A 144,179-nucleotide genomic window follows, 5' to 3' on the forward strand; every position below is an offset into this window, starting at 1 on the left:
GAGCACACTCCGAGAGAGAGCGCAGGACAGGAAGGCCTGGTATGCTATGGTCCATGGGGTCATGAAGAGTCAGACACGACTGAACGACTGAACAAAACCCATAAATGATGGAGCAAATTTATTTTCTCTTGCTCCAGAGGATAGGACTGAAAACAACTGATTCAAAATACAAGAATGGGGATTTTGACTATATATTAGGAGGAATGTCCTGAAAGTACAAGCTGTTTGACAGTGGAACAGACTGCCTCAGAAAGTGGTAGGCTCTTCTTCACTAGAGGTTTTGAGGCAAAAGCTGGATGACTACCTATCAGGGATGCTGCAGTAGTGTATTTCCTGAATTAGCAGGGGGCTTTGAGGTCCCTGCCAACTCTACAATTCTAATGACTACAACCCCAAGGGGGCAAGGATAATATGTTGTGGTCACTACATGCACACCATTAAAATGATCTCCCCACAACAGGCTGTGAACATCCATGCTGCCGAACAGGGGTTGACAGGAATATGGACAGGAGCATGGGCAGGGAAGCCTACAAGTCACATGTTAAGAACTTGCAAACATTATGTGCTAGGAAGGGATCACTTCTCACTAAGATACTGTTTTGGCTGAACCACTATGGTGACCATGACCATACTATATTCTCTATCATGAGTTAAGAATATAAACAGCTCTCATCTGAAGAGGATCCATGCTCTACTTAGTCCAGTACTTTGTTTGAACACTGACTGTGGGCCTCCAAGTTCCCAGGCAAACGTTTTAACTATTTGTCCAATCTTAGTGCCTGTTGGGGCTTGTGGCTGCACAGGAGGGTGGGGGTTACTGGTAAAATCAGGGCTGGGGGGGTATTAAACCATCTCTCCCTGCATTGGAGGTCCCAAGAAAAAAAATAGACTCTCTCCCCAAAAGAGGGAGAAGAAGAAGCTGATAGCTGCATTTTTAAATCAACGTGCACATGAGCCTTAGCATCACATATGCATAAGACAATCTCTGTATGGCCAGATTCATATGGGAGCAGGCAGTCTCTGAGGCTTTAGAAGTCATTGCCAGCACTTTAAAGCAAGCCAGGAAACAAATAAGCAATCCATTTACATGACATAGAGAAATAAGCTCTGTTCTCTGAGTGCCAGACAATATCAGGCCGCTTTATTTTGCACCAACTGAAATTTGTACATTGCCTTTAAAGACAGCCCCACGTAGAGGGTGCATAGCAATGATCCAGTTTGGAGCTAAGGAGGGTATGAAAAACTGCTGCCAGGTCCATATAAGTATAATGTCAAGAATTATTAGTCAAGAGTTTGGAAATAAAACAGTGTACAGCAACAAGCCATGGTATTAAAAGGGTTTGAGTTGAGCCAAGATTCACCAGGGTTGTTCAGCCCCAGAATGTCAAGGCTCAGGGCCAAACTGCACATGATGCTAATTCCATAGCATGGATCCACCAGTAGAGGCTGGCAGCTCCGATGTCAGTAGGGTGGTGGATCTGCTCCAGGTTTCAGTCAGAACCAGTCAGAACTCTGAAGGAGCAATCCAACCTTGGATAGCTCCCTTAGAGTTCTGACTGGTTGTGACTGAAACACAGAGCGGATTCACGGACATTGGTGCCACCAGCCCCCACTGGCACCTACCGATAATAGTTTTCTTTACTCTTGTGTGAGCATGCATGCATGGCCCCAATTCAGATTGGGAACATGGTCCTCTGAGACAAAAGTTGCAGAACCTTCCATCCACCCCCCCCCCCGCCTCCAGCCCACTTAAAAAAGGGAGGAAAGCCTCCATTGACTCCAATGAACAAGAGTTTTTTCTAACCCCTCTCCCTTTGCGAGGTGGAAATTCAGGGGAAAACAGGAGGAAAGTTTAACCCTCCCTCCCCCAGAACACCATGGTTCCAATCCAAATTGGGGCTGCTCGTGCTTACGCAAGAGTAAAGAAAATTATCCCACATAGCTAAACACTATGCAGTTAGCATAATGTGTAGTTTGACCCTCAACCTTGGAAGAGATGAATCTAGAAATAAAAGAGAAAAATATTGTGAGGGAAACCGGAGTGCATTTTCCTAAGTATCTCCAACCTGCCCTGCAATCTGAGTATAAGCTTTACCAAAAAATTAAGGGGAAAGTGATCACGATGAATAAAGTGGTATGCAGCATAGAGAGAGTGAAAAGAATACAAATCTCAAAATGCAAAACTCAGCATCATCAGTGAAACTGTTAGGCAGCAGATTTATGAAGAACAAAAACAGCTACTTCGCATAATGAAAAATTAATCTATGGAATAGAGTGCCACATGGTTGTGTGATTGCCACTGCCGTAAGTGGCTTTTTAAAAGGATTAAAGACATTAAGGTTCCACAATCCAGCAGAGTTGATCTACACAACACTGTGGCTCACCTGTTTCCAGAAGTGCAAATGGAAAACCTTGTGTACACCTGCGTCCATGAATTACAGAAATAGCCTCTCATCCAAAGTTGCAGAACCTCTCTGTGTACCTCCTGGACAGAGGCTGGACACTATTAGCTCTGACAGCACCAACTATCTGTTTAAGGAAACAGCTGTTCACGAGAGGCAGAAATGCTGCATCGATGTATACCTTAGCTGCTGGAAAGCAAACCACTAAGTTATCACCCAGACTGTCCAATTTCCCTGGGGCTTCCAGATGGCTATTGTTGGAGATAAAATGGAGAGATACATCCAACCATTTGTCCAGCTGCTCAGGGCAATTCGTACATTCTTTGGTGGTAACAGTAATAAGCATAGGAGCAGTTGCTAATAAACTAGACATTTCTAAGCAATCACAATAGTGAAGGTATTCAATACCTTGCAGTATTAAATGTAGGATACCAGACCCTTGACTATCTCATGTGAACAAGAGACTTGCATTCAGTGGTAATGTTAATTGGATGGATAATTATCATTTGATTTTTGTTTTAAAAAAAATGAATTGAAAACAAGGAAACTTGGGAAATTGAAAATTTGCCTCTAAGGTGTTATCTAAGCTCAGCACAGGTTACCTTTCATCTATTAGCCATCTTCCGTCTATCATCCCACATAATAAGACTACTGGGTCAAAAATAATCTGCAGCATCTGAATGCCAAAAGCAGAATATTTTAGCATGTGCTTTCAGTAATTTTGGTTGTAAATGAACCTTGTTGCAGCTTCTACGCAGATAATTTTAAAGCCTATGTCAATAGACTTTTACGACATGAGAGCCTGTTCTGATTAATTAATCATACACTTTTTTCAACTTCAAATGAACTTTCTAATGAAAAGTATTCATTATTTCTTCTGCGATTTGTTATAATGCATCTGCACACTGCACGGTTTGAGCATATTAATTATGATAAATAAAAAATAAGGAAAGCAGCAGGTGTCCTTGGATGCAGCCTAAAAATAATTTTATTTTTGTAACTTTTTCCCCACAGATCTGTTTTATTCCTGCTGTTGCTGAAGCTACGCAGGTTTAGGTCTGGTCAGTGCTTGGAGGAGAGACCACCTGGGAACCACATGTAGCCACCTTGAGTTCCATGATGGAAGAAAGGGAATATATATATATATATATATATATATATATATATATATATATATATATGAATGAAACACATGCATAAAACATAGCTCAATTTGAGGGGTAGTAATTTGGAGGACATTATAATTTGGGATGGTATAAATTTTTTCACTGTATTTCTGATGACACCCATCTCTACTTTTCCTTTCTATCTAATTCCAAGGAAGCTGTTGGGGTGCTGAACCAGTGTCTGTCAGCAGTAATGGACTGGATGAGGGCAAACAAATTGAAGCTTAATCCAGACAAGACAGAGGCGCTCCTGGTCAGTCAAAAGGCAGATCAGGGAATTGGGATTCAGCCTGTGTTGGATGGGGTTACACGCCCCCTGAAGACTCAGGTTCGCAGTTTGGGGGTGCACCTGGATTCAGCCCTAAGCCTGGATGCCCAGGTTTCAGCAGTGGCCATCAGTGCATTTGCACAGTTAAAGCTCGTGCGCCAGCTGCGCCCGTTCCTTGAGATGTCTGACTTGGCCACAGTAACACAGGCCTTAGTTACATCCTGTTTGGACTACTGTAACGCACTCTACATGGGGCTGCCTCAGAATAGTGTTCGGAAACTTTAGCTGGTTCAAAGAGCTGCTGCCAGACTGCTGACTGGGGCTGGTTACAGGAAGCATACAACTCCCCTGTTAAAACAGCTTCACTGGCTCCTGGTCTGTTTCCAGACACAATTCAAAGTGCTGGTCACATCCTATAAAGCCCTATACGGCTTGGGTCCAGGGTATCTGAAAGACTGTATTCTCTCCTATGAGCCTACTCATGCCCTGAGATCTTCAGGGGAAGCCCTTCTCGCCATCCCGCCACCATCACAGGCATGCCTGGTGGGAACGCGGGAGAGGGCCTTCTCGGTGGCTGCCCCAAGGCTCTGGAACTCCCTTCCCAGGAAGGCGAGAGTGGCACCTCCCTTCATATGCTTTCGTAGGCATGGAAAAACTTTTTTGTTCCAGCAGGTCTTTGCGGATAACTAGTCTGGACCTGTGAAAATATGACAGATGGATACTATTTTTCTTGTTGTCTTTTATGTTTTGATTTTTTTACAATTTTAATACTGATGATTTAATTATATTTTTAACTTTTGTACACTTGTATTTATATTTCTATTTATAGGTTTTAATTGTATAAGTTTTAATGTTGTAAAGCCGCCTTGAGTCCCAGTATTGGGGAAAAGGTGGGATATAAATATAATAATAATAATAATAATAATAATAATAATAATAATTCTGAGAGTCTAACCTTTTAACACAGAAAGGTTGCCCAGAAACCTGTTCGCAAAGATTTATTTTAGCCGCAGCAGCACAAACAGCAGCTTGTACTACTTTGGCTAAAGCAGAATTGTCTTATAGACATATGAAGTTGCCTTGTACCAGTCTTCCCCAGCTTGACCAATGGTGGGAGTTATAGTCCAACATACGCAGAGGGCACCACGTTGGTGAAGACTGCCGTATGCTGTCAGAACATTAGTCATTAGGGGTGGATCAGTCTGTTCCATCCTATTCCCTTTTTTAGTCTTTTTTTTAAAAAATAAACAACAATTAACATTGTTTTCAATGTATTTTGTAACAAAAATTCAATTTTTTCTAACCTAAAACAGTGGAGGCTGGTGGCGCCAAAGTCAGTGGGGCAGTGAATCCACTCCAGGCTTCAGTCAGAACAAGTCAGAACTCTAAGGTGTGGAACACCCTGGATAGCGCCTTTAGAGTTCTGACTGAAACCCGAGTGGATTCATAGCCCCACTGACATCAGAGCCACCAGCCTCCACTGACCTAAAACACACAAATTTGCACAAATTGTAACCTAAAATACATATGGTTGGTTTGTTGTATGGCTGGTTTGATTGAGGGTAGAGAATGGTTAATTTTAGGGTGGTGTGGGTGGTTTGGGGAAACTGGTTGTTGTTCATTTGCTGTATCAAAAAACTAATAAAACTTTAAATAAATTTTAAAAAATATAGACCAAACAAAATCCTCAATCATTCCTATAGGTTTTTTCTAGTGCTATCTAAAGCAGCAACCAATATGAAGGTAACCTATACTATCAGATCATTGGTCGGTCTCAGGGGTGGGCAACCTTTTGGGGCCCTTAGGCACACCTGGCAATCTGAAAAACTGTCTGGGGCACCATTACAAAATGGCTGCCATGGGAGGTGTGGCTAGTCACAAAGGACAAGTAACCAACCCAAAAGTCTGAGTGCAAAGCAGAAGTGGGGTCTGAGCCCCACCATACTAAAAAAAACACCCTCCTTTGAGCCCACAGTTTTCAGCCCCAACAGAAAATATTTCACAGGAGGTTTTCTCTCTCTCTCTCTCTCTCTCTCTCTCTCTCTCCAGGCTCTCTGCAAGCCAACTCATTCTCCCCGATTTCTTTGTCTCTCTCACTCTGGATCACCACTAGGGAGGGGAAAACAATTGACATTCGAGATCGCCAGGATTCTCCGAACATCGTCTCGTGGCTCGCCTCATGCCCGAATCGCTGCTCTCTCTGTGCGAATGGGAAACTTGCACAAATTCAAGCAGCGATTGACTGGGAGATTTGCACAAATCTCCCCAAATTTGGGCAAATCTCCTCCATAGACTAAAACGGGGCTGATTCAGTCTATTGAGAAAATTTGCAAAAATGAGAAATGTGTTGAAATCGAACTGGGAAGCAGACATGAGATGAATGCAGGCACGTGTCTGACAATTTGCGAATGTTTTTGGCTGGCACGTACTCACGCTCGGAGCTTCGAATGGGGCATACTTGCATGTTTTGCAAGTAAAAACAAAATTCTCATACACCCCTAGTCATCACCTATACAGTCTCTCACACACATATGCCCTGGCTCTCTCTCATGCTTATGTGCGTGCACACGTGTCCCTCTTTTCTCTTCCTCCTACTACAAGCACATGAGAAACCACATTCACCCTTTTTCAGGATCCCTCTAAAATCGCCTTCTCTCACCCTCTCTATTTCTCCCACATATGCAGCACCTGTCCATTCAGACATACCAGCACACAACCCTCTCCCAGGTTGCTCCCAGTTGGCTCCCCCAGCCCCACTGGCCTCCTGCCCTATCCCCACCTTGCTCACCACTGCCCTTCCGAGTCCCCCCACCCAGCACTGTTTCTCTGTGGACCAAATGGGAGAAATGGGTCAGGGTGAGAAAGAGGCATGTATCTGCTACAATATTGGTGTTCTCCACAATCTCAGCTGGTCCTGGAAAAAAAAAGTCTGAAGCAAAAGTAGGCCGCACGATGTTAAAAAAAATGTAGCTATTAATCTCCCACTGGTTATAATACACATTTGCCTGGCACCTACACTGTATGCCTTTCGGCACCAGGTGAAGACCTTTTTTATTTTCCCAGGCATTTTAACATTTTAGCTTTCTAGACTTTTAGCTTTGCTGTTTTAAATCTGTATTTTAAACTCCTGCACTGCTGCTAGGTTTTATTGTGGCTGTATTGTTATATTGTGGTTTTAATGTTCTATATATTTTAAATTGTTTTATTGTGTGCTGTTTGACTTTAATTTTTGTGCACCGCCCAGAGAGCTTCGGCTATTGGGTGGTATAGAAATGAAATAAATAAATAAAATAAAAATGAAAAAATCTCAGTTTGGTGCACTGATACACTGCTGGCCAGTTTCTTTTTGCTCCCTAATTTTTGTCTCAATATTCTGAAGAAATCCATGATCATCAATAGGCTTCCTATTAAACAAGCCCCCACTTTTACTGCTGGCTTCTCTCTTCTTTTTTCCCTTTTTCTTAGATACTTAATGGCATCCTAGATAATGTCCATTGCACCAAAGCCTATTCTATATCCCATCATTTATATTCCCTTGCGAAGTCAATCGCAAAAGCTGTGTGCCCCCCCCCACCTTCATGTTTTCACTGTTTCCCCTAGAAAGGCCCATTCCCAGCTCTTCTGCGGAACATTAGGCGGTTGCTTCATTTATTGCAGTCTAAGAATGCATTATTACATTTCTCCATCTGAAATGTGATCTTAAATAACAGCTTGTACAATAATTAAATGCAACTGTGAGAACATTGTTAAAGTCAATGACCCAACGCATTAGCAGTTTAAACACATTTTAAGTTAAGTGGATTATGGGGAAAGTAATTCAGGAGATGTTAAATAAGCACAAGCAATTTATATGAGTGTCCAGAAGCAGTAGTGTCACTGTTTGCAGTACCTGCAATGGTGACTCCCATTGTTGCCGTTGTGGTGTAAGGAATCCAGTGCTGGACTGAAAACATGATGGCCTGGGCTCAGATCCCGAGTCAGCCATATAGCTCAATGGCTGACCTTAGGCAAGGCACTAACTCTTAACCTAGCCTACCTCTCAAGATTGTTGTAAGACTAAGGGCACAACCCTATGCATGTTTAGGAAGAAGTCCTACAACTCCCAGCATTCCCCAGCAGCAAGGATGGCTGGGGAATGTTGGGAGCCATATGACTCTTTTCTGTCTAAACATGCATAGGATTTCACTCTAAAACAGGATAACCCTCTGTATGTCACCCTGAAGGAAGTGTGGGTGACAAATTAAATAAATTAGTAGCTTCACAAAGAACAACACTTGTTCAAAGGATAACGGTTTTCCTGGTATACCCATAGTTGTGAAGCTTCATGACTTGCATTTGATTGTACTTATTCATCCACTATCTCAAGAGAGCTTAGCAAAGGAACAAAACGTATATATTAGGCAAAGCTGCATACAAAAAGCCACGTATTAGTAGAAATGCACACAAAAATGTGTGCAAATTTGCATGTGGATTTTTAATTAGGGCTGTGCATGGACACACACACACCCAACCCACTTCAGAGGCTGATTAGGAGCTTCTGAATCGGCCCCAATCTGCCTCAGCCTGATTCAGAGCCAATCCAGCCCGCTTCGAACGCCAGATCCAAAATGAGATTTGGACATCCAAATTGCGTCCCAATGAGTGCATGAGCTGCCCTCTAAGCCGCGCAAGCCCTCTGCTCCTTACCCGGACCCATCACGAGCACCCTCAGCTGTCAGCCTCTTCAAGGGAGAAGCCATTTTCTTTTAAAATGGTGACTCGTGTATTTCTGTATATCAAATGTTGTGCAAATGGTAGCCGTAATATTTGCGCGACATTACAGGCATAAATGGGCCATTTGATTTATGCTTTGGCTTGGGATTCGGATCTGGATCTGAAGCAGTACACAGCCCTACTTTTCATTAAAAAACAAATAAATCTCAAAGTTCAGAAAGACCCAAATGTAAGACAGGGAAAATGAGAGAAACCAAAATTGTCAGATTCATCCATCCCTAATTAGCACAGAGGGAAAGTTCTATCCTTATTTGTATTTGTCATGCATTTCAGTGGGATTCACTCAGTGTAGGGATGTACAAATCCCTTCCTTGTTCCAGGTGGAGGTGTCCACGGTGGGGGGGAGGCGATCCATCTCTCCCCCCAGAATCCTCCCTGGCCAGCTTCGCTCCATGGCGAGTCCGCAGAGCTGCCGGCCAGGGCCGGCCACTCCCTGACTTCTGGCATCCCTTGCCTTTTGTCATGATAGGCTACATAAATCTTTATATAGCCTATCACAGCAAAAGGCAGAGATGCAAATGGCATCTGCTATGCTAGACACCATTTGCGTCTGAAGAGAAGCAGCAGTGGATGGCAGACGGCAGCTAGGTGGACTGGACCTGCTGACGACCAGGTAGGGTCTGTCCTGGGGGGATTCCGCGGGGTGGGGGTAGTCCATCCTGCCATGGACTCTGGGGGGAGTCATTGGAGTCTGTGGCAGATTTCTCCGCCTTCCCTAGCTCAGTGGGACTGGCTGACTGAGACCCGGAGCAGATTCACTGTCCCACTGACATCCAAGCCACCAGCCTCCACTGCCTACATGTGAGTAACCCACAAGATATAGTGGGACCACAAGATGTAGTGATGGCCACCAGCCTGGATGGCTTTAAAGGGGGATTAGACACATTCATGGAGGATAAGGCTATCAATGGCTACTAGTCATGACAGCCGTATATTACCTATAGTGTCAGAAGCAGTATGCCTCTGCATAACAGTTGCTGGGAACGAGAGTGGGAGGGTGCTGTCGCACTCATGTCAGGCCCTTGGCCTCATGCAGCATCACTCTTTTTATGTAGACATGGAGGAGGAATACAGGAGACCACATTCTGGATCTCACCTGATCCACAGATGAACTGGATTGGTTTTTATTATGTGTTTTATTAATGTACACTGCCTTGGGAGGGCTCCTGCCCTGAAAGGTGGCCAAGAAATATATTTCATGCTAATAACTCACCTGAGCTTGGATAATTAATGTGTAGGTCAGAAAGTGGCCTGAATTTGCACTCCCCCGCCCCCGCCCCAAATGGCTGCATTTTAACTTTCTTTCAAACAGTATCTAACCATCTTTTTTTTTTCATACAATGTCCCTCAGAGGCATCGTCAGCCTCATTTCAAAGTGTGAGGCAGCAGCTATGCTTTTTAGCTGCTCCAAGTGGCTAGATCTTTTTAAAATTATAAAGCAGCCACAGATCACCTCATAGATGTGGTCTATGTAATAAGTTGTTTGTTTGTTTATTTGTTTTAGGGATGTCGGAGAAATCGTCACGGACCCCAATGAGGCCGGATTCTATTGAAACCGGCCCCCCAAAGTCCATGGAGGATTGGATCTCCTACCTCAACCTCCCCGCAAAGTCCCTTGCCAGCCAGATCCTGCCTGCCGCTGGCTCCAAAGCCCCAGTGATACGGCCGCCATTGCCGTATCGCTGGCTGGACTGATGGACTGTGGACGCAAATGGGTTCTGCTACGCCATATGTGTCCCTGCTCTTTGACATGATAGGCTACATAAATCTTTACGTAGCCTGTTGCGTGAAAAAACAGGGATGCAAATGGCGTATTTGCATCCCTGTTCCTTCACGCGATAGGCTACATAAAGATTTACGTAGCCTATCACGTCAAACAGCAGGGACGCAAATGGCATCCGCTATGCCGGACGCCATTTGCCTCCGCAGTGCGTCAGTCCAGCCAGCGATACGGCAACGGCAGCTGTATCGCTGGGGCTTCGGAGGCGGCCAGTGGCTCCACGGAATTGCTGCGGAGTGGAGCTGGCCAGCCAGGATTCCAGGGGGGGAGGGACAGATCGCCTCCCCCCCCCAGCAGACACCACAAACTGGAACGGGGTGAGTATTTCATACACACCTAGTTTGTTTGCTTTAGAAGAAGAATCTCACATGTTTTTAATTCCCACATGATGTTTCAAGTGGGAGAAAGCAGACTTAATATCAGTCACATGTGAAATCAGCATGGAGGAAATGGAGTCTGCTCCATCCCCAATTATGAGTAACATGTGACTAGCCAGTGGCAGCTGGTGACTCCAGTTCCAGAGGGGTTGTGATTCCATTCAGAGTTTTAGTTACCACCAGCCAAAATTCTAAGGGTGCTATCAAAGGCATGGAACCCATTTTGGGGATAGGGTTCAGCACCTCAGAGAGCACCTTCAGCACCTTGGATAATACCATTAGACATTTGGCTGGTGGTGACTAAAACCCTGAATATAATCGTAGCCCCTCCAGAACTGGAGTCACCAGTTGCCACTGTGACTGGGGCATGTGGGAGTGAACCTTGGTTTGAGATTGGGGGTATAGTTTTAATATTAGTTCTCTGATAAACATAGATGTATGATGCACGTGTTTCCAAACCTCTCCATACATTAAGATGTGACTTCAAAAAAAACCAGTCAAGCTTATGGGGTTTATGTCCCCTTGATTTCGGTAGGAAAATTCAGCAAAGCTGTCTCCTGTTGAAATCAAGGGGACATAAGTGTCTCATCTTGGCTGGATCATGATGTAGGTGCACACTTAAATAAATGGAATGTGTAAAGTGGCCCCGACTACTCAGGAACATACAATCTATGGCCAGCATGGATTCGTTCATAGAGGTGCTGGTATGCTTATTGACTCAGCTCTTAGTAGCAAAGTGGATACTCTAGCTGGCATGACAAAGACAGAGTTGTAGCAAGAGCAGCCACTCTAGCTGGCAGAACAAATGATGATATTTGGCATATTCATAAGCTTCTTATTCATTTCATCAATTTGCCTTTAAAATTAAGTTTGAATCTGAACACATTCCATGTTCATTTTCTCTCACTGATTGGTCATCATATCTGCTCACTTGGCAGGTGTATCATTATGTGTGGGGGAGTGTGTGTGTGTGCGCGCGCACGCGCGCGCTCTATCTGTAGCCCTTAGAAACTCAACTACCCGGAATTGTTGCCAAAATGTACTCTTGCTGGTTCAACCATCCCTACTGGTAAGTAATAAAAATCCGGAAAACTTGGCCATTTTAATATTAACAGCATTTAATGGTCCAAAGCAACCCAATCGACCAACAAACCCCCAGCATTTTGATCGGAAATCAAATTGCAATGGTATTTGTTCGTTCCTCATATGCACCATGCTGGGTTATTTCAATGGATGGCACTAAAAGACAAACAAACATTTGCTATCTTTCCACACTTTGGTAGATCGAGTTCAACACACAGCTGTTTATTATGCTCAAAAAATCAGCAGTTTTACCTTGGTCCTCTTCTTGGCATTCCCTGAAACAGTATCTTGAGCCAGCTGTAATAAATGATGGTGGCTAGGTGGGTGGAAGGGATTCTTATAATTGATTATTTAGTGCTAAAGAGGAAAAACATTATCACAGGTGGTGATGGCAGATGTGACAGCCCAGGATACTTGGCAAAATAGAGTGCATATTGGATTACTAAGATACAAAGTCTGATATAGAGCTGACCGTTGAGCATCTCTGTGTGTGTGTGTGTGTGTGTCCTTTGCACAGTAATAAGTTATAAACTTTAACAAAAACACACATTCAGTTAACTTTGTTCTCTTTCTGTTAAATCATTGGCATTGGTATGGTAACATCGGATGTGTGAAACTGGGTGACTGTAAAATCTTTCCAATGCAGCAATTAAATGCTTTAGAATTTACCAGCATTGTCAGATCCCAAAATAAGTGTAGGGCCACATAACTGGCAGCCACCATAGATCTGCTATTTGGCATAAAGCCACAGATACTGTATTTCTAGGCAGTGATTCAAAACATTATTACGATAGCTCATTAGCATATATTAATAGTTTTATAAGTTTTCTCCTTTTTTTGCCTTTCCCAATATCTTAAAATATCCCTAATTTTAAAAGCAGATCGGATTTTCAAGGCATGTGATACTACAGGGATCATCTAGTTCAAAGGAATAGAATTTAATAAAACAAACCAGCTTTAACCTGATCCACTTTTTACAACAACAGGGAGTGGTGACACCCTGCCTTTGGAAAGCCCTCCTGTAGGAGGTAAACCTGGCACCAACATTGTACTCCTTTCAGTGCTGAGTTAGAATCTTTTTATTTGCCCAGGCGTTTTAAAATTTAAACTTTTCACTGGATTAACTCATTTTTATGCCTCTCAATATTATCGTACTGATGTTTGGATTTTATGATGTATTTATGATGTTGAATATTCTTCATGTACACCACCTTGAAATCCTCTTTGGGATAATAGTGAGGTTTATGAAAGTTAAGAAAGAAAGAAAGAAAGAAAGAAAGAAAGAAAGAACAAAGTGAGCATGTGCTGACAGCCCACCATCAGCCTATTTGCTATGTACTATAGCCTGGCAAGTTACCTCCTTTCTTGCAGGCCCAGGTGCTCAGCAAAACCAGGATGTCCACTGAGTTCCTGCTGGGCTGTCATATGAAACTGCATTATTGATTTATAGGGTGAAAGAGGGGCTGCCACCCCCACCCCAGCACAAACACAGCTCTATTGTTGGATTTGGTTTCCTGCAATGATTATAATATCAATTACAGCTAGTTTGGTCATCCAGAAGTCTTTCTTAGTGGCCAAACATGAACAGTTCTAGATGTGTTTTGTTTTTTTTTGTTTTTTTACCTTAACACCATGAGAAGGAGGGTCCCTCCATTTCCAAAGGCTGCTGCACCATGGAGACAATTGGAGGTGTTGAAGGTGCTATCCTGGGTGCTGAACCCTACCCCCAAAATGGGTTGAGTGCCTTGGATGGCACCGTTAGAGTTTTGGCTGGTGGTAATTAAAACCCTGAATGGAATCACAATCCCTCTGGAACTGGAGTCACCGGCTGCCACTACCTAGTCACATGTTACTCATAATTAGGAATGGATCAGATTCCATCTCCTCCATGCTGATTTCACATGTGACTGCTATTAAGTCTTTCTCCCACTTGAAACATCATGTGGGAATTAAAAACAACATTATTGTTGATTACCTACATCCATTTCAGTCGGGGTTCAGACCAGGTTTTGGCACAAAAACAGCCTTGGTCATCCTGTATCATGACCTAAGTTGGGAGAGAGAGACAGGGGGAGTGTGACCTTGTTGATTCTCCTTGATCTCTTGGTGGCTTTCAATTAGGGATGTCAGAGAATTCCGTGACGGATCTCGGTGAGGCCAAATGCCAGTGCATTTGGCCCCCCGAAATCTGTCGTGGAACGAAGCCCCCGCCCCCCCATTCACAAAAGTCGCACGGGACGAAGTCCCCGCCGCCCCCACCCCACGAAAGGCGCATGAAACGGACCACTTACCTGCTCCCATCTGAGCTGCTTTGAGAATGGCGGCTGTCCTGCGGCCACCATTCGCTTCCTCCTCTTCATAGCCTTGATAGGCCATTTGCGTCCCTACGGAGGCTGTGATAGGCTACATAAATATTTATGTAGCTTATCACAGCTCAATACAGGGACGCAAATGGCGGCGGCTACGATAGCCGCCATTTGCTTCCCTGCAGGGCTGCCCAGCAGCCGGATGTCCAGCTGCGGGCAGCCAGAGCCGGCCAGCAGCTCCACAGCTTGGCCGCAGAGCGGAGCCAGCTGGGCAGGATTCCAGGGGGAGGGACGGAGCACCTCCCCCCCACCACGGATTGCCCGGCGCGGAGCTAGGTAGGTATTTCGTACATCCCTACTTTCAATACCATCATCCATGGTATCCTTCTGGGATGATTGTCTGAGACAGGAGTCGGAGGCACTGCATTGCAGTGGTTTCGCTCCTACTTGGATGGTCAGCTCCAGAAGGTGGTGCTTGAGGAATATTGCTCGGTCCCATGGACTCTCCAGTCTGGGGTTCCACAGGGGTCACTTCTGTCCCCCATGCTATTTAACATCTACATGAAACCGTTGAGTGTGGTCATCCAGAGTTTTGGGGCGCATTGTCATCAGTATGCTGATGATATACAGCTCTATTTCTCCTTTCATATTCTTCAGGATCTGTGGATGTGCTAAATCAGTGCCTGGTTGCAACAGTGGACTGGATGAGGGCTAATAAACTGAAACTCAGTCCAGACAAGACTGAGATGCTATTGGTGGGTAGTTCCTCTGACCAGATGGAGGGTGCTTAACCTGTTCTGGATGGGGTTGTACTCCCCCTGAAGGAGCTGGTTCATAGCTTGGGGGTTCTCCTTGAGCCATCTTTGTCACTTGAGGCTCAGGTGGCCTCAGTGGCACAGAGTGCCTTCTACCAGCTTCGGTTGGTGGCCCAGCTACGCCCCTATCTGGACAGGGATAACCTGGCTTGTCTATGCTCTGGTAATCTCCAAGTTAGATTATGATATTAGTTAAATATTGCACATGCAATGCATTCTACATGGGGCTGCCTTTGAAGATGGTTCAGAAGCTGCAGCTCATGCAAAATGCGGCAGCCAAATTGATAATGGGGACCAGAAGGTCCGAACATATAAGACTGACTCTGGCCTGCTTGCACTGGCTGCCTGTATGTTTCCAAGCCCTATTCAAGGTGCTGGTTTTAACCTATAAAGTCTTACACAGCTTGGAACCACAATATCTGATGGAGCGCCTCTCCCAACATGAACCTACCCATATACTAGACTCAACATCTAAGGCCCTCCTCTAGCTACCTACACCAAGGGACGCTTGGAAGACGGCAACAAAGGAGAGGACCTTCTCGATGGTGGCCCCCAAATTATGGAATGATCTCCCTGACAAGGCCTGGCTGGTGCCAACATTGTTATCTTTTTGGTGCCTGGTTTAAGACCTTTCTCTTCTCCCAGCGTTTGACAGCATATGATAAGTTTTAATTGATCCTGGACAATCTTATGGTTATGGTTGTTTGCTTTTGAGATTGTTTGTTTGAAGTTGTTTTAGATATATGTTTCTTTTGTGTATATTGTCTGTTCATGTATTTTTTATGTAAATGGTTTTTAATCTCTGTATATTGTATTTTTAATGTTTTTAATCTTTGTAAACTGCCCAGAGAGCTTCGGCTATTGGTATATAGAAATGTTAATAACAACAACAACAACAGTAACACTAATAACAATAAAAATAACAACATGTGGAAATATCTGTCTTATTTTGGTTCTCCATACCAAAGCAGTGACATCTGAAATGTATTTGTTGAATGTGTTCCCCCAAAGGCACATAGCATTGCCCTTCTAGCACCTCAGTGAAGTATTCTGCAGGTATGGGACATTGCACACATCTTGGTGAATATACACTGTAAGAAGCTTTAAGTTGTAGTGTAACCACTTCCACATGGAATACAATCATAGGGAAGAGCTTTTTGGTGGCACTCACATAGGGGTGGTATCATTTAAATTGGATGTAAAGAATGTACTCTAGGGAAGTGCTTGTTACAACGTACAATATCTACATGAAACCTCTGGGAGAGATCATCAGGAGGTTTGGGGCTGAGTGTAATCAGTATGCTGATGACACCCAAATCTATTTCTCCTTAACATCTTTATCCAAGGAAGGTATGACTCCTCTGAATGACTGCCTGAAGTCGGTAATGGGCTGGATGAGGGAGAAGAACAAGCTGAAGTTGAATCCAGGCAAGACAGAAGTGCTCATTGTGAAGGGTCCTAATTCAGGTATTGAGGTATGTCAACTAGTTCTGGATGGGGTTGCACTCCCCCTGAAGGAGCAAGTTCATAGCTTGGGGGTGTTTCTTGACCCAACCCTGCTCCTGGAATCCCAGGTGATAGCAACGGTGAGAAATGGCTATTATCAACTTTGGCTGATAAGCCAGCTACGCCCATTCCTGGAACATGTGGACCTGGTAACAGTGGTTGCACGCAGTGGTAACCTCTAGGCTTGATTTCTGCAATGCACTGTACTTGGGGCTGCCTGTATATTTAGTTCAGAAATGTCAACTGGTACAAAATATGGCAGCCAGGCTGGTCTCTGTAACATCCCGTGGAGACCATATTACACCGGTTTTAAAATATTTACACTGGCTGCCAATTTGTTTCCAAGCAAAATATAAAGTGCTGGTTTTTACCTTTAAAGCCTTACATGGTCTAGGTCCAAGGGACCTTAGGGAGCACCTTCCCCCCATGTCCCAATCTGCCACTTATGATCCTCTGAATAGAGATTTTGGAGAAATCCGCCACGGACTCCAGTGTGGCTGGATTCTTTGGAATCCGGCCCCCCCAGAGTCCATGGCAGAACAGCCTCCCCCCTGCCACCCCTCGAAATCCCCTCCCTGGGATGGACCTACCTGGCGGCAGATGCGGCAGCGGCGGTGGAGGCTCCGGCTCATCTTCCGGCCGCTGCCGGGCTGCTGCAGCCATAAATGGTGGCCATCGTAGTGGCTGCCATTTGCGTGCCTGCATTAGGCCGTGATAGGCTATGTAAATACTTACATAGCCTATCATGGCAAAGAGCAGGGGCACAAATGGCAGCCGCTATGCCATTTGCGTCCTTGTATTAGGCCGTGATAGGCTACATAAGTATTTTTGCCATGATAGGCTACGTAAGTACTTTTGCCGTGATAGGCTATGTAAATACTTATGTAGCCTATCATGGCCTAATGCAAGGATGCAAATGGCAGCCGCTACGACGGCCGCCATTTGTGGCCACAGCAGCCCAGCAGCAGCCGGAAGTCCGGCTGCGGCCAGCCCCAGCCGGCGGATCCACGGCCTTGCCGCAGAGCGGAGCCGGCTGGGGAGGATTCCAGGGGGAGGGACGGATCACCTTCCCCCCCCCTACAGATCCCTGGAACGGTACATCCCTACCTCTGAAGGCTATCTGCTGCCGTTGCCTAATGTGAGATTGGCAGCCACACGCAAGAGGACCTTTTCCTTTGCCTCAGTTGTGGAATGACCTGCTGGTTGAAATGCGCCTGCTGACCTGTTTGGCGGTTTTTTAAGCATGCATCAAAGACTCTGTTATTCCGGCAGGCCTTCCCTTTTTAGAACTCTCGTTCCTTTTGCTGACTCGTGTATACTGTTTTTAAGCTGTGTTGTTTTATTGTTGGATTTAAAAAAAAAATGCTTTTAGTTCAAAGTTGCTTTTAGTGATATGTTGTTACTATCTGTATGCTTTTATGTAAATGGTTTTTAAAGTTCGTATATTGTATTTTAACGTTTTAACTTTTGTAAACTGCCCAGAGAGCTGTTATGGGATGGTATCGAAGTGATGATGATGATGATGACAGCGAGGAGGGATGATCAGCCTGGTAGTGCCTTCTCCCTCTCAGAGTTAGTGATCATTTGTATGCAATCAAGGATTGTCATAATCACACTAAGGATGCCCAGAATCAAGATGGCAGACATGCAATGGACCCATGGGCTAAGGCCAGGGGTTGGGAACTTTTTTTGGCCCAAGGGCCAATCAGTTCTGGGAAAGCAAGTTGGGGGCTGCATGTAGGAGTGGCCATTGGTGCCAATGGAAGCTTTTAAATGCCCAGCTATCATGCAGGAGTAGGGATGTCTGTCATTTGCAAATCTGGCCCTTTGGGGGCCCGATGGACTCCTGCTGCCTGCCCGGCTTGCATTCACGAACCGAGCCACAGGTTCTTCCTGAAATTTGGGGACTTTTTTCTGTTTTTTTCCATATTTATGCAGATGACAGCTGCAATTCGTGCCAGTTAAGCAAATTACAGCCAAAATTTGCACAAATTTCTATGGGGGGGGGGGGACCAAAATCCTTGAGCTGGCCTGACTGGATGCAGATTGAGATGGGCCAGCTTGCAGGGAAGCAAGCCAAAGTTCCAAGGGCTGAGCTGATGAAAACTCAGTGAGCTCTACCTCCTGGATGGATCTCTCCAACATCCCTATGCAGGGAAGTCATTTTCAGGTGGTGGTGGTGGTGGTGGTGTGTGTGTGTGTGTGTGTGTATGTGTGTGTGTGTTCTCCTTTGAAAAAGCCTCCAGTGGTGCTCAAGCTGTAGTCCCATAGTTAAGGAGCATAGGAGAATCAGACTTTTCTTCTGAATGTACTTGGCCTAACCCTCCCTCACACTAGATTTTCTCCTTCAGTTTCCTAGTCTAGATTGACGAATATATACCACTAAGACAAAAACAATCTTCAAGTTTCAGAATTGTACCATCATTCTTACATATATATATATATATATATATATATATATATATTCAAAAACAACATCCACATTTCTCACTGAAAATGTGAAATAGTACTGACTTTTCTTTTAAAAAATTCTTTGCTACAGATATTAAACAATAAGGCAACCCCCATTTGGCAAGTACAATCACCTCTCCTTTGTCAAGCAGGCAGTCCTTACTTACTGTGCTTGAGTTATGTGCCTTCGCCATTTTTACCCAGGTCTGTTTACACATATCTGCATTTGTCCATCAGCTGTTGACAAGTGGTGGTGGTGGGAGACTCTGAACAGCAGAACATGCCTGCCACACAGCCCCTGGTAGCCATTCTTTGGATAAGCCTTTGGGTGCTGGGGTATTCCAAGTTCCTTAAGTCCATCTGTGTTTTGCTGAGAGCAGAGCAATCCCTGCTGGCTGATCAAATCTTCTGTCCCTAAGGCCTTATGAAGCAACTTGGGCATCAGGATTCTGGATAAACATGGTAAACTCATCCAGATGAAGTAAATGTAAAAAGTCCTAGAAAAGTGTAGACATCCCTACCAAAGATGAAAGCAGAGGCTTCTGTCTCGGTGCAGAAGGAAAGAAAGCATTTACATGATTGGCTCTACTTGGATTTCCTAGAAGCAGCAATAATCTGGAGATCTTACAGAATACATTCATGAAAGAGGGGAGAAATATGGGTCTTTGTCTAAAGAGATACATCCCCTCTCTGCTCCAAAACCCTTTCATTTTGTAGATTGAGCTTCGATCTCTTTTTTTTAATCCATCACCACTCTAATCAGCTTCAGTTAAAATCCTCTTATCAACCTCTCCAATGACTCATCCAGACACTGGAAAAGAGGGGGAACCCAACTCACCAAGACAAATGTGATTAGCCCAAGAAAATCCCTACTGCTCTTCTCAGTGACAATGGCCCTTTACAGCATCAGTAAACATGAACTCCTGCCTTGCGTGTGACTCCCGTTCAAACCAAGCAACAATGTTGAAGCCAACCTATGAAATTGAAATCACACATGCAAAGTTCTGTCAGAAAGGGACATTCTCCCTTGTGTATGGTTTTCATACAACATTCGCTTCCAGTGATAATAATTAGGGATGGAGGAGACATTCATTCAGTTCACATTTTTTAATGCAAACTTACCTAAGTCCGCACTTCCGAACCACTCTGCAAACTGAAACCCCAGTTGTCCTTCAAAATTCACACTTTTCTGAACTTTGCCAAAAAAGTGCATATCAGACAAAATAATGTTCTAACATGCATTACAATTAGGAAAACTGCTTACAAAAATGTGTGAAATTAGGCAAAATGCAAACAAAAATTCATATATTAGGAGAAATATGCTAAAAATACTTACCGATTGTTGTGCAAACTTTATTTTTTAAAAAAAATCCATGTTTAGGATGAACCAAACTTAAGAGGTAGAAATTGTCAAAGTTCAAGACAAACTGAAAACTGGAAAAATGAAAAAATGAAAGAAACTGAAATTGTGAGATTCATTCATCCATCATAACATATCCTTTCTTCTTTAAAAAAAAAAAAAGAGGTGAAAGTCATGCAACTGAAGACATACATATGGCCCTCTGCACTGATCACACAGTTCTAACATGTGTTAGAGAGAATGGGGTGTACACTCCACCATACAAAGGCAGTCATCACCAACTCACAGCACAATCCTGTGCTTGTCTGCTCAGAAGTAAGCCCCACTGAATTCAATGAATCTTATTATTGAGTAGGTGCAAATACCACCAATGAGGAACACACAGACCATCGGGGTTTTCTTACGATCCATCCACCAAGTGCCCTACCTATCACATTTCCTGTAGGGATGTACGAAAGTCACTTACCTTTCCGCGGATTATGTTCATGGTGGGGGGGGAGGCGATCCGTTCCTCCCCCCCAGAATCCTCGACAGCCGGATGTGCTCCGCAGTGGCTCCGCGGAGCAGCCGGCCAGGCCCACGCCAGAGCCGTCCACAGCCGGATTTCCGGCCGCAGAGGGCTCTGGGTAAAAAAAAAACAAAACATGTATGCAAATGGCGGCGGCTACGGCCACCACCATTTGCGTTCCTTATTTTTGGCCGTCTTAGTGTACATAAATATTTACGTAGACTATTACGGCGAAAATAAAGGGGAACGCAAATAGCATAGCGGGCGCTATTTGCGTCCCTTTTTGATTTGCCATTTTAGCCTATGTAAATATTTACATAGGCTAAAACTGCAAATCAAAAAGGGACGCAAATAGCGCCCGCTACGCTATTTGCATTCCCCTTTATTTTCGCCGTCATAGTCTACGTAAATATTTACGTAGACTAAGACGGTGAAAAATAAGGAACGCAAATATCGGCGGCCATAGCCGCCACCATTTGCGTAAGCGTTTTTTTTTTAACCCAGCCGTGATAGGCTACGTAGCTTATCACGTCTCTGTAAAAAAAAAAAAAAGAAAAACCTCCAGACTGCAAATGGCAGCGGCGGCAGCCAGTCGGAAGACCAGCCGCCGCTGCCGCCACCAAAGCCGCCGCCGGAGCCGCCACCGCCCGGAACATCTGCCCCAGGTAAGTCTCATCCCGGGGGGGATCCGCGGGGGGGGCCGGCCGTTCCGCCACAGATTTCGAGGGACTGAATGCACTGGCATTCGGCCTCACCGAGATCCGTGGCGGAATTCTCTGACATCCCTAATGTCAGGGTGGACACTGAGCCCATAGAATCCCAGAGTAGTTCTGATTCTGAGGAAGAGCAGTCGCTCCTGGGAGAGGAGCGCGCTCCTCTTTCCCAGGGCCCACAGCTGACGGAGATTCCTCCCACCAGCATTCCTAGATTAGAAAGCAGTCCAGGGAGTGACTGAGCAGAGATAGCAGACTTAGTGGATGCGCGACGCAGGCGCAGAGAGCAGCGCCAGATGGAGGGCGCGGAAAGGAGGCGCAGTGCCCGGTTGGCACGCAAACAACGGCTGCGCCCCGAGGATCCAAGGGAAAAGGGGAGGGACTCTCCCTAGTCCTTAAGTTCAGGGGTCTGCCAGTAATTCCCTTTCAATCGGGGACCAACTGTTTCAACTTAGGGCATAGGTACTCTGCTGCTCAGATCTAGTTGCTACCTGTAGAGTTGTTAAGTTGTAAAAGAAGAATAAAGCTTTAAAAGGAATCCCTTTGTCTGTGTCTGGACTTGGTTACTGGATTAGACTGAGAGAGGCCTCCAAGGAGCCCTTGACACCTAATTTCCTGAGACTGAGCCTACCAGTTGCAGGTTCAAGGGCCCAATGTGGTCAGCACATACAGGGATCAGGCGAAAGACAAGGTCCCAACAGTCCAGGTCGCAGACAAGGAACAGGCAGAGGGAGGGTCAGAGTTCAGTCTGTAAGCACTCATGCCAGGAAGCAATCCAGGGATGCTGGTTTTAGAAAGGTCTGGTCAATACTGTTTCCAGCAAGCAACTCTCTCAGCCTTACACTGCTGTTTTTATGCAGAGGTTGTCAGAGCCACATCCAGTCCTCAACTGTGAGCTGTTAGTGATTGCCGCTGAAAAAGTTCACCTTGTGAACAAGGTTCCTATGCATGAGTAAACCTTTTCTCACACAGAGGCCTCTGGCTCAGTCTAGTAGTCTGTCTGAGTCTCTTCAGGCAGTATCTCTCCTGAGAGTTTTGAAGGGGAGGGGAGTTTTCTGCCTCCAACTCTGAGGCAGAGTCCTTATCCTCCACAGGTAATGGCCTTATAGTAGTCACCTCTGAGGTACTGGGCTCCTCCTGGTCTATTGGCAGATCCTAGGCATTGCTCATGGTGGGTAGTTCCTGGTCGGCCAGCTCTTCCTCCAAGGAGGAGTCTTCCAGTAGAGGCATGACACTCCCTACCCCCGAAGTTCCTCTGCTGCAGCCACTGATTTCTGTCACTAATTTTGTGGTATCTTCCTCTGCCTCATTGTCAAGGTGGCTCCTGCTGTTTCTGTCCTGTAACGACAACCTCCTTGAAGTTCCCTCACTGCCAATTCTGCCACTGATTTCGCTCTGTGGAGCCCATAATGAGCACTTGGAGATCTGAGTGCAGAAGCCAGAGCATCAATTGGCAGCCACAGTCTAGAGGGCTGACCACAGAGAATGCTGAAAACATTCTAACTGCGCAATCCTATGCATGTTTAGACAGAGAAACAGCCTCTAACTGCCAGCATTCCCTAGCCAGCCATGCTGGCTGGGGAATGCTGGGAGTTGGAGACCTTTTCTCTGTCTAAACATGCATAGGATTGTGCTCTACATGTATTAAATTATAAATATACACAGCACTCTATCTGGCATGCTCTATGGTCAGGCATGTCCACACTCCAGACTGACAACTGTGCTGTGAAAGGAGCGAAATCTAAAAAAAACCCATAAAAGTGAGTTTACCAGTCAAGGAGCGGGAGGGGAGAAAGCAGAAATGAAGAAAACACAGGCTGCTGGTGAGCAGAGGCAAGAGGGATGCAGGAGCAGGGCAGGCTGATAGGCTAAGGGTGAATGGGGGCTGGGGGTCCCAGAGGGAGGCAAGGTGGCTGACTGGCTGTGGGGGGAACCACAGTGGGCACTCAAGTGCTTGTGTGCGAAAGAGAATGAAAGAGAGAATGAACGAAAGAGAAAGTGCGAAAGAGAATGAAAGAGAGAATCATGTCCATGACATGATCCTGGATGAGGGTGCAGACCTGGCATGTATTACGGAGACCTGGCTGGCCGAGGCTGCTGCTCCAACCCTTGCAGCCATGTGTCCAGCTGGATTTTCGTATGCACAGCAGCCGAGGGCTGGGGATCGGGGAGGGGGAGTGGCTGTTATCTACCGAGAGTCCTTGGTCTTCACCAGACCCCCTCTCTGGGAGACCAAGGTTGCTGAGTGCATGTACTGGAGGTTGGGCCCGAAGGGCAGTCTGGGGATTCTGCTCGTGTACCGTCCACCCCGCTGCACGACTGACTCCCTGGCCGAGGTGCTTGAGGTGGTCTCTGATGTGCGTGTACAGTCCCCTAACTTACTGGTGTTGGGGGACTTCAACGTACATTCGGAGGCCATCCTCACAGGAGCACCTCGGGACTTCATGGAGACCATGGCCTCCTGGGAGCTGCACCATATTCTAACTGGGCCCACCCATGTAGCCGGTCATGCACTAGACCTTGTGTTTGTATCTGGAGAAGCGGGGAGTGATCTGGAAGTCGGGGGTATATCCACCACCCCCTTGTCATGGTCAGATCACTATCTGGTGACGTTGGACTTCTCGGTTCCACAACCCCTCCGCAGGGGTGGAGGACCCATTAAAATGGTCCGCCCCAGGCGTCTTATGGATCCAAATGGATTCCTGAAGGCGCTTGGGGATTCTCTGGGGCATGCCAACGGCCACTCGGTCGAGACCCTGGTGGGTGGCTGGAATGTCGCAATCACTGGGGCATTAGATCGGGTGGCTCCGAAATGCCCTCTCCCCCTGAACAGGGCTCGGACTGCACCATGGTTCAATCCGCGGTTACGAGCTCTGAAACAGGAGGTGAGACGGCTAGAGCGCCGGTGGCGGAAGTCTCGCTCCAAAGACGATCAGACACGGGCTAGAGCTGTATCTTCAGCCTATCACGTGGCGGTGAAGGCAGCAAAAAAAGGAATATTATGCTGCCTCCATCGCATCTGCAGAGTGCTGTCCCAGGAGGCTCTTCCATGTGGTCCGGAGCCTGGTCGGTCCTGTGACTCCGGAACCACTGGAGCATTCTAAGGCCTCCTGTGAGGCTTTGGCAAGGCACTTTGCAGATAAAATTGATCAGATTAGGTGTGTTACTCTGCACACTGTGGATACAGTTAGTGAGCAAGAGGCGGCCTGTGGCAAACCGGTTTTGTGGGATCGGTTCCAGCTTCTTTCTCCTGATGAAGTGGACAAGGTGCTTTCATCTGTAAGGCCGACCACCTGCTTACTTGATCCTTGCCCATCTTGGCTCATTATGAGCTGCAGAGAGAGACTGGGTGAGGGGATCAAGGCGGTGGTGAACGCCTCCCTTGAGGAGGGAGTGAAGCCATCAGCCCTCAAGGAGGCAGTGATAAGACCACTCTTAAAGAAGCCCTCCCCCTTCATGGATCACTGCCTTGTTGTGGCGAAGGGGCTTGCGTAACTCAGTGAAGCCATAAGCTATGCCGTGCAGGGCCACCCAAGACGGACAGGTCATGGCAGAGAGTTCTGACAAAATGTGGTTCGCTGGAGAAGGAAATGGCAACCCACTCCAGTATTCTTGCCAAGAAAACCCCATGGAACGTATCACAAGGCTAAAAGATATGACGCCGGAAGATGAGCCCCTCAGGTTGGAAGGTGTCCAATATGCTACTGGGGAAGAGCAGAGGGTATTTCCAAGTAGCGCCAGAAAGAGTGAAGCGGCTGGGCCAAAGCCGAAAGGACACTCAGCTGTGGATGTGTCTGGCGGTGAAAAGAAAATCCGATGCTGTAAAGAACAATATTGTTTAGGAACCTGGAATGTCAGATCAATGAATCAAGGTAAGCTGGAGGTGGTCAAACATGAGATGGCAAGATTGAACATCGACATCTTGGGAATCAGCGAACTAAAATGGACAGGCATGGGCGAATTTCATTCAGGTGACCATCATATCTACTATTGTGGGCAAGAATCCCTTAGAAGAAATGGAGTAGCACTCATAGTCAACAAAAGGGTGGGAAAAGCAGTACTGGGGTACAATCTTAAAAATGATAGAATGATCTCAGTACGAATCCAAGGCAAACCATTCAACATCACAATAATTCAAGTCTATGCCCCAACCACTGAGGCCGAAGAAGCTGAGGTTGATCGGTTCTATGAAGACCTACAACACCTTCTAGAACTAACACCAAAAAAAGATGTCCTCTTCATCATAGGTGATTGGAATGCTAAAGTAGGAAGTCAAGAAATCACCGGGATAACAGGCAGGCATGGCCTTGGTGTACAAAATGAAGCAGGACAAAAGCTAATAGAGTTTTGCCAAGAGAACATGCTGATTATAGCAAACACTCTTTTCCAACAGCACAAGAGGCGACTCTACACATGGACGTCACCAGATGGTCAATATCGAAATCAGATTGATTATGTCCTTTGCAGCCAAAGATGGAGAAGCTCCATACAGTCAATAAAAACAAGACCTGGAGCTGACTGTGGCTCAGATCATGAGCTGCTTCTTGCAAAATTTCGGCTTAAATTGAAGAACATCGGGAAAACCACTAAACCGTTCAGGTATGACCTAAATCATATCCCTTATGAATATACAGTGGAGGTGAGGAATAGATTTCAGGGATTAGACCTGATAGACAGAGTGCCTGAGGAACTATGGACGGAGGTCCGTAACATTGTTCAGGAGGCAGCAACGAAATCCGTCCCAAAGAAAAAGAAATGCAAGAAAGCCAAGTGGCTGTCTGATGAGGCTTTACAAGTAGCTCATGAAAGAAGGGAAGCGAAAAGCAAGGGAGAAAGGGGAAGATATACCCAACTGAATGCAGAGTTCCAGAGAATAGCAAGGAGAGACAAGAAGGCCTTCTTAAATGAACAATGCAAAGAAATCGAGGAAAACAACAGAATGGGAAAGACTAGAGATCTCTTCAAGAAAATTGGAGATCTCAAGGGAACGTTTTGTGCAAAGACGGGCATGATAAAGGACAAAGAAGGCAGGGACCTAACAGAAGCAGATGAGATTAAGAAGAGGTGGCAAGAATACACAGAAGAACTATACAGGAAAGATCTGAATGTCCCTGATAGCCATGATAGTGCGGTCACTGAACTTGAGCCGGACATCCTCGAGAGTGAAGTCAAGTGGGCCTTAGGAAGCATTAGTAACAACAAAGCTAGCGGAGATGACAGTATTCCAGCCGAGCTATTTAAAATCCTAAAAGATGATGCTGTTAAAGTGCTGCATTCAATATGCCAACAAATCTGGAACACTCAGCAGTGGCCACAAGACTGGAAAAGGTCAGTTTACATTCCAATTCCAAAGAAGGGCAACGCCAAAGAGTGTTCAAACTACCGCACAATTGCGCTCATTTCACATGCCAGCAAGGTGATGCTCAAAATCCTACAAGCTAGGCTTCAGCAGTATGCGAACCGAGAACTACCGGAAGTACAAGCTGGGTTTCGAAGAGGCAGAGGAACTAGAGATCAAATCGCCAACATTCGCTGCATCATGGAGAAAGCAAGAGAATTCCAGAAAAACGTCTATTTCTGCTTCATTGACTACGCTAAAGCCTTTGATTGTGTGGATCACAACAAACTGTGGCAAATTCTTAAAGTGATGGGAGTACCAGACCACCTTACCTGTCTCCTGAGAAACCTGTACGAGGGTCAAGAAGCAACAGTAAGAACCAGACATGGAACAACCGATTGGTTCAAAATTGGGAAAGGAGTACGACAAGGCTGCATATTGTCACCCTGCTTATTTAACTTATATGCAGAGTACATCATGAGAAATGCCGGGTTGGATGAATCAGAGGTCGGAATTAAGATTGCTGGGAGAATTATCAACAACCTCCGATATGCAGACGATACCACCCTAATGGCAGAAAATGAAGAGGATCTCAAGAGCCTCTTGTTGAGGGTGAAAGAGGAGAGTGCAAAAGCTGGTTTGAAACTCAACATTAAAAAAACTAAGATCATGTCATCTGGCCCTATCACTTCCTGGCATATAGAAGGGGAAGAAATGGAAGCAGTGACAGATTTTACTTTCTTGGGCTCCAAGATCACCACAGATGGTGACTGTAGCCATGAAATTAAAAGACGCTTGCTCCTTGGGAGGAAAGCTATGGCCAACCTAGACAGCATAGTAAGAAGCAGAGACATCACCTTGCCAACAAAGGTCCGTCTAATCAAAGCTATGGTTTTCCCAGTAGTAATGTATGGCTGTGAGAGCTGGACTATAAGGAAGGCTGAGCGCCAAAGAATTGATGCTTTCGAACTGTGGTGCTGGAGAAGACTCTTACGAGTCCCCTGGACTGCAAGGAGGTCAAATCAGTCCATCCTAAAGGAAATCAACCCTGAGTGCTCATTGGAAGGACAGATACTGAAGCTGAAGCTCCAATATTTTGGCCACCTAATACGAAGAGAAAACTCCCTGGAAAAGACCCTGATGCTGGGAAAGACTGAAGGCAAAAGGAGAAGGGGACGGCAGAGGATGAGATGGCTAGATAGCATCACGGATGCAATGAATATGAACTTGAGCACGCTCCGGGAGAGAGCACAGGACAGGAAGGCCTGGCGTGTTATGGTCCATAGGGTCACGAAGAGTCGGACACGACTGAATGACTGAACAACAACAACAACAAAGAAGCCCTCCTTGGATCCTCAAGTTCTGAACAACTTTCGCCCAGTCTCAAATCTGCCATTTTGGGGCAAGGTGATAGAGCGGGTGGTGGCGGTGCAGTTGAAGGCACACTTGGAAGAAACTGATTATCTAGACCCATTTCAGTCGGGCTTCAGGCCTGGGCATGGGACAGAAACGGCCTTGGTCGCCTTGGTGGGTGATATGAGGAAGGCTCTGGATAGGGGTGAATGCTCCTTCCTTGTTCTCCTCGACCTCTCAGCGGCTTTTGATACCATTGACCACGGTATCCTCCTGGACCGCCTGGAGGGGTTGGGCATTGGAGACACTGTATTGCGGTGGTTCCGGTCCTTCCTCTCCGGCAGGTACCAGAGGGTAGCACTGGGAGAGGAGGTTTCGGGCCCGTGGCCACTTAATTGTGGGGTGCCACAGGGTTCCATCCTCTCCCCGATGCTATTTAACATCTATGTGAAGCCACTGGGGGCTATCTTCAGGAGGTTTGGGGTGCAGTGTCATCAATATGCGGATGACACGCAGCTCTACCTCTCATTCAAATCTTCACCAAGGTTGGCCGTAGAATCCCTGTCCAAATGTCTGGAGACGGTGAGTGGCTGGATGGGGAGGAATAAGCTGAAGCTGAACCCTGACAAGACCGAGGTACTTTTGGTGGGAGACAAGAGGGGGCTGGGGGATGTTGACCTGGTGTTGAATGGGGTACGGCTACCCTTGAAAGACCAGGTCCGCAGCCTGGGGGTCATTTTGGACTCCCAGCTGTCCATGGAGGCTCAGGTGTCAGCTGTGAGCCGGACAGCGCTGTATCAACTCCATCTGATACGGCGGCTGCGCCCCTTCCTTCCCGACCATCTGCTCCCATCGGTAGTACATGCCCTGGTCTCCTCTCGTTTAGACTACTGTAATGCGCTCTACGTGGGGTTATCCTTGAAGACGGTTCGGAAGCTGCAGCTGGTACAGAACGCAGCGGCTCGCCTGATTAAAGGCAGCCGCCGGCGAGATCACATCACTCCAGTGCTGAAGGAGTTGCACTGGTTACCAGTTGTTTTCTGGGCCAAATTCAAGGTGTTGGTTTTGACCTTTAAAACTCTATATGGTTCCGGCCCAGCCTATCTTAAGGAGCACCTCCAGCAACACCAGACATGCCGCTTAACAAGATCAGCCTCAGATGGCCTTCTCTCTGTCCCATCAGCCAGGACAGCTAGACTGGTGGGGACAAGGGAGAGGGCCTTCTCTGTGGTGGCCCCCACTCTGTGGAACTCCCTCCCTAGGGAACTCCCTCTTTCATGCCCCCTCTTTAATGAGCTTCCGTCGTGCATTAAAAACGTGGTTGTTCAGGCAGGCATTTGGGGTGGGTTAGGGTATTTTAAAAAAAAAAATTATGGTAAAATTTTATTGTTTTAAATTGTTTTATGGTGGGTTGTACATCGCCCAGAGTGGCTGGGTGACCAGTCAGATGGGCGATTAATAAATTTAATAAATGAATGAATGAATGAATGAATGAATCAATGGGAAATAAAATTAATGGTGATGGATAGATGAATGAGTGAAGGAGATATGGTGGTTGCTTCTGTGTTTGCATGTATGTTTGTGCAAAAGTGAACATTCATTTGGGTGGAGGAAAAGCAGTAGAAGAGGGTGCAGTGTTTTTTTTTTTTTTTTAAAGGTCAATGAGAGAGGGATTAAGTACACCCTCTACCACTTGCCACTCCTCTGTTCCAAAATGCACCCTCACCATGACACTTTTCAGCTGCTTGATGGAGACCTGAGTTCCTGGATGCAGCTCCACTGCTGAAAGTCTAGTTCAGACTGTTTTCCATTAGTATAGCCGTTACCTTTTCCCCTAGTTTAAAAGAAAGCTGGTAAGGATTAGCTAGATAATATGTGACTGTACAATAACTCCAGGGCAATGCCCCTCTGTGTTGTATCTTATTCATGCACATATTCTGCTTCCAGCATCATCAAGTGATAAGAATTTTGCAACGGAAAAAGAAGATGCATTTTTTTTTAACCATTTCATACTAATAAATATTTACTGAGGGTTAAGCAGATGCACTGCAAATAGGAAACGCTCACATTTACGATTTGATTTGCTGAGAAAGGGCACAAAATTATACAGCAAGCAGATTGATGCCTGCACTGGTGCCATAATGTACAAGGTTAAATAATAAGAGCTCACAAACAGGAGGAGAGGCTGTGAGATAGAAAGCGCCTGGTGTGCATATAAGCCAACACATTTTAATTTCCCTTCCTGAAAAAGATAAATGATGCAAGCTTTACACCATGAAATTTGCCATAATTTATTTATTTACTTAAAACACTTCGACCAGCCTTTCCATGGGAAAATACATAACTGGCATAATGCTTACTGAGAGCAAATTGAATGGGTTTTTGTATTCTACCTGCTGACCTGACACAGTTCCTTTTTGGGGACTTCTTCTTGCTTCACTAACTTTGCCTGTGAGGTCTCACCCACTGCCATTGTCAAAGATCATTGGGCATGCATGACTGGGAGACCCAGAAAAGAGAAGAACTGAAATGTTGCCAAAAGCACTCAGAACAGTGATGAAGTTTTGAAATGCTGGTGCTCAGCACGACAGTACCTATAGCAACACCCCCAAGAAGAGGCTGAAAATACAGGCAACTATCAACAAACCAGTTCTAGCAGTGCTCATCCCCACTAGGAGCAGGTCTTCTGAAAATCTATTGGATCTTAAATGCCTGTTCAAGATCAAGCCACCCAAAAATAGTTTGCATTGCAACAGGGAGCAATATATGGCTGATGGGGAAATTCATTTCCCCCCAGCTACTGTGATAATTGCAGCTAAGTTCAGGGTGGCAGGGAGCGGAGATGACATCAGTGTCCCTGCTAATAAAAAGTGTCGGTGCTGCACCCCATGAGCCCTGGCTCCACCAGACCACTGCTTCAGAAGCAAATGATAGGTGCTGGTCTGGCACAAGAGTGTTCACTAGAGAGACAAAGTCCAAATTGGGTAATTGCACCACCAGCAATTACCCAAATTAGACATTCCCATATTAAAAAGAAGTTGTGATGACCAGTAGACATGAATCAAAAGTTTTTGCTGAATAAGACGCAGCCTAAGATACATAAATATGACAGGTAGATGCCAAAGTGGTAATCCGCTGCTTAGGCATTTTGTGGTGGTGCACACAGCATGGTCTGAAATCCACAACTGTGCCCCCAGGTCCAAACACGTTGGGGACCCCTGGACTAGGGGATTAACTGGACATAAGCTCCACTGAACTCACTGGGATTTGCTTGCAAGTAGACATGTATAAGATTGAGCTGTTAAATCCATCATTTATTTCCAGAGGATGGTGAGTGGGTCTGAGAAGCTTTCTTCGCCTTAGCTGATTGTCTCGAGCACAGCAGTAATGTAACATCTGTGCTCTCTTCCAGGTTCTATACGTAACATCTCTGTCTCTTCCAGGTTCTTTATAGGAGTAGCCAGCAATGTGGGGATGGGCCACAATGTGTCCCACGTCCTTGGCTTAAATACACCAGTTTTTAATGTATGCCATTTTAAATATGAATTAAAGAGATAGACACTATTGGGGTCAAATCCGTTTAGTAGCCAGGATATATATTTTTAACAGCACAGCTACTGATGAGGGTGGAAGCCAAAATGTTTAGCTTAAATATATTTTTTGAATACTCCGTTGTTAGTATTTCTATCTTTCATGACTATATCTAAATCTATATGTATTACGCGCATGCGCGCGCACGCACACACACACAAAGACATACATATACATATTTTTGCCCTTTCTGCCATATGAAAAACGAGCACAGTTTTTTTATTGTGTGCCAGTCTGACTTAACAGCTAGCTTTTCTGCCTTAGGCTGCGATTCTCAGCACACTTGTTTTGAAGTCTGTGGAATTTGTTTCAGAATAAAATAGTTGGGACTGGTGCCTAAGGGTACAATCCTATGCATGTTTGTTTGTTTTTTTGACAGAAAAAAGCCCTACAACTCCCAGCATTCCCCAGTCAGCCATGGTTGGCTGGGGGATGCTGGGAGTTGTAGGACTTTTTTCTGTCGAAACATGCAGAGAGATGCTTCTTTCTTAGGTCCTCACTTGCCTGCTCAAGGGGGTGGGGGTCGGGAGTTTGTTCTTTGGCACTCTTCCATGAAGCTTCAGTCTACAAGACAGACACTATTTTTATATATATATTCAGACATTTCTAGGATATTTTAAAACACATGAAGTATAGTAAATATATATTAATAAATAAGACAAAAGTGTTGACAGATTCTTTATAGCAAACTCTAATGTAAAACAGCTCATTAAAATGCAGCAATTATTTATGATGGCCCTAAGCAACTTAGGACCAGGATACCTGAGAGAGAGCCTTCTCCCTTACCAACCTGCCAGGTCACTGAGGTCATCAGAGAGCATGCTCCTGGTGGTTCCACCTGGACCTATGGCCCAACTAGGGTCCACCCGTAGAAGAGCCTTCAGTGTGGTGGCCCCCTTTCTGTGGAACTCCCTGCCCCTTGAGGCACAATGCTGCTGTTTCTGGCACCTCCTGAAAACAGCACTGTTTCAGGAGTCATTCCTTAATTGACCAGTCACGGTTTTATTGGTATTCTGTTTTTAAAAATAGCATAAATTTAATCTGGTCTTTTAAACTTTTTATCCTTTTACTGTTTTATCTCTTGTGTTCACCACTCCGAAATCTGTTCTACATATGGAGCAGCATACAAATACTGTAAATAAAATAAATAAAAATAAATAAATAACAGCACCAATTCACACTGGTTCACCAGCTCAATATTGTCACACTTTTGGGTGCACCCATAGGATCAGTCCATTAGATTACCTAGAGAAACAATTCGGGATCCTATCTCTTAATACATTCCACTTAGTTTCTCTACAAGTCTAGCTGTACATGTGTTTCATCATTCACCATCTACAACTATTCACAAAGAATGTTAAGTTGATATATTTTAGCAGACCAACAGGAACTAGTATTTTAATATAGTTTATGTATCATATGCTGGGTAGCCAATGTATTAACTTCATACTTTCCTTTTTCACCTATGTTTAAGATGGCTTGCAAACATGATTAAAAATAATAAGCAACTATGAGAAATGCTATCTCAAATAATACAAAGACAATGAACAGATGGAAGTAGCATGAGGTGATAGGTGAATTACAATGAATATCCATTTTCATGTCTATACAGAGCTTTGTCCATTGTTTTAAAAAGGTTAGAAGTCTCGTGTTTCATATCATGTGTTTGGGCCAATTTAAGGAATGTAATAATGTTCTAAACAATGAAACTAAACAAGTGAAATGGGACATACATTGTTCAGAGGGCCTTGATTGGCAGAAAAATGGTTTGCTTGGTTTTAATCCAGCATGGACTGGGGTATTTATTAAAGAAGAATTCCTTTTTCTTTCTTTCTTTTTAGGAAAAATAGCACAAACTTGTGGCATAATCTAGCCAAAGTTAACCACTTAAGAACACCATTGATGTCTATGCTTAAATCTTTCCCACTGAACTCAATAGGTCTTCAGTTGTGGTTAACTATGGCTGGATTGTGATTTATATGTTGGGCACTATTAAATTGTTCTTGGAATCCATGAAATCTAATGAAATAGTATACATTTCGTTTATATTATTGGATGGATCATCCAATAACATCTGTCATCCATCTTGCTCTTCTCCCTTCTGAACAAATCCTAGAAAAAACATTTTTTTAATGCTTTCACAAATTTAAGTTGAACTTGCAGGCATCCTGGCAGGTTTGTTGAAGCTTGTGCATACTGGAATTTCCAGTGGTACAACATGCCCAGCACAAATAGCTTGGCCCAGTGTATTACAGCTATTTTGCAGGTGGGATGCCAAGATTACTCAGATCTCATCCTGCAACATTTATAGTTTGGCTGACTCCCTCTGCAGCAGAATTAAAATGTTTTCCTCTCACTGTTAACATCCCTTGTCTATATCTCAGTTTAAAAATTCTAAAGATCATGCAAAGCTTGCAAGACCCTTGCTGTCAGTGAGCATGGTTTTTGTGTTGTGCCAATTCATCTCTTGTATGGGCATTCATCAGGAGTGGCACAGGCTGAGAGGATGTCACGGGAAATCTAATTTTGGAAGCAGAAGATGCCTGGGAGTCATTGCCTTCTGGCTTGCCTCCAGTAAGCCACTAAAATCAGGACTGGTAAAGTTCACACCAGGAGCACTGAAATGTGTTGTGAAATGTAAAGAAAACATGGGAAATATTACATCTTTGGGGAGGGAATTTCATAAATGTTTAAGAGAACGACTGCTGTTGGGAATCAATTTTTCTCCATAAAAACTATGAGCATGGGAGTGCAGCTTCATCCAGCATGTTTGTTCTAAAATGGGAGTTGTCTGTACATATTTGTGTGCCCATGTGTCATTTTGGTACGCTTAGATACAAATGCATCGATGACACTTTGCAATGTGGCTTGCTTTGAATATGTTCCAAACCTTTGCTACTGTTGCTCTGCAAGGAATATGGAAAACATTTTAACTGGAAAGAAATAGGACTGGAGCCACCTAGGTGATCCCATTCAAAATTAAAATGCAAGAATGGAATCTCTAAAGTGGCCCCTTTAGAGGCTCTTACATGCCAACTTTGATTTCACGTGACTGGATTAAAATAGTAAAACATTTTGAATCCCCTTAGCAATGGGTTACCTAATAGCTGTGTTACAAATTTGGGGGAGTTGGCTTTCCATTTATAGCACCAATTGGTCAATTAATTCTCAGCCAGACCCCAGAAGTTAAATTCGATATAAGCAATACTTTATGGAATGTCTATTATGCAATCATAAAATAGTTTGTGATCAAAAAATATTTGGAGGGTTACTATCCTGAATAATCTGACAATGTAGAACATTGGTGGATACTGGTGGATGCTGTTGACTGCAGAAAGAATGCCAAGATCTGAAATCTGCAATCACCTTTAGCAAAGATGCTGTATTGGTCTTTGGGGTTTTTTGGTCCCCTAGAACAGGGGTGGACAACTTGTGATCCTCCAGATGTTTTGGTCTACAATTCTGATCATCCCATGCCATTGGCTATGCTTGCCAGGACTGGTGGAAACTGTAGGCCAAAACATCTGGAGGCCCACTCCTACCCTAGAACATCTATTTTCTCAATGTTATAATAACCACTCTTGCCCCACACCATAAAAATCCTAAGACACATTCCAATCAATAGTTCAACTAAAAATCTTCAAATATGGAATGCTTCTTTAGGCAATAAAATAAGATCTTGTAGAATGGAGACACTTAATTTATCATTGCCTGGCAGAGTTGCCAAAGTTAGAAGAAAGTCCCATCCTGACTCCTCTTCCTTTTTCAGCCTATCCCAATCTGGATTGCCCACTTTACATTTAAACAATGCCAATCACAATTACATAATTTGTGCAGGCAGGGGAAGAAACTAGACCATCTAATTTATTATAAGATGAAGTTAGATGCACTAGAGAGTAGAGACAGAGGGATTAGTATACTGAACGTAAAGTTGTATTATGAAGCTTGCCCAATCATGACAACTTTTGCATATTGTCCAATACAATGGTTCACAATTACAGATTGAAATAGAAGCTGACCTCAAGCAGTATCCATTTCACTTAGAAAATTGTTGCATGTCCACAACCCTTTCACACACACAAAATATTTGAGATATTTGGAAATCTTTCATGAAAAAAATTGTCCCTCCAATTTCACCTTTGATCCCAGTTCTTCTCTGATTAACAAAAGAAGGAAGAGTGCAAGGATTGGGAACAGAATGGCTATTTGACAAGGACAATCCAGTGACATGTGAACAAATGTTAAGCAAATCTGAGGAAGCCAAAACGAACTGTGTTTTCAAATAAAATACATTGCTGAATGCAGGGCATTGAAACACCAAGCTGCTCATCTCTGAAAATCTAAATAGCTTGCAAACTACCAAACACACTGTCTTGACGTTGTAAAATATGTGATTAACCCTAACTGATAACAGCTTGAAAGGTCTCAAATCAACATGGGAGACAGATTTAAAATGCACAATTTCAAAGCAGTTAGAAGGGGATATGGAATAAAGGACTATTAAAATCTAGTTCAGCCTATGTGTGTGAGAATGGGTGAGTTCATATGTCACACTAAGCCACCCTGAGAATAAGCCACCATGGGTTGGTTGTTCGCTGAACAACGCTGACAGACAATCAGGCACATGGCAGCTTGGTGTAGTTTATTTCCCCCTAAGTCCTCCCACCCGTTCCTGGCATGTATCCCAGCTGCCTTTGTGGCACAACCCCTCTTGGATCCTTGTATTCCCGATGGCCGAGAACTCTCCCCACCCCCTCCCACCCACTCCTACATAGCTGTCAGATCTACAAGTTGCAAAGTACAAAATCTCAGAGCCTTGAATTCCCTACAGAATATACCCTAACCCCATCCCCCTCTGATTGCTTCTTCTTTCATGAGCAATTTTAATGTTAGCAAGCCTCCTCACCCCACCCCATCCCACCCCATCCCACCAAGTCCTTCAAATGTACATAAATGGGATTGGTACTTTTTACATTTTTGGTCTTCCAAATTGGTGCAAATCAGTTGGGTCTTCCCCGCACCTTCAGTTCTGTGCAAGTGCACACATTCACAGCATCACAGTTTACATTCTTAAGTTGTATCAGTATGACAGCAGCTAGAACAGTACCCAAGTGTGCTGCTGTGATCTCTGCATATCTAGAAATGCACTTGTCAAATTCCTCCTCTCAAAACATGTTGAAATGCCAGCTGTCAAATACCTCCTCCACTTTGGTACTTCCCTTGACAGTGAACTCCATAAAGGGTGGCTGAGGGAGACGGGAGCTTTTACTGTGGGTGTAATTACTGTGGGCGTGTGTGGAGCTTATTTCTGCCAATTTAACAATCAATGAAGCATGTGAAAAAAACAGGAAAATATGCCTTGCTGCGGCATATGAGCGCACTTGCATAGGACCGAAGGGGGGGGAAAGGAACCCACTTGCGCAATATGTAAGGACCAAATAAAAATTTAAAATGGCTGCCAATGCGATGGGGACATTACCAAGTGCCAATGCACTATTGGTGAAGGGGTGGATACTTACTGACAGCAGAGGGTGGATGGTGGCAGGAGTGAGGAGATCGCAGCTGGCAGAGGAGCGGCTGGCATGGTTTTTCACTGATCTTGCCAGGTGGCTCTCTCAGCATTTTAAACAACCCATGCTGAAGAGACTCTGCCAGGTTCTCACATCACGACAAGCCACCCTGAAAACAAGCCACCCTAAACAACCCTACTACAAGCCATGGGCTCTCAAGGGTGGCTTCTTTTTGAAAAACAATCCACAATGGAAAAGCCGCACCAGGTTCAGACATCACCCTAAGCAACCCTACAATTACCCATGATGACAACCCACTGTAGCTTAGCAGGACATGAGAACCAGGTCAGTGGCTTAAACGTGATTAATCAATAATATATATATATACCCATTAAAGCTACATAGGATTAATAAACTCTTACCACCAAGTGCTGGCGAGGTTGTCTCCACTGGGCAAATGTATACTGACAATTTCGGGGAGAACTGGTATTCATTCACAGCTTCTGTCCATCAACATTCAACCTGTTGATATAGCTAAACCTCATGAGTTGTTCAGCTGGATGTTCTATTCTCATATAATTTCATGGCTGCTCCAATATATCCCTGTTTTTCCTACATACTGGATTGTATTGCTTCTGTTGCTATACTTGTACCTCGCTGTTGTCTTTTTTAATATTTTATATTTTTCTTTCCCCTTTGTGCTTACAGGTTTTTGATTTAACTTCTTATTAACATTGCTCTTATGAGATTAATCACATTTTCTTAAATTGATGGATTGTGTATGTGTGTACTAGAATTAGATGTGCTGCTACTACATTTACACTGCAATTCTATACATGTCTACTCAGAAGTAAACCCTGTTAAGTTCAATGGGATAGGATTGCAGCCTTAATAAGTTAATGAACCTATGTCTTCAGGCTAGACACATGAATTCAAGGAGTGGTAAAAGTGGCCAAAACTTATTTACCATCTGGTGCTACTACCATGTAACTTGTGTGGAGTGCACAAGGTGGTTTCAGACCATTTCTCACTAACCCAGTTGTCCACATCACAGAAACCATTACTGCAACTGACACTAATTGGACCCTGTGTTGGCAGTCTCAGCAGAGAGGTTGAGAATGGGGAATTCCCATTTGATCTCTAACATGTGTTCTTTTGTTAAAGACTTATCACATCCAACTGAATCGATTCCACTGTTAAACGGAGAAATGGGACAGACAACCAAATGTGTAGCATAATAAAAAAAAACCAGTGAAAGTGGAGACTTATGTTTACAGAGAGAACATAATCCAGCAAAACTCATTTTAATTTAAAGCGCATATCAAATGCTTTATCTGCTTAAAGCACCTGTCGGCAAATGGACTGACCTTGCGAGATGCAGAAATCATATGGAAGATATTAGAGCAGCTCTACACATACATTTGCTTTGATTTTTTTTTTCTTCCTGGTGTGCCCCACCATGTAGAGTGATACATGTGCAAAATGGGGGTGTGTACATCTATTTTAGTAGCATACTAGTGAAAAACAACCCCCCCCCCCCCGGTTATTCTCCCTTTGCTCATTTACATCTCTGCATGTTGGCCACTACAAGGCAGAAAAGAGGCATGGAGTGAGTACACATGCAAAACCATCCTTATTTTCAAATACAGGAAATGTTAGGAACAGGTAGCTAGATGCATTACAGGCAGAAAAAAATCAAATTCCAGTACAGGCAATTATTCAACTAATAGAACCTCCTTGCTGTTCTAGTAGAATTTCCAAACTGTGGTTAACTCAAGTTCCTCTGGGAGTTTTCTTTTTTTTATTTGAGCATGTGTGGATTGCTTCATCCTGCTGTTCACAATACATTTTACAAGACATTACAGAATAGCTAAAGTGGGTGAAGATTTACAAGTCTCTTCTAAAAGATGTTTAGGGCTCAACTATCATTCTCCTCCCAGTAGTTGGTATATAGTTTTATGCTGTGGTGTACGTGTGTGTGTGTGTGTGTGTGTGTGTGATAGATATTAGATGTCTTTCTACAAATGCTGAGTTCATATAAAACTGGTTGTATGTTTCAAGCTAAATAAGTTTTTTAAAAAAAATTGTCCTCAAAGTGCTGCTGGGGCAAAAAAAAAAAAAAAAGAGCTTCCACCATCTCAGGCCCATTGCCTAACCCTTTCAAGCAGATTTCAAGCAAGCCTCTCTTCTGAATGTGTAACAAGAAAGAAAGAAAGAAAGAAAGAAAGAAAGAAAGAAAGAAAGAAAGAGACAGACAGACAGAACTCTAGCCCTTTTACTTGTAGACATATAGGGAAAAAGTGTACAGCCAGTATTTTCTCAAATATTCAGTATTAAGCAACCCACTCCCACCTTTCACAGTTCTGGCCAATTAGTGCAAAGGCACTGGAATAACTGATAAGCATTATGTACTGAGCATATTATAACATCAAGGGCACAATCCTATGGTGATAGTTGGCTGCCTCTGAACTTGGAGACAACTGACTATGCAATGCACAGAGGGTGCAGAGGGGATCCTCTCCTCTGCACTCTGGCTGCCCTGCATTTGTGGCTAGACGGTTGATTTCAGCTGTCCAGCAGGGAGCCTCGGAGCTGGAGAGGGAGGCTGGATGGTGCATAGGAAGCGTTGTACTGGCATTTCTGCCTCCCCCCCCCCCAGGAATGCTCCCTTTTCACCTGCTCCATGCTGCTCTTCCAAGCACAGAGCTGGGGACTAACTGTGCCACCTACAAGGTAGTAGGGGAGGGGGCGGGGAGGCAGTTTTTTGGGAACCAACCTCAGTTCCCCCCAAATGAAAAATCCTATGGCCGTCTAGCCGCTGTCTGGTGGCCATAGGACTGCACCCTAAATTTCATTATATTAGTACTCCTTAGAGATATTTTTAAAGATAGTATTTAAATATAAATCTATTACATCATCATATCATATCATCATATGTAATTCGAAGTCGGGAGTTAGTTGGTCATCCCTTTTTGTCTGCCTTCCCATTAACCAATTCACATGAAACACACTTCATTGAAAGCTCTTGAAAAGTACATTCCATGAATGACAAGGCTTTTCACTATAATTCAAAGTTGGGAGTTCATGTCCATAAAGCTTTTTTTTTAGAATTAAGCTATCTTCTATAACAATGTACTATAAAGTTTTATTTTTAATATCAAAAATGTCCATTATAATTAAACAAACATAATTAATTTCAAATTAGAGCAAAATGAAATATGAACACACAAAAAAGTCTCTGGAAACCTTTATAAACACAGGTGCAGGCCAAAGTGCTATGATATGCCAGTAACATACAGCCTATAAACAAATCTTGAAGGGATTACAAGACACCTACACTGTGAATGTTTCAGTAAATACAGGTAAGTTAAACCTTTTGCTAGATTGGATTTTTCTCTGAGAACTGTGTTCATGGGGAACCAACTGGTTTAATACAATTAAATCATTTCAAACATATTAAGCTATATTTATTTAGGTTTTGGCCATTCTCTGTTGATCCTCTCCCCCAACCCCTGGCCACCTCATCCCCAAATGCCTGGCTGGCTACAGACCTGCACCATCTTCCTGGACATGGGCCACAAGTGTGTCCTGCTGGCTTCTATGGGAGGAATGGGCATCCACAAAGACGACGCCACACTGGTAAGTCAGTGTTGCTTCACTCATGATCCATTTCCTGCATAGGTATCACGTCCACGTAGAAAACTGTATGTACCCTGTGAGCACACCTATGGTTCACTTTGGGAAATCTTATCTGAGTTTAACAAGCCAAGATATGTTATTCTGGCAGGCCTTCCCTTTTTAGAACTCCTGTTCCTTTTACTGACTTTTGTTTTACTGTTTTTAAGCTGTGTTGTTTTAAACTGTGTTGTTTTAAGCTGTGTTGTTTTATTGTTGGATGTTTTTGTTTTTAGTTCAATGTTGTTTGTATATATTGTCCATATGCTTTTATGTAAATGACTTTTAAACTTTAAAAGATTAAAAAGGGTGAAATGTTACAAAATGGATACTCTTTTTTAAAAAAATCAAAATTTTTGAAAAGTCAGCTGGATATTTTAGGGCAATTCTATGTAAATATTTGGGAGCTTTTCTGATAGGACCAATTCCAAAACAGAATTTATCTTGTAGCCTTCTGTGCATTAATTGAGGAGCTGGAAGGAACGACAAAGTAGTTTTAACGCTTTGTCAATTCAGCCTGCTCTGTGTCTCTGTTGCACTGTGTAGTAACTTATTTGGCCTCAAGCTCACCTCACTTTACAGTATGTGGGGGAAATAGTTTGCTGCAGCTCTGGTTATAATAAATCCTTCAAAAGAGAGCCTTATAATGGGAACTCTGACAGGCTCTTACCTACAGCAGTGCTAGCAATCTCAGCTAAACACTGGATCACACAAGAGAAAGGAATCTCTTGTATTGGAACTGGAAGCTTCTATTCCTATGACAGGCTTGAAAAATCACAGTAATCATATAAGTCATTTGGGGGCTGCCCACTCATGAGGGGGAGAAGTCATGGTCTTTCAAATAAACATTTCAGGATTGCTTATTTCCTCTTTGATTTAATTGAAAGAAAAATGGCTATAGCCTTGATACTCCATCTGTATGACCTCTCATATTTCTATATCAAGTACTAGGAGGGGAAAATATACATCAGCTATCAGTCACTTTCCTTGAAAACTTCACCAACTCCTGGGAAGGTTTATCTATCACAGCCAAAAGTTGGAGAAGAACTTCTGGGTCAGAAATCATTATTTTCCCACAAAAGCTACAGATTTAACTGAGACTATCCCACTAGTTTAAAAGGAGCAAAGACTGGCTTACAAAATAAGGCCTAAAATGTTGATCTAGAATTAGAGCAGATTTAGACACATAGTGAGAGCTTTGATGCGGCATTCTTCTTATTTTGGTTACATCCAAGTACATGGGAGATAAACCAAGGCAAGTTCCATTATCTAATTACAAAACCCTTCTCGTATTCCCATGAAACTAATTTTGATTTGATAAAAAACAGACCTCATGGAAATGGGTTTCATACAATTCGAGAGATAAGGACTCATTCTCAGTATGATTTTAATTTACTAAAGATACCAACACTGGAGTTCTATATTAATAAAGATCACATGTTACTCATGCTCAGTTCTTTTTGGTTATTGCACGAGCACAATTTCTCCCTTACTGTTACCACTTTCCTTTCCTTTCCCCTCCCCCCACCTCATTTAATTGGTTTCCTTAGGAAGGAATAACTAGAGAAGCCTAAGGGATCCAACACTTTTTTGAGAAATTCAAAGCAATATAAAAAAAAATACACACACACACACATACACACACACAATTTGTATACCATCCTTCTAAGTAGCTCAGAACAGTGTTTTTACCTCAGAACACTCTACCTAAAGCAGAGTGTTGAACCTCTTTGAGGCCAACAGACACATTCAATTTCGGAGCTCTTGGGGGCTGCATTCCAGTGGTGGGTGTGCCCAAAGGCAAAAGGAGCAGGGTCCAGATACCCAAAATCCCAGCATATTTTAGCTCAAAGCTCTTATTGTCAATAACGAAGCCTTCAGAGATACATTTCCACCTTTTAGAGTGGGGGGTCAGAAACTTCACAAAAGCTGTGATACCACCTGCCAGGGTTCCCCTGGGCCCCTGAGCAACTCCTTAAGGATCTCTTGCCTCCTTAAGAGTCCCACCTTCCTTCTTTTAAACTTCCCCTTCCCAGTAACTTGCGGTTTAGGCTGTAGGCATAGGGTGATGGGTACTTCAGACACCTGGGTGTTAACCACAACAGTTTACTGGTAAATTAAAACAAACAAATTACAACTAAAGGCATTTTCAGAATAGAGTGATACAAAAGGTCTTAAAAGAAAATAAAGGTTGCAAAATCAGAAGTTCCTCTACTCTAGCTGCACTTAGACTTCTCTAGGCTGCTTCTTCCTGCTCTCTCTTCATGCTGTCATTGGCTCTCTCCCTTTTTTCCCCTCCTTCTTCCCCAAACCAAAAGTACTGTTTCAAGCCTGGAGAAATGAAACCTAACTCAGGAAAATGAAACTCCTCCTCTCAAGGATACCCCCTCCCAACAAAAACCCCAGACCTCTAGGCCTGACTTTTTTCTTTTCCTTGCCTCTGTAGGCCTCAAACCTTCACACCACCAAACAGCCAGTGGTTGGGGAAAGGGGGCAGGGGCATCTGGGGAATCCCAGAAGGCCAGGTTGGTAGCCCAGGCATGCTGGATTTGGCCCCTAGGCCTGAGGTTCAACACCTAGAGCCACCTAGGAAGCTTCATGACTGAGTGGTGAGTTGAACTAGTTGAACCACATCCACAGTCAGGGATTTTGAGATTGGTTCACATTGTCAAGAATACATGCGAAGTGAATCAGGGCTGAATTGTTCTCATAATGGAAATTTGCCAAGACTATACTTACATTGTCAGATTGAACTTGGGACAAGGTAATATGGGTATTTCTTCACCAAAAACAATAGCTTGCTTTTAGAGTTACCAGGTTTGCATTCAGAGATAAGCCCTGCTCAGGCATTCAACACATGATTACAACTGCATGGAGTGGTAGAACATCCACAGGCCCCACTTCCACCATTACATCCCCATTGGGCCTGCCCCTCCATTCTCGCTGTATTGGGCACATCTGCAGAGGGCAGCATTCTCTATGTGCGTTGGTTCCCCCACCCCATGATGAGGAAACCTGAATGACTACAGTTACACATCACAGGGGCCTACACAGGTAGAGCAGTCTCCCCTCTACATACATGTCTTCCCAACACATGGACAACAGAGGAACAGGGATGATGAGGGCACAGTGGTGGGGGCCACTGGGTGCTGGCCTGTTGTTCCCCCTATGTGATCATTAACTGAGTGAAGCTCAGAGGGAACAAGGAATTCTGGGGTGGATGGCAGATGATTTCAGCATCCCTGCTAATAAAAGATGCATTAGTAAGGCTCTCTCTATTATACATACAGCTACAGTGACGTTCCTTTTAAAGCTGCAAGACAAGACTCCAAGAGAGGACACAGCTGCTATATGCCTCATACCTTATGATCCACCAGTCCAGTCCTTCACTCACCCTCTTTTCCTTCCTGTTTCAGCAAGCAGGACAAGTATTATGAGGCAGGATAAAATGGTGAACAGAAGGTTCTTTGAAGCAGGAGGGTGGAATGTGCAGCGACTGCATCCGCTTTCAGGGTTGTTATTTTTAATTAATTGGGTTTTACACACAGTTCCCCCAGTAATCCCCTCTCCTTCCGCCTGTCCTACCCCTATCCCCAACAGATAAAACTACAATGAAAAGAAAATGAACAATAATAAAATGAACAAATGTATAAATGGAATAATAAGAGGGAAACACTTTTTTACACCTTTTATGCAACATGACTCACTCACATACAATTCCAAGAAATCATGTCAAAGCATTTGGAACATCCAGCAGGTCCAGGTGAAGATCTGGCAAGTGGCAACCTCACCTGTAAGTCGCTCTGAATTTATTCCAGCACCACTGTTGACTCACTTTCAGCAGAAAATCACATGACCATTCTACCCTGAGTGGAATTCAGCCCGGATCCAACCAAAGCGGGCAAAACTGATCCTGTGAACTTTCCGCTGGTGAGCATTAAAGTAAATTACAACACAAAGGAGAAAACACTGAAGCTAATTCTTCCTTAATTTTAGCACATAAGCAAATAATTGTACCGTGCAATTCTGTGGCATCAAATCTATGTATGTGGATTCATTTTGTCCTGTTGTACAAAAGATGGGCTTCATACCAGTCTCAGTCACTGTCAGATGGGTTGGCACTTAGGTTAGCTGTCTTTGCCCAACATAAGCAGCAATGTGTGCTGCCATCCCATTCTACCTTTCTAGCCATCTGCATGCCAGCCAGCGGTAGTCACAAGATGTTTGATTTTGTTATCATGTTAATTGAAGTTAACCAGAATTGATAGATTTCACTTCTGAGAGTATCATCATCATTATCATTGCTGTTACTGGTATTACATGTTCATTTTTTAAAGTAAAGGAACATTGTAAATCTCAAAAGTAACTAGATAAAACACAGGGATCTTTTTTGGTTATCACTTTGACTTCAGTCTCCTTACCCCTAGCCTTTATTTAGTAAGAAAGGAATATGAAAATAAGGCCTGATTTTTGAAAGGGCAATAAAGATGTGCTTTTCATTTGCCTTTTTAATTGCCTGCCTTTTAATTTTGATATTGGCATTTGGTTGCATGGGAAAATCAAGGTCCTCTGGATCAAATATTGTGGAGGCAGCTGTATTACAAGCTTTTCAATACTGCCTGCCAATGGTTTTAACCTCTAACCTGCAACATTAAGCGTGAGAGATCTTTATGCTACCACAGTGCTGAACTAGTCCTGGGCTGCTAAATGTGCCAAATTGATATGTGCTATAGATTTGTGTGCACGAAAGACTTAGCTGAAGCGTCGCTACACTGTTTACAAGAAGTGTGCCAAATCACTGCAGCACTGAGGTATTATTCCTAACATTGTAGGTCCTGGCCAGCGGCAGACAGGTTGATTTTATGACTGTCTTTTTGCTCAGTGTCAAAAACTAAACACAGTCTTCACAGAATGAGAACTCCCAGTCGAATTTTCAGCTCCCGGTCATAGAAAGACTTGGAACATTTCATACAAAAGACTTAAAGCAGCTCCTAATACACATGCAAAACTCACATTGACTGCAACTGACTTTTTGTTTCTTCCCCAAATTCTCACCCTTACTGGCAACATTCATATGTGACCAGACACAAAACAGAAGAAACAAGGAATGAGAGGCTAAAGTGTGGTGTTTAGTATCACAGAGGAAAACACCTTCCCTTCAAACTGTGGTTTGAAGTGGGCTTGTTTCAAACAAACCATAATTTATTTCAGGGATGCAGAAGCTCAGGCCCAGGGGCCAAATCCAGCTCTTCTGGGGTCCTAATCTGGCCCTTCCAGGTTCTCCAGATGACCACATCCTCTTCCTCTGGCCCCACCCCTCTCCCCCAACAACCTATTGCTTGGTGGCTTCCTAGCTTTTCAGCATCCCACCCCTCCCCCATTCTAAAAGATTCCAATGCCCCTCCTAAGGCTTAGACTGAACCTACACACAGCAGTTATACCATTATCATACTGTTATCATAACTATTGGTACTAGGGGTGTACGGAATACTCACCCCGTTCCAGTCCAGGCATCGGCGGGGGGGAGGCAATCTGTCCCTCCCCCTGGAATCCTGCCTGGCCGGCTCTGCTCCACGGCGAGTCTGCAGAGCCGGCCGAGCCTGCCCACAGCTGGACCTCCATCCACTGCTGGGCTGTGGAAAAGCAGGGGCGCAAATGGTGTCCCCCACGCTGGACACCATTTGTGGCCACAGTCCAGGGCAGCGGATGGATGGCAGCAGCAGACGGACCCAGACCAGCTGGAACCAGGTAGGGTCCATCCCAGGGGGATTTCGGGGGGTGGCGGGGGGGTAGCCCGTTCCGCCATGGACTCCGGGGGGCCAGATTCTTCATTGGTGGCCATTGGCAGATTTCTCTGCCATCCCTAATTGGTACACATGACACCAGTGGGCACCAATAGTTATGATAATGGTATGATAACAGTATAACTGCTATGTGTAGATTCAGCCTTAGTAAGAGCTTTAAGGCAGTAAGAGCTTTAAGCTAAAATCTGCTGGTATGTTTAGTATTTTGGCTCTGCTCCTTTTCCAGTGGCAGAGCTGGGTTTTCCAGTCACTAGGAGAGGGCCAGGCTTGAGAGGACCCTGGACATGGTGTCCCCCTAGGGACTTCACACCACCCTGTCTGCTCTATCACTTTTCTGGCTCCTCATCCCCATGCCATTTTCTCCCCCCCACACACACACACACACACTACCTTGGTTGCTCTGCTCTCCTCAGTCCCCCTCTCAGCTTACCAGACAGCAGTGGGAAAGAGACCCCTTCATTTCTTCCTTTAAAAACAACATTTAGTCAGGCAATTGGACATGCTGTGCAGCCGTGCCAGCCAAAATTCCAGCCAGGCACTCTGGGGAAACGAAGGTGGCTGGAGCTTTGGCCAACTAATGCTCACCTCCTATAAAGTGATGGACCGAGAACCTAACAATGCTTTTCAACATTTGAACGGGTGGTATATAGATGCCACCTGCGAATGGATACCTACATGAATATATGGTCAGCCTTTGTTGAAGTTTATGTATTTATTTATTTATTTATTGCATTTATACCCCGCCTTTCTCCCTCTCGCAAGGAACTCAAGGTGGCTTACATTATCCTCCTCCTCACCGTTGTATCCTCACAACAACAACCCTGTGAGGTAGGTTGGGCTGAGAGTCTGTGACTGGCCCAAAGTCACCCAGTGAGCTTCCATGGCCAAGTGGGGACTAGAACCCGGATCTCCCGGCTCCCAGTCCGTCACTCTCACCACTACACTACACTGGCTCTCATAAGTATAATTCTTAGGAAGCTGTATTTTCATACACACACACACACACACACTTCTGATATAATCAAATCTTTGTCACTACAATTTTTCTTCCTCTTTATGGTTTTGTTTTGTTGAGTTTTTACAATAAAACATTAATAAAATAAAAATAAATGTTTAAAAACAAAGAGAGAAGGGATCTAGGGATGTCAGAGAATTCCTCCACGGATCTCGGGGAGGCCGAATGCCAGCACATTCGGCCTCCCGAAATTGGTGTCAGAACGGTCTGCCCCCCCGCCCCCTCCCGGGACGAGAATTACCTGGGGTGGATCTTCCTGGTGGCGGCGGCTCCGGCAGCAGTGCGGCGGCGGCTGTGGCGGCCGGTCTTCCGACCAGCTGCCGCTGCCGCCATTTCCAGTTAAAAAAAAAAAAAAAGACGTGATAGGCTATGTAAAGATTTACATAGCCTATCATGGCTAGGTTTAAAAAAAAAAAACATGATAGGCTGTGTAAATGTTTACGTAGCCTATCACGTCTGACTTAAAAAAAAAAAAGACGTGATAGGCTACATAAAGATTTACATAGCCTATCACGGCTAGGTTTAAAAAAAAAGTGATAGGCTGTGTAAATCTTTACGTAGCCTATCACGTCTGACTTAAAAAAAAACAACAATGCGCGTACGCAAATGGCGGCAGCCGTGGCCGCCGCCATTTGCCTACGCGCGTTGTTGTTGTTGTTGTTTTAAAGTCAGACATGATAGGCTACGTAAACATTTACACAGCCTATCATGGCTGACTGCAGGGACGCAAACTGCGGCGGCTACAGCCACCACCATTTGTGTCCCTGCTAGCCAGTGGCCGGATGTCCGGCTGCTGGCGGAGCCGGCCGGCGGCTCCACAGAATCCCTGAGGAGCACAGCCGGCTGGCCAGGATTCCAGGGGGGGAGGAACGGAGCGCCTCCCCCCCGTTCAGGATTCCGGGGGGGAGGGACGGAGCGCCTCCCCCCCCCCACCATCAACATAATCTGCAAAAGGTAAGTGACTTTCGTACATCTCTAGCAGTGGCTGGCATTAGTCCTAATATCCCCATGCATGCTGGGTGCTAATGCTGCACCTGTTTCCTGCTGTGCCTCGCCCTCCATCATGTACCACTTTCTCTGGCAGTCATTCCCCAAGGCTACAGGGCCCAAACATAGGCCCCAGCTCCAGCCCTAATGGTGCCACTGTCAGTCATCCACACCAGATATATTAGTTATACATATATCTATTATGCTTAATTTATGATATTAAAACAGCTGAAATTCTTCATTCTAATAATGTAAAAAGCAGGGATGGAGAATACAGTCTATTTCCAGTCCATATGAGTTTTGTATGTTTCAAACCATAGGTCTGTTCCATCAAATCTCCAAATCAGTCCCAGGGGAAGGGGGGAATTAATACACAATTATTTGCATTTTGTCCACAATTTCCCCTAAATCACACGTTTTCTGTGCAACATTTGAGCCAACAACTGCAACGCAAATTTTAGAGGAGTGCATAATTGGAGGATAACTGTGTTCCAATCTGCATATTCATCCAGGAAGTACGAATTAGGGTGGTTCACTTAAAAATGAGGACTTTACAAAATTCTCCCCCATTCCTAACACAAAAGGCCCTAATGTTGAACTGATGCTTACAACCTTCTTTAATTTCCATTTAGAGGAATGTTTGCTCCTATGTCATGGCTGGGCTTGTAATAGTAAGTAAAAAAAAAAAAGCACGTCCTGCCTTTAATGAGTTAAAAATACCCATTTGCAAAGCAGTGGGAATTAAGATTATGAAGAAGCTCAGTACTGGTACTGAGTTTAAATAGTTTCAGCTCTAGCTTCGTTTTCAGATAGAAATTTGTCTATGCTTTTCCACATGGCCATTCCTTAAACATTCCTATGTGGCTATTCATTTCCTCCATTTCATACAATTTGGACTGAAAATTTGTGGATCATTCATCCATATATTCAGTTTTTATATATTTTAAATGATATTGGATTTTAGCCAGAGCTGTACCCTGTAAAAAGTACTTTAAAATATGTACTTGATTTAAGTTAGGAAAAGTTATTTGTATTATCTACCAGATGTGCAGCCAAACCCTATGCATGCTTACTCAGAGGTAAATCCATCAAAGTATTAATAGAATTGTAGCCTTAGGCATACTTATGTCGGAGTATGCCCTATTGCAATCAGTGGTGCTTACTTCTGAATAAACGTACATTGGACTGCGCTGTTTCATTATTCTAAAAAATCACAGATAGTGTACCTGTTGTTAAGCTAAGACACTGATTTTTAGAGTACCACCTGTATTGAAAAAACACAATAATAAACAAAAGGAACTGAAGTAGGTAGCTACCAAGAAGAGGGCCTTTTCTGTTGTGGCACCCCGGTTATGGAATGAACTTCCCAGAGAGGATCACCTGGTGCCTACATTGTGCTCTTTCCGGTGCCAGGTGAAGACCTTTTTATTTTCCCAGGCTTTTTAGTGCGCAATCCTATGGCCACTAGACAGTTTTTTCATTTTCTGGGAACCAAGCTCAGACCCAGCACGCCAAGGTTGGTTCCCAGAAAACTACCTCCCTGCCCCCTCCTCCACTGCCTCGTAGGCGGCGTGGTTTGTCCCCCGCTCCACACTCATAAGAGCAGCGTGTAGTGGGGGAGCATTTCTGGGGGCAGGGAGGGGAGGGGACAGCAGAAGCACCATTATGACGCTTCCTATGCGCCATCGGGCCTCCCCTCTCCTGTTCCAAAGTGCCCTGGCTAGACAGACAAAATCAGCCATCTAGCTGCAAATGCAAGGCCGCTGGAGCATGGAGGAGAAGATCCCCTCCGTGTTCCGCCTGCCCTCCATTGGATAGTTGGTTGCCTCCTAGTTGAGAAGTGGCCAACTATCCCCATAGGATTGCGCCCTTAGTCTTTTAGTTCTGTTGTTTTAGATCTGTTATTGTATTTTAAATCTCTGCATTGCTGCTAGGTTTTATTCTGGTTTTACTGTTATACTGTAGTTTTAAGCTTTTACATTTTATATTGTATTTTATGATATTTTGTGGTTTTAATTGTTGTAAACTGCCCAGAGAGCTTTGGCTATTGGACCATATAGAAATGAAATGAATTAAATAATTTTTAAAAAGCTAAACCTTAGTGGTTGATTTCATATGGCTGCAATCCTATGCTGCCTTATCTGGAAGTCAGCTTCTCTAAACTCAATGGGACTTATCAATCCCCATTTTTAACTCGCGCACGCACCCCACACAGTGGATCCCACATTATTTTTCAATCTTTGTCAATTAAGGCTGCAGCCACATTGGGGAGGGTGCACCATTACCGGGAGAATTGCTGTCAATGTGCATAACTCACTGAACTTTGGAATCCCTGCCTTCACGTTCCCAGACTGCATGTTGTGCAATTAGCTCTCTCTCTCTCTCTCTCTCTCTGTCCCCATTTCTGGTACTTTATAGCGCTTGTCCTGAAACCACAGGTCGTTTGCACCACAGGGAGTTCTGCCTTCTCACAACAACAGAATATATCTCTAGCAAGCTCCTTTTTTTCCTTTTTGCAATTAATTTGGCTTTTGATTTGATTCTCTTAATCTCTCCCCCCCCCTATAAGTGCCACACTCTATCCTACAGTAGATTGTTTTTATTGCTGTGTTTGCCTACAGAAACATACATACAGAGAGCCGGGAGGAAACCCCCTGTGTCACTAAGCAATTGTTGTGCTATGTCTTCTGAATGTTTTGTCAGCGGGTTTATCTGAAGCATTTAAAATGATCAACAAATGTTTCATTTTATGCACCCATCACACTGAACAGACTAGCACCTACTTATCTTCTGCAACACCATTAGCCTTTAAGTTCTGTTCCATTTTCCTCCAGATCTATAAACCTGTACTCCTGCCAGCATCGCCAAAAACTATCATTTTCATTCTTTTGTTCATTTCTGACACCAGTAAATATCCGGGTTGAGTTTCAAGTTCTACTCTCTTAGAAAGTAGAACTGTGAGTATTCTGAGGACGACTGAAACAAAAAGAACATGAGGTGCTTCCAGACAGAGGCTCCTAGCTCTAATAAATCAATGTTCTTCTGCTGTAATCAGTATATATTTATTTGTATCCACTACAGGCCATTGCAACAAACAAAACTGCAACTGGCTTGCCACACTATTGGAAGATGTGTGTTTTCTGTGTGAACATCCTGCTGTGTTTCATCCACATCAGTGTCCTTTTTTGAGAAGTCTGTTTTGACGTGGTTTGACTGGATAGTTGAACCTACCAAAGTTCAACACACATTCACTATAACCTTTGCAGTGCGTGCCATTTTTATCCTTTGTTTGTTTATTTATTTTAATTGATCTTTTAAGTAGTGACTGCCAGAAAGGTTACTCTAAATGTGTGCTGAGCTGTGAAAGGTTCACCTGCCTGATAGGTCACTGCCCACACCAAACCCTCACCTTATAAAAGAGATGGAAAACTTGCACTAAGGGCATCTACACCTGTGGATATTGAATTGCACTTCTGTCCTTCTCAGAAGTTGGGGTTTCTATGATTTAAAAGAAGAAGATGATGGAAGCAGCACTGAGAAAACACAGGAGGATTACAAATGGATTACAACATTGTGTGGATTCCCCATCAAATGTGAGTGAATGAACCATGGCAATTCCACAGTAGATCTTTGTCAGGAAGCAACTCTGGGCAGAGTTTGATTCAATGTGGAAGCGGAGGCTAGGCTACACCAATCCCCTTTCCTCTTTTTATAACTTTCTTATGGAAAAGATATCAAGGGTGTTGCCAAAAGAAAAGAAAAAAGTAGATTGCTGTGTGCCTTCTACCTCCCCCTTCCTTTATTTTGAATCCTTCCAGCTAGTCAGGAGTGATTTCTGTGCAATGATTGCAGTTTTACCCGCCACCTACACTCCATACAAGCATTTGCAAAAGATTTAACTGATGTAAATGAACAGGTTTTAAAAAAAACATTTCTCATGGGAAGGCTTAACAGAATTTATTTTAATGCTGATTGCCTAACTGGACCTCGTATCTGTATCGCAGAGGTACTGTTTTCTCCAAGATTGAGATTCTGAGAACCAAACTACACATTAATGCTAATCACCTAGTATGTAGCTTGAGGTGTCAGTGGGGGGTGGGGGAGGTTCTTGTCTTAACACCCCCTCCCCCAGGGCAGGATTTCAGGAGAAAATAGTGGTGAGAGGAATGTTAATCCTTCCTTCCCAGATTACGGCTGTCCCATTCTAAATTGGGGTTGCACGTGCTGGAGAAAAAGAAAGACATGCTACGTGAATAGCATAATATGTCATTTGGCTCAGAGATTTAAGATTCCAAGACTTGAGATTCTGATTGGGTTATCTTCTCCCTGCAATTTCGTTCTAGGTTTGGGTGGAACAGCCTGCTTAGTTGGTTCCCATGACCTGGGATATTTGGGCTGAATCTACACACAGCAGTTATACCGTTATCATACCGTTATCATAACTATTGGTACACATGACACCAGTGGGCACCAATAGTTATGATAATGGTATGATAATGATATAACTGCTATGTGTAGATTCAGCCTTGGTCAAATGTATTGCTATGACTGTTGTCCTGGCCATACCTTGTGTCAGACTAATTGCATGTTAATAACTCAAGATGTTCAGGGAAATGTATTTATTTATTTTGATACAGTGACTACTCTGGAAACTCCTGAATGAAGAAAGCTGTCCCCCTGAGACGGTAAAACCACCATCTCTGGCTCAGGGAAGGGCCTAATGCCAGAGAGTGTGAAAAGATACAAAAGAAACTGCAGTCTGAGTCAGAATGAGAGAGGCAGAGATTTAACTGAAGAATGGGTACCTCCATGGGGATCTCAGAATGGGATCTCAGAATTTGTGACATGTGGGGATGCTTGAACCATTTATCTCTAGCTATCAGTGGCAGCTGATGGGCTTTGGGGCAATACACCTGCACTGGATCCCTCAGTGAGTCTACTTTCTCAGTCACCACCATAGTCACCAGCTGCTTTTCCTCCTCATCCTCATCCTTGCTACCATTTGCCTCTTGACAGGCAGAGAGCCAGTAAGAAAGTAGGAAGTAGCATCAACTGCTCCTCCTTCTCACAACCACCACTGCTTGGGCCAGAGAGACACACAGGTGAATAACCAGTTCGTAATGCTGAATAGGAGGAGCAAGTCCAAGGGACTCACATCAGTGGGCCCCTCTTGGGTGTGGACCCTTTGCAGGTGCTCGACCATACCTACCCTTGACACAAGTTTTGCCAGCTATGCTCTCCTTGTATATTGTTTCGTTAATACTACATCTATCTTGGGGCCTGTTTACACAGTCATAGCATTATACTGCCATCAGGGGCTGGGCCAAGGACAGCACCTGGACTAAGCCCTGTTCCTCTCTTACTGCATTAAATCTGCTCAGGTTTTCTCATTCTGCTGGCAGTCTGTTTACAGGTATAGAGTCTACACTGGTGGTATACTCCACTAGCACAACAGTGGTACAATGGCAGCCTAAATTCACTACACCAGCATAGTCTCTCGTTTTGCCAGTATAGCAGAACTGAGTAGCAATCCTATTCCTTCCCAGTGGCCATAACTCAGAGACCACATTGTTCATGAGTACTCTTGTGATTCTGCAGTACGATGGAGATCTGTCCTCTTAACTCTCATGACAGCTGGCTTTTATAACCCCATGATTGCTAGGTCCATTTGATAAGAGACCTTGTCAAAAGCTTTTTCAAAGTCCAAGTATGTAACATTGATTAGCTTGATCAGTCTTCTCTATATGTTTGTTGAAGTCATCCAATAACTCTAAAATGTTGGTGAGACAAGATTTCCCTTAGCAGAAATTATTCTGATTCTTCCTTAGCAAGGCTTGCTCTCCTGTATTTTTACCCATTCCTGTCTTAACAATGCTTTCCATTAATCTAGCAGGGACACAACTTAGGTTGCCAGTTTTGTAATTGTCTATTAACTTCCCTCTGCCTCGATCCTTAAAAAAAAAGAAAGTTTCATTGGCTATCTTCCAGTTCCCTAGAATGGGGGTTAATGTTAAATATAAATTACATATTTAGTGAAAAGATCAACAATTTCATATCTGAATTGTTTAAGAACTTTTGGGCCAATGCCATCCTGCCCCAGTGACTTATTACTTTTTTCTTTCAATTAGAGTTAAAACTTCATCCATTTATCACCTCTGTTTGACATAATTTTTCAGAAGCTCTCCTAAAAACAATGACTCATATGTGGGTAACTGCCTGTCTGTGTTCAATGCTCATTTTGCACCTTTGTCATCTAATGGCCGCACTATTTCTGTCGCTTCTTTTTTTTTAGCTTTGGCATGTTTGAAGAAAATCTTTTGTATTGATTTTATGTATTTAGCATTTTACTGCTCAAATTCCATCTATGAAGTTCCCAAACTGCAAAGATGTATGTTTCGAAATTTATAAAACTTTCTGTGAAACAAAAGAAGGGTGTGTGTGGTGGGGGGAGAGTAAAGAGATATAAAAATTCATAAAACATACAGGATCTCCAGCTCATAAAACAAATCAAAATAAAAGTGTCACATTCCTGTATTTACTTCCTTGTCCCTCTTATGCCAGCTGCCTGAGTTATAAATTGAATATGGATGAGGGAAAGGTAGGCACTTAGGTAACATATCCTAGGATTTCAAACATAAATATGTAGTTGTAAAAGGAAGAGAACAGCCCATAAGCTTCTCCCCCTGCTCTCTACTTTTGATAAGTTAATATGTCCTCTTCTTAAAAAAAGAAAAAGAACAAAGGGAGAGGCTTCTCGCTCTGTCTGACACTATAATCATTTATAGTTCATGAAGGAAAATGGCACCAATCTTTTTTTCCCCATCCTTTCTCAGGACAGGGCCCACATGTCTCTATAAAAACCTGGGCTGTCATTGATTGTGCTCATGAGTTTTTCCATTCCTGCCATAAAGCATGTGTCTGGAAGCCACCGTGAAGTTATTACTCAACAATGTTCTAATAAGAGTGTACATGTCATGCTAACAAGCCACATAGTCGCTGTGTTTATTTCTCACTTCCTAGGGATTTGCTCACTCTTGCGATTGTCCATGTGTAAAAATGGCTCTCGGGTACAGCTCAATATAAACATACCAAGTGCCTCATCACACTTCAGGGCATTTCCCCAGCTGAGTGCAGGTGGCTTGCGCCACTCTATGGCAGAGCTATTATGAATGGGCCAGAAACGAAGTTGCCAACTATGGGTCACATCCAATGGGGCTGCTGTGTTCCTGCTGATTCCAGTTCCTATCCAAAGTGCACTGCTAAATCCCCATTGCACAAGCTGTGGATCCTGCTGGTGTTTGGGCAGCATTGGATACTGCCCTGTGGGTCCAATCCAATCCAAAGGTAAGCAGTTTTAAATCCTCTTGGTTTTAAGGAGAGAGATAAACCTGCACATGATTAAATCTCTCCGATTGTAATAAATGAGATGTGCAAACAGCCCCTGGCCATGCTTACTCAGAAGGGAGTTTACCCAGGCATGTTTACCCAGGTAAGTATGGGTAGGGCTCTGGACGCTCTGATTTGGGAGGGGGGGCTGTAAATCCACTCTGGGTTTCTGTCAGATCCAGCCAAAATTCTAAAGAAGCTATCAAAGGTGCTGAACCCTATCCCCAAAATAGGTTCAGCACCTTGGATAGAGTTCTGGCTGATTCTGACTGAAACCCAGAAGGAATTCACAGCCCCACCGAAACCAGAGCCACCAGCATCCACTGGTAGGACTGCAGTCTTAATCTGAATTTGATCAACTTCATTTGGATTGTGCCCAGTCATGTTCAACCCCAGGACATATTGCCATTTTTTTGTCTTTTGGGTACTCACTAGCAGTAAGAAAAAGGAAAGGAAAGGTTCCTCCTGTGCGAGCACTGAGTCATTGCTGACTCCTAGAGGTACGCCACTTTCGCTGGCATTTTCATGGCTATGACTATAGTGGGGTGGTTTGCCACTGCCTTCCCCAGTCATGACTACCTTTCCCCCAGCAAGCTGGGTACTCATTTTACGGACCTCGGAAGGATGGAAGGCTGAGTCGACCTGAGCCAGCTACCCAGGACCCAGCTAAAAACAAACGGTTATAGCCTGAATCTTGATGATGTTTAATTGAGAGGCTCTTAAAGATACAGTTATATCAATATTGTTAAATGTGGTAAACCCCATCTCTGAACTGTGAGATGTTTCAAGGGTTTCTGCACTTACTCGGGGTTCAGTTTTCTTAGAAGCAAGGCCCTGGGGACTTACGGCGTTTTAGCATATAAAGTTTATTTACAAATGTATTCAGGCTGAGAATAAGACGAAGCTTCACAGCATTAGCTCTCCAACAGATTCCTGCTTCCCATCAGATGTACAAAAGAACCCAGAATGCCACAGGATTTCCTGCAGAGAGCGAAATCATCTCTGCTGCATTTTCAGATCTAGTTCCAGCACAGACTGACTTCCTCTTATACACACAGACCTCACTTGCCCCCTCCCCTTGGCCTATAGGACAAAAGAATTAGTCATCTCCCCATCACCCATTTCTTCCTGGCCCATCCCAGCTCCTATTTAAAAACATGAAGAGAATATTACTGGCCATCATCTGTCTATTGTCAGGTCTTTGAGAGGTGTTGCCTCAGGCATCTACGCTGATACTTGTACTTACTGAAATCTTAGAAGCAAGAGTTACAGAGTTGGGAGGGATCCTGAATCTCTTTGCAGTCAGAGGCACTGGTTTGTAAGGGTACCCTGGAAGGTCATTTAGACTAACCCCAAACACCTAACAATATCTCGACAAGAGTGCCTCCCATTCCTTTGCAGTATTGATTGTGGCTAGTTAAGGAAAGTCAATTTACATGTGAAGAAAACCCCATATGTTTTAGTTCTTGCTGGTATGGGAGTGAGATTGCCAACTAACCTGATTTGTAAGGGAGTTCATGATGTCTTCAAGACAGGAGTCAATTCTCTCAAGACAGGTAAATGTCCTGAACATATATGTACCATCTCATGCCAAACAGGAGCCTTTCTCTCACATCTCCCTTCATATTTCAAATTCTGTTCCTTCCTAATAAATTTTCACATGTATCTGAAGGCTTTAAAAAAAAATCCTCAATGTACCCAGAGTGGGGAAAATGATTAATCTTTGGTTTGTCTGATTTCAATCTTTTCGCTTACTCTCCCATTTTACACACACACACACACGTTTATAGTTCACACTGTTTAGATGGACAATAGTCCACTTTTAAAAGTGTCAGAAATGTGTAGCAAGTGGTCTGTGAGTGAGATTTCCTCCTGCATGGAAACCAATATAAACCATGTTGTTTAAATTCTATGTTACTCCCACTTTAAGATGATGATGATACGATATTATTATTACTAGTATTATTAGTATTAGTATTTTATTTAAGTAGTTCACATACTATATCCCATCCTTCTGCATAGGGAGTAATATCCCTGATGATTTATATTCCATGTACAGCTAGTGCTGCATTTCTAAAGTGAATATATTTCCAGATATGGCCTTGGTGGTTGAGAGCCATAAATGCAGACTATGAATCATTAAATGTAAAGCTGTGCTCTTCACACACCTGCAAATACTTCTTTCTGAGTAATTTTAGGTTCAGATAAAGTCAACTCTCAATGTCCAATGTTCAGATAAAGTCAACTCTCAATGTCCAAGTAGAGTCATTAATACACATGCCAAAATATTATAACAGGTATGTAAATTGAAAGGAAAGCACCACAGGCAACTGAAATAATATATTTCACCTTCATTTCACATGTGTTTAAGCCATGTGGAGCTTAAAATAATTCATGTCTTGGACACTGAAAACCATGCTAAAATAGTAGCAGTAGGAGTTATCAACTAAACGTAATATTTCATACTTCAGTTGCATTATTCAGGAATCCTTGCTTTGATTCAAATTTAATTTGAGTCCAACCATTTCAACCTAAGCAATATTCTGGTAATTTGGACCCCATGGCCAATGTGGCCACAAAGTACCCCTGCTGGCAACGGAAAGAAGATTCCGGCCTGAAGTTGGGTCTCTGTCCAAAAGGATAACAGGCACAATCCAAGCAAAGAGAAGGATGCTTAAGTCTTATTCGAGTCAGTAAAGCTTACGGTTTCATACAGGATTCCATAGATTTTAATGGGCATACTTACTTTTCTCCAGTGTGCATCTATTAGATCCATTATCTGAAAGATCTAGCTGAGACTATCTCCTCTGTGGTGTTATGCCACAACGTTGACTCCTTGTTGTGAAACAGTAGAGTTCCTCCTGTGCCTTCTGAAATTCAGATGAAACATGTCATACAGTCACTTCTCATCTGCAAGATGTAGATCAATGGATGCCTACTGCATTGTCGAATTAGTGGGCTAGTATCTACAAATGAGTGCTGGACAGAAGTCTAAAGGCTAGGTCACATAGTCACCTGCATCCTCCACCTGATCTCATCACTTCGTGTGCACCTGCTCTTGGGCAGGCATGGCACGGGTGATGTATCCTGTAACTTGGAAGTACATGCATATGCCAGTACATGTGATGGTCACAACTGAAGAGATACAGATAGATCGTGGCATTCATGATATACCTATATGTGTACCATACACATATACTTGCAGTTTCTACATAAAACAAACTCAGTGTCCATTGCTGTAATGCTACAGGATTTTCTTGTCTGTGACTCCCTCCCTGTTTAAGCCAAATATTGATCCTATTTAGGGATGATTCTCTCACTCACTCTCTCCCCTACACACACAACTTGTCTGTCCTCAGGATCCTTTTCAACTTTCTCTAGTTATGGGATTTATTTATTTATTCATTACATTTATATCCTGCCTCTCTTCCATCATGGAACTCAGCACACTATATGTAGGATTCCCAGGCAGTTCCACATCCAGGTAGTGACCAGATTCAGACCTAGTTTGCTTCAGCAAACTTACTGCATCATGTGCTCAGACCAGAGTCTGAAGCCACATGATGAAAAATACCTATGAAGCTTCCTGCACATGGTTATAACTGACAGCAGCCACCACAGATTCCTATAATCATGTTGGCTAGCAAAGTACTATTGTGATAGCAGAAATTGCTACTGGAAGTTGGTGAGCCATATCACTATACAGCCTGCTTTGCACTAGTGGTTCTCTATGCTATCAAACATGAGAATTCTCAGAGGAGTATGATTACATGGAGAGAGAAAATGTGGAGTGGACATCTCACTGTGTGAACCAGCCTTTAGTTCAAGGATGGGGAACCTAATCTGGTCAGGGGCCAAATTGCCAGCACCGAGACCAATGGGGCAAGCTGGATGAGGTCAGGGGGCAGGACCATGCCACAAAGCCCCTCCCCCTGACATCATCCACCCTAGGCATTTTGCCTTTCTCTTCCCAAAGGAAGGGACCTGGTCAGTGCTTTGAGGAGTAGCTCCTTCAGGTGTTGGCTGAGTTGGGGTGGTGAGTGCATGCAACGGTTCACTCAGCTGTGCCTGGAGGAGCATTTCCTCCAAGTGATGGCCAATCCAGGTGCCTCCTTCATGCACCATCCCAGTCAATGGCAATCAGCATGCAAATGGACTCAACCAGCGCCAGGAGGAGCAGCTCCACCATAAAGCTGGATCCTGCTGTTATCTGTGATTGGAGATAATAGCAGGGATTTCTCCACTCTGGGGGAATCCAAGGGGCCTCCATAGGCTGGATGGGGAACCTTTATAGGCTGGATTAGGTCCGTGTGCCAGAGGTTCCCCCACCCTCCTTCAGTTATTCTTCTAACTGCATCATTTAAATTTATTATTATTATTACACTTATAAATTGCCTACAATTTTCTAAGTGCTGTACAGATTTTGAAAGATTAGACAGTCCCTGACTGCAGGTTCACCATCTGATAGCCACAATACAAGGGAAAAATAAAGGGGAGGGAAGAGGAAAGCAAGCAGTGGAGTGTCTGCACCTTCACTGGCCAATAGATGGGATCAACTTGGTCTCCCACTTACCGTGATGCTCTTCCTGAGAGGCAGGTGGGGCCGGCTCCCAGTGGCTGTGGTTTCCTGGTCAGTGGCAATAGTGTGCCTCCCTTCAGTTCTGCAGTCACAGGGTGTTAAGACCTCAGAAAGGGATGACATTCCCTACTGGCAGGTCCCCTTCTTCTGAAGGATCCCCACCCACCAAATTACAATAGGCTGCCACCAGTCATATTGAACCTCCTGGCACACCCTAGTGTGTCCAGCTGGATAATTCTAAGTCCTTCTGCCAAGGACCCCCTACCTTCAGCCCAGTTCTAGGGTGGGAGGAAGTAAAAAGGAAGGCACTTCAGCTTTTTTTGCCCCAAAGCCTAGAAACACAGAGCTTATTTAAAAAAAAAACTTGTGAAAATTCTAAGAACAGAAATGGTAGCTTTGTAACTATGAAGTCCTTCACAAGGGGGAGGGTTTTAACGAGAAATGTTCTTTTAAAATAACTCAGCCAAATATCCAAATATAAAAAAGGACTTTATTTGGGAATAGGGGGAAACAGGAAGAACAAGGTGAGGGCAACAATCACACATATATAATTTCGAATAAAAATCAGAGCATATGCAGAGTTCTCTGCAGAAAGGATAGCCTGGAGAGAGCATCTTGGCCTCCCAATTAGATATTATTAGCACTACCTTGGAGAGTGAGCAAACTCTCACTTCTATGGGAATCTGAGTTCAGTAAAAGCTGGCCCCTCCATGGACACTGATTATAGTTTTGTCCAATAATGTGATACCTCCATTTCCAATGTCTAGTCAGTGAATCAGAAAATTACTTAGAGTGCAATCCTATGCATGGTTAGAAAGAAAAAAAGTTATACTTTTTCTGTCTAAACATGCATAGAATTACACCCTTGCTGGCTGGACACATCTTCATAATGACCCGGACAAGCCATTGTACAGAAAAGCATAAGTTTTAGATGTATACTGTGGCACAAAAGGTGAGATTTAGCCTATTCAGTCATCTCAGCATTGTGCCACCTTATCAGATGCTCTAGATGGCGCTGCTAAGCTACTTTAAAAGTGTCACACAGGGTAACTGGCAGTTGGAAGAGAGGTTTTTTCTGGCAGGGGGAGGGGAACTAACTCTTTGCAGCTGCTCCATTAATTCCCCGATGGAATAGGCCAGGTTGGTCTCCTCCTTGCCATGATGCTCTATCTATGATGCATACAGCTGTTTTGTTTTGTTTCAGCTTAGCTTTGCCAACCTGTTTGCTCCATGTGCACCAAATTCTCCATTCCATACAATAACATATCTAAAATCAGTCTTGTACTCACTCATTAGGTAGAGTTTACTTTTGCATCTATAATTTTCAGGGGAAAGGAGGGTGAATGTTATAATTAGATCTCCTCCTCTCCCATCTGGATGTCTGGAACAGTTTTTTACAAATCCTAAATTTGTCCCCATGTTTTCTAAACTCTTCCTTATGTTCCAGAGCAGGTCAGTCTTCATAACATCTGCCATGGCATGGTTCCTGGATATGCTTTTATGTCTGACACCTTCAGAGTTAATGAATGTGTTATATAACCACCAACTTCCCTCTTCCATCTTTTAATTGTTATGAATCCCATGGCAAATTTTTAATCCATTACATTAACTCCAATTTCCAGCCATTCCTAGGGCTAAGCCATGTTACCTTCCCAGAATACTGTTTCCCTGAATTCATTCATTCTAAGTCCAGATCTGCTCACATAATTTCTCACAAAAGGCATCTATAAAATGTATCTATTTCAGCACAATGTACACTGGATAAATGTTTATTATTATTTTTCTAGAATTCATTGCCTTGGATTCCCCCTATTCACACAACACCCTAACAAACTGCAGAATAATGCCATGACAATTTGCTGGCTCTAACCTTATGAGAACCTGCAACATTCACTCTCTGTTCTCCTTTCTGAAACTCAACTGCATTTCTAGAGGTCCACAGTTCACAGGATCGCTAGGGTATTCATACTACAGTCTATAGAGATAGATAGATGGATGGATGGATGGATGCACAAAGCATCTGCATGTGATAAATTTACAGGCTCATCCATATATATATATATATATATATATATATATATATATGTATGCACAAAACATCTGCATGTGATAAATTTACAGGCTCGTCCATTTCTCTGTACTTGCAGTTTTATTTTATTTATTTATTTTATTTATTGCATTTATACCCCGCCTTTTTTCCTCTTGCAAGGAACCCAAGGTGGCTTACATTATCCTCCTCCTCTCCATTTCATCCTCACAACAACAACCCTGTGAGGTGGGTTGGGCTGAGAGTCTGTGACTGGCCCAAAGTCACCCAGTGAGCTTCCATGGCCAAGTGGGGACTAGAACCCGGATCTCCCAGCTCCTAGTCCAACACTCTTGCCGCTACACCACACTGGCTCTATTTTTTTAAAACCAGTTTAGTTTCCTTGTCATCTCTGTTCACAACCCAGTGAAGCCATAGGTCTAAATTTGCTTAAGCATTTGTTTGTTTGTTTATTTGTTTGTTTGTTTATTACATTTCTATACAGCCCAATAGCCGAAGCTCTCTGGGTGGTTCAAAACAATTAAACAATATATAAACAATATATAAACATAATGGACAGATTTATCTGACTACTTACAAGGAAGTTACTCATCCTCCCATTTGTACCCAAATCAGGAGTTTTCATTAAAAATAGTCCAGCTTCATTAGGGAGCTTTAACGGCTTTTTAAAAATATAAATTATGCACTAGTCACTTCAAATTCACATATCCACATGACCACATCTTATATACATGTGCAGTTGTCTTTCGACCCAAATTCCTCCTACAAAGCCATATATTTGCTAGGGTTGCCACCCTTTTTCTGACAAGGGTCTTAACTTTTAACAACTGCAAGCAGGCAGAAATTCAACAGATGTAGTTTGGTCAGGCATGGACTTGCAATGGTGACGAATGTTTCAGCTCTTGAATTTCTGCCCATCATGATCCTGTGGTGTGCCTAGAAGCCTTCTCAGAATAAAAGGTGACAACTTTACTATTTTCCCGGGTTTTTATCTTGTTCCATGGCAGACAAAAGGGTTGCCTACTTTTTGATGGAAGTAGCACAGTCCTATGGAACAGACATGCATTGGATGAAGGGCTCCGAGACTGAAGCCCTCTATTCATCCTAAGCCTTGTTATTTCAGCCTCTCCATCCTCCGTAAAAGCATCTTACATTAAACAGGTCTCTGAGCCCACCTAACTCACTCACTTTGCGGTGGGCAGGGACAGGCACTGAGAGGCCTTTGGATCTGGCAGATCCACAGCCCCTCCCACTGGCCCACCCCCAACACACCCATTTCTTCCTCTCCCAAGGACATACATCGACCTCAGGAGTGGCAGCTGCCATGAAGGTTTCTGTGGCAGCTGGAGGAGATCCACAGTGAGGTCTCCTTCTCCAACGTCAGAACTCTGTCTCCAGGCTCGGAGGACGACATCTGCAGTATGCTATGGCCCCTTGGTCACTGTCTAAAGCCCATAGGATTGCTCTCTAAACTTGATTAAATCTAAGTACTTTCACTAAACTGGGTTGTGGATCACACTGTTATTCAGTCACATGCATTTTATACCATCCTGACATTAAATCACAAACCCTTTTCTGTGAAAGGCAGGGCAGTGTCAAACTTTCGATGAACTATTTCAGTATAATCAGGTTGAGCTGAACAACTGCTTCCTGTGCACACAGAATTCCAGAAAAAGGAATTTCCCATTTATTTCAATGGATGGTCCAGTTCATTGCCTAATTTAAAAGTGCAATCCTATGCACGTCTACTCAGAAGCAACCCCCACTAAGTTCTATAAGGCTTACTCCTAGGTAAATTGGTATATTTGAAACCCAATTTTAAAAGTGAATGCCTGAGTAGGACTATGCTCTCTGATGCATTAACAGGTTGTCCCATTAATTTTAGTGCAGTGAACAGCTTTCTGTGTACAAAGAGCTGCTCCCTCCATTGAACTGAATGAGGAAGCTATTTATTTATTTGATTTATTAGCCACCCATCTGGCTGGCTACCCAGCCACTCATCGTTCTGGAGGAGCTCTTTGTTTGCATTGGCTCCCCTGTTCCTGAAGCAAACTGCTGGATCAGACCATATATGTCATGAGTAGAAATTATACGCGTGCCTTAATAAAGTTCTTAATAAATTTATTCAAGAATTTAAACCATGGCCTATTATATATAGCATAATGATAAAATCCAAACTGCTTCTGGCACACAGCAAACAGATCCTCAGATGTTCAGGAAACAAATGTGTCTTACACTGATATGGGCTACATAGGCCACTTTTAGTAAATGTAAGGGGTAATGGGTAGTTTCCAAATGTGCCTGAGTGCTACCGCTAATGACATTGCGCTAGCATAAGCCAATGCTTGCGCAACATAACTTAGCGCTTGCTGGGAACTGGGAAAAGTGGCGGTTTGCCACCAAAATTGGCACTACCACTGAAATTCAGCAGCAAATCAAGTGTTGGTTCATGCTAGTGCAAAATCATTAGTGCAAACACTGGAGCCCAAATGGATACTACCCAAGGGCTCTGCAGTATTATGCAACTGAATACAATTCCAACAGTAACTATCCTTTTACCTTTCTTCATAACACAATGGCACACTGATTTTTTTGACCATTTGGATTGTTCCAGTACTGCCATCAAAGATACTATAATAAATACCTAAGAATATAAGAAGAGCCATGCTGGATCAGACCAAAGGTCCATCTAGTACAGCATTCGGTTCACACAGTAGCCAACCAGCTGCCCACGGGAAACCCACAAGCAGGATATACATGCAATAGCATCTTCCCGCCCATGTTCCCTAGCAACTGGTAAACATAGGCATACTGCCTCTGATACTGGAGGTAGTACTTACCCATCAAGACTAGTAGCCTCTGATAGCCTTCTTCTCCAGGTGTCTAATCCCCTTTTAAAGCCATCCAAATTGGTGTCCATCACTATGCCTTGTGGGAGCAAATTCCATAATTTAACTATGAGCTGTATGAAGAAGTACTTCCTTTTATCTGTCCTGAATCTCCCATCAATCATCTTCATGGAATGACCCTGGGTTCTAGTATTATGAGAGAGGGATGTCTGAACAACATCTTTTATCTTTTTCTCTTTAATATGAAGAGGCAGACTTTTAACAGTCTTACACCCCTTTCAGCTGTTCTGAACCGTAGAATGTATAAGGGCCTGCCTTTGCAGTGTTCATATACACAGGCAGCTGCATACAGAGCAGCTTTGCTCAAGTGTTCAAGTAAATTCTGCCGTTTGGTGCAGAGTCTTGCCCTGCTACGCACACTCATTCTACATAGGAATGAACACCTGAAAACGTCTCTGAGTCAATGGGAGCTTTGCCCTTGAATTCAAAGTCTGGATTTCAAGTCCATACTGGATTATATTGTTCAGGCTTGGGAGCAGTACTTATGAATTCAAAGGCACTAAAACATTGGTTGAAGAATGCCATCTAAAACCAAGACTGAAGACATTGTTATTTCGGGAAGCTTTCCTCAAGGGACCAGCCGTGGTTTATTAAATCCAGTTTTATTGGAATTTATTCCTTTTAAAATGTTTTCATAGTTTTAACATTATTGTTTTATTCTTTTATCCTTGCTGTTCACCATGCTGAAATCTTTTGATATGGAGCAGTATATAAATATTGTAAATAAATAAATAACGTTTGCGGTTTTAATTGTTGTAATAGCGCTGAGAGCTTTGGCTATTTGGCGGTATAGAACTGCAATAAATAGATAGATGATAGATAGATAGATAGATAGATAGATAGATAGATAGATAGATAGATAGATAGACAGATAGTGTGTCACTGTTCCTATGGGTCCTAAAGGCCCAGATGATGTTGCACACAAAAAGGGCAAGAGAAACCCTGTATCTTGCATACCAGTCCCCACTTCCGCTAGAGTAGTCTACTGTGCCATATGGTGGCTGGGAAGAAAGCCCTAATACAACAGTTACAGGTCATGACCAGCACCAGTGCATGATTGGAGTATATTATTTCCCTTCAGTGGTACTAGAGATTCTTACAAGTGGAAACCAGCAAGCTGCACTTTCAAACTATGCCTATTGCTTGTTTGGTAGGAAGGTTCTGTAAAGATCCATGGGGCCAACATCGCTGTGGTTGTGGGTGGGGAGAGGTAGAGGATATCGTCATTCTTTACAGTATTGCCCATTGGCTGAACAGAACAAATATGTTATTTTCCAAGTTTCGTGATTTGCCATGACTGTTTTTACCATTACATATAATATATTTACTCGTGGTGGAAATTATCTGATTTGATCCTTTGTTGTGGATTGTTTCGGGGATTTCCCCTTCTCTCCTGTTTTGTGAAGATCTTTGGTTTTAAGCCAGTAAAGATTGATTAAACCCGCAACAAAATGTTGCAGCATACTGGAGCATAGCAGCACATATGCTTGGGCCCTGGGAAATTGGTTCCCAAACCTTTTATTGATAGGGCTCCTATCAATACAATACAATTTCACTGTAGCGTGAACGGAATTCATCATAAGTTCTGCGTGCACCCACCTTTTGGTCTGGCAGTCTCACTTTTAACTGTTCTAGAGTCTGGCTGAATCAGTGTTTGAGAATGACTATTTTGCTTTTACCTGTGAATGTCATTTTATTCCCGGGCTGATTCATACATGTGAACACATTACTTCCCCCACCTCCCAACACACACGCACACCTGCTGCTGCTTGTAGTTGCACTGTTTGTAGGTACTGTAATCATGGAAATGGCTGCAGCTTGTCTCCGTGTATACATACACTGAAGTTTCTCCAAGCAATCCCCTGAATAGAAGGGGTTGAATTGGGCAGGGGAAATACAGGCAATTTCATTGTATTGAACCAGCCCTGTGTGTTGAACAAAACTCATAATACATTTTCCGGACTTGTACTATTTTATCAACAGTATTATTTGTAGCATTATCTGCCAGTAAAGTAACATTTCTTCACAAGTAAAGTTCATCTGGTATAAGACAGATACCATTAGCATTAAAAGCTGTTTAAAAGATATTATTCCTAATTTTTAACTTTCAATCATTGCTGGCTGTAATCTCTGGCATCACCTACTGGTGGAAACAAACAATGGGTTATCCATATTCCTTTTATCCCTTTGTGCAGATTTCTTCTCCCAGCCACCCACAAACAATTGCATCTTTTACAGAAAATCTATATTTAAACCAAGAGGTCAATTCAAATTCAGGAGAAACATTGTAATCCATTAATTCACTCAGTACTCTTGCAATGCTTGGGCTGGATGTATACTCTCATTAGAAAATAAAATATGTAAATTTCTTTCCTTTAGACTTTGATTTTTTGGAAAAAACTTACCACCAAAGCTTTTGTTTTAGTGCAGTAGGAATTTGCATTGAATGATAAAAGGAATTAAACCATCAGTGTTCAACAAAAACATTACACACACACGCACGTACACGCACACACATATATATATAGTATCTAAGACTGTCTAACACAGAACTTGTATTGTAAGAGAAAGCCTGTAAATCTGCAGTAACTGAGAAATAACAGAAGGTGCAGTAGCATTCTTTATGTTAGTCTATATTGATCGGCTCTAATGAGCGCCAGTGGAGCTGTAGCTAATGGTGGTATGTCTGGTGTTAAGGGCAAATGTGGGAGAAGATTATCAACCCAAGGGGTTTAACAGTAGCTGGACTGCCCTCAGCCCTCAGGGCAATGATGCACTTGAGAGGTCACTGTATCAAATGAGGGAAAAGATTTGGCTTGTGCTGCTGGAAGAAATGCAGCAGGAGCTGTATTTTAGCCGAGACTCAAGGCATCAACAAAACCGTTAGCGTATGTGGTTCTGTCCTCCCCCCACCCCTCCATGCACAAATAACACCATTGTCTACCTGGGACTGCATTTCTAATTAAGAATTGTAATAACCGCTACAAAAGCTGCAATGAATAACACGTTGCTTTTTCTTCTCCATTCGTTTGTCCTTGTTGTCCAGGTGGGCAAAAATAATGTGTAAGCTCCATATAATCAGAGAAAGGGCCTTACATTTAAAAAGTGCAAGGACAGTAGCGAGTTGTAGCTTTGAATGCTTTATACGTGACCTGTTTATTTGGGGAGGGGGCATGGCATGCTGCCATTTGATCTGCTTGCTTGATATTTCATTCACTGCGGTCCTTGCCACCCCCCATCAGAGATCTGAAAGGGCCAACATGAGTGACCCACAAGAGACAAGGCCATGGGCATTCAAGGGAGACTTAACTGGCAGAGAGTATAAAATGCTTGCAGTAAAATGTTAGTGTAGAAAGGAAGCTACAGGTATTAGAAAAGATGAAAATGTACTGAGAGATGCCTTGAGGTATAAGGCATGTTGCACATTCTCTTCTTTAGTAGTGTAATGGAATAAATTTCAGTATATAAGACTTCCAAAGATTGCAGAAAAAACTCTCTTCTTCTTTTGTCTTTTGAGAGTAGAATAGGGAAATTGCAGTCATTTGCTACAACAAAGGCCATTTAGGGAGCGGAAAAACAGGAGCGTTTAGTTGAATGTTGCAAACAAATAATTTAAATACAATTGGTTTCTTTCAGACCTATAGAATACTTTTGCCACAACAAGTAATTCATATTAACAACATGGAAAACTTTTGCCATAACTTTAGATGTTTTTATCGGGTTGTATCCAGACATACTTAGAGTCATACTTAGAGCAGGCCCCTTGAAGTCAATGAAATGTAAGTTTGTCATGACTAACTTAAGTTCCATTGATTTCAAGCAGTCTACTGTAAGTATGACTAGGTCTGAATCCAACCCAACATGTTGTGTGTGTCTATTTCATTTCTTTATTACATGTCCTACTTTTCTTCTAGAAAACTCAGTACAGCATTGTCAGGGTTTCCTTTATGATCTGGTCCCCCTGAGTAACTCATTAAGGATCTCTTGCCTCCTTAAGAGTCCCTCCTTCCTTCTTTTAAACTTCCCCTTCCCAGTAATGTGGGGGTTAGGCTGTAGACATTGGGCTGATTGACACACTAGACACAGGGTTTAACCACAACAGTTTATTAGTAAATTAAAACAAGCAAATCACAACTAAAAGTATTTACACAATAGAGTTGAGTGATATAAAAGCCATTAAGACAAAATAAAAGTTACAAAATACAAGTTCCTTTACCCTAGCTCTACTTAGACTTCTCCTGCTTCTTCCTGCTCTCTCTTCAAGCTCTAGTCTCTCTGACTCTGCTCTGACTGGCTCTCTTGCTCTCTTTATATATCCTCCTCCCTCAAAAGTGAAAGTACTGCTTCAAACTTTAAGAAATAAAACTTAACTGGGGAAATGAAACTGAGACTTAACCGGGGAAATGAAGCTACTCTTCTCAGGGATACCCAACAAAAAACTCCAGGCCTCTAGGCCCGACCTTTTTCTTTTCCTTGCCTCTGTAGACCTCAAACCTTCACAAGCATCCATAGGGTTTCTGGGCTCTATCTCATTTTAGTACTGACCTAGCCAAGGCCTGCTGAGCTTCAACTAGGTTACTGCAACTTCTGCCTTCTAAATATGCTGCAGGACTACAGTGCTTTTATGTCTGATATCATGTTATCTAGCTAACTTTTTCCTCGTTGTTTAGGTTAAAATGCTATTTACTCATTTGGCAATTTTAACTCACTAAACTTAAAAGGGAGTCTGGCCCAAAAGTCAGAAACCATATATGAATAAGTTACTTCTTATTTGTGGAGGACACCACAGCCGAAATCTACCCATCTCCCACACAAATTAAAAAAAAAAATTAATCAGTAGGAAGTAATTGGGGGAAAACGGGGGGGGGGAAACAGGGTGCAATTACAAAACTCACTGTCAATTCCCACTCGCTTTCAGGTGTGCTGTTTTGAACACCACTGCAGCCAAGGCTCTCTTGCATCCTTTGAGATGGGGGTACAAAAGTGCAGGCTGCAGGCAGCCCCACACACACACCTCCAAGCCTTGTCTGGCAGCCCTCAGATATCCTGCATTTGCTGCTGCCAAATGGGAAAATCACTCTAGGAACAGGCTCTATGGTTCTTGCCATAGAAGTCTCATTCCTAGAGTGTTCCCAAAGCATCCTAGGAATGCTTTGCATGTCTCAACACTTGGATGTTGAGACATGCAACAGATGCTCATGCAGCAAGACCAAGATCTGTTGCTTCTGGGGTGAATGTGTGTGCATGATGTGTTTAAGGCAATGGATGCTCCTAAGCATTCTTAGAATTTCCCATTGTCAGTGAAAAGGTGAAGTATGGAGAATGTAGTTTCCCAGTGTAGTTGGAATGTAGTTCTCCTGCTGAGAGGCACTGTAAACTACATTTCTCATGCCGAATCCATGGAGCTGGGAAGAAATGAAAAACTATATTTTCTCCTTCGTATTAATGGACATCATCCTGAGGGGGAACAGGTTGATCTTGCCAGAGGTCTGTATTGATTGCTTGCACAGAGATTTTGAAATTAGGCCAAGAACTAGGGATGTCGGAAGAATCCTTTGGGGGGGTAGAGTTCGGCGAGTTTTCATTGGCTCACCCCCAAGGACTTTGGCCCATTTTCTGCTGTGTAGCCCGACTCAGTCCGTAGCAAATTGGGCCAGCTAATGGATTTCCATGTAAAAATTACATTTGAAAATTGTGCAAACTTCCATAATTTGCAGAAATTCCACAATGTAAGGCCACAATTTGTGCAAAATACAGCTGGAATTTGTGCAAATTATGCAAATTGCAGCCAAAATTTGCGCAAATCTCTGTTTATGCAAATTTTTAAAAGTACGCAAAAAGTTCCTGCAGTTCGGGGAAAACCTGAGTCTCAGTTCACAAATGCAAGCTGAGCTGGGCACACCACAGAACTCTGTCAAGCCCAAAAAGGACCGTATTTCCTGTAGACGGACATTCCTACCGAGAACTGCTTGCAGCGTGAGGGCCACTGGCTCCCCCTTGTCCAAGGCTTTAGGGATTAGGCATCCATAGCTATTATTAGCTCTCCTGATTCTCCCCAAACCTGTCCTGTTGTTGTTTTTAGGTGATTTTGGGGAAAAGGGGGCCTGGTTGTGAGAGGGTTGTCAGGTAGGCAGGAAGGACTAGCACTGGACAAGCACATTACAAGCCAGGCTCAACATTTCGATGGAGCCTGATTTTTAACCTCCCCAATTCAGAATTTCAGTTTCACTGTCACTGACTTTGAGGAATGCATAAGTAGAGACTACTAGGTATACTTAGACTCCAGTTACTGCCTTTCCTCCTCCTATATTTTAATATATTCTTGAATCAGAAGAGGCTTTTGTTAAATGTCTGTTGTTCAGTTGCAACCCAGGACCTGCACTGACAATTATTTTTCACTCCCTAGGAACAAGAGTGAGAAATCTATGTTCTTTTGCCCCATTTATTTCTTCGTATTGTTACACTCATTTCTAACTCTTTTGAGTGTAACAACACAATCCTATACATGTCAACTTAGATATAGGGCCCATCAAGTTCACTGTGGAGAATTCCACTCCATATCTCAATATGGTGCTGTCTAACACTCACGATGACTTTTTGTATGATACCGCACAAAACCATAAACACACCATAAACACGAAATACCAGATAGAAAATGAATCCCACTGTAATTTTCCATGTAGTGATGCAGTGCAGTGTATGCATAGTATGTGCCTTGGGGGGGGGGGATATCATATTGTTCCCTGGAGACAATGATTGTAAAAGACATTTGGTGTGTGCTCACCAGATAGTAAGGGGGAAGGAGGAAGAGAAAAAAAAAATCAGTCAAAGCATTTCCCCACACTTTTCTGTCCCTACCCATTGCATAATGCAACCAAAAGTTATATGAGAACTTATAAGCAATTAAGTAAGGCATAGAGCAGGATGGGCAACTTGTGGCTCTCCATATTTTTGGCCTACAACTCCCAGCATGCCTCACTATTGACTACGCTGGCTAGGGCTGATGGAAGTTGTAGGCCGAAACGATTGGAGGCCCACAGGTTGCCCACCCCTAGCATAGAAAAATCACCAGGATGTCCAACCACCAGTTTTAAAGAGCATTGCCTTCTTTCCCCTGGCTATGATGTATGGATATGAAAGTAGGAACCCATGAGTTCCATCTTCCCAGAGACAGAAAACCTTTCTCCAAAAGACTGGCTTTTCTTCCTATGTTTTCATGAGTCAGCTGTGAAGGTAAGAAGCTTAACTATGTTTCTTATCCCTCCACTCCTCCCAGAAATTCTTCTTTGACATAACATTTGCATAAACCTGCAGGCCCACTTCTGTGATCTCATGGACAGTTAACTCTACAGCAAGCTCGTTGTCACACAGGGAGAGGAAGAGACAGTTCTTCATTCTCATTATTGTCTCTGTCTGCTGATAACTGCTGGATGGCTGTTCAGCATTCCCAGGTGGCTCTTTGAAAAGATGGGGTTAATGCAGAGTCTTACAAGGGCACAGAAGCCTTCCTACCCTAACTCAAAAATCATGGGGCAGGAAGGACTGCTTCATCCCTAAAGAAGACAGTCTGGGGATTCTAAGGCATGTGCAAACATAAATGTTTAAGGAGAAGGGTTGTAGATATAATGCACCTAGGCAATAAGGCTGACACAGAGGGATATTCGCCCAATCCATCAGGGTCAGTTTTTCAGAGCTTTTAGAATTTGACTGACAGGAATATTTATAAGGCAAGCATGTTTACATTGATTGTGAGAATCTCCCCCCTACCCCCATTGCTTTGAGAGTTCCTTTATAGGGACTAGGATGTTGTGTGGGGGTGGGGGGTGGGAGTTGTATTCTTTCTTTGCTAGGAGCTGGTTCCGTTCAATAAAAGCCATGCCAAAGTTTCCTTGCTTACTTCTCCCTCCTACACACAACTTCTCTGAGGCTAGGAGAAGTGACATTTACTTTGTTATTTTCTACGATCCCATTCCACAAGGACCCAATGCAGAAATCAAATATGCCAACTGAAGGTTCTTCTTACAATTATCTTTTTAATACAGGTGATACCAGAAAAGACTGTAAAACCACCAAAGATGGTTTTATAGAAACCTACAGTCAGATTCTCAGCTGTTAGCTGTCAATTCAGTTCCTTTTATTCAAGGAAGACATTGTTGTTGTTGTTGTTCAGTCGTTCAGTCGTGTCCGACTCTTCGTGACCCCATGGACCATAGCACGCCAGGCCTTCCTGTCCTGCACTCTCTCCCGGAGCGTGCTCAAGTTCATATTCATTGCATCCGTGATGCTATCTAGCCATCTCATCCTCTGCCGTCCCCTTCTCCTTTTGCCTTCAGTCTTTCCCAGCATCAGGGTCTTTTCCAGAGAGTTTTCTCTTCGCATTAGGTGGCCAAAATATTTGAGCTTCAGCTTCAGTATCTGTCCTTCCAATGAGCACTCAGGGTTGATTTCCTTTAGGATGGACTGATTTGACCTCCTTGCAGTCCAAGGGACTCGTAAGAGTCTTTTCCAGCACCACAGTTTGAAAGCATCAATTCTTCGGCGCTCAGCCTTCCTTATAGTCCAGCTCTCACAGCCATACATTACTACTGGGAAAACCATAGCTTTGATTAGACGGACCTTTGTCGGCCAGGTGATGTCTCTGCTTCTTACTGTGCTGTCTAGGTTTGCCATAGCTTTCCTCCCAAGGAGCAAACGTCTTTTAATTTCATGGCTACAGTCACCGTCTGCGGTGATCTTGGAGCCCAAGAAAGTAAAATCTGTCACTGCATCCATTTCTTCCCCTTCTATATGCCAGGAAGCAATAGGGCCAGATGCCATGATCTTAGTTTTTTTAATGTTGAGTTTCAAACCAGCTTTTGCACTCTCCTCTTTCAGCCTCAACAAGAGGCTGTTTAGATCCTCTTCGCTTTCTGCCATTAGGGTGGTATCGTCTGCATATCGGAGGTTGTTGATAATTCTCCCAGCAATCTGAATTCCGACCTCTGATTCATCCAACCCGGCATTTCTCATGATGTACTCTGTATATAAGTTAAATAAGCAAGGTGACAATATGCAGCCTTGTCGTACTCCTTTCCCAATTTTGAACCAATCGGTTGTTCCATGTCTGGTTCTTACTGTTGCTTCTTGACCCTCGTACAGATTTCTCAGGAGACAGGTAAGGTGGTCTGGTACTCCCATCACTTTAAGAATTTGCCACAGTTTGTTGTGATCCACACAATCAAAGGCTTTAGCGTAGTCAATGAAGCAGAAATAGACGTTTTTCTGGAATTATCTTGCTTTCTCCATGATCCAGTGAATGTTGGCAATTTGATCTCTAGTTCCTCTGCCTCTTCGAAACCCAGCTTGTACTTCCAGTAGTTCTCGGTTCGCATACTGCTGAAGCCTAGCTTGTAGGATTTTGAGCATCACCTTGCTGGCATGTGAAATGAGCGCAATTGTGCGGTAGTTTGAACACTCTTTGGCGTTGTCCTTCTTTGGAAATGGAATGTAAACTGACCTTTTCCAGTCTTGCGGCCATTGTTGAGTGTTCCAAATTTATTGGCATATTGAATGCAGCACTTTAACAGCATCATCTTTTAGGATTTTAAATAGCTCAGCTGGAAGACTGTCATCTCATCTCCACTAGCTTTGTTGTTAGTAATGCTTCTTAAGGCCCACTTGACTTCACTCTCTAGGATGTCCAGCTCAAGTTCAGTGACCACACTATCATGGCTATCAGGGACATTAAGATCTTTCCTGTATAGTTCTTCTGTGTATTCTTTCCACCTCTTCTTAATCTCATGTGCATCTGTTAGGTCCCTGCCTTCTTTGTCCTTTATCATGCCCGTCTTGGCACAAAACGTTCCCTTGAGATCTCCGATTTTCTTGAAGAGATCTCTAGTCTTTCCCATTCTGTTGTTTTCCTCGATTTCTTTGCATTGTTCATTTAAGAAGGCCTTCTTGTCTCTCCTTGCTATTCTCTGGAACTCTGCATTCAGTTGAATATATCTTCCCCTTTCTCCCTTGCTTTTCGCTTCCCTTCTTTCCTGAGCTACTTGTAAAGCCTCATCAGACAGCCACTTGACTTTCTTGCATTTCTTTTTCTTTGGGATGGATTGAGTTGCTGCCTCCTGAACAATGTTACGGACCTCCGTCCATAGTTCCTCAGGCACTCTGTCTATCAGGTCTAATCCCTGAAATCTATTCCTCACCTCCACTGTATATTCATAAGGGATATGATTTAGGTCATACCTGAATGGTTTAGTGGTTTTCCCTACGTTCTTCAATTTAAGCCGAAATTTTGCAAGAAGCAGCTCATGATCTGAGCCACAGTCAGCTCCAGGTCTTGTTTTGACTGAATGTATAGAGCTTCTCCATCTTTGGCTGCAAAGGACATAATCAATCTGATTTCGATATTGACCATCTGGTGATGTCCATGTGTAGAGTTGTCTCTTGTGCTGTTGGAAAAGGGTGTTTGCTATGATCAGCGTGTTCTCTTGGCAAAACTCTATTAGCTTTTGTCCTGCTTCATTTTGTACACCAAGGCCATGCCTGCCTGTTATCCCAGTGATTTCTTGACTTCCTACTTTAGCATTCCAATCCCCTATGATGAAGAGGACATCTTTTTTTGGTGTTAGTTCTAGAAGGTGTTGTAGGTCTTCATAGAACCGATCAACCTCAGCTTCTTCAGCATCAGTGGTTGGGGCATAGACTTGAATCACTGTGATGTTGAATGGTTTGCCTTGGATTCGTACTGAGATCATTCTATCATTTTTAAGATTGTACCCCAGTACTGCTTTTCCCGCCCTTTTGTTGACTTTTGTGGCAGCTTCGGTAAATTCTCCTTAAGTAAATCCTCCTCCTCGCCGCCGAAGCCACCACCAGAGCCGCCGCCACCCGGAACATCCGCCCCAAGTAAGTCTCGTCCCGGGGGGGATCCATGGGGGGGCGGGGGGGCAGGCCATTCCGCCACAGATTTTGGGGGGCAAAATGCACTGGCATTTGACCTCACCAAGATCCGTGGCGGAATTCTCTGACATCCCTATTCGTGACACCCAAAATCAGCTGCCTGAGGTAGCCGCCTCATTCTCTCTAATGGTAGAGCCAGCCCTGTTCATACAGAATAAGGCCAGAATAGGTTTCCTGAGGTTCAGACTCAGGGGGCAGAGCTTGTGTGCTCATCAGCAGAGCATGGAGGAACTTGAGGAAGATTTACGTAGGCTATTATGGCAAAAATATAGGGGAACGCAAATAGCATAGTGGGCGCTATTTGCAGACGGCCCTGGCCTGGGCCTGGCCGGCTGCTCCGCAGAGCCGCCATGGAGCACAGCCGGCCGTCAAGGATTCCGGGGGGGAGGACTGGATCGCCTCCCCCCCCCGTCGAGGATTCCGGGGGGAGGGACAGAACGCCTCCCCCACCACCACCATGAACAGAATCCGCGGAAAGGTAAGTGACTTTCGTACATCCCTAGTCACGAAAGGGCAGCAAATGGTTAGTTATTTATCATTATTGTATTTTTATTGTCAGGGAGCAGAAGATGTACATGTGAATTTTCTGCTTCACATACAAAAGTAATTTGTACTATGCACCTTGCCAGAGTGTGGCAATTGCTGTTCCGCCTCAGGCAGCAAAATGACTTGGGTCAGCCCTGTGTATGAATATAGGTTTGGGGGAACTTGAGATTCAGAAAACAGGGGTTCTGTAGTAGAAAAATGCAGTTTTGATTTTAGCAGATTGTCTAATCAGTCAAGAGGTTTTGATTAAAGTGAAGATGACATTTTAAGTGAATGTGCCCAGTCAGTGTTTGTGGGATTCCCTTTCCCGTATGACCCCAATATTACTGGTTTCTAAGAGAACTCTTAAGACATTATAATTTCAGTCTGTAGTGTATTAATTGCTGCCATATAGATTAATTGCTACTGCTTATTTTTAAGGAGGTGTAATGAGGTTTTGATGTGATGGTTTTATGTTTTTGTTATGAAATTTTGTATACCACCTTGTGTGGCCAATCAGCCCTGAAAGCCAGTTTAGAAATCTTTAAATTAATTAATTAATTGCTAAATTATACACTACACATTAAATGTACAGCTTGCTTATATGTGATTTTAAAAACACTTTAAATAGCTATATTGAGGGGGCGGTCAGGATTCGTACCACAGCATGTAGAGATAAGGGTTAACAACACTTTCCTCCTGTACCATGATCCCAACAAATATTGCCCCAACAAAGTTGGGAGGGACGTCGCATGGGAGGGACCAACAGCATACCATGCTAAATTGCAGCCTTTGCAAGGCAGGGTGGATTTTTCTTGAAACTGTGTCTGTAGAGCGTTTCAACGTAGAGCGTTGAAAAAAATCAACACACTGCAGTTCCAATCCTGATTCCCACACCCAGCCTGCTAACGTGATTATTTAAAGATTATTTTTTTAAAAAATCACTCATCAAATTATGCTTTTAAAATAACAATTAGTTTGGCCCTAACATCATCTTTGCTTGATTTCATAATTAATGAACGTTCATTAAAACCATTCTCTCCCATTTTCACTAGAGATCTCTTAAAACACTTGTCTTAAATACAGAGCATTTTAGTGCTCTGTTATTCAGTATTAGTTCATCAGAATAAATTATTTTCACAGTTACAAAATATAACATTGATTTGTAGATCTTTTTTCTTCTTCTCACACATATTTTCATATTTAAATTCAACCAGGAATACTTGTTCTTTAGAAAAGATATCAATATAGATTTTAATTCTCCTGCCCTTACTACTGAATACGGAAAGAGACATTTAATTCACACATACATTTCAAAAGGCTACGTATAGTTAAGATCAAATATTTTATTCAGGTAAAGCATTTGCAATCTGTTCTATTGAGCTGATGTTTAAAATGGCTGAGTAAATAGAAAAGATTTCATATATTCTCACCAAGACTAAAAGCCTTTGATTGTGTGGATCACAACAAACTCTGGTAAATTCTGAAAGTGATGGGAGTACCAGACCACCTTACCTGTTTCCTGAGAACCCTGTACGAGGGTCAAGAAGCAACAGTAAAAACTAGACATGGAACAACCGATTGGTTCAAAATTGGGAAAGGAGTACGACAAGGCTGCATATTGTCACCCTGCTTATTTAACTTATATGCAGAGTACATCATGAGAAACGCCGGGTTGGATGAATCACAGGTCGGAATTCAAATTGCTGGGAGAATTATCAACAGCCTCCGATATGCGGACGATACCACCCTAATGGCAGAAAGCAAAGAGGATCTAAAGAGCCTCTTGTTGAGGGTGAAAGAGGAGAGGCAAAAGCTGGTTTGAAACTCAACGTTAAAAAAACAAAGATCATGGCATCTGGCCCCATCACTTCCTGCCATATAGAAGGGGAAGAAATGGAAGCAGTGACAGCCTTTATTTTCTTGGGCTCCAAGATCACCGCAGACGGTGACTGTAGCCATGAAATTAAAAGACGCTTGCTCCTTGGGAGGAAAGCTATGGCAAACCTAGACAGCATAGTAAGAAGCAGAGACATCACCTTGCTGACAAAGGTCCATCTAATCAAAGCTATGGTTTTCCCAGTAGTAATGTATGAGATTACTACTGTAATCCTTATAGTCCAGCTGTGAGAGCTGGACTATAAGGAAGGCTGAGCGCCGAAGAATTGATGCTTTCGAACTGTGGTGCTGGAGAAGACTCTTGCGAGTCCCCTGGATTGCAAGAAGGTCAAATCAGTCCATCCTAAAGGAAATCAACCCTGAGTGCTCATTGGAAGGACAGATACTGAAGCTGAAGCTCAAATATTTTGGCCACCTAATGCGAAGAGAAAACTCTCTGGAAAAGACCCTGATGCTGGGAAAGTCTGAAGGCAAAAGGAGAAGGGGACGGCAGAGGATGAGATGGCTAGATAGCATCACCGATGCAATGAATATGGACTTGAGCATGCTCCGGAAGAGAGCGTAGGACAGGAAGGCCTGGCGTGCTATGGTCCATGGGTTCACGAAGGGTCGGACACGACTGAATGACTGAACAACAAATTGATCCAGCTCACACATTTTGCCTGATTCTTGGTTCTGCTTTCGGATTAGAAAGCTGTCACTCATACGCTCTTCCCCCTACTCTATACTGTTCAGCTAGCCAACGGTTTCCAAAATAAACAAAAGCAAAATGGAATTCATCTTCTATAAGATACAGTTTTTCAAACGCTTACTAATAGCACCATCCTATACAGTTACTTAGAAGTAAGACCTACATTGTTCAGTGAGGCTGACTCCCTAATAAGGGGATTTAGGACTGTAGCTGAAAACCTTTCCCACCCACATTTTGTGCTCAGATATGAAAATGTCATTTCTGTTCTAGATAAAATGAAACAGCAGCTACAAAGATAGCATCTTCTGGGCACTTTAATGAACTAATTCTTTTGTCTTGTTGGCTGCAAAAGACTTGATGTTTCTCCTTTTCTGGAATTTGTCACTAATAAAAGTAACTATAGATTTTACAACAATTACTGAAAGAAAGCCTTTCAACATGAGGTATAGAAAAGTTTTTGAGTAGAAAAAACAAAGACCATGTTATGTTGTTGTCATTTCATAAAATTCATTAGTACTACAAGGCTAGTAGGGGAAGAAAATACCCAGTGTATTGCTGAATCATGAAAGAAGACAGCAGATCAAGGTCTTTCATCTATGAAACCTCTTGCAAGAAAAAAAGAGAGCATCATTCTGATATTATTTCCAATTATTTCTCAAATTGGAACAAAGAAAGGAAAATAAAGCACACACACATACCAAACTGACTTGATGTTGCTAGAGTTTGTAGCTGGAAGGAAAGTCCTTGCTTATATTGAAGTAAAGTTCTGAAAATAAGCAAAGAACAGATTTATTGATTTTTGGTGAAGTCTGGGTGTAAAAAAGAGAAAGAATAAAGAAGTGCTCTTTGCCCGCTATGTCCAAATGACATCCCAAGTGGCCTTCTTAATGGTGGGGGAGGGGAGGGGGCAGGTGTCTACCCCAGCACATGGATAGAACTGCCCTAAGGCTAGGGCTAATAGTATTGGCTGAGCCTGCTGTAAGCCTCTCTTTTCTAATAGCCAACTTTCTGTGTGCAAGAAGACAGACAGGTATTGATTGGTCCAAATGCCCTTGAGTTGACAACATCTGAAATGAAAATCCACAAGGCTAGCACAAACTTTCTGCAAGTTCAATTTCTGGAATCTGATTATGAGACTGAACTGTGAAACCACTCGGACATGTAAAAGGGTCTCCTCTTTGTATTATTATTTTCTTTTGCACTGTAATTATTAGGAGATAAGTACCTCCCTCAGATTTGTTAGACAAACAGCAATTTTAAGAGGCAATCTAAGGATAATAGTGTTTTGATTAAAAGGACACACACACACACACACACACACACAAACATAATCTCCACTGAAAGGTTTAATGACAAAAGGATGTAATTCTCAAAGACACCAGTCACATTTTCTGGCTCTAAGCAGTAATTAGGTAGAAATAAATACAATATCCATTCTCTTTTCAGGTTTAGTTGTTGTTTTTAATAAGGAGTGCTTTTTGGAGTCATTTGATGATCATGGAGATGGTCAGGTGGAAAAAGCTAAACCAATTTAAGAGTTCATCTTTCAGAAGAGTGGTTTAACCCAGAGCAAGTGTATGCTTTTAAAACTGACCATTTTCTAATGACTTTCTGTGAATTAAAATGCTGAAGTTACAATTCACAAATGCTGTGGATTGGGAATTGCAAACGCTGCGGGAGTTTATTTGTATCTTATTAAACATTCTCCTGTATTCTACGAAATTCCTCCCCAATCAATACATTGACTACAGTATAAACCTTAAATAAAGCATTATTAAACTGGATGCAGTGTTCATGTATTGGTGGGTTATTTAGAAGCATAAAAGATACACTCTTAAGAAACAAACCCACACCGTGCATTCTGCAGATGGAATACACATTAAATTTATTCAGGCATTGATTTGTAATGTTGATCCTCTATGGCTTCATGTTTCTTTCCTCATTAATCTTAGTTAACCCTCTAAAAACAATGCCAGAGCTGTCATTTGATGTGCTGAAGATTCGGCGTGCAAAGGATGTTGCTTTTCAGGGCTGCAGATCATGACAATATAGGCTGGTCTCAAGCCACACTCCTGAACAACCTTGCTTTTGCTTTGATGTTAACACTTGCAATGGTTTTCTTCCAGAAACCAAAACATTTGTCCCAAAGAACTGTATAGATTTGAAATGTCTTAGATGTGAAATACCATGACATGTGCAGAAAGAACATTCTCTTATAAGGGGAAATGGTTTTTGCCAACGCCCCACCAGGAATGAAGACACCACACAGGCATTGGGGTAAAATGAGCACAGCTTTATTAACTTGTCAGAATCTGCAACAGAAAGATTAGTTAGAGATCAGCTAACAGCCTTCTAGTGCAGGCCCACTATGCTGCAGGCAAGAACAGGGGGAACAACCCCTCCCCCTGCCTGATATGAGTCTGATATGTCAGCCTGATATGAGTTTGCATGGGCAAATGTATCAGTTTTGTTTTCTCCAGCATTCTTTTTTTTAATGTCAAGTTCTTTTTCTCCAAAATATGAAGAACTTGGCAAATTTTGGTATATTCTTATAAAAAATGAATTGAAACGGAATTCTCACCCATCTGTATCAGACAAATGTAATAAGTACAGCTGTTCCCAGGATGGAGAGGACCATGTTGTACCTGCCTGCTGTATAACTGTTAAAGATGAGGAGCCTGTCAGAAAAAAAGAGGTGGCAACCCTACTTCAGCACCACAAGTATGGCGTAATATTCAAACCCAGACTTTTAAGAGCCAGAAACGCAAAGCCCTGGACTGGGATGGATGACTCTGTCCATTTTGGTTTGAATTTTTTAAATTCAAATTCTTTTTATCCTGAATATGGAGAACTTCATGAATTTTGGTAAATTCTGATCAAAACCAAACTGAAACGAAATTCTCCCCCATCCCTAGATATCACAGAATCATACAATAGTAGGGGTGGAAGGAGCCTACAAGGCCATCGAGTCCAACCCCCTGCTCAATGCAGGAATCTAAGTCAGAGCATCCCTGACAGATGGCTGTCCAGGCTCATCTTGAAGGCCTCCAGTGTGGGAGAGCCCACCACCTCCCTAGGTCATTGGTTCCATGGTTGCACTGCTCTAACAGTCAGGACGTTTTTTCTGATTTTCAGCCGGAATCTGGCTTCCTGTAACTTGAGCCCATTATTCTGTGTCCTGCACTCTGGGATGATCAAGAAAAGATCCTGGCCTTCCTCTCTGTGACAACCTTTCAAGTACTTGAAGAGCGCTACCATATCTCCCCTCAGTCTTCTCTTCTCAAGGCTAAACATGCCCAGTTCTTTCAGTCTCTCTTCATAGGGCTTTGTTTCCAGTCCCCTGATCATCTTTGTTGCCCTCCTCTGAACCCTCTCCAGTTTGTCTGTATCCTTCTTAAAGTGTGGTGCCCAGAACTGAACACAGTACTCCAGATGAGGCCTAACCAGTGCTGAGAAGAGGGGAACTAGTACTTCCCAGGATTCAGAAGCTATGCTTCTATTAATGCAGCCCAAAAGAGTATTTGCCTTTTTTGCAGCCACATCACATTGTTGGCTCATATTCAGCTTGTGATCGACAACAATTCCAAGATCCTTCTCACTTGTAGTGTTGTTGAGCCATGTATCCCCCATCTTGTAGCTGTGCATTTGGTTTCTTTTTCCTAGGTGCAGGAAAACATATGATCCATTCTACCCTGGCTTCAAATACCAAATTGGTCTGCTGCCTGAACTGTGCTTATCATCACTTGCTCCCCAAGAGAACAGCCAAGGAGGGCCAGACAGACTGTATATAGGGTTGTGCAAATCAGCAAAACTCGACCTCGCCGAAGTTCTTTGAATTCCACCTTGAGGTTTATTTCGACTCGAGTCTCTATCAGACTGCGAGCTTGGGGTGGGTGGAGGTCTTTCTTTTCGCATGAACATCTGTGTGCATTTTCCCAAATGTGCAGATCAATTGTGCGCATCTTTGAAATGTATGCATTCTTCTGTCCTTCATTAAAGCATATTTGTGTGCGTTTTTCAAAAGTACAGCTTTTTCGTGTACAACATGCTGTCAAACTCATTTTTTTGCATCTGTGAATCACAATGCAAGCTTGGACGTGTATGGACCTTGGTGTCAGGATTGATTCTGAGCATATGGAGATAGTTAGCAGTTCAGATTCAGAAGGGGAACAGCCAGAACTAGGGGAGGCATCTTCCCAAGTGAGTTCAGATATGGATAGGTGTGCTTCTCAGGATGCTAACACCCAGATGGCTGGGCCTGAAGGCCCCCCCCCCCCGCCGCCGCCCCATGAGAACCCAGGAGGAGGAGAGCACGGGGTGTGACCTGAGGGATGCTAGACTGCGGCGCAGAGCGAAGTAGGAAAAGTTAGAGGCGGAGCTCAGACGGTTGACCCGGTTGGCGATGCGTGAGGGTCGACATAGGGGAGCATCATTGGAAGGGAGGGGTTTCCTCCCCTAAGTGATTCTAGCCAGCAAGTCCTCATTCAAACTGCTGGAAACATCGTAGCTCCCATTTGGATCCCCTGTTGTTATTCCTTTGTAGCCTGAGAGTCTTCAAGGATTTGCATAAGTAAGGAACCTGTTGATAGAGAATTGAAGGCATGAGACTGAAGCCTCTCTTCTTGTGTGTGTGCATGAGGAAGGTGGGGGCCAAGGGAATGTGACCCTTGGCTGCAGATTGCATCCAAGTCCGTGTTTGGTCCAGAAGGCACAAACTGGGTAAATCCTGATAAAATACAAACTGAAATGAATTTCTCATACATCCGTAACTGAATAGCCCCCAGATGTGATGAGACTGCCCAATCCCAAGGGTCTCTCTCTCTCTCTCTCTCTCTCTTTCCATGTCCCTTTTTGCTGGCCAGCTGTAGGAGTCAGTTAGATAAGCCCTCTCTACTCTGAAAGTGCCTTAGGGTAGCCTCAGCTTCTTACCCTCCCAGTTTATGCTATACCTACCAGCAGTGACTAACAAAGTGCAATTAGCCACATTAATGTACACCCCGCCTTCATACGTAGCAAGACTTGGAGGGGAGGGAAATACTCTCCATTCAGATGGCACCCACAAATTCCTATTTAGTCTTGTTAACTGGTGACTGGCTAATCCTGTGTTGAGTACCATAAGGAAGGGACAGGTGGGTTGCCACTCAGAGAACACACTGTGGCCTTCGTAGGCAGAGTGGGCTTTTAAAATAGTCTGCTCTGATTGGCTCCACTTTCCCACTCTGGGGAAATGGCTCTTTCACTGTGTCTTCTTTCCCCCTGATGTGTGAAGTGGGGGCAGACAAACTTGCCACCCAACCTATGATCTACTGGGCAGGGCACCATGGCAACCTCCACAGCAGAAGGAACAATTTATACAGTAGAGGAAACCCATACAGTTTCCTACATAATACAAAAGTGTAGCTATGTAAAGCTATTTCATTTGCTTCCTAAAAAGACAATTTGTGTAGCTAGAGCTGCCCACACTGGCATGAAGTTAACTAGAATCAGACTTCTGAGGGTCTGGAGACAGCTCCTTAAATACAAATAGTGTGATGAATAGATATACATGAATAGGCCTGACTACTATTCATCTACTACTAAGCTGCATTCAGTACCAGAGGGGGGAAATAACAGCTGAAACTCAGGGATGTCAGAAGCACATTGACAGTGGTGATGCCATGAAATGAGAATGTTTTAACCCCAATCCAACAGTGTTCAAGGGAAATGTGTTTTCATTTCTCCAGGGCTCCATGCAGTCCCAAGGCAAATTAAAGTGGTGAGTTTGGGGATACTGTTAGAGCAGGGTCAAAACCTGCCATCTACCTAAAACTGAGGACAACAGTATCTGGGTCAAATGGCAGGCTTGACTCCCATCCCAACTGTACCCCCAAATACCAGTGCTATAATTACACACACACACACACAGAGAGAGAGAGAGAGAGAGAGAGAGAACCAAGAGAGAACTACATGAGGCCATGCAGTTCTGTGTCACGCATTAGAATAAAATATCCCCATTCAAAGGAAGGCTATTTCCTGTGAAAAAATTGCACTGTCTTTGTGTGGGAAGGTCCTGGAAGCAACAGCCCTGCCCCCCCCCCCAGTTCCTCCATACTTGTCTTTCATCATCACTAAGAGATGGACACAGAGAATTAGTTATCTTAAGTACAGTCAAGTATGATGGGTGAGAAGGGGTAATGGCCAGAGGGAATACCCCAGGCCTACTCTATCCATCATTAAGGCAACTGCACTAGTCCAAGCAAGGCCTGGGTGCCAATCCTGCAGTTCCAAACACTGCCTTCTGTTTTATCCAATGTTCCTAGCTGCAAGCAAGAACTCCTGGCTGCAAGTATCAGGCTCCTGGCCAACCAGAACTCAGGGGAAACCTTTGGAGAAGGAGGAGGATTGAGGTTCCGCAGTAAACCTCACTCCCACAGGTAAGACACAGGGCAGCCTGAGGAGTCCCATCCCAGGGATGCTTGCCTTGCTTGGGGTCCCAAAGAACCCCTTCGACTCCATCCCTGCCTTGGTTCCTGACTCATCTCCTTCATCCTGTGGCTCTCAAGAGCACAAGTGGCGGACCAGGTGGGACTCATTGTCGGAGCAGCTACCTGGCCACCACAGACTCAGGAGTCTACTCAGGAGCAAGGGCCCACCCAGGAAGAGGGCAAAGTCCCAGCTGCTGGCAATGAGGATGCAAACCCAAATGCAACTTTTTCTTTGGGGATTTCATGGTGGATCATGGCCAAAAAGTGCCCATGACCACCACCTACTGGAAACCAGACAAACCCACAACTACAAGCGAGCATAAATGCCAGTAACTTTAACAAAGCTTCAAAACATTTTGAGGACTGCGCTTCTAAGATCCTTAACCCAGCTGCAGCTGGTGAACCAGCAAGACAGGTAGCTGACAGCATGTATATAAGATAGGGATATCAGAGAATTCCGCCACGGATCTCGGTGAGGCCGAATGCCAGTGCATTTGGCCCCCCGAACTCTGTGATGGAACGACCTGCCCCCCCGCCCCCCCACGGATCCCCCCCGGGACAAGACTTACCTAGGGCGGATGTTCCGGGTGGCGGCGGCTCCGGCAGTGGCTTCGGCAGCGGCGGCTGCAGAGGCTGGTCTTCCGACTAGCTGCCGCCGCCATTTGCAGTCTTGTCAGGGTTTTTTTTTTTTTTTTACCAAGACGTGATGGGCTACATAAAGATTTACATAGCCCATCATGGCTGGGTAAAACAAAAACGCGTACGCAAATGGTGGCGGCTACGGCCACCGCCATTTGCGTTCCTTATTTTTGGCCATCTTAGTCTACATAAATATTTACGTAGACTGTGACGGTGAAAATAAAGGGGAACGCAAATAGTGTAGCGGGCGCTATTTGCGTCCCTTTTTGATTCGCCGTTTTAGCCTACATAAATATTTACGTAGCCAAAAATAAGGAGCGCAAATGGCGGCGGCCGTAGCCGCTGCCATTTGCGTACGTGTTTTTTTGTGTTTTTTACCCAGAGCCCTCCGTGGCCAGAAATCTGGCTGCAGACGGCTCTGGCCTGGGCCTGGCTGGTGCTCCGCAGAGCTGCCGCGGAGCACAGCCAGCTGTGGAGGATTCCGGGGGGAGGGACGGAACGCCTCCCCCCCCCCATTAACATAATCTGCGTAAAGGTAAGTGACTTTCGTACATCCCTAATATAAGCAGGGCTGTGCAGGGACAGCCCGATCAAACTCGGAAGCTGCTTCGTGGCTTCGGAGGAGGGCCCGATTTGGGTTGGGCTGATTCGGGGGGGGCCCCGACCCGACTCGGCCCTGAACCCGAAGTGGGATTTGGATGACCGAACCCTGCTTCAGGTCCCCCCCCCGATGTCCCCACGCAACCCCCCAGCTCCTCACCTTGCTGCTTCCGCCTCCTCCTCCTTCTTCGTCGCTGCCTTCTCCTTCATTGCCGCCTTCTCCTCCTCCATCACCACAGCTGCTGCAGCCTTCTCCGTAGCCTCCTCCTCTGTCTCTTCCTCCACTGTGGCCTTATCCTCTGCCACCACTGCCTCCTCCACCACTGTCAGTTGCTCGCCCCTGCTGCCTTCTGAAAACCTCAGGTAGCCAGAATCAACACGCAGACAATAGGGCTCTTTTCCAAGGCTTTATTTCCATTCAACCTAGTGACGCTTACAGATGCTAATTGCTTGCTCCTATGAGTGAGACTTAAGAGAGCTGCCTACTCGGGGGTTCTAGCCTTAGGAATCAGTTGGTCTCCATTTGGAGAGTCAGGCGGGAAACCTCTGAACGTATGGGCTAGGAGGAGAGATTCCACCCCTTTCCCATGGGGCATTGGGGCGCCGCTGTTGCTGTCACGCCAAGCGGGCTGAGCGCCTCCTCTCAGCGCCTGCCATCTCGCGCTTGACGCTGTGCTGGCGCCTACTGGCCAGAAACTGCTGTTGCGCCTCCCTCTCCCTGCCAGGGTCACTATCACTCTCAGGAATGCGTACCGGGATGGGATCTCCCCCCGGCTGCGCCTCTGAACAGGGCACGGGTTCCTCTCCCATGGTTTCTATCTCTTCCTCAGAATCAGAACTGCTTTGGGGCTCTCTGGGCTCCGATCCAACCCTGACAACCACCACCGCCTCCACTGCTGCCTTCTCCTCACCGCCACCGCCTTCTCCTCCTCTTCCTCCACCGCCGCCGCCATCACCGCTGCCAGCTACTGAGGCCTGGGTGGGTGCAGCTCTTATTGCAGGAAGTTGCCATTTTGAAACCGGCAACCTCCTGGAACCTCCTGTCTGGACATATCTAGTATTTTATTGAAATTGTTCTTCCTGCTTAAATTGTTTTTAAACTTTGTACATTTACATTTTTATGCTGTATTTGATCTTGTGAACTGGCCCAAGAGCTTCGGCTATTGGGTAGTATACAGTATAGGAAATGATGATGATGAATATACAAATTGTTTATTTATTTAGTGGTGGGATCCTGAGTGCTACAACAGTTAGAAGCTTTGACTAAGACCAGAGAGACCCAAATTCAAATAAGTCACAAGGCTCACTGGGTGACTTGGGACCAGTCATTATCTCTCAACCTAACCTACCTCAGAGGGTTATTGTAAGGATAAAATGAATGGTGAGAGAACCACCTATGCCACTCTGAGCTGTAAACAGAGCTGCTTGGTTAAGCAGAAAATCATAAAGATATTTCTGTGCCACACACATCAACCATGAACCACAGTCTCTTTCTAAGAGCATTGAAGTCTAGTGCTAATAGAGAATACATTGAGTTCACATAGGGTGGCCATGTGTCCTCTTTTGTAGAGGACAGTCCTCAGTTTGAAGAGCTGTCCAGTCCAATTATGGTTTAAAGATAAAGAACCATCAGAAGGAAGAGCTGGGCCTTGAAGTTACCCATCAGCAGCACCTGGACAGCAGATCGAATAAATCACACAGATCACTTGGTCATAGTTTTCCACACTATGGTACAATGTACTGTATTTCTATTTCAATTATAACATTGGCTAGGAAATGTCCTCCACAATGCCGAAGCTTGCCCTGCATCTTGGAAAAACCACCTGGATTTGACCAGCCCCATGCAATATGGACAACCTTGAACCGAATTCGCACGGGTCATGGTAGATGTGCAGATGCCCTTTATAAATGGGGCAAAACAACATAATCAAATTGGGATTGTGGGGCTGAAAAACAAACTATCCAACATACAGTGACAGAGTGTCAAAAGAGAGCTTACAATGGAGACTTTGCTGATTTCCTGGCTGTGACAACTGAAGTAAAAAACTATATCTGTAACCTAGACATAGGTTTGTAATATTCCTGTCTATATTTTATATTTTACATTTCATATTTATTATGCTCTATGTTTTTATTGTAACGCGATGTAAATGTGCCATACAATAATAAATAAATAAATAAATAAATTTGCATCTATACATATAAATTATCATATGCAATTTTAGGCATTTTTCTCCCCCCCCCTTTTTTTTGGGGGGGGGGAGGTGTAATTCACGAGTTGCCACCCTAGGTTCACTTGGATTGTAATCTGTGGAACAAATAGTTCCAGTTAGACAAAAATGCCAAAGCACTTTAGAGCTGAAATAAGAATGTATTGTTTGAAAGGACAATTCTGAGAAAATGATGTGACTAAGGAAATTCCTTATTGCTTGCCCCCCAAAAAACAAGTTATATTTGTGCTAGCTGTACATGATACGTAACTGTTGTTGTTGTTTCTTTTAAAGGTTCTCTCCAAAGTGAGGTCATGTTTGTTTGTTTTTTAAGCAGGGGCAAGCAAAAAGAGGTGCCAGGGCCAAATTTAATTCAGTTGGCCCTCCAGTTGCCATTAGAGAGAGAACTTGTGCAAAGGGGCTGGTACCTGTGGTGAGGATGGACAGAAAAATGAGGCAAAGCCTCAAAACAGGGCTGCGAAATGTGGAAAACTTTATTGTTAGGATTTTAAAACCCCAACCTGTTCCAGCGATCACCATCCTCAGGAACAAAAGAAATAATTTGTAGAGAAGAAGCTTTACACCAAGAACAATTCCTGATGCTTTTTTTTTTTTAAGTATTCTAAGAATTACTTTTTTGCCCCTGAAGATGGTGTTGGCTAAAACACCTTCTGGATGTTTTAGGATGTAAACACTTGGCTTTTTACATCCTACAATATTGTTTTCCATATAGTCCGTTTTGAGGCTTTGCTCTGCACCGTTTTGAGGCTTTGCTCTGCACCGTTTTGAGGCTTTGCTCTTCTTCTGCTCGCCTGTGTTTGGCAACTTTTTTTTCTGCCTGTGGTGAGGTTGGAACTACCACCACCCCCTATCCCTCCCTCCTCAAAATGTCCCTTTTCTAAAAAGAATTGCTGACCAGGACTTTATAGCACATGATGAAACCATGCTTGTAATAACAGCTGAGACAACCCACCATCCTAGCTGAGAAGCATGAGAAGAATACACATTTTGAGTTATTACCTTTTCTTATTTAAGTCTCTTATTTTGATCCCAGAATATCTTTCATACCAGAAATGCTGCAAGGAATACTTTTCAAACGTATTAGATACTTGGAGTTCAGATCCACACAAACTGCTACGTATGTATCACGATTTGCAGCTCTCGCTGACTCTCATACACACACGCACATCTTTAAACTCTCTCACATTAAATTCTTTCAATGGATGCTATCTTGTTTCAGTTCTTTATCTTTATTATTACTACAATAAGGCACTACTCCTCTACCACTATAAAGGATGATCGGAGAGACAGCCTGCAGTAGCTGCAGGGGATCCTATGCCTGTTGGCTGCTAACGCTGCTTACTACTTAAGAACTGATCAACTGCCCCCCAAGGCAACAGCTTAACAAGCCCCAGTAGAAGAGGGCTCGAGATTTCTTCCTCAGCTAAGAAAATGACACCATTTACCTGGTATGACCAATATCTGGAAATCAAGTGCAACAATATCGGCTCCCTTAGTTCTTTAGCAGTTGTTGAGGTAGAGAGGGAAGGATTGGTGCTTAAAGCAAGAGTTTATAATAGAGAAAGGCAATACATTAATTATACATCAGGGGCTAGATTGCAATGAATGAATGAATGGAAGGGGAGTGTGCATATAGGGGCCTAATTGGATGGAGGTCAGTTTATTGAATATGGGTGCTTATTTTGGACCCCGTGACATTTTTCTTCAAATTTGTTCTTTCATGAGCATATTTTGCTGTATTCCTAAGCACATTTGCCTAGGAGCAGTGGGGGCTGTTGGCTCTGATTCTGGTGGGGCTATGAATCCATTCTGGCTTTCCGTCAGAACCAGCCAAAATTCTAAAGGAGCTATCCAAGGTGATGAACCCTATTCCCAACATAGGTTCAGCACCTTAGACCACTCCTTTACAGTTCTGACTGAAATCCAGAATGGATTCACAGCCCCACTGGAATCAGAGCCACCAGCCTCCACTGTGTATAGGATTGCGCTGTGTGTGTCTTAACATAACATCCATATTCAGGCTGGAGGAATGGTTTGTTACTATGCACTATATTTATCTCACACTATTAGCTGTCTCTCTCTCCCTCACACACACACACACACACACACACACAAGCATACACTCAGTCCTGAAATGTAGTTCCTTTGGGGTGAAATGTGGCAGCTGTTTAACAGCACAAGGCAATTCTAGACAACAGTTTAGGACAGGAAATGAGGAACATCATGGTGAGTTGAAACTACATAAGGGAAGGGAGGAATTTAGGAAGACAGAATTTAATTACTCAAAGTTGGAATTTGTCCAGGACACCACAGCTAACACCTTTGCTCATGAAAAGGTGTTAGGGGATCTTTAATGGCAACAAATGGTCAGGACCTTGATTTTAAGCACCATCTGCAAGATAACACCTCCAAGAGCTATTCATCTCACAATCCAAATTGCTTTTGTCTATGACAGGGAGATCTTGTGAGAGTGGGTTCTCTAATGAGACTTTTAGACCGATCCTGTTTACTCTGAAGTATGTCCCACTGTATTCAATGGAGCTTACTCCTAGGGACATGTGTACAGAACTGCAGCCTTAGACCATGTTTCGTTGAAATTATAATTCAGAAGGGACTTCTTTTTTTTTACTTTTTATTTCTAAATAATGTGAAACCATTTTTCACATAATATTTTCCCAACATCCCCCGAAGTGGCATAAAGATGGACAGCAACAAAAATAAAATAATTAGAGCCTCTGCATAAAATAAGTGGGGAACCAAATCTATAGTGCAGACAATACGATCAGAACACACTCCAAGAACATGCATTTTCATAGAAATACAAGGTGTATTTGAAAGTAAGAAAAAGCAGATGAACGTTTTCAACAACCTTCAGCTGATTAAGATGAAAACACACTGACATTAAAATGAAGACACACCGATGTAAATAGGAATGCTGGAGCATCCAAAGAATTGACCCCAAAATTAGTTGGGCTTTTAAAAACCTCTAGTTCGGGCACTTGCAAAAGCTCAAGCCAATGCCTGATTTGAGTGCCCCTGTCTGCTGCCTCCACTGTTATCCTTATCTGCTCTGCATCCCAAGGGCCCAGCAACTTACCTGCAGTGGCAGGGAATGCAGCAGAGGCAGAACAGGATGTGGGTGTCCTAGAGCTCCAGTGGAGCATCTGCTCCTACCAGGGATGGGACTGGGATTACCAGTCCCAGAATCCCCAGTGGGAACATGGTGTTATTTGTGTGATTTCTCCCAGGGATGCAGGCCCTCAGAGGGCATACAGCATTATTTTCCCACCAGGGATGTCCTAGATCCACACCCTTAACTGGGACTCTGGGATCACCCAGTGCCTCTGCTGCCTTCATTCCTGCAGTAAGCACGTTGCTTGGCTCTTGGAGACAAGATTCCAGGAGGTACCATGAAGTAAGTAGGCCCTAGTCCAATTGTATTTCCTACTCTGCATGCCTGACCAAAACAGTAGCACAGCTTCATGAGACACAGCAAATTAATAGTGAAACAATCACAGTAGATTGTCTGAATTTGAATTAGGAAATATAAAAGCCCATAGGTGTCTTTACAAAACCTCCCTCCCTTCCTTTCTCCTATATTCTCTCTCTCTCTCTCTCCCTCTCTCTCTCTCTCTTAAGCTCAGCCCAGTAAGCAGCAGGCAGTGATGCTAACTAGGAGGCCTGAGGTAAGAACACGCAAACACACCCTCAAATGACTGTCCAAAGGCCTACACCAGTCTTCCCCAATTTTGTGCCCTCCAGATGTGTTATACTACAACTCCCAGCATCCCCCAGCCAGCCAGTTTGGGGAAAGCTGGCCTGGGATGTCAAGGCATTGATAACCTTATGGAACCCTCTGTGTCCTAGACACTTGCACAGTGAGGCAGTAGGCCTCATTGCCTGTGCAAACAAAAACTATGGCAGAATACCCAGATTCTACAACACCCCCTGGCATTTCAGAGTCAACAAAACCCACTTGTTCCATGACCTGTCAAACCTTTGTGGCCAATAATTCTCCTCATTTTTTCCTTCGTAACTGCAGGTCTCTATTCTACATCTCTAACCACTTGTGAAACTCCCCTGCACCTCAAAAGCAGTTTGTCAAACATTAAGAGAAGGGCTGCCAAAAGCACTATTTTTATTTTTTTTTGCTCAGTGAAGTAGCCACGCAGCTCTCAGGATGGAGGCCACAATCCACAAAAGCATCTGTACTACAGCCCGAGTGACTCATTTATAACTAATTTGTATCTCTGCCATTTTATTGTCCTGTACTGATTGTACCAGATGTTCACCTCAATCCAAAAATGAACAAATAAATGAAGGCTGCAATTCTTACTTGGGAGTAAATCCATTGGACTCGACAGAACTCACTTCTAAGTAAACCTGCATAGGACTGCATAGCACATGCCCATAACTTTTAAGTACCAAGAAGATGCCCAACTCCCAGCTCCATCTTGATAGTTAATGGTCTGAAGGAAAATGGTGCAGTTCTACTTCTGAAACTAAACTGAAAGCCACCTGACAGTGACAGGAGCCTGGGAACTACATGTAAGCTGCTCTGAGCATTTTAGAGGAAGAGAAAGTGGAATTAAATATATGCATAAGCATAATGAAATAAATGAAATAAAGGTTGGTATTGAGACCACAGCCAAGAATGCCATCAGGGGAGAAATTACACACATTCATATCTATGTAGTCCATGAATTTAAAGGTTTGGGGATATCTAGGGGCATGTGTTTAGTCTCTCTAACCAAAACTGCTTTAACGTGAAATTCTAGGCTTGGGAGCTGTCTAGCTGCTGTGACAGTAAATGAAATGTGAACTCTGTGTCTGCTTGGACCAGGAGGAATTCCTTATCACAAGCCCTAATGATTTCTATTGCTTCATTGCAGGAACCTCTGTAAGAAGACACAACAATGGATCAATGTAGTCATTGACTAACTCACTCTGTGGATAAAGAAAGGGTTGTGCATTAATACAGTTTAAACCTACATGGAGTGTTCCTAATAGCATAACAATCTGACCTCCAAATTTAACCTTTAGCAACAGCTGTGTTAACTTTTCGGCTAAGAAATAAGGAAGAAGTATGGATCTTCCTGGCCCTGCATTCATTCCTTGTCCCACATGAACTATCAATCACATGGAGAAAAGCTTCAACCTTGCAGGCTTAGAGATGGGCAGAAATTGATATAAGCACTCAAGCCATGCCTGTTTAAATTATAAGGAAGGAGTTGCTCACACAGAGGACCTCTCAGAATAATCCCATGTACAAGGTTACTGATCTGGACTAATTATAATATAGAGCTTTGTGGTCAAAGGGCGGTAATCTGTTTGGTCTTGCTTTCAACAGATTAACAGTTTAATTAAGCATTCCAGCAAAAAAATACACCCTACAATATCTCAGTATGAAAGGGTATTTAATGAAGATCATATGCACCCTTTACTAAGGCTTTAGTCCTGTGCACACTTGCTTTGGCAAAAGCCTCACTGACTTCACTGAGATTTATTTGTGAGTAAAGATGCCTGGCAACAGGCTCTAAATATTGTTTGGAACACTTTCCTACATACATTACCTGTATGCAAAGATGCACAGAGAATATTCACAAGAATGTAATAAATTTAGAACAGCTTCTCAATTGTAATATGATTTAAATCCACTTTAACTGATGAATTATCCTGGGGGCTGTCTTCACAAGCGATTTGGTGCGAAGTTACAGCAGTCAGAGTTCCTTCACGACAGATGACGTCGTCACCAATCTGCTGCCAACCAGCCGCTTCCCACTTGAAAAGCTGCATTTTCTGAAACTCCTTTTACTCCAACTTTTTTTTAATTGAAAGCAGCTCCCTGGCAGTTTTACCACAGTGTGCCATCTTTTCCTCCTCCCCGCATTAAATCCTTGGGGTTCCTCTGTGACCTGGCAGTGATATGGTGAAGGAGGTGGAATGCCCCATTCTCTCTTGTTTCCCCAATGGAAGTAGTTTTTCCCATTGAGAAAATTCCCAGGAGCACAGCAGCAGCCCCTCACATTACCACAGTAGTGGGGACAGTCATTCACCTTAGCTAGTCTGCTTTTAATCTTTAACATATCCCCAGCCCCCGATGCATATTTACTCAGAAGTAAGAAATAAGAAATAGATCTCGTTCCCCTGCAGTGAATCTTTAACATATCTCTATGCATTCAGAGCCAGGGCATTTAACTAAAGCGCTAAAGTGTTAAAGGGTTAAAGGCTAATTTTAGTAACTCGCCCTAAAGTGCTCTTTCACTTCTCCAATGCTCTTTTAAATGACTATTGCAATGTTGTGCTTCTTTGATGTTCTATAGTTTCTCAGATGTAAAGTTGTTTCTCTGTTGTTATGTAAAGTCCCTTCTCTGTGTTATTGCAGTAATGACCTTTCAGGTTTACAGGAGCTTCTCAGTGTGAGCAGGGAGAAGGAGAAAGGGGGAGTTGGAAGCAGAGTGCTGGAATGGGGTGAAATTGGGGGACTGGGCTGCTCTCAGGGAGAGTCTTCAGATGCAGAACTTGAGAATTTGGGATTTTGGCTTCTCAAGGCAAAAGTGTACACACTGGGGAAAAGGGGAGGAGATAATGTAGTAGCAGCAGGGAGCCTTCAGAATTGTGAATTAATTACTGTCTATTCATAATAATGTAGTAGCAGGCGGTAGCCTGGACAGGGGCAGGAGACAAGCCTCCCTCATTGGTTGGGCAGCCCCTGTCAGGTTGATGATATTCAGTTCTATTCCCCCACCACTACCACCTGGAAGTATGGCCAGTGTGACTCCTGAAAACCAGGTTTTAAAGGTACAGTACACTTGGCTTAACCCAGCCATGTACACTGAAATGATCATAAGGAAGTTAGAGCTCGAAGAAACAGAAATCGGGGTAAAGGTTGGCAGAAGGATTATAAATAATCTTCGTTATGCTGATGACACAACTCTCCTCTCAGAAACCAAAGAAGGTCTGGAATATATGATCAAGAAAATCAAAGAAGAGAGTGAGAAGTTTGGCCTCTCCTTAAACATCAAAAAGACCAAGCTTATGTCCACTGCGAAGAACAGAAATATCAGCATAGTAGTTGATGGTGAAGAGTTTGAATGTGTAGAAGAATTTATTAGGATTGCAGATCAATCATAGCGGTGAATGCAGCCCAGAAATAAAACGTTGAATTGCGCTGGGTCACGCAACAATGATGAGCATGAACCGAATATGGAAAAACAAGGACATCAGCTTGACAACTAAATGCAGATTAGTTTGTACCACCGTGTTTCCCATAGTTACTTATGGATGCGAAAGTTGGACAATGAAGAAACAAGACAGAAAGAGAATTGATGTATTCGAGCTGTGGTGTCGGAGAAGGCTCCTGCACATTCCTTGGATGGCTAAGATAACAAATAAGCAAGTACTGGAAAGTATAAACCCAGACATGTCATTGGATGGAAAAATCATGAAACTCCGATTGACTTATTTTGGTCAAAATCTAGTGAGTTCAGAGGAACTCACTAGAAAAAACAATTATACTCTGATTGGTTAGCGGCAAAAGGAAACCTGGCCACCAAAGAACAAGATGGCTAGATACCATCAAAATTGATACCAACCAGAGCATGGAACAGCTCAAAGAAATAATACAAGATCAGGATACATGGAGAGAGATGATCCATAGAATCTCCAAAAGTCGAACACGACTGAATGGATATCATATCATCACACTTGGCTTATCTTGCTTCCTCTGTCCGTGATGGACCAAAGCAAATTCCATGAAAATCACGGTAATACTCCAATGCACTTCTCATTCCATTGATGTGAAGATCCCTCCACAATTAATCAATTGATTCATTGAGCCTAATTAGAAAGTAATATATCAAATTTCAACAAGAGTCAAATTTGGGGAGGTGGCCAGCCTCTCCTTCATGAAAGCTTGGGTGGCAAGGACTCACTGACCTGGTTTGCACATTATGAGAAGTCACCATGGGTGAATTTCCCCACAGGCTTCTCATTGCAGTGGCAGACACCATTCTGAATATTCGAGCCATGGCAGGGGCACACCGTAGCTTGTTGTTACATGCAAACCCAGTGAGGGTGGGTTGTGGGTTGGCCCTCCAGATGTTATTGGACTGCAACTCCCATGATCTGTCACCACTGGCTATGCTGGCAAGGGCTGATGGCAGTTGCAGTCCAACAACAGTTGGAGAGCCACAGGTTGTTCACCCCTGCATTCAATTGTCCAAAGCTAGCAGAGCACTCCTGATCTGTGCATTACCAAAATCTGTCCTCTGTTCAAGGCTGTCTTAGGCAAAATGTATCAAGCGTGTCAGGCTTTTCAGCCAAGGAACGCTGGCCCTGCTTACAACAACTAAACAGTTGGAGGACTTGTGTTTCCTTGCTGTCTCCCTGCTGGCCTCCTTTTCTCCCTGCTTTCCCCACCCTGCCCCCAATCCCCATAGCTGATCTATTTGGATGCAATTGTGATTGCAATGGAGACTGGTTGCTCCTATTTCAGTGGGGCAGTGAATCTGCTCTGGGTTTCAGTCAGAATGCTAATGAAGCTATCCAAGGTACTGCACTTTGGATAGCTCCTTTAGTGTTCTGACTGGTTCTGACTGAAACCCAGAGCAGATTCACTGCCCCACTGAAATAGGAGCCACCAGCCTCTACTGTGTAATTGTCAGGATTTGTTTATGCCAGTTTGCTCACCTCAGCCACATCCAAGGGCTTACACTGAAGTTGTCCTGCTTCACAGATACCTGTTTCACTGCCATATGTTAATATCTAGAAGCTCCAGGATTAACTCAGCTTCTCATTCAGCCCTAAATACAAGCTCTCAATCATCTGGCCTGCAGAGAAGAGGGGGTGTCTCCCATTCACCAACACAGCTAATCCACACCTATTTAGATGTCACACAACTCTACATTATTCTACATTATTCCCTTTTTTTGCTTGGTAAAATGTCTTTCCCATTTTCTGTTTCACATAATTTGATTAACATAACCTTCACTGCAAGGGGAGTTGCTAAAAGTCCAGTCCTTCCTTCTAGTAAGTGTCCATGTATTATTGCTCACTTTGTAAGATGTGAAGCATGAGTGCATTTTGTCCATGTAGTCATCAACTTCATGTGTTCTCTATAGGAATTCTTGCTAATGTACAAGACAGAGAGAGAGAGAGAACGAGGCCCTGTTCCATTGTTTGGAAGGGCTTCCAAACGGGAATTCCCTGTACACACATATACAATCAGTATCACTATCCAAATCATACCCAGTGGGCAGCCATACATTTTAGATGTTCTTTGGGCAAAATACCAGGCAACCACTCGTCATGCCATGAAAACAGAAATGAATCACAATTGTAAGCCCGGAAAGCTAAACTTCCAACCCTGTACCCTTTCCTTTCATAATGTGTGTCTTAAATATTGGTGGATAGGTGAACATATCCATGTCTGCACACCTACATACACAAACACACAAATAGAAAAGCTAATTGCTCTGGAGTGCAGGGAATATTTTAAAAAAACAAAACAAAAGGAGAAACAGGATTGGATTTACTGGAAGAGGTTTAACCTGCCAGCAGCCAGAATCAGTAAACAAGATTGCCCATTGTATTTTTGTGTTATTAACTTATTGGTGCTTAAAACAATTATTGAATTCTTCTAACTAATGAGTAGTGGGAGTAAATTACACAGATGATATGTAACTTGAGCAGAGGTAATTGAAAACTATTGCTTTGGAAGGTTTTTTAAACCTTCCATTTATTAAAATATACAGTTCTGTACTGAATTACTATATAATTTGGCAGGCAATTGATTCTGGCATAGAAGTGGCTAAATCATGCCAAATCTCTAATATAAAAATATACATTATGTGTTGGAGGGAAACACAATTTTTTGCTCTCTTTTAGTACTAAAAAACACATACCATTTCTCATTAATAAACAGAAAATTGCACACGTAAATATTGTCACCAGGTTTATGTATCGTCTAATACACCCGTCCTTAACTGATAACTACAGAAAGCCATTAACTCTTATTCAATACAATGCCTATCAAATTTTAAGAAAGAGTGTAAATCATAAAGCAGACCTCCCCTGAATTACATCTGAAACTTCTTGCCTTAATTAACTTGGCATGTAATCTTTGAATATTTGGAGGGAATTACAATTTGTAGGTTTTTTTAACCAGGGGTTCATTATACATAGTAGAAATATCAGATCTGTTATCTAAACTACTTGTATTTGAAGAAACAAAAGGAAATTCTTTAGAATGACATCACTTCCAAATTCTCTCACCTAAACAAAAACCCTCTTCTCAACTTCAAGTACATATCATTGATCAAGAACATATTTTCAGTTGTACATAGTCTCAACTTGGGTACATTGCAGCAAAAGTTAGGCGTGCTTTAAATAATACCACTGATTTCAATGATAAGTCAGAATACTGCTAAATGGTTGACAGCCCCCAACCTAACCATGTTTATCAGGAAGAAAGGCCAAATTCATATATTACTGCAACATGAGGAGGGGGCCACTTTCCCAGGGCCCAATTCTACTCTGCTCAGGTAACATCTTGATGGGTGGGGAGAATGATGTGATTCCTTCCCACACCAGCATTAGCCTCCTGGTTTTTCAGTAGGTACAATTTAGGTATCATTATCCCCCATCCACTTTGTAATTATAACTAAGATTACATATTAGAGTCTAATCATTCTTGTAGATTTCATACCTTACTAAGGAAAGTTCAACACACACTCTCCAGAGGGTGAGAAGGCCCAAAGCTTCTTTTTTTTTTTAAGTGATGCTTGCTGTAGAAGGGTATTGTCAAAGGGTGTTAACAACTTGGTTGGTGGATATACAAAAAAATAGTTTGCTTATCAGTTTTTAATATTTTATTATTGTTATTGTGCACTGCTCTGTGCATCTTCTGCAGAAAGTTGTTATTATTCTTATTATTCCCATTTCTAACCTACCCTTCCTCCAAGGAGCTCAGAGCGGCTGTTCTCCTTTATCCTCACAAGAGGTGAGGTGGGTTAGGCTGAGAGATGGTAACTGGTCCAAGGTTGGCCAGTGAGCTTCAAGGCTGAGCCAGGATATGAATTTAGACCTCCCCAATCTATGTGCATCTCTACACCAGCCTAAAATCCTGCATTTAAAATGGGACGTTCTGCTTCTATTTTAAATGCAGGATCACAACAGACTCCCTTTAAATGTGCTTCCTTTCCCCGCTCTCCTTTCCCCCTCCTCCTCCCCCTTATCTGAGTCTTCCATATGTTTCCTTGGTCTTGCTCATCTTCTTGCAGCTTTTTCTTTTTCACAGAGAGAACTCAAGACAAACACAAGTGGGGTAATTTGATACCTCATTATCTCCGATCTATTTAAAAATGGAATAAAGATCATTTAGTGCAGGAGATGCTCTGGAGGTTCATGACATCATCTAAAGGGCCTGCAAACTTCCATGAGTGAGCAATCTCAACAGCAGGATAAAAGCTCCATGTGAAGAAGCCCTACATCCATCCAGTACTACATTCATTATATGTGCATGTACTAAACCCTTTTATTTATTTTTCTTTCTATCCTAACAATTTATTTCTCCAGCTTTTTCTTAATGATTTTAGTTATATGTATGAAACCTTTATTCTTTAAATGTAGGAGGGAGAGGGAACCTAAAGGGGAAGGATTGGGCACAGGGGACGGCAGGATGGGGGAAGTGCTGGTATTGTAGTGAAAAATGAAAAAAAATCTAATCAACCCTTAACAAGAAAGAGTAAATAATAAATAATAAAATAATCAGTGGAGGCTGGTGGCTCTGGGCTCAGTGAGATGGTGAATCCGCTCCAGGATTCAGTAAGAACCAGTGAGAACTCTAAAGGAGCTCTGGTGCAAGCTCCTTTACAGTTCCTTTACAGTTCTGACTGAAACCTGGAGTGGATTTCCACCAGTCTCCACTGTTAATAATAATAAAACAACTCGAACCTGCAACAAAATGTTTCCATCTGGCATGCTCCTATGCAAGTTTCCAGCCAGCAAACCATGCCTTCTTCCAGGGTGTTCTGCTCCCATTCCACCCATGCTTTTTAGCTTCCCCAACCCCCAGTCAATCAGCATACCATCGCCAAGCCACTAAGCATGATCAATGTCCACCTGGATATTTGGGGGCTTTCCCCTCCTTAGGGTTTATTTCCTTTTTTAAATGTTTTTACTTCTGCAAACCTTAGAGTTTCCCTAAGCATACTGATACTTCCTTCTTGGGTATGGATGGTACCTTTTAGGCTACGTAAGGTTTTATATTTGAATTTGCTATATATAGGATATCCATAAAAAGAGGGGTTGAAGTGGCAGCCTAGTTAGGTTTGCTGTTTTGCAGCTTAGATTTTAATTTGGTAGCCTCTTAACGCGTAGGTTGCAACTTGGTGTTTGAACCAATCGGTGTTTGTATTGATGTACAGGCTGAAAATGATAAGGCCTGTTATTTACTGGAATATAAACTTGCATTTTGCTAGCAAATGTACCTGCCTGCCACAGGAAATCTTTTCTTCCAATCCAATCATTTTTTAAACCGTTCCCCCTTCCCATTAGGGAGGGTCCGTGGCTCAATAGAAGAGCACCTGGTTTGCGTGCAGAAGATCCCAGTTTCAATATCCGCCATCTCCAGGTAGGGCTAGAAAAATTCCTGCCTGAAACCCTGGACAGTCACTGTCCATCAGCGTCAACAATGCTGGGCTAGCCGGACCAATGATCTGACTCAGTATAAGGCAGCTTCGTATTTACCTGTGTTCATAATAAGTATTTCAAAAGACACCATTTCAAGACACCCAATGTCACCACAGTAGAAACAACAAAGCCTTTCCATTCTATTCGGTATTAGGCTTGTCTCTGTTTTAGATTTCTCTAGCAGTCAGTATATTTGAACTTTCTTTCTGTTGTGGAAGTAACCAAACTGTTTTTGTTATGCATGCCATATATTCCACGAGACCCATTTGCACTCAAAAGCAAATGTTACATTTTTAAGAGGCACATGCACAATCACACTTCAGATGCAACTACCATTCCTTTCATTTGAAACCTACAAATAAATGTCCACAGGCCCACTCTAAACATTTTGAGTGCCCCCAAATACAATGATGATGTCACTATGAATCCAGGCAAAACATCTGGAAGAACCCTTTAATTCTATCATCTGGCTCTTGTTCCTTTATCAGAAATCCCATAAATATGCACGCAGCTTTACAGGTACCAAAATAATAAAAAGACTGTTGAGACAAGTACATTTAAAAACCTTTGTAGCTAAAAGGGTTAGGAAGAATTGAACAGCTGCACTGGTATTTTTCCTTCCAGAGCAAGCATACTACAAGACACTTAATGGTACACCCTTTTATTTTAAGTAGAAGTATCTACTCATCTAAATGGAGCCTTATAAACCCAGACAGTTTGTTTAGCTTTCGGAGGGTCTTGCTGAGCTTATTATCAGTGTGCAGGTGATCCAAAGAGCCTGCAGTTTTTATAATCGATTCCACTCGTACAACCTTTTGTTCATATAGAGATGATGGCCTGTTATGTGATAATAGCCCTTTTCAGGCATTGTATGTAGATGTAACGCGCATAATGGGTGAAGGTCAAATTGCACCCACTGGCAATGGAACTTCCCTCTGCCAACTTGGGGGGGGGATCACCCTCTCTCCCTCACCACACCTCACCCCATTCACCAGGGTCCCCTGATTCTCTGCATAACATTTTCAGGGGGCTGGAGGGGCAGCTGTGAGAAGGAGGGGGTGGGAAAGTCCATTTTTATCAGTGCAGGTGATCCAACATAAATCTGGATCCAACCAATTCAGTCTACTTCTGAACAGTCCATATGCACGTACAAACAGTATGTGCAGGGGGGTCTCTTCAGACAATTGACTGAGTATGTATTTGTCCAAGGCAGGGCTAGTGGGAGTGTTCCTGACCCCTTCCTTTGCTACCAGGGTGTCGAACCTCTTTCAGCCTGTTGGCCAAAATTAATTTCTTGGGGGCCGCATTCCAGTGGTGGGTAGAGGCAAAGGCAAAAGGTTCAAGACAACAGGGTGGAGCCATAACCAGAATATTTTAGCTTAAAGTCCTCACTGCCAGATTCTAAGCCTTAGGAGAGGCATTTCAACCTTTTAGAATTGGCAGGGGTGGGAGAGTGGGGAGAGAGAACTGTGAAAAAGCTGGGTAACCACCAAATGATTGGTAGTCGGGGGGGGGGGAGTGGAAACCACCTGATGATGTGGGGAAGAGGGAACTTCACCCTTCAGCCTTGGATACTTAGCTTCACTCCGTGAGATTGGTGTCTTTTGGTTTATCACTTAAATAAAATATAAATCCCAACATTCTCTTTGAAGATATATTGTGGGCCTCGCTTTCCACATCCTTCATAAAATGACTAGAAACTGGCCATATGCTGAGCCCAAGGGAAACATTTGGACCAAGTTCCAAAGGGCTACATGAGAAGCTTCCACACAAACAATGAAGTTTCTGGACCAGTGGTGGAGTGGTAAATTTTTGAAGTGCAGGCACTCATCACGACAGTCCCTATAGCCACGCCCCTAAAGAGAGTCCAAAAATGCAGGCAGCTACATGGATCCATTTCAACAAACCAGTTCTAGCCATTTTCACCTCCACCAGGACTAGGTGTTTTGAAAAGCTAATCGGTCTTAATTCCCATTCAAGACCAGGCCACTCCAAATTATTTTGCATTATAGTAGGGATAGCTCACAGTCACAATAATATATTTTTACTGGGAAAATCCATTTTCCCTCAGCTACTGTGAGGAGTTCAGCTAACCTGAGAGGGAACAGGGAATCCTGAGGGGGATAGCAGATGATGTCATCCCCCTCCCTTATCAAAAAGTCCCAGTGTTTTGACCCTGTGAGCCCTGGCTCCCATACTCTTCTGGACACTCCTTTCAATGGTGGCTGGAAAAAGAAAATGAGGAAACCCAAGATTACATGTGGAAATGCTTGCACTTTCCTAAGATGCTGTTTAGCTCTAAGCTTACATTTTTGGAGGAGCCATCTTCAAAACTTCACAGCAATAACATCCCATTCAGATCTTACCAATAAACATTTAACAGCAGCAGATGGCAAAAAGTCCCCTCACATATCCTTAAAAAGGTTTTAACCTAACCATTGCACCAACATACCTCTTCTCAATTCAGCAACTCTGAAACCCTGATGTAATATCATATTTGGAAGCATTTATTCCAATGCAGAGCTTCACTAGTGTTCTGGTTGCACAGCTGGAACATGGGAGTTCCCATGGGAGTGGGTTTCTCCATTGACTTTGTTGGAAAGAAAAAGGCATGCATGCAAAGAGATGTGCTGTCTTTATTCTGAAGTGAATAAGAACATTTTTGCATGTGTGGGATGTGCACATTGCAGCTCCTGAGCATGCAAGGAGCAGGTGGGTTAAATGTATATGTATTACATCAGTACATCCCCTCTTAGGTGTTTATTGGGAGGTGAAGCCCCATGCTCAGTCTCCTCCCTCCATCCCGTAGTATCTAGTACACCTTAGGGCCAAACTAGATGAAATGCAGCTCATGCCATCAGCAGTTGTGTAAATGGCTTTCAGAAAGTAAATAACAGGTGTGGGGGGGCAGGACTCTGGCAGGGGTGAGACGGCTTTAACCCTTTACTCCCTACTGTGGTCCCAAGCTGGACCAGGGCCTCTTCACAAGACAAATAGCAGGCAGACCAAGACTGGGATTGCAGCCAGGAGCAAAATTTTAAAGCCCATCCACCTGCCCACTAGGGAAGCAATCTAGCCCCCCTGCATCTGCTACTTAATCTTTAAAAAAAAGCCATTCATTGAATTGCGAATTGCATGGATGATGGCTCGTTTAATTTGCCCCTCTCCCATGTCTCAGTGTCACACGTATGGATATTTGAGACAGTACCTTCTCCCTTACCAGCCCGCCTGGTCAATGATCCCGATGGTTCCATATGGACCTGTGGTCCATTTGGAGTCCACTCAGAGTAGAGCTTTGAGTATATTGGGTCCCTCTCTGTGGAATTCCCTGCCAGCTGATGTCAGGCAGGCACCAATGTTGTTATTGTTTTGTACCTCCTAAAGACATCTTTATTCAAACAAGCTTTCCCTGAATGACTTAGCCATGGTTTTATTGGCATAACTTGGATTTAAAATATGTGTGTGTGTGTGTGTGTGTGTGTGTGTATGTGTGTGTGTGTGTGTGTGTGTGTGTGTATATATATATATATATATATATATTTCTGTATTTGGATTGTTTTTGCTCTGTTTTTGTTCACTGCTCAGAAATCTTGCTAGATATAAAGTGGTCTGTAGATTTTGAAAAGAAATAAAATAAATTTTCTGTGTGATTTGTCAGCGTCACTTCATACACATGGCTTCTAGAGATATATTGCAGGGACATTATAACAGGATAATAGGTAAATCGGACTGGATATTATGGAGGAAAAAGCAAAGCTACCATTATCAACAGAAGCCCATATATTTTTTGGTAATCATTGCATTCTTATCTTCCACATTGGTTTTCCTCCTCATCCTCAACACTTATTTGCTAGCACAATTCACATGTTTTGGTTAAATAACAATCAACTGCCCACAGCTACTATCAACACTTTGATTTAGTTAAGCACACTTAAATATAAAAGTTATATCTTACTCCTGTACCTTTGGGGAAATGAAAGTGTTCTTTAATAATAATAATAATAACAATAACAATGTAATAGTCTTTAGGATTTAAACAAAATATAAAACACCAGGCATATTGTTTTCCCTCCTTGACCTATCTGAAGGAATATACTCTGCCCCATATATATACATACACACACACACACACACACACATATCTAACCAATGCATTTGCCCACCGCAAGTCACCTTTAACGTAGTCAACTCAGTTTGGTCTAATCAACAAGCAGCATGAACTGGGTCACCAAGGGATTGACAAGAGTCAGGAACAGCATTTAGCACTTTACTGACCTTGAGTCCACCTTTTCAAAACTCCTTCTGGAACCACAATTTTTTCCAGCCATTTTCAAGTGATTTTTCCACCTCCTCTTGAGAATATAACACTTGATTGACCACTAATGTTAAAGCCAAATTCACTCAGTAGGAAAAAAAAAAAGAGATTGTTCATAATCCAAGGTAAAGAAACTATATTTTGGATTAATATCAAAACTATATTTTATATTTCATAAAACTATATTTTGGAAGTGACAGATAAATGTTTTAGCACATTCTTTAATATACAGTATATTATTATCAATATTATTTGGATAGGGTATTTTTCCTTAACTAAAAACCAGATCCTGGGAAGACGTACAAACAAAAATATAGAAAGGCGGGGGCGGGGGATGTAGAACTCCATTTCAGAATCCATAGCTATGAGAACTATATGTTCATTTCAATGCCAAAATATAACATTTACTAATAGTATCTTATGGGTTAAAGTTTTACCATTAACAAAAGGAGAATTATGTCTAAGAGGTCACTTTTCTATTTGAGATTGTGATTATATCAACTGGAGATAAGATTAACTGTCAGAGATCTACAAAATGTAAAGAGAGCTAGCAGTTTTGGAATTGTGATTCCAGCCTTGCAACACTATAAGTAGCATTATATATGTGGGTATTTAGAAGGTGCCATTTCTCTGACTTGACTTCTCTGACAATTCAGCAGTGTCCCATTCATTTGGCAATGACCTTGACCTGGAGACTCTCCATATAATTAATGGATCCTTTGTAGTCCCCTTTGGCTGACTTCACCAGCATAAAGAGACATAGACTAGTTAAATCTGGACACAAGAGAATGAATACCTGGACCCTAAAGAGTTCTTCTGGTGGGAGAAAGCTGGCATAATGATGCTAAAGTCCTTTGTGCTACACAAAAGGGTGCATTCCAAGGTTATGATTACACACACACACACACACACACACACACACCTGTGGTAATAGAAAAACTATTTTGATTCTCCTTCATTAATACAAAGGAGCCACTTATGCCAACATTCAATGTTCAAGAGAAAACAGAAATTGGTTTAAAGTTAATTACATGCTATAAATATTTTTTTATATTTTTGCCCCTGTCACAGGGATTTCCAATAATATTCACATGGATTCAAAAGATGAGGGTATTAATGAATACGCATACCTGGCTGTTATTACTTACTGCAATATTGTTTGAAGGTTTCAGCTAGTGCATAATATGTTGCTTTGAAGTTGATTACATACTGCTCAGATATCTTCACTGACTTCCTATAGTGTTCTTTCAGGCACTTATGTGACCTTCCAAACTGCTTGATGTATCTGCAAGCATTTCCACCACAAAGCATTGCTATGTTGCAAAAACAAAAAGTGAAAGTTATGGTGTGGGGACAAAATCGAGGACACAATGCAAAAAAACAGCATATATTGGTAATATTATGTCTCCTTTAAAAAGTGTTGCTCTAGGATTCACCATCGTTACTCTGGAAGTAAGCTTGATGGGTCAACTGATTGCAATGGCTTGTACAATAAATGTTCCATCTTATTTTTTGTACCTCTTCCAATCCCAGCTACTCCAACCTTGCAAAACCTCAAAGACACCATCTTAAAATTCTTCTGCATACATTGACAAAACTACCGCATTGTCTTATTGACTTGACATGGTAGAACAATGTGATTTTTAACAACTATCCTCAAGTTTAAGAACTTAGGAAGTTAAACCATATAGAAAGCTATGCTAGCTTTTCTTTTTTTAAAAAAAATATTTTTTATACTCCACACAGGGAAACATTGTTGTTGTTCAGTCGTTAAGTCGTGTCCGACTCTTTGTGACCCCATGGACCATAGCACGCCAGGCCTTCCTGTCCTGCGCTCTCTCCCGGAGTGTGCTCAAGTTCATATTCATTGCATCGGTGGTGTTATCAAGCCATCTCATCCTCTGCTGTCCCCTTCTCCTTTTGCCTTCAATCTTTCCCAGCATCAGGGTCTTTTCCAGTGAGTTTTCTCTTTGCATTAGGGGGCCAAAATATTTGAGCTTCAGCTTCAGTATCTGTCCTTCCAATGAGCAGTCAGGGTTGATTTCCTTTAGGATTGACTGATTTGACCTCCTTGCAGTCCAGGGGAGTCGTCAGAGTCTTCTCCAGCACCACATTCGAACGCATCAATTCTTCACCGCTCAGCCCTCCTTATAGTCCAGCTCTCACAGCCATACATTACTACTGGGAAAACCATAGCTTTGATTATACGAACCTTTGTCGGCAAGGTGATGTCTCTGCTTCTTACTATGCTGTCTAGGTTTGCCATAGCTTTCCTCCCAAGGAGCAAGCGTCTTTTAATTTCATGGCTACAGTCACCGTCTGCGGTGATCTTGGAGCCCAAGAAAATAAAAGCTGTCACTGCTTCCATTTCTTCCCCTTCTATACGCCAGGAAGTGATGGGGCCAGATGCCATGATCTTTGTTTTTTTAATGCTGAGTTTCAAACCAGCTTTTGCACTCTCCACTTTTACCCTCAACAAGAGGCTCTTTAGATCCTCTTCGCTTTCTACCATTAGGGTGGTATCGTCTGTATATCTGAGGTTGTTGATAATTCTCCCGGCAATCTTAATTCCGACCTGTGATTCATCCAACCTGGCGTTTCTCATGATGTACTCTGCATATAAATTAAATAAGCAGGGCGACAATATACAGCCTTGTCATACTCCTTTCCCAATTTTGAACTAATCAGTTGTTCCATGTCCGGTTCTTACTATTGCTTCCTGACCCTCGTACAGGTTTTTCAGGAGACAGGTAAGGTGGTGTGGTACTCCCATCTTTTTCAGAATTTGCCACAGTTTGTTGTGATCCACACAATCAAAGTCAATGAAGCAGAAATAGACGTTTTTCTGGAATTCTCTTGCTTTCTCCATGATCCAGCGAATGTTGGCGATTTGATCTCTAGTTCCTCTACCTCTTCGAAACCCAGCTTGTACTTCCGGTAGTTCTCGGTTCACACACTGCTGAAGCCTAGCTTGTAGGATTTTGAGCATCACCTTGCTGGCATGTGAAATGAGAGCATTGTACGGTGATTTGAACACACTTTGGCATTGCCCTTCTTTGGAATTGGAATGTAAACTGACCTTTTCCAGTCTTGTGGCCACTGTTGAGTGTTCCAAATTTGTTGGCAAATTGAGTGCAGCACTTTAACAGCATCATCTTTTAGGATCTTAAATAGCTCAGCTGGAATACTGTCATCTCTGCTAGCTTTGTTGTTAGTAATGCTTCCTAAGGCCCACTTGACTTCACTCTCTAGGATGTCCGGCTCAAGTTCAGTGACCGCACTATCATGGCTATCAGGGACATTCAGATCTTTCCTGTATAGTTCTTCTGTGTATTCTTTCCACCTCTTCTTAATCTCATCTGCTTCATACAGATACCTAAAGTGCTGCTTAATATTCCAGTGCAGCTTAACTAGAGGGGAGAACAAGAACAAATATATATATATATATCAGCAAAGAGTATAGTTCTTACCCTTGCTGCTTCTTAACGCTGTGACCCAAAGTGATCAACCCCTTTGATGTTGCTCTTTAGGTGATGACCTGTTGCTGATCAAATGTAAAATAGCACATCCAGGAGTCAAGTTGTTACAATCCCTAAGAGGCAGGTCTTTCTCCCAATGTGCCGCTGATGTCATATGGCCAGCTGCCATCTCTCTCAGTGACAGATGCAGCAAACATGTTAACCAATCGTTGCCCCAGCCCTGATGTGCCAATGTGCCCTGTTGATCCATCTCTGTGACCCAAGGCAAGCCCAGTTAAAAGCAGCACCTTTGGAAGCCATCTGTTGCATTCTCCAAGAAGGTGGACCTTTCACCTCCAAGTGGAGAGAATAGTTCAAGTGGCAAGCATTGTGTTACACCTAGATAAAGTACAGGGCTTAGCACAATATTGCCTTGGAGGGCCAATCTGCATCTTCAGAGAAAGCACCTGGAAAAGCTTTACTGGAACGATACGATTTTGTTGGAGAATGCCACACGGGAATGCTCTCCTGTGTCAAAAACTCCCTTCACGTAGAAAGTTAGCACATGAGAGAAAAGCATCTCATCCTGATGTGTTAGTATTCCATGTGCATGGAGCTCTTGATGTGGGAGCAATGTTCAACATGCAGTCCCCTGCTTGTATTCCCAAGTGATCCAGTCCCAGAAAAACTGTACCACTTGCTTTTTCTGAATATATCAATCAGCTCCACATAAACATCAAATAAGAGTACAAAGGAGTCCCAGCTGCAAGAGCATTAGAGAAGAGTTTGGCTTCTCTTCTCAAACTGTGTTGTAGGAATCCTGTGGAATTTATTTTCTTTTAAAAAATATGTATAATATACTACCATGAGAACTTCAATTATAATTGTTTATAGTACTACTATTTCAGGAATACCATATGCTCAAGTAATTAGAAGCTGCATTGTAGAAAAGGTCAAAATTAATGTTGCAGTTCTTCATAGTAAAATCTGTAGCTCATAGAAGAAGAGGAGACACCTCAAACTGAGGAGCTGTGTGTGTGTGTTTTCATTAACCATAGTTTTCTCTCTCTCCCTTGAATAGAAGCGAAGCCTTCTCATACTCTCCAGCTGTGCTCATTTAGGGCTGCTTCACTAGACCACTGCCAGCATGGCATGGTAGCTACAAGAGAAGCATGGGAAAGCTGACAATCTTGTGTCTGCTAAAATACTACCTTGTGGCCAAACAGCATTGCTCTGCCAAAAGTCGGATCTTGCATATGGTGTGGTGGATGCCCCTGACCAGTTGGTCACACATCAGATTTCCAAGTGGTCAGCACACATCAGATTTCCAAGTGGTCACCCTGCATTTGATAGTCAAGCAAAGAGGTGTTCAATCAATGCAGGATGCTTAAGAATTCTAGAACAATACCAGATGGTTGTTGTTTTTTAAAAAGACACATTCATACCAAATGTTCACATAGGTTGCAGTTGTCCTGTGGGAAAAGTTGGTAGAAAGAAGAATAATCCCTGCTTTCATTGGCAAGAGCATGAAGTGGGGTTGAGTCTTCATCCAACAGCTTTTATCCCTGTCATGGCTTCCTCCAGAGAACCCCCAGAGTCATCATTTTATGATGGTGCACTCTCTCTAAGAGACTCATAGCCCTTCACAGAACTACGATTTCCAAAAATTGGCAGACTCTGCACGCCTTCACTACAGTCAGTAGTGCAGCTAGGGCTCTGGGACAGGATACAACCCTTCACATAAGGGACATCCCTTTTAACATAAATATATAGAAAGTGCTTCATTTGAACCAGGGCTCAGAGGGGAACATCTGTCAGGGAGTCAGTGCTGAAACCTCTTCTCAGTGCAAGTCCTGAATTTCTGCTCATATGCAGAATATATTTCCCTCAACTCTGAACAAATACAGTCCAATCCACATCTGCAGTATTAAGAGGCAGCCAGGGTTTCCATGTCAGAAGGTGCAAGATCCACACAGGCATGCACTCACAATACCTTTCTTTTAAGATATTAATTACTTGTACATTACCATAATATCACCACCCATTCCTCCTCGTTCTGCCTCTAGATTTTGGAACAAGATTGCATACACCCCTCAAAATATAAATCAGGTCTGTTTAAAACATCTAGGTGACATCTAGCCTTCTCCAATTTGGTGCCCTCCAGATGTTTTGGACTACAACTGCCAGCATTCCTGACCACTGGCTATGCTGGCTGGGGCTGATGGGAATTGAAGTCCAAAACATCTAAAGGACACCAGGTTGGGAAAGGCTGACCTACATTGTTGGGTTGTTGCTTATTCCCCAGAAACAGCTCATTTGTGTCCATTTAGGGCCAAAACAAGCATTACTTTGGCTGGGTTCACACGATCAGCAGAGGAAACCATGCAGTATGGGTAGTTTTCCCTGCCCTCTCACATGTTGCTTGCATGACCAGTATTTGCTTACCTACCCGTACGTGTCGGGGGGTGCCATGTCATCTGAACCTGGTGCACGGTGCAGCAAGGGTGCACCCTACTGTGAGTTGTGGGCTGGGTTAGAAGCCACAATAAAAAAAAGAACAGTGGCAACCAATTAAATTCCCAATGCATTTCAACATGGGTCTTTATAAAGAGAAAAACTCTTAGGGCACAATGCTATGCATCTTTAGACAGAAAAAGTTCCTACAACTCCCAGCATCCCTCCAGCCAGCCATGCTGGCTGCGGCATGCTGGGAATTGTAGGACTTTTCCCTGTCTAAACGTGTATAGGATTGCACCCTTAGAAACTTTTGTGGAGGATTTCCTCTCCCTTTTCCTCCAGAAACATCTCTAAGAGTTTTTCCCTTGATAAAGACCCATGTCGAAACTTGTTGGGAATTCAGTTGGTGTGGCTGTTCCTTTTTTGTTGTTGTTTTCCAGCTTACAGGTGTTTTTTCTGATCCCTATTGGTTCTGTGGGTTACAAGCCATCCCCGCTGGGCCATGTGCCAGGTTTGGACAACATGGCAACCCACATGGGTAATTAATCAAATGCCGATTGCACAAGCAGCAGGGGAAACTACCCATCCAGCGTGATTTCCCCTGCAATTGTGTGAACTGGCCTTTAAGTCCATATCTAGCAGCTATGTCTTCTGTCTTCCTTCCTTCCTTCCTTCCTTCCGTCCGTCCGTCCTTCCTTCCTTCCTTCCAGTTTTTCTCAAGAGCAGGTGCAGGGCCCCAATCCAGATTGGGACCCTAATCTGGGGATAGGGGTGCTTTAAGATCCCAATTTCTCACCAGTTTCTCACTTCAAACTTGACTCTACAATCAGATGGATGCCAGGTATGACAGAATTCACTTGGTGCAATTATTAAAATGAGCCACCTATCAGTAAAGGAATGATAGAGGAGCAGATCATTATCTGTTCTCACTTTGTTAGGGACAAACTTTAGTATTCAGGCCAGTGGCAGAAATATCAGTCCCTGTGCTTCAAGACGGCTTCCTAAGCCCTTTGGCAAACAATTCAATGACTTCAGCTACCCTTTAAACTAAGTGACCAGTCACAGTCAATTCCTTTGTTATTCATTGTAATAGCATTGATCATGATGAGCGCTGTTGGTATTAATATGGATGTAAGATATACCCTTTTAATTATAGAACAAGAAAATCCAATTAGCTCTTTGCCTCATCAAAGTTCTTTGCTAACCATTACTATTTAAACACACAGTATGAAACATTTAAACAAAAGACTTACGTGCAAGATAAGGAGTTGCATCCCTCATGATGCTCCCCAGTGTTTTTCTTCAACTGGATCAGAAAAATTCTGAGGGCCAGGAGCATCAGATCTGATGTCACACAGGACGCCGCATAAACTAAGTTATCATCAGAACAAACAAAAAACAAACAAAAAACCACCTGCGAAAAGGCCTGGAAGTATTTGTTTGTATGGGACAAACTGAAATAGGAAACTGTGGGGATATCAAAGGAAGCTAAGAGAAGAACTTAGAGGCATCATGAGGAGTAAGAAGAAAGAGAAATTAGAGGCAAGCCATCATGAGGAGGACGTGCAAACATTCTCAGGAAAATCTAGAGAAAGTGATGAAAAACATGGGCAGAAGAGGCAAATAAGTGAAGACGCAGGCTGGTGACAGCAAATTATTTCACAGAGACTTGAAGGCAGTTTGAAAGAGAGATTGTTGTTCATGATGTGTACACTGAGGCAAAGTGGAGTAAAATATTCTCAATACATGTACATTGTTAGGATCTGAACTGGTTGTGACTGCCCAGGAAAGGGGTCTGGAAGTCATGGTGGCTTAAAGCACCACAAGTCTCAAACCAGGGATTTTGGCCTCAGATTTCTTCCTCCCTGAGCTTCTGGGGCAATTTTCAAGTGGAAAAAAAAGTTTACCTGGACTCAACTGTGCTGCAGCACCACCACTGCAAAATGGCAGGGAGTAGTACCACAGTTTCCAAGCTAGCAAGATCATGTTATGCAAGAACATAAGAATATAAGAAGAGCCATGCTGGATCAGACCAAGGGTCTATCTAGTCCAGCATTCTGTTCACACACCTGTTGACCAGGAATGCAGAAGCAGGACGCGAGCGCAACAGCACCCTCCCGTCCATGTTCCTGTCAGGGTGGAAACTGAGCCCATAGAGCCCCAGAGCAGTTCTGATTCTGAGGAGGAACAGCAATCCGTGGGAGAGGAGCCAGCTCATCCCTCACAGGCACAGCAGCTGGCAGAGATTCCTCCTGCTGGCATTCCTGAGATAGATAGTGACCCTGGCAGTGAGAGAGTGCGGGAGGGGGGCTTGCTTGATGCTCGGCGCAGATGCAGGGAGCGACAACAGATGGAGGGCACCGAAAGGAGGTGTACCACTTGTTTGGCGCTCAAACGACAGTCGCGTCCCAAGGACCCAAGGGAAAGAATGAGGATCTCTCCATAGCCCATAAGTTCAGAGTGTTCCCGTGGTTCCCCTTCAAACGGGGACCAACTGCCTTACCTGGAGCTTAGGCTACTCTGCTATCTTTCCCCAGTGCTGTTCCTTGCTTAGTTGCTAGTGATTAGTATCTGAAAGAATCATAAAGTAATAAAGGAATAAAGCCTCGGAAAGAATTCCTCGTCGTCTGTGTCCTGAGTTGGCTATTGGAGGGGACTGCAAGAGGCAGCTAGGGTGCTCCTGACAGTTCCCTAGCGACTTGTGGATATAGGCTCACTGCCTCTGGTACTGGAAGTAGCACATAGCCATCAAGGCAAGTAGCCATTGATAGCCTTTTCCTCCAGGAATCTGTCTAACCCCTTTTAAAGCCATCCAAATTGGTGGCCATCACTACATCCTGTGGTAGTGAATTCCACAGTTTAACTATGTGCTGTGTGAAGAAGTCTGTCCTGAATCTCCCACCAACAGCATCATGGGATGACCCTGGGTTCTAGTATTTTGAGAGAGGGAGAAAAATGTTTCCCTATCCACATTCTCCATAACATGAATAATTTTGTACACCTCTATCATGTCTCCCATTACCTTCCTTTTTCCAAGCTAAACAATCCCAGCTGTTGTAACCTTCCCTCAGGGGAGATGTTCCAGCCCCTTGATCATTTTAGTTGCCCTTTTCTGCACTCTTTCCCACTCTACAATATCTTTTTTTAAGGTATGGTGACCTATGTACACAGTATTCTAAGTGTGGTCACACCACAGATTTGTATAAAGGCAGTATGATATTGGCCGTTTTATTCTCAATTCCTTTTCTAATTATGCCTAACGAGTTTGCCTTTTTTACAGCAGCCACACACTGGGTTGACATTTTCATCGAGCTGTCCACCACAGCCCCAAGATCTCTTTCTTGGTTAGTCAAAGCTAGCTCAAATTCCATCAGGTTTTATTTGACACTGGGATTTTTTGCCCCAACGTGCATCACTTTACACTTGCTTACACTGAATTGCATTTGACATTTAGATGCCCATTCTCCCAGTTTGGAGAGGTCCTTTTGGAGCTCCTCACAATCCCCTTTTGTTTTAACTACCCTAAACAATTTGGTGTCATCTTTGCTACTGCTCACTCCTAATTGCTGATTGTTTATGAAATCAGGTTGAAAAGGATTGGTCCTAATACAGACCCCTGTGGGACCCCACTATTTACATCCCTCCATTGGGAGAATTTACCATTTATTCTTACTCTCTGCTTTCTGTTCTTTAACCAGTTACTGATCCATAAGAGGACCTGACTTCTTATTCCATGACTGCTAAATTTGCTCAGGACTCTTTGGTGAGGGACTTTGTCAAAAGCCTTTTGGAAGTCCAAGTAAACAATGCCTACTGGATCACCCCTGTCTACATGTTTATTGACACTCTCAAAAGACTCTTAAAGGTTAGTGAAACAGGACTTACCTTTGTGGAAGCCATCTTGATTTTTATTTTTTTTTGGCCTTCTATATGCGTACTAATTTTATCTTTCAACCAATTTACTCGGAACAGACATTAAGCTAAAGGTAAGGTAAAGGTGTCCCCAACCAGTCGTGTCCGAATCTAGGTTTACCTGGACTCAACTGTGAGTCCACAAGTAGCTCATCCCCATTTCTAAGCCGAAGAGCCAGCACTGTCCGAAGACGCTTCTGTGGTCATGTGGCCGGCATGACTGTACACCAAGGTGCACGGAACGCTGTTACCTTTCCCGCCGAGGCGGTACCTAACCAGCCTATAATTTTCCAGATCCCCTAGGATCCCTTTTTAAAGACTGGTGTTACATTGGCCATCTTCCAGTCCTCTGGTACAGAGGCTGATCTTAGGAGCCCATAGGATCCAGATCTGGCCCTGTGAACAGTTCTGCCCCAGTCTGGCACTGACTGTGCACAATTCTGTTGACTCTGGCCTGTCTCCTCATTCTGAGAAACCCAGTGCTCAAGCGCCAACCAAACCGCTTATCCATCATTTGAGCTCCCTGCCAGGCCACCTGTTTCCCACTTGAATTTGCCACTGAGAGAAGAGGCCATGGGGGCCTCTTCTGTGTTCATGGGAGCCCCCTACTGTCTGCTATGGAAGGGAAAGAGAGTAGCAAGTAAGGGTGAGTAGGGGCTAAATTGGAATTTTTGAGTGGTTACATTGAACACCCAGAAAGCCCCTCAAAGCTTTTTGAGCGATCAGCTGGAAGGGTTGAAAATTCCAGTTTCGTTTCAGGCCAAGTGACAGGAGTGACCAGCATCCTATGTTTTACACCAACTGAAGCATCTGGACAGTCACCAAAGGCAGCTCCACATTACACTAGTTTTGTGGTTTTGCCATGGCTTTTTCAGTTGAATTAAATCTCTTTAATTTTGGTAGCAGGTTTAGAGGCTGTTCTAACAGCAGTTTTTTTACATTCTCAACTGAGCTGTCAAACTAATAGAGCCACAATGCACTCATCTACATTTCTTTCACATGTACACATATAATATATTTTGTAAACAGGAGAGGAAGAGAGAGATGTTTAGTAGTCCATATTATAGATACAGGTGTTTTTAAGTGTATAGTTAATAAAACTTTCTGCTGTTGCTCCTGCATTGGCACCTATCCAATGACTGCAGTATGAACATAAAGCTCCCCAAACACAGAAGCCACCCTCTCCTATAAGATGGGGAATGTTCCCACAAATAATGGGAAATCCATTGTTCACTGGCAGCACCCTACAGATCTTTGGATCATTCTAATTATCATTTAACAACTGAAAACAAAGTTTAATAAGATTGCCACTCTCAGTTCTCTGACCTGTGTAAGTTAACTATGATCAATAATTAGAAGGGATGTGTGGTAACTGAGCCTTCACAGAATTTCCACATGTTTAAGTAGTCTAGCAAGTTTGTCTCATGAAAACCAAAACATTTGAGCTCGCCCACTGGTTCTCAACATACCCTAGAGAGAAGAGCAACTTAATTATATCCTCATTCCTGTTTTACCATGTTCTTAAATGTAATCTCATTTTAAAATATAATGCCTTTCCCCTTCATTTATATATCTATATTGTCCATAGCATGAGCACAGCCACCATTTCTACCAGATTCTGAATGAAATTAACAGCTCAAAACATATGATAATCAATGAACCTACTGATGTCAGCTCAATGAAAATTAGGATACAAAGCCAAAACTAGCCATACAAAAAAATCAATCTTGGCTTGAATGGTTGGTATCTCCCTGGAAAACATTTGGCTTACATTTTCAACTCGTGTAAGTGTGAAATAATTACTGATGATTAATACTATTAAAACCTTTAAGGGAAACATTGAACATTATATGGTTTTGAAGTACATTAAACTATCACAAGCTTTCCACAAGTGGGACATCACACAGGGTCTAAAGGCATATGGGTTCCTAATTAAGTAACATATTTTGGTTTCTTGAAAATACGAATAAAACAATCACAGCCATTTCCACTGGAAAAGCAGATTATATATATATATATATATATATATATATATATATACATACACACACACACACACACACACACAGAAATTCCCATTTTTCTCCAGTATTTTCTTTTGGTATGATGGTCCTCCATTGCTAAAAAGAAATCCTCAGTTTCTCGTCACTGACAAATCCCTGTTCTTAAACATACCTCACAACCCTGGACATGGTGGGTAAAGACAACGAAAACGCATTTCAAATAGTTTCCATCCCAATATATTGATCCTTCCTTCACTGAATAAAGCATGTATAATAATAATAATAATAATAATAATAATAATAATAATAATAATAAATGTATCACATATTATTTGCAATCCTTGAGGAAGACTGCAAGATTTAGAAGTGCAAGACACTGGCTTGGATCTAAGAACTGCAAGAAGGCTTCTGCTAAATGGGCTTTCCCACCTCTTCCTCCTTGCTGCAGCCCCCTGGAAAGCCATTCCTCAGGCACAAGTGACCATCAGGATGGCATGGAAGCTGGTAGTGGGTAGTTGCAGCTGGAGGAAGAAATACCCAGGAACTGCAGAACCTCTTTCTGGGAACAGAAGTGCCTTCCACTTACACAAGCAGTTCTAAGACTCCAGCTCATTTTGCTTTTCTCTGATGAGATTTTGACAGCTGATCACTAAATTTGGGGGCTGATTTTATTTATTTATTTATTACATTTATATCCCGCCTTTTTTACTCTTTAAGAAACCCAAGGCAGTGTACATAATCCTCCTCCTCTCCATTTTATCCTCACAACAACAACCCTGTGAGGTAGGTTGGGCTGAGAGTTTGTGACTGGCCCAAAGTCAGCCAGTGAGCTTCCGTGGCAAAGTGGGGACTAGAACCTGGATCTCCCGGCTCCCAGTCCAACACTCTAGCCACTACACCACAATACACCAAATCTTATTTGATTGATAATTCTTGCTAGCAACATATCTATTTCAGGTGTTTAGTTATTATTAATATTAGCTATTTCACGTTAAGATTCTCTCTATTCATTTATAGAGATAGATAGATGGTTGATAGATAAATGCTAGATAGATAGATAGATAGATAGATAGATCTTTCAAGTTTCCTGTTTTGTCATTTATTTATTTTTTATTAGCATAAATCCTCCTCAGAATTAAGCACATTGGTGATATTTTAAGCAAATTTTTGTATGGATATCCTTGATGGTAAAAGTTACAAGGAAGGCAGCATACCTTCATACACCTCTGTAGGTAATACGTCAGAGAATATAAAATGAATTGCATATCCCTAAATATATAATGAACTACATTTAGGCAATGCCTCCAAAAGTATAAGAAAAAATGATACACAGTCATACATAACATCAGTGAAACTTTATGGACTAATTATCATCTTTTCCTTATCGATCAAGTTTCATTTTGGAAGTAGCAAGCAATGCACAAGCAGAGTGTCAAATTTTGACCACCACCACCCGCCATCTTATTTTATCTCTACGTGAGGAGGTATAGAATAAAGATGTTTTAAATGTATTAAACATTGGTCGTTCTTTAAAAATTACATGACAAAACCTTTTCTAAAGCATTATTTCAATAAAGCCTCATTAATCACAGTCCACAGAAGTTCATTTGGAGAAGATCACTTTGGAAAGAATTCAACTAACTAGCCTTTCTTCTCAGCAGTGAATTAGATTAGTTACTTCCTAGTTATTTAAATCTTAAAATAAAAGATGTAAACGCTACAGTGACATCTTAAGATCACTGGCAAGGCAGGTCTTGCCTGCATGGAGAAAAAAGTGCCCAGCTGGTCTGGAGATAAAACAGATTGATAATTAGTTGCAAAATGTAACATTTCATCAGGAATATTTTGAATAATCCAATTTATCTTTGTCAGATATGCAGCGCATATTTTTTTTCCCCTTTGGAGACTCTTTGTTCTTTAACATAATATTATAATTTCAGCCTCCTAATTAACGCGCCAGTCGGTCAGACCTGCCTTGATGTCGTGCTGCAGATCGGAGGCTGACGTTACTGCACGGAGATAAGGTGCATGCCCTAAGCCACATGCCACCACTAACTATGGTGGTGCCTGCTGCCTGCTTACCATCCTACTGAGGCTTTAGCTAGTTTGATATGGATGAGATCAAAGATAGGCAGTTTGGAGGGAGGAGGCCTTCACTCTGCTGGCTAGTTTGAGTGATTGGGGCCAGTGTACAGCAGCTGGGACCATGCTTTCCATGCACTCTCAAAAGCAGAAAGCAGTTCGCCCATGTGAGTTCCTACTGGCTCAGGTTTCTAATTAACTGATAAAAATGCATTGTCCCTCCTTAATGTCTGAACCCAGTCAGGAAGGTAGATAGCAGACTGAATGTCCCTTCACTGAACCTTCAGCTCCCCGAGTGAACAAATGTACAGGCGTTTGATGTTCCTGATCGTGCTCTGTTTGTTCCCCTCAGCGGCAGCCAAAAGGGTGGAGGTCCACATGGTTTTACACAGGGAAGGATAGCAAACTTGCGAGAAAGAAAGAGGGGCAGTGGGGGAGAATGTGAAGAAAGCTACAGCGGTTGGAATGATGAAGGACTGGCTGTAAATACATCTTAGAGAGCTGCTGGCGCCATCTCCATAGATACCCCATCGTCTCGCATGCTGATATTTCTTTTCTTGTTATAACAGAACACTTTACATTATGGTTGTTAGAGGGGGAGAGTTCAGTGCATTTATACTGACAAATAAACAGCTGCTTCACATTTGTGGTGGGACCCGGAATACCCTGGCCCCAGGTTGGATTTTCCCCATATAAAAAAGTGTATTATATGATTTTGGATCCATAAAAGTCCATTATGGAAGGCATCACTAAACTGCATCATATTGCTTTTTTACTATCATGGTCTCCCCCAAAGAATCCTGGATGTCGTTTCTGGGCAAGTGCAATCTTCTTCTCCTCTAGGTATTTCATTCAGTCCATGAACTGACCTGGTCCAGACCTCTCAGCATATGGTATGGATCAGAACATGGTTATCCTTCGGATTTTGCACTTCTCTGAATGTTGCAATGCAGTTGTCTGCTTAAAAAACATACCAAATTTATTTTTTATTTGTGTTTGTATTTTAGAATAAAATATAATTAGGGTGCAATCCTATGTATGTTTAGATAGAAAAAAGACATAAAATTCCCAGCATTCCCTAGCCTGCTGGCAGTTGTACTTCTTTCTGTCTAAACGCATAGGATTGCACCCTTAGAAATGCGTACTTTGAGAGAAAATACATTTAAATGTGTATAGTATGAAATGAAAAATTAGTTTGGTTCACATTTTAATGTGAATGTAACTAAGTTTGCATTTTTGAAGCAATATGTGAACCGAAACTCTGTTATCTTTCAAAATTTGGACATCTCTGAATTTTGAAATTGAGTTCTCCAATTTAAAAATGCATACAAAAATGCATAGATTGAGGAAAGTGCACACAAACATGCACATATTAGTGAAAATAATGTACAAAATACAGTACATTAGGAAAACTGCTTGCAAAAAAATTGTATCTGTTAGACAATAATGCATACAAAGCTACACGTATTAGGAAAAATGTGCAAAAGAATGTTTACAAATTGTCATCCAAGACTTTGCAAACATTCCCAATGATTCCCAGGATGAACCAAACTTAAGATTGGAAAAATGGGAAACTGAACTAAACCAAAATAGACAGACTGGTGCATCCCTAGTATTTTGTGACACAGTACATTCAAAAATACATATTAAAATTAGAACTTTGGAGCAGATTTTTAAAAAATTCAATGAATGAGCAAATGGAAAACTGACATGAACCAGAAATAGATGGATCCATCCATCCCTACTCTCCTCACAAAACTGCAATTTAAATTATGGTTTAAACCGAAGCTGCTGCAATCCTTTGTGCACAAACCTGGGAGTGAACGTCATTGAACACAGTGACGCTTTCTTTCAAGTAAACATGCAAAGAACTGGCCTATACATTCACAATGCGTGTGGCTTCCTAGCAAAGACACAACACTAGGGTTGGAGCACCTATTTTGAGCATCAAACTTATTTCATATCTGGTTTTGCAACTTGTTATTTCTTCAAGTCAAACTCTTCAGGGTATTAAGTCGTCTGGGGTTCATATGAATCCTTTTCAAATCCAGCAAGAGAGAATCTAAGGCTGTCTCAACATTCTGGAGTTAGTTTTCCATAGAGGATTACTGGATACAACAAAAGAACACTCTACTTCTAGTGCAGAAAATGTCAGTTCTACACAACTATTTTTAATGTATGGTATTTCCATTCCCTGTGCATATCCAAACATGTATATGAATTTACCTGTCATTAAAACATCAACATCCAAGTCACATCATAACTGTTTTTTCAGTTAAAATATTAAATCACATTATAGTGGGTTGAGGTTCCTGTCTCAGGGGGAGTGTTATTCCCAGTCCTGGGTAGAGGTGGGGGGAGCAGGCCCGACATGTTCCTGGCACAGCCAGCTGGCAGCAGCTAGCCCAGCTGCCTTGCAGCACCTGCAACAGACTGGCCACTTCCCTTGGCCAATTGGCATCTTGCGGGCGGGCCCAGGAGTGGACTGTATATGGTCCCCTAGACTATATATTGCAGGCCTAAACTGGAAACCAGCCAGTGAGTCATGGGCATGGATGGGCTACTCACATATCCTCCAGGAGGAGGCACTTAAGGGTCCCAGCCCCCCCCCCACCAGATCATTGCTTTACCATCACTATTACCAGTGATAAAGCAGCACTCCAAGTTGCATGGGGGAGCTGGAAGACATGTCCCCGTGACTTGGTTCCCAGACAGTACTTGGTGCCATAACTGAGATTTTGCTGCTGCGTTTTCAGTGGTGGTTCTCCCAGTGACAGCAGCTAGGGGCCTTGGGGGGGCGCACAGTAGGGCTTGGAGGCCATGGATTGTGGAGCCTTGCTTTGAGTAACTCCAGGAGGTTCACCTCTAGGTCCAGTGACATTGTGTAATATATCAAGTGACCTCTGCTGCCAAAAATTTGCTCTCCTACACAAACGTGAAAGGTACAGGGGCCCTGCTGTCCTTTGAATATGATAATCCTAGCCTGTACTCAGTGATGTTCTGTAAAGCATGATGAGTTTATGGAAAAGCAAAAATTATTCTCCTCTTTCTGAATGTAAATGTTGATCCTGATTACTGAGGACTCCTACCATAACTTTAGTGTCCCTCTTATATTCTAAAGCAGCATGTCTCGTGGTGATATGTGCTGTCCCACACCCCTTCCATTGCTAGGTGTCAGCACATGGAAGTATTATCTGGAAAAGCTTGCCTTTGACCATCCTCTAGATGCCTTCGAAGTATGACTTCCAAAGCCTGAGATGTGAACTTATTGCCTGAGTTGGCCTGCTCATTCCCCTGCACAGGATGATGATCTCTGGTGCTCAATACTCTAACTCCATATGGACATCTTTCAATATTTTCACTCATTTGATCATTTCCATTCTTCCTGGCTTCTGAGTCTTATGCCATTTCCCTTTCTAATTGTTTATACCAACAAATAGTCATGGCAGAATTCTGCTGGACAGGGTGTAAGTACTTTCCTGTATACAGATATATTTTAGATTGGAGGACCATTCATTGGATTACTGAAACACGGGGAAAGTGTGATGGACAAAATGCTCCAAGTTTAATTAAATAGGTGATATACATAGGGTCAACACTCAGAGCTCTTCTACATGAGGCCGTTAACTGGTGTATCTACTTTCAGTTTTGTAGCAGAACTGAGATCTGAGCTCTACACTGTTTTTTTCTTTCCTGCTTTGCCACTACATAACCTCTAGTTCATGCTGTGCTATAGCAGAATAGCACAAATGCACAAGTAGGAAAATACCTTTTCTTTCGTTTTCAGAAATAAGGGCCAAGCTGAGGCAAAGACTGTTCAATGCCTTTAACTATGTGTATGCATTTTGTATACATCTCTCTAAACAGATATTCACTGTATTAATTAAGAAAAAGTTGATAAATCTGGGGAAGATGAATATATTAATATCTCTTCTCTCAAGAGGGATGGGGTGTAATGCTAACTGTAACATTAACTTGTGAAGAGTCAATAGATAGATCAACTCATAACTCAAAGGAATGATTCCTGTTCTTGCTTTTCAAGGCTTGCCTCACACACGGACTATCTCAACTGGTCAAAACAAGATGGGAAATGGAAAGATTTTTCATTAGTTTTTAAGACACGTCAGGCCTTATGCTCCATTGCCTCACACTTGAACATCCATTTACACCTGTGAAGATGGCACTACAGCAGAATGACAGTATATTACACCTACTTGGCAAAGTAATAAACAACTTCTCAAAATCTAAGGAAATACAATGATCAAGACTATTTTATTGTCTGGGGCTGCAGTTCTATCCCCACTTACCTGGGAGTAAGCTACATTCAACTCAATGGGACTTACTTCTGAGTAGACAAGTACAGGATTGTGCTGTTAAAAATGATCAAAGTATTCTTCATGCATTGTTATTATTTTTATTATTTAAAATTTAAAAATCTTAAATATGTTCCTAAAGCAGATGTAACGTATAGATCTAGAGTACTGTTTCTTCACCATCATTTTTCACACACTGCCTTCCATAAAAGATGGAAATATCTCAGCTTCTCATTTGAGTCCAATACTTTTTTTAAGCAACTCAGACTATCTGTAAAATTGCTAGTCCAGAAGTTTCTGAGTAAGGAATTAACAGCTACGTTGAATATCTAGTTTCTGGAAGGTATGGCTATTTCAGGATCAGAATTATACAACTAATCCTCAAGCCCGAGGTTAGGGCAGAGGAGGTAGTATAAAGGACTTGAATGGAAAGGACTTTGTTCCATCGTTGGGATAACATAATGCACTGAAAACATGTGCCTGAAGCTTTCCCCAACCTGGTGCCCTCCAGATGTGTTGGATTACAACTCTCACTATCTCCATTCCAGCTGGGGATTGTGGGAGTGGCAGTCCAACACATCTGGGAGGGCACCAGATTGGGGAAGCCTGGCTTAAAGAATCATCCTGCTTAATGTGAGAACTTGAAGCCATTTCATGTCTTTCCAGGGCCAAAAGCAACAAGGCAACCCACTGAAAAGGATGGAACCTGTGCATGTGCAAAGGCATTCCTAGAGGAGTCTGACATCCTTGGTGGTTTTTAGTCAGAGCTGGGAGAGTTGTGCATTCCACAATCCAAACTACATAGTAAACTACTTCGATTTCCAAACTTAGGGTTGTTTCACTGCTCTTGTACTTTTTAACAGCCATCTGTCAGGCAGGGGAAAAAATGGCCATTGTTTTCTTTTCATGCCTCAACCATTTTTCTCTGCTAAGTTTCTGCAAATCAGGTTGCTGTTAAAAGCAAAGGAGAAGAGCCAGTTTAAAAAGGCAGCAGCCCTATTCATTGTTCATATCATGTCTATGATCTATTGCCTAATACACTCGCATTTAACTCACATTAAATAACTGTTAAATGATCACAAGTATTGGTTCATTAAAGGCTTACATGAAATCTTTTATGACTTCAAAATTTACTTTTCATATGTTAACCCCAAGCTGAGAAACTATCAGAATAGCTTTCCCCCATGTGTTTGTTCCCTATATCTTCAGCTTGACACAACTGCCTAGCAGGTTTTTCCCAGCTTCAAGAAACCATTCACACAGCCTGGATCCAGACCTCTTCCTCTGCTACCCTGGCCCAGAGCCAGCCTGCTTGGAAAAGCTGCAGCAGGAGGACCAAATTTCTTTCCATTCTCACCTTGACAATTCTGCCTCACTACAAAAACACAATCTCCTCACCTAAAACAGCCAATGCTGGTCTTTCTGTGCTGTGCTTCCCAACCATTTCCTTGTACATCCTTCCTCTGCTTAAGAAATGTAGACAGTCATTTCTAATTATATCTCCTCATACTCCCTCTTGTTCATTACCTGCCTCGTTGCCCAATCTATTTCACTGTGCTTAGGAGGATGTTGTTATTTTGCTACATCCTTGTGATCACAAACCACTTAGAATTCCCACCACTGGCCTTATGCTAACACTTTGAGCCCAGACACACATTCCAGATCACATGAGGCGGTGTCTGGAGGATTCTCTCGTAGGTAACTGGAAGGTCTTAAAGTCTTTTGTAAAGCCTACAAAATTCCCTGCTAGGTGGTTTTGGATAAGCCACAGTAGAGACTGCACAATGATCTTTCAAGCTCTAGCACTTGAACAACATTGGTCATGGAGGGTGGAATCTTGACTGCCTTGACATTTGTTATCTGCTGGAGTCCCCTTCTGATAATGGACCAAAGATTGCTTAAGACAATGCTGAATGTTGTTCGCAAAGGCTGGGATCTGAAGGGCCAGGCAGCATGGTGTTCTACATGTACCCAGGGGCTTTTCTGGCCCCCATGTCCTCTACATCCTTTAGTCCAGGGGTGGAGACTCTCAGCCTAAGTGATGAATTCAATTTCTGAGAAGCTGTCAAGGGCCACATTCCCATGATGGGCAGGGCCAAAAGCAAAGGGAGCGGGGTCCAAATGCCAAACAAGGCCAGCATGTTTTAGCTTAAAGCTCTCACTGCCAGTAACTAAGCCTCTGGTGAGGCATTTAAGCCTTCTAGAATGGGAAACAAAACTAGGGCTGTGCACAAGTGGCCTCTCAAAATTCTCCAGCCTATTTGTGGGCAGGGAAATTCGGGGGGACAATTTCACCAAATTTCTCCTAGGGGAGGATAAATTCTCCAACAGTTTCTCACAGATAGGTAGGGATGGCGGAGAAATCCGCCACGGACTCCAATGAGGCTGGATTCTTTAGAATCTGGCCCCCCGGAGTCCATGGCGGAATGGACTACTCCCCCCTGCCACCCCCCGAAATCCTCCCTGGATGGACCCTACCTGCTGCCGGCCGGTCCGGCCGGGTCCGGCCGCTGCCGTCCATCCGCTGCCCTGGACTGCAGATGCAAATGGTGTCTGGCATAGCTGACGCCATTTGCGTCCCTGCACTTTTTGGTGATAGGCAACGTAAATATTTACATAGCCTATCACGAAAAGCACAGGGACGCAAATGGGGTCAGCTACATCGGACACCATTTGCGTCCGCAGCCCTTCAGTGGACGGAAATCCAGCTGCAGACGGGCCCAGCTGGCAGCTCCGTGGACTCGCCATGGAGTGAAGCCAGCCGGGGAGAATTCTGGGGGAGGGACGGATAGCCTTCCCACCCCTGCGGATGCCCAGATTGGAACAGGGTATTTCGTACACCCCTATAGATAGGGCTCACTATTGGCAGGGATTGTAGCACAGCTTCTTTCTTTTTTCCTAAGGGTTTTTGGTACATTGCACTGCTTCTGTAGGTGGCAATAGCATCAACTGTGTTGAGGCTTCCACTTTTTGGAGGCAGAATTTGGATTTCTTTTGGTGGTATTTTTGAGCTCACCCAATCACTGTGAGGTGGCTGAGGGAGCTGGGTGTGTTTTCTCTCTCTATTTCACATCTTTCCATTGCTCTGCAGCCTCCCAGGCCACCTACACTTTCTGCACTGAAAAAGCCCCATGGGAGGAATTGCCTCACGATGTCTTCCTCATGATGGCTTTCATTGAAGTGCGGGAAGCCGAGGCAGCTGCCAGCTGCCATAGAGATTACTGTACAATGACAGACAGGACACTCATGCACACTCTTCAGCCACCTCATAAGTAAAGTAAGCACAAGAACCACAACCTAACCCATGAGAATTTCTCCAAAATTTCTCCTCCTTTGAATTTCTTTTTGAAACCAATTTCTTTTCTATCGAATTGAATGAGAATGGTTGAAAGAATGTGGGAGACATTTTCAACAAAGCACCAAAAAAAAAAAACCTGTGCAAAAGCTGGAAACCCACCAAATGATCGATGGTCAGGGGAAAAAGGATGTGGCCAGGAAAAGAGGGCATAGCCAAAGGGGAACCCCAAAGGCTGGATTGGAACCCCAGGAGGGTTGGATTTGGCCCATGGGCCTGAGATTTCCTATCCCTGCCTTAGCCTCATTCAAGAGGATCCAGAGCCATATCTGATGTGGCACAGATATAGCCGGGGCAAAATCAGGAACAGCTCACACACACCAAATGCGCAGAAGTGGTTTCTGCTTGTGCACAGGGCTCAATGGATCCAAGCCAAGATCTTTGTTCTTGGTAATTGACCTATTTTGCATTAAGACTGGTGGAATATCATTAAATCCACAATCCCTTTGAACAAAGCTGGATATTTCATTGCTGCCTACATACTGGTAATGTCTATATAGACATTGAAAACCTGCTTTTGACTTCAGTGGCCCTTGCCTTTCAGAAACTCAGCCATATCCTGAAGAAGAGGGACCTTACACCAGCAATGCAAATGCATGGAATAACGGAAAGCAGCCTCTCTGTGTAGAGCAAGGGTGCAGAACCTCTTTTGCCCGAGGGCCGAATTTCATTTTGGAGAAGCTCTTGGGGGCCACATTCCAGTGGTGGGCAGAGCCAAAGGCAAAAGGGGCAGGGCCAAAATACTAAAAATAACAGTACACTTGAGCTTAAAGCTCTTACTGCTAGTAGTAACTAAGCCTTAGGAGAGGCATTTCATCTTTTTATAATGAGGAAAAATTGCACAAAATTTGGGAAACCACCAAACAACTGGTAGTTGGGGGAAAGGTAGTGGGATTCCCAGAGGGCCAGATTCCCAAAGGGCTGGATATGGCCTCTGGGTCCGAGGTTCTGCACCCATGGTGTAAAGATTATGTAGGAACCAAAGAAGTCAGTGGGAGTTTTCCTTCATTTCATTGGATTTCAGTTTTGCAGAATGTTATAGAACACTTTAAAAATAGCTGATTTCTAAAGAGCACATTTACAAATGAACAAGAAGCACGGGTTTGTTAATGTCCCTACATGGCATTTGCACCCTTATGCTATCTGTGTCCACTGACTGGTACCTTGCTGTTGTGCAATCCTATATTGGCCCTCCCTGCAGCTCTCAACATACGGTGATTTAGGTGAGGCAGTGGAAGTGTTTGGAATTGGTAATGGACTGGATAAGGGCTAACACACCGAAGCTCAGTCCTGTCAAGATGGCAGTACTATTGGTGGGTGGTTCACCTGTCCAGAAAAGTAGTGTTCAATCTGTTCTGCGTGGGATTCCACTCCGTCCCCCAAAGGATCAGGTTTGCAATTTGGGAGTGCTTATTGATCCAGCCTTAAGGCCAAAATGGCTTTAGTGACACAGAGTACTTTCCACTAGCCAAGACTGGTAAAGAGATGTGCAGCTAGATCATTATATACCCTGGAGCTAATGGCCTTATGGGGGCCCACCTTTAGATGGCCATGGGTATTACTTCAGCTGTGAAGCACCCAATGAACATGTCTCTTCTCCCCCCATGCACCGTCCCATACTTTACAGCTGCTTCTGCATTCCTGATAAGTTAGAGCAAAACAAACAAACAAACAAACAAACCCTGTTCGCCAACCCTGCTTTAATAATACTAATATTCGATGTGTTGCTTTGCATTTTAAACTCACTTAAATCGTAGCACCGTCATAACTACAGGGATAAAATGGACTTTGCTTCTGCTGCCCTGCTGCCAAAACACAGCCTTTGGAATAAGCACCATTTTGTTGTAAGAAAGGAGCACGTGCACACTCGGCTGGCTGCCTCCTGACTTCAACGTGTTAAAAAGAAAGAATGCTGCAGTGGGCCCTGACTTGCCCATGTTGGCCCAGGTGTTGATGCCAGGCCTTCTTACCACAGCCCCATCGCCTGTTGCTGTCTGTGTGGTCATTCCCACCCACCCCCACCCCCACAGGGCTGAGGGGCCCTGGACTTCAGCCCACAGGTCCATCCTAGATGTAGCACTGCTGGTGTCAATTGCTCCCCCAGACAGAGATAGCCTGGCCACAGTTATCCATGCCCTGCTAGCCTCCACATTGAGGAGGCTACTTTGAAGAAGGCCCTGACACTGCAGTCTGTACAAAATCTAGCTCCCAGGGTACTAGTCAGTGGGAACTTCTCTGGCCTTTGCTGAAAGAGCTCCCCTGGCTACCTGTCAGACTACCGATTCAAAGGGCCACCTTTAAAACATGACACCCATCTCATAAGGAAATACATTGTCCTAAGGAAGTACTTCTTCACACAGCCCACAGTTAAGCTATGGCATTCATGTCCACACAATGAGGTGATGGCCACCAACTTAGACAGCTTGAACAGGGGGTTAGACAAATCCATAGGGGACAAGGCGATCAGTGGCTACTAGTCATTGCTGGGAACATTGCAACCTCATCTGCAGTGGTTGCAGGGGGCAGTGTTGCAGTTAGTTAATTCATGGGAATTCTGACCAAAGCTAGCCTTAGGATCTTTATAGCCTACAATGTGGTCTCCTGTGATTTCTTCCTTTTGTTCCTCCCCTTCTCCCCCCTCCCCCGCCCCGACCTCCTCCATTGCTGGGAGCACGTGTTTGCTCTCTCTCTCTCCTGCCAGGGTAAGAGACCACAAAATGGACTGAACAAATGCTTTTGAAACTACGCTGTACCTGCATTGTGTATGCAAGATTTGTGAGTAAACCTGTTTTCTTTGCTTCACCAAAGAAAGGTGTTGTCTCCTTTTATTATGCTAAGATAACCTGTATGCATGTGGGCCTCGTAAACATTCATTCTGTTTTGCCCTTTGGTTTTTTCTCTGCTAATTGCCTTTCTAGCAGGAGGCATCGTTACTAAATAATCCCATCAGTCATGATGGCTATGTGCTGCCTTCAGAATCAAGTGCAGCTTGCTTCTGAATCCCAGTTGCTGGGGAAATGAGCAGGAAGGTACTATTGCCCTGACTTCCTGTCTGTGGGCTTCCTTGAGGCATCTAGTTGGCCAATATGAGAAACAGGATGCTGGGCTAGATAGGACTTTGGTCTGATTCAGCAGTGTTCTTATATTCATACCCTGCTTTGAACCTGAGAGTTCTAAATAAGGGGAATCCCTCTGTTATCTCCAATCTGTCATTAGAGATAAACAGTATGGATTCCTTTGCATGCCACTTGCCCTCCCAATTGGGAGAGGGAGCAGCAAGCAGGGGAATCCCTGCTGTTATCTCCAGTCAAAGTTTGGAGATAACAGCAGGAATTCCTCTCCCCCACTTCCTTCCCAGGTCCCTCTAGGTAGCTTCCATGTGTTGGGACTTGGGGAAGGGAGGGAATGGGAAGAGAGGGGCTTTCAGGAGGACCAGAGGTTCCCCCATCCCTAGTTTATAGGATACTAAAAGAGGAATAGTGGGGACCGCGGTGGCTTAGTGGTTAAGACGCTGAACCGCAGACTGGAAGGTCGGCAGGTCAGCAGTTCGAGACCCGAGTGCTGCGTGATAGAGTGAGCTCCCATCTTCAGTCCCAGCTCCTGCCAACCTAGCAGTTCGAAAGCAAGAAATTGCAAGTAGATAAATAGGTACCGCCTCGGCGGGAAAGGTAACAGCGTTCCGTGCACCTCGGTGCTCAGTCATGCCAGCCACATGACCACGGAAGTGTCTTCGGACAGCGCTGGCTCTTCGGCTTAGAAACAGGGATGAGCACCGCACCCTAGAGTCGGACACGACGGGTTGGGGACACCTTTACCTTTAAAAGAGGAATACACTAAAGATAGCATAATATATTTGGAAAATTGGGAATCCCGATCAGGTTTCAGATAACTGGCATTCTAATATCAGGGGTATGTTGTTGTTGTTTTATTGGCTCCTCATAGTGTGTGTGTGTGTGTGTGTGTGTGTGTGTGTGTTTAAGAAGCAGCTAAACAAAGCTACTGAACGCCAGGTTTATATAGAGAGACACATCTGTAAATTAAAAGAAAAGTTTCTCTGTAGCAATTTGGTCAGCAGCTCTGACTGGTGCTAGGGGATAAATCAATTTGTAGCAGCAGGGTTAGCTATTTAAGTGCTAACCCTGAACAGCTTAACTGAGGAAGTGAGTTAAAAGCTAAAGGACAATGGCCACATTAAGTGCATGAAGACGGCATTGTCACTGTTGTTGTTTTAAGCTGAAAATCGGTTGCACTCTGGAATCATCACACACATCCCTCTCTGCTAATCAATAAAATATCCTGCTCCTGATGGTTCCTGATTTGTACGTACTTTCTAAATGTTAGAAAAGGTAAGGACTGGCTCATAAATGGTTAACAATCAGTGTAGTAGGCATCACAGAAGTCCGTGGGACTTACACCCAGGTAAGTGTGTATAGGATTGTGGTCTGAATCCATTAGCAGCATAAGGTACAAGTTCTATTATTCATTCATTCATTCATTCTTTCATATTGTTGTACCATGTAAAAGAATAAACTACTAACCTACAGAGCAAAATTGGAAATTAATCCAATTAATTCGGGGAGCAGGATGTTTATCTATATAGTTCATAAAGAAGACTATTTTTCAGTACGGTACCACTCATTCAATAATTTGGTAAGTGGGATAAGTGGCATCATATGGCAACTTTCTTCTACATGGAGGAGGCACCGTGTTACATTGTGGGGACAGATGGATTGTCACTGGAATGTGAATGCTAGATGTTATTGGCCTGCACCTCACTCCACCCACGGTGCCTTCAGTGTGCATCTCCAGCTTGGGCTCGATCTAGGCCAGTGCTTTCTATCAGTATTGAAACGCACTCATAGCTGCTAGGGCACACTTCACATTCCGTATACTGCTTTTCTAGCATTCTTTCCCACTTTTTATTCCATATTATTTATTTATTGCATTTATATCCCACCTTTTTTCCTCCAGGTAACCCAAAGCAGCGTACATAAATAACCCTCCTCTACTACTTCTTTTTATCCTCACAACAACAACCCTGTGAGGTAGGTTGGGCTGAGAGTCTGTGACTGGCCCAAAGTCACCCAGTGAGCTTCCATGGCTGAGTGAGTGGGGACTAGAACTGGGGTCTCCCAACTCCCAGTCCCACGCTCAAACCACTGCACCACACTGGCTTATCCAAAATACCACAACAGATGTCACTGTGTGTACTACGAGGTATGAATGCGCAAGAGGGATATAGAGTCGCCATGATGAGATTGTACTGATACGACACGAAGTTTAGATCTGGCCCTGGTCCCTACCTCCGCTGCTAGCAAGGGTGTCCTATGGAGCTGGCAGCCTGACCACCACCACCACCACCACTCTGCAGGAACAGCTGACAACAAGCTCGCTAAATGCAGCCTCTCATCACATGCGCCACTACCAATCACCAGGCACCAATCACGTAATTAGGAAACACATGATTGTCTTTGTTAAAAGAAACTGCAGGCATGTGGGCTTGATCAGGATCCTGGCACGGGAAGTAGGGGGCTTTAACCTTTTGCCTCCACTGTGGTCTGGTTAACCTCCCCGCTCCCTGTACCTGCTATTTGCATTGAGAAAAAGCTCCCACTGAAATGAATGGGAGCTTTTCCCCCAGTGCAAATAGCAGGTGCAGGGACCCAACCTGGGTTGGAACCACAGTGGAGTAGAAGGGAGCAAAGGGGCAAGCACCATACCTCCCTTGCCAAGGTCCTGATCAAGCCCCCATGTCAGGGTCAAGATCCAGATCAGGCCCCTGCACTTGCAAGCTAATTGTGGGATTGGCATGTCCCTAAGAATATATAATAAGATACAGGTTCTAAGGCATATAAAATGATAAAGCCTAATAATTCTGCATTAATTTAATAGATATTACATACTAATGTATTTTAATTATTCATCGCCCACTGTTACGGGTAATAGTCCCCCTAGTGCAGCTTATAAAAAACATGGGTTTGATCTAGATTTGCCCTTCTGCAGACAGAAAGGGTCCTTCCATTGGCAGAGGGAAACAGGACCCAGCCCTCCAGAATAGCACAGGAAGTGGTGCTGGGGGCTACAGGGGAAAGGGGGATCAAAGAAAATTTCCCCCTTCCTTCAGCACCATCAAAACTCTGCTGACTGGAACGTTGGATCCCATCCAATAAATCAACAATAACGTCACAACAAAGTTAAAAACACATCAGTAAAAATATACAGGATTCCAGCATAAAATTAATTTGAGAAAGCCTTACATTTTTTTTAAATACACGTTGTGAAAGTCTATTTAAAGATAGAAAGAGGGAAGACTCCAGGGAGGTGCCGAGAGAAGGCATTCCAAATCTGTGAGCCACTACCAAAAAGCTCCTGTCCCTAGTATGTATGTATGCATGTATTTATTTGTTAAATTTCTTAATCGCCCATCTGGCCGGTCACCCAGTCACTCTGGGCGTACAACAGAGTGACTGGGTGTACAATGTACAACAGTACAATTTAAAACAGTAAAATTACACATTAAACATTATTTAAAAATACCCTAACCCACTCCAAATGCCTGCCTGAATAACCAAGTTTTCAGTGCATGGCGGAAGCTCATTAAAGAGGGGGCATGGTAGAGTTCCCTAGGGAGGGAGTCCCACAGAGTGGGGGCCACCACAGAGAAGGCCCTCTCCCTCGTCCTCACCAGCCTAGCTGTCCTGGCTGATGGGACAGAGAGAAGGCCATCCAAGGCTGCTCTTGTTGAGCGGCCTGTCTGGTGTTGTTGGAGGCGCTCCTTGAGATAGGCTGGGCCAGAAATGTATAGGGTTTTATTAAAGGTCAAAACAAACACTTTGAATTTGGCCCAGAAAATAACTGGTAGCCAGTGCAACTCCTTCAGCACTGGAGTGATGTTATCACGCCGGTGGCTGCCTTCAATCAAGTGAGCCGCCACGTTCTGCACCAGCTGCAGCTTCCGAACCGTCTTCAAGGGTAACCACACATAGAGTGCATTACATTAGTCTAGATGAGAGGAGACCAGGGCATGCAATACCGATGGGAGCAGATGGTTGGGAAGGTAGGGGCGCAGCCGCCATATCAGATGGAGTTGGTACAGTGCTGTCCAGCTCACGGCTGACACCTGAGCCTCCATGGTCAGCTGGCAGGCTAAAATGACCCCCAGGCTGCGGACCTGGTCTTTCAAGGGTAGCCGTACCCCATTCAACACCAGGTCAACATCCCCCAGCCCAGCCTCCTCTTGTCTCCCACCAAAAGTACCTCGGTCTTGTAAGGGTTCAGCTTATTCCTCTCCATCCAGCCACTCACCTCTCCAGACATTTGGACAGGGATTCTACAGCCAACCCTGGTGAAGATTTGAACAAGAGGCAGAACTGTGTGTCAGCCACATATTGATGACACTGCACCCGAAACCTCCTGATGATAGCCCCAAGCAGTTTCACATAGATGTTAAATAGCATCGGGGAGAGGATGGAACCCTGTGGCACCCCACACGTGAGCAGCCACAGGTCCAACACCTCCTCTCCCAGTGCTACCCTCTGCTGCCTGCCAGAAAGGAAGGACCGGAACCACCGTAATACGATGTCTCCAACGCCCATCCTCTCCAGGCGGTCCAGGAGGATACCGTGGTCAACAGCATCAAAAGCCGCTGAGAGGTTGAGGAGAACAAGGAAGGAGCATTCACCACCATCCAAAGCCCTCCTCATATCAGTACCACTAATCCAGGAGTGGGGGATTTGTTTTTTACCCTGAGAGCCAGATTGCCACTCAGGAAACATCCCGCTGGCTGCATGCCTGCAGTAGATCTGGTCAGAGCTGAAAGTGGGCATGGACTTCCCATGCATTCACACAGACATGCATGCATGCACACCAACCATACCATTTACACTCCCCCCCCCCATCTACACCAGAAGATCCAATCACAGACCTTTAACATCGCATCTATTTTAGCCCACAGTCCACCCAGTGCTGGCTCCGGGTTTTTGAGCCCCCTTGGACAAGACACCCTTAATGGGCTCCCTCCTTCACCAGCTACTATTGCTTCTCATCCTCTTTCTCATCACTGCTGCCACTTGCTTACTTGACAGGCAGAGAGCCAGGGAGCAAGTAGCCAGGGGCATCTAGTGCTCCTGATTCTCACCACCATCATGGTCTGGTGAATAAGCAGGTTGCACTGGTGAAGAGGAACAGCAAGTCCATGGGGCTCTTGTCAGTGGGCCCCCTGATGGGTGTGGGCCCTCAGCATGTACCTGACCATGCCTACTCTGGATAGCTAGCCCTGAGTTCACCACCCTATTCACTACAACATGCTGGCTTCCGTTAGTGAAAGGAGGAGGCCACATCTGTGGGGTTGCGGGAGGCACATTCTCACACGCTTTTATAATTTACACACACTACACTTGTGATCATGTCATATTGGACCCAAAATATTTGTGAGTTTTGCTACGACAACTTTGGACCACCCAAACAGGACTACTTGTGTCAAAATGCTATCCAGGCCAGCAAAATAAAGTAGAAAATACAGCATATGGAAAACTGTTAGCCTTATTTACACTTATCTCGTATATCTTATGCCCTAATTCATTCAGCTAAGCAAAGAGATTCTGGAAGCTGGTTTGTTTTTTCCTTAAAGGGAAGAAGCACTAGAGTGGTGATTTTATTCCCCGCAACCCATCTATGGAGGGAGCTTCAGTAATATATCACACTTTATTCCATGCCACAGAGGTATTTTTATAACTAAAGCAGGGTGGTTTTTATGGGTCAGATGTTGTTGTCCTAGCATACCACAGCTTGTATTCTCTTGATACAATATATGTTTGTTCTCTACTTAATTTTTAATGTATGTATTTGTTTTTATATTAAAATTCAATAAAATTTTAATTATGAAACATAATATATCACCCTGAAATATGTGTATCTGCAGAGAGATACAGCTTTGGTTTTACAACAGATGTGCTTTCCACAGCAGGCAGACATATATATATATATATATATATATATATATATATATATAATCTGCCTGGTGCAGATTTTAAACCTCAAATCCAATGTATGAAGCTTGACTTCCTGTGAATATTTCAGGAAGGCTCAGGTACAATGTCACTGGGATACAGCTCAACACACAGCTGATTTCAATATGAAGAATATGAGAGTATTCTCATATAAAATAATATTTTATTTAATAAATATAAAAGAATATTTTATATAAATATAAAATAATATTTAACCTTCCTGATGATAATCTTGTACAAGATTACCATCAGGAAGGTTAAATAAAGATTTTAAAATAATAAAACATTCATAAGATGCCAAAGCAAGTGAAAAGTCAGTGGTATGTAAGTTGATCCTATGTAAGTTGCTTTAGACTGGGGTGCACAACTTGCAGCTTTCCAAATGTTTCAGCCTACAACTCCCATGATCCCTCCATTAGCTGCACTGGCTAGGCTGATGGGCGTTGTAGGCCCAAACATCTGGAGGGCCACCAATTGCCCACCCCTGTTTCGGATGCAGCTAGCCGGCTGTGACGTGGTTTGCTGGGAGGCTACCAGCTTCTGCCTCTGAGCACCCTTGAATGTGTGTGTGGAGGGATGGAAGGATACCATCAGTGGCTAGAGTCCTTGGGCAGCTGCCAAGGCCTGGCATCCCTGGAGCTGCTGAGAAGCCGGAGCACCACACCTGCCCTCTCACTGAGGGGCAGTCAGGATTAGGTCTACCTGGAAGAATTCAGTGGCCCCTTTTGGTGTCCTGCCATGCCACAGTCAACTTCAACTTGTCCCTGCCCACTGCAGAGTGGCTGAAGAGAGGCAGCAGTGTCTGTCAGGGGAGCTCATTTGCCGTCGCGCGTGAATGGTGGTGAGAGTGGCAAGGAACAGCTGCTGCCACATGGCGTTCAAGATGAGGCTGGACAGCCATCTGTCAGGGATGCTCTGACTTGGATTCCTGCAGTGAGCAGGGGGGTTGGACTCGATGGCCTTGTAGGCCCCTTCCAACCCTACTATTCTATGATCCTATGATTCTATGTGGTAGCCCCTAGCAATGGAAGGACGGGACATTCCCTTCTCATCCAACAGCCCAGCTGCTTCCCTTGCTGGTTCCCTGCTTCTGATGTATTTAATGAAAATACACGTTCTTCCCTTGTTCTCTGTTGATGATTTTGCAAACCTCATTTTACTTCATTATTAATTTGCTGGTAATGGAAAGATTCCTACTATGAACCTTATGGAAACACAGTTCACATTATTATTCTTCCCCTATAAAAATACCATTGTAATTTATTGGTCAGGTGCTGAAGTACAGTATGAAGGACTTCCCCCTAGCCAACGGAGGCTTTCTTACTGATGTCAAATGTCCCTTTTCATACCCAAGCCAATTCTTTAAAAAAAATGCTGAGAACTCTAAGTAGAGCATCTTTGGCTGCCTTTTCAACAGTCCAGGTGCACCGAGTTTGAGCTACATTCCTCATTTCTAAAAAAAAAAAAAATAATAATCAAAATAACATAAAAAGTGAGGGGAAAGAATCAAAGCATTTTCAGACTGTCATCTAATCTTTATTCCTGCATGTTCCAGTGTTAATCTAAGGGTCATACTACACATGGCACAGAAGCACCATGGCCAGGTCTCCTGGTGCCTTTTTCTTTGGTTAACAGCAGGTGGAACAAGACCTGATTTAGACGGGAGCTGCTGCTTGGGGCGGGGAGGGGGGGGGAGGGGAGTTAATCTTTCCCTTGTGCCATTTCTCTAACTTAAACCCCACTTTCCAGAGCTGTTAGTAGCTGTGGAGGGATAAAAGACAACAGGTATCGTGTGCATCTTTGTTCCCTCCATGGCTAATAGCAGGTTTCGGAGGAATTTAAGTAGGGGAAATGGTGTGGGAGAAGAGGTTAAATCCCCCCCAGTGCTACATCCCAGACCCGCCCCAGCAGCTAATAAGAAAACTTTGGGAGATCTGGATCATGGCGCTCCCACATTACATCTAGTTCAGCCCTGAGAGTGCTTCCAGGTAGAATGTTGTTGTTTTTTAAGAGGTACGCACATTCAGAACATACACAGAGTGCAAAACACCTCACATACAGTGCTCCCTCACTTCTATTTGCAAAGTAGGCTGGGCCACTTACACACTGAAAAAAAAAGAGGACAAAAAAGGATGCCCATTTGGACAACATTTGCATATGCTAATATATATATATATATATATATATATGCAAATTTAGAACTAATTACTATAATTTGAGTAGAAATATAATACATCTCATCATAGTGGGAAAGGCTGACCAGATGACCAGTGTGCTGCTCAGCCTGCTGTTCAGGTGCTGTTCATGGGCAACTTCAAGGCCCAGCTCTTCCTTCTGACGGTTCTTCGACTAACCCTAACCAGACCCAGACTGGACAGCTCATTAGATAAGAGGACACATTCAAGTAGAGGATTGTCCTCTGACAGTTCTTCAAATGGAGAACTTTGTAAAGATTTACAACTTTGTAAAGTCCTTTGTAAAGTTAGGCCACCGGCCATTCTACAGCAAAGGCAGATATGAGGAATTATGGGATGTTTAAACATGTCACAGTCCACCCAACAAGGTGGTTTCCGGCATGGTTTCAGCCTTCCATAAGGGTGCTAAACCATGAACCCAGGAGGTTCCTGTGCAGACACCACCAGATAATAATTCCTTTGACCTTAAGTGGGATTGCTTGAAACAAATTTTATTCTAGAATACGAAAATCCAGGTGGAACGCAACCCCTCTATACATCTTCAGCATTGCAACAAACTGCTGCAGAGTTTAGCAGTAGAACCAAATTCACAAAGCGGAAGAAGCTGTAATTTGAACACGCACCAAGGATGGAAAAGGTCTCTTTTCTAACATCTTCAGCTAAACTATGTTGTACTAAAGCTTTAATTTTTTTTAAACTCTAAACTTTGAATTAGTCTGGAATGTTTAAATTCTCCACTGAATAATAAATAAAAATAAGTCCTCATAAATTATCCAGAAGAACATTCTGTAGCTCACTTGCTTTACATTACCTTGTGCACATATTAAATGCTTAAATTGCCATGTTAGATTTACTACATTAAACTTTTCTTGCATTTCTTCTATCCAGAGACTGAATTCAAGTTCAGAAATGTATCATTTTCTCATTTACTGGCCACATCATAAGGTCAAGCCAAACCTACATAAAGAGACAAGCCAAAATCTTCATCAAGTTCTATAAAGATTGCATTGGAGTTATTAGCTTAACTGTTTGCTAAACCTTCATTTGAAAAATGATCACTAATTTTGCTTAAAGAAAATTAATATATAATAGCATTCCAAAGGAAAAGTGAGAAGTTCTAGAAATATGCCATTAGGAATGACACTAAGGACAGAACAAAGGATTTAGGTGAGTAGGGGCTGCAGGTTGCCTACATATTTAAAATGTTAATCAGTTGACAAGATACCCACTCACGTGTCTGCAAAAGTGTCATATAGGATCAGTGAAGGCTGGTGGCTCTGATTTTGGTGGGGCGGTGACTCCATTCTGGGGTTCAGTCAGAGCCAGCCAGAACTCCAAAGGAGCTATCCAAAGTGCTGAACCTTATCTCTAAAATAGGTTCAGCACCTTGGGCAGCTTCTTTAGGGTTCTGGCTGGTTCTGACTGAAACCCAGAAGGATTCACAGCCCCACCAAAATTGGAGCCACCAGTCTCCAGTGTAAAGGATCATAAGGTCTGTGCTAGATTAGACCAAAGGGCTATCTAGTCCAGCATCCTGTTGCCCATAGTGGTCAAACAGATGCTTCTTGGGAAGACCACAAGCAGGACGTGCGGGCAACAGCTCCCTCCCACTCTCATTCCACAGTAACTAGTATTCAGAGGCATCATGACTAGCAGCCATTGATAGCCTTGTACACCATGAATTTGTCTAATCCTTTTTTCAGGCAGTCTAAGTTGGTGGACATGACTACATCATGTACTAGTGAATTCCATAGTTTAATAATGTTTTGTGTGAAGAAGTGCTTCCTTTTGTCTGTCCTGAATCTTCCACTATTCTGCTTCATTGGATGACATTGGATTCTAGTATTATGAGACAGGAAGAAAAATGTTTTTCTCTCCACTTTCTCCACACCATGCATAATTTTATACACCTCTGTCATGTTCCCTCTTACTCACCCTTCTTTTCTAAACTAAAAATCCAAAACACTTTAACCTTTCCTCATAGGAGAGGTGCCCCAACAACCTGATAATTTTGGTTACACTTTTCTGAACTTTTTCCAGCTCTCCAATATCCAGTAGACAGTACTCCAAGTGTGGTCACATCATAGATTTGGAAGTTTTATTTTTGATCCCTTTTCTAATGATCCCCAGCATGGAATTCGCCACTTTCACAGCTGTTGAACACTGGGTCGACATTTCCAGTGAGTTATCCACATGACCCCAAGATCCCTTTCCTGATCAGTCACTGCCAGCCCAGATGCTATAGTGACCCAATGACATTCACAACTTGCAAACTGGTAAATAGATCTCTTCCTTGGCAAACCCCAGTTTAATATCTGTTGAATCTCTTGAAAGCACAGTCTATTTGATTGCTTATCATGAAGCTTCTGTCATAATCAGAGAAAGTTGTTGTCACTGAAATCTTGGTTTGGCTATGCTCTTGAGGAATGCAGGAAAAGTCAGACCATACTTGAGTATAAATTCTGGCAGAGGACACTGATTTCTGTTTCCGGCTGCTAGCCTAGAGTTATGTGCAGCTTCTCTTTTAAGAAATGCCTAGATTTTTATTAACAATAATCTTGGCATTTACCATTCTATGATTAGCTTTTAAAATGATTAATTTAACCACTGTATTTTTGTAACATCTTGAACCATTATGTTTCAAGAACATAAAAGGCATTTGTAGAACATTTCCCTTTAGCATATATATATATATATATATATATATATATATATATATATAAAATAAGCTGTCTTTTTAAGGCTTCACATATGGCATATGGTTTTATTGTGTGTACGTGTATCTATTTTCAGTAGAAGAAATAAACTCTGACATTCACATCAGTTATGTGGGGAAAGGGCTGCATTCTCCACTTCTAAAGCTCCCCACCAAATCAATCACACACTGCTCAGATAGCAAATGTTGGAAGCATGGCATTAAAAAGGAAAGCAGATCAAGGCTGCAATCCTGCACACTTACTTGGAAATTAGTCCCACAAAATAAAGGGGAACTCACTTTAGAGTAAGCATGCACAGGGTCAGACTGCCCAATTTTTCTTCGAAAAGTGGAAATGAGTGTGTTCAATCAACCACAACACTGTAAAAATACATACCTATTAATTGCTTAAAATGGATGCAGCCTGAAAATACTTCTTAGCCCCAGATCCTTTAAAAAAGAAAGTAACAGGATACAGTTCTCCCACAACAGCAAAAAAGAGTTAGGTGATCTACATTTGTCCAGCAAGAATTCAATAACATATGGTTGAATTATATCAACATTCAAAATAAAAACTATGTACATTGCTATTTATTATATATTTACTATTAATGTTTATAATAGTATCTCTGCTAAAAAAAAAAAAAAAAAACCATGAAGGCGGCATGGCTAGATTGCTACAGAGTAGACCTGACGGAAACAGAACTACCACCTTTTGCTTCCACTTGCCCCTATGTTATTCCATTTTAATACTACCAAGTTGCATTTGGAATGTCAGCACCTGTTTTTATAAAGCTCTTTGCCTTGGAAATTGGAATCATATGTTGGTGGCAGACAGACCTTGTAGAAATATGTAGTTGGAATATAGTTGAGCTACATACTGAGCGGGCATTCACACAGCCACTTTTCCCCCCACCACACTGTGGCAACACTGATCCACACAAAAAATGATCTAAACTGTTTTAATTTCATCTCATTTATAACTTTTCTATACCACCCAATAGCCAAAGCTGTCTGGGCTGTTTACAAAGATTAAAACCTTAAAAATACATTATAAAAACTACTTATATACAAGCATATAAACAGATAGCATGCACAAAGATACACATATATTTAAAACAATTCTAAACTTTCAACAAGAAGACAAATCCAGGACCCTCAACATATGCTGCCAAATGCCTGAGAGAAGAGGAAGGTCTTAACCTGGCACTGAAAAGATAACAATGTTGGTGCCAGGTGAACCTTGTTGTGGAGATCATTCCATAATTGGGGGGCCACCACCAAGAAGGCCCTCTCCCTTGTTGCCACCTTCCGAGCCTTCCTCAGAGGAGGCACCTGGAGGAAGGCCTTATATGATGAGCATAGTGTATGGGTAGGTTCATGCACCCTGTTCACGATGAAATGTTCACTGGTCTGCCCAAACTTCATGCTAAAGAAGTCAGTCGCTTAGCCTTGCTAGACAGGGAAAAATGAACACATATTGAATTGATTCACAAAGGCAGGTTCCTCTGAGATCTTCACTTGAAATGCACCGGAGGATAACTGCAAAAGTCTAGCTCACCGTTGGGGGAAAAAAGCAGCCATGTAAATCTACCCTACAAGAAACAAAGGTGGAGATATATGTGCCATAGGGGGATCTTGCCATTCACAGCACCGCAGTGTTCCACATTAAACAAGTGGCTGAACACATCACAAGGATGGGGAAAGCAGGGGAGGGTGATGGCTCCGATGTCACTGGGGCAGTGAATCTGCTCTGGGTTTCAGTCAGAATTCTAAAGGAGTTATCCAAAATGTGAAGCACCTTCGACAGCTCCTTTAGAGTTCTGACTGGTTCTGACTGAAACTCGGAGCGGATTCACCACCCACTGACATCAGAGCCACCAGCCTCCACTGGGACAAAGTGCTGTAGTCATGTGACTTGGGTGGCTGGGTGGTCATGATGAGAGCCAGTGTGGTCAAATGGCTGGAGAGCTACACTAATCTATGGGAACAGGG

The sequence above is a fragment of the Heloderma suspectum genome, chromosome 3, assembly GCF_057233095.1.
Source record: "Heloderma suspectum isolate Gila_16-S chromosome 3, 16-S_ref, whole genome shotgun sequence".
In the NCBI taxonomy this organism is placed as follows: Eukaryota; Metazoa; Chordata; class Lepidosauria; order Squamata; family Helodermatidae; genus Heloderma; species Heloderma suspectum.